Here is a 144179-nt window from a genome sequence, read left to right as displayed (position 1 = left end):
AGCCCACATGCCACAACTACTGAAGCCCGTGCACCTAGAGTCCATGCTCCGCAACAAGAGAAGCCACAACAATGAGAAGCCCGGGCACCGCAAGGAAGAGCAGCCCCCACTTGCCGCAACTAGAGGAAGCCCGCACACAGCAACGAAGACCCAACACAGCCAAAAATAAATAAATAAACAAATATTTTTAAAAACAGAAGGTCAAAAGACAACCCATAAAATGGGGGAAAAATTTTTTTAATAAATAAATAAATAAATATAACTCATCCTTGAATTTGACTTTGAAAATTACATTACTCTTAAATCTATCAACAGCAAAGAGCCTTCTTTGGTGTGAGGGCTTTGGGAGGTCTGAAATTTTACAATATGGGGGCCTCTCTTTAATGAAAAAATTAACAAACATAAAATTTTGTAAAAAAGTAAAAATTTGTTTAAAATTAGAAAAGAAATCACAACAAATTATAGATTTTTAAAAGCTGAAAAATACAACAAAAACTTCACAAAAATGGAGACAAATATATTTTTATTATCTGTCTATCGCCATAATACATTTTTTCGTATTTTTTTGGCTCTATACTATTTAACCACTTCTTAAAATATCAATCATTTGAAATATCATTTCATATGAAGACAGGAAAGCTAATTTGGTCTTTTTTTCCAGAATGTCAGCCTTTAAAAAAGCCCACTCAAGCTAGGGTCCCTAAAGCTTAAGATTCACTATTTTAACCAAAAGTTCACCTCTACTTTGGACATACGCTGTCAAATGGTTTTGAAATATATTTTTCATACTAAATCATTTCCATTTCTATTCCATGGGAAATTTTTAAAATATAATATATTCTGATCATTGACCTCATACCAGGCTAAATTTTCCAATTCTCAACCTGAAAGGAAAAGCAAACATGGAGCTTTTTACTTCACATTTTCTTAAAAGTATTATAAATGTTTGAAACAAAAAGGCCTTCTGAACCACAGCTCTTCATAATTACTGCAGAAAAGGTACATACCATATATGTGTTATATTCCAATAATGGTTACCAATGAAAATAAATAAGGAAATGTGTCTAACTGTAACTTTTCTGTAAGCATCAAGTTCCTGACATGTCTTTTAGTTACATAATGAGCCTAAAGGAAAGTTCATCAACTGTGGTTCCTACACAGAATAAAATATTACATGCAAATTTGTTTTGAGGTCTTGAATATGTTGTTATCATCAATATAATTTTAGATTTATGTTATGTTTATATTACTTAATTTTGCATCATTTTATTTGTACTTAGTAACTATAGCTACCAACCTTCCCTCCAAATAACTCACTTTCCCATTTTTATGTGAAAAATAACAAATTTATTTAAGGCAAAAAATATGAAATTTAATTATCATTGAAAATGTCATCTGAAATTCTAATTTTTTCAGTTTTAATGGAAGACTAAAACAATCTATGTATGCCCTGGTGTCTACCAAAGGCATACTTCTCATTCCTTTTAATACATACCCACCAAATATATGTAAAAAACATTCAAAAAAAGGGAAACAACTCTGATTGAAGCTCAGGTAATACATTATTTCTATGTAAAAGTTAAAATTGTGATTTAGCTGTTTACCTTCACATTTGTAATAATACCTAGAATAGTTTTATATCAAAAGGAAAAAGATCTGAAGTCACTGACAGCCAATTAAAGTTTCTCTCAATATTTAAAAATGTTCTTATCAACAAGGACAATTAAGCACAAGTTTTGACTTACAAATAAAAGGAATAATAAACAAATAGTTCAAGAAAATTAAGGAATGATGAAAATTATATTTGACACCAAAAGGTTTTATCTAATTCTACAAGAAATAAAATTAGGATTATTCAGTTTTAATTTCAAGAAAAATGTAATGGTCAGATACAAAAATGTTGTGTTTTTGTACATAGTATTCCTCATTACTTTTCCATTTCTACATATTTATTGCACACTTAATACTTAACTTTTTAGTTACACTAAGCAAAGTAAATGACTGTGGTATTCATTTATTTACTGTGTGGTTAATGTAATGAATAAGATGTGCTCTGTGTGCACAAAACCAGATTCAAATATTTAATCAGCAGTTGCCAAAACTATCTAAAGTTAGTTTTCTCAAAAAGTGTAGAAGTTGAGTAGGACTTTTTTTTAAAAAATAGAAATTTTGTATTCATTAGTTTTCATTACTAATGTAATTTTAAAGTGCAAAGCCCTAAAGCATCTTGTAACTGGAACCAAGTTTCACAACTCACATTTATCAGTACACAAATATTGACATTATGGTGCCTATCTCATTTGACTTGTGAAATTCTGTTACTCCTGACTCCCAAGGTACCATGATATAGACTTAAAGCTTTCCAGACACTTTTGCCTTTATCATGTAAAAAATCAAATGAGTCACACTTTGCTGCCAGATCAACAGAATAACAGGTTTCTTGGTAAAGATCATGGATATTTTTCCCAGAAAAATTCTAAATAAAAAATAGACCATTCATATTATCCGTAACAGCATCTACCTTTTTTTAATTTACAATACATCAGTACACATAAGGTCTACTCTATAAGTGTGATCCCAATGTTATCTTCTAGTCTAAACATATCCTCATAACATTCTGTGACCCTGCAGTTTTTCTGTAACATTAAGTTCTCAATTTCTTATAATACATGAATTTATTATTTACATTTTTAGTAGAGTAAATACTCTTTGCAACTTTGCAAAGCACTAGAAATGAATGGGCTTTATAAAGCACAAATCATAAAACAGAAAATTAGCAAAGTAAATACCCTCTGTTACAAAATGCAGCACAAGAACAAAGCATTTGCCAGGAAAGCACTCTAACTAATATCACCCCTCCCTTCCTCCTTACTTTTCCTTTCTTCACCAAATGTACACAGGCAACAAAGCAATGACAACCAATATTTCTTTTCCACTAACATTATCCTTACTCTCTCTCAACAGTGTATACAGTATAGGGACTATCATTCTATTTTGTAAGTGGCTGATCACAAGGATCTCAAGAAAGTGGCCAAAGCCTCAAATTTGTCCCCATAATTTCCTCAATAATATCACATGCCAGAACAGCCCTGCAGTGCCCATAGTTCCTTCAAGTAGAAATGTTATCTTAAAATAACCCTGTCCTATACTTTTAGGGGAGAAAATCTATAACTGAATGCTATTAAGATAAAATAGATTAATAAAATAATTAGAACCCAATGACTTCCAGTGACGACTGGTGATATTTAATGTTTGAAATACCATGAATAACATATCTAATACTTTACAATGTCATACTTTTGTTTATCATTTGCTCTCATCTGTTTATAATGAACAGTCTATGAGGCTGGGAGATCAACGTTTACCATAGTTTACAAGTAAGGAAAGTGAAGATCAGAGAATTTAAGCAACTTGCTTAAGGTCACACAGCTAGGAAGTAACAGAAAAGAGGTAGAAGCCAAACTTGTTAATGATGCTTTCAGGACTATTTCTACCACCAGTGAATCTATATCCTTAGATTTAATTTCACAAAGTATTTATCACTAAACAAGTTCTCAATAAAGCACCCATTATGTGGTTACACCATACTGAAGACCATGATCAAATCTTCTTTACTATTTTCTTAAGAGAAAGCAACATCTGATGAATTCCCCTAAAATTTTTGACATTCCATTTGTATTACTTCTATCATATCCATTTTTTAAATTTTGTTTTATTTTGTATTGAGGAAAGCTATAATGGAATGCTTTGGTCTTCTCTGGCTGTCGTCAAGCTCTATTTTACTGCTAACAGTGAAGGCTAACGCTAATATAAAGTTATAACAGTGTGTTATATAGAAAGGAACTGAGGCTACTAATTTGGACCAGAACTAGGAAACTGTGCACACAGTAACCCCAAATCAGTAACAATGAGAAATTTATTTAGGACTTTCCTCTATAGTTTGAAACCTAAAGAATATCCATTCTTCCGTCCCCTAAAAATATACCCAATTAAATAAAGGTTGGTAGTTACCAACCAACCTCCTGAAGTAAAGGTATTTTATCCTCTGGATAATATCTGAACTTTAAAAAGTATATGTTTTTTAAACAGAATATATTCCATCATAATGTTGTTAGTCTATTTTTTAAAAGAATGGAGAAAAATATAAGGAGAAAGAGAATCTGAGAAAGAAGCAGAAGCAGAAGTAGTAAAAGCAGGAGGAGGAGGAGGAAGAGGAGACGAAAAAGAAGCAGCAGCAGCAGCAAGAACTTGCTGCCCCTCTCCATTCCCTCACTTACTTCTCAACTCTTTATAATCTGATTTTTGCTCACGAGACTACAGAATATTCTCTACATCAAATAAACAACCTTACTCAGTAGCTTGTTTTCTGTCCTTATCCCATTTGAACTATCAGCAGCATGTGACATGTTTAATTTCTCTATTTGTTAAAACTATCCTCTTGGTTTTTAAGACAATTCTCTTCCCACAGATTTATTCCCTGATGTGTCTTTTATTTCCATTTACCACCTTAAATGTTCATGTCACCCAGAAAAGATGAAGGTATTTATAATAAACTTAACTGAGTCCCAGAATAAAGCTCAAGACTATTTTAGGTACAGAAATATACAGCACCCAATAAACTAAAATCACAACGTCTGGCAGTTAATGAAAAATTACCAGGCAGGCAAAGAAGCAGAAAAGTACAAGCCATAAAGCAGAGAAATTAATCACTAAAAACCAACTCAAAAATGACACAGATGGTACATTTAAGAGACAAGGACATTACAACAGTTACCATCACTATATTCCATACATAAAGAAACTAGAGGAAACTTGAGCATGTTATGTTTAAATGTAAAAGACACACCAAACCCAAATCAAACTTCTAGATGTGAAAACTACAAATGTCTCAAATGAAAAATTCACTGAATATAACTAACAGCAGATTGGAAACTGCAGAACAAAACAGCGAAGTAAAAACTTGAAGACATGGCAATAGAAACTATCCAAAATGAAACATAAAGAGAAAAAAAGACTGAAAAAAAAATGAACAGGGTATCAGTAAGTTGTGAGGCAACTTCAGATAATCCAATATGTGTGTAATTAGAGTCACCAAAAAGAAGACAGGGGCTTCCCTGGTGGCGCAGTGGTTGAGAGTCCGCCTGCTGATGCAGGGGACACAGGTTCGTGCCCCGGTCCGGGAGGATCCCACATGCCGCAGAGCAGCTGGGCCCGTGAGCCATGGCCGCCGAGCCTGCGCGTCTGGAGCCTGTGCTCCGCAACGGGAGAGGCCACAGCGGTGAGAGGCCCGCGTATGGAAAAAAAAAAAAAAAAAAAAAGAAGAAGACAGAAAAATATTTGAAGAAATAAAGGCTGAAATGTTTCCAAATTTGATGAAAACTATAAACTCATAGACCTAAGACACTCAATAAACCCTGAGCAGAAGAAACATGAAGAAATTACACACAAGCACATCATAATCAAGTTACTTAAAACTGATGACAAAGAGAACATCTTTAAAGCAGCCAGAAGTATAAATTTTTAAAAATAATAATAAAATATCTTTTCTTGTAGTCATGTTTCCTTTAAAACCAATCTACACTCCTCTTTCTGTAGCTTTTCCAATTAGGACCAATATTTTATTTTTAAGCTAGAAATTTATATATACATATAAACATATATAATTATAAATTATATACTTAATATAAATTAAATATAAAATTCAGAAGCAGTGCTGGGAGTACGGTGAGGCAAAAGAAGAGAAGTTCCTCCAGCATAAAATTTTAAGGATGTACTTACCTGACCCTGAGAGGGACTGCCTCCTTAAATTTTCAGCCTAGGAGTCCTTCTTGCCTCTCCCTAGGCCCAGCCTTATTCTGCAACAATCATCAAAGAACCCCTCAGTGAGTTTTACTGACAAACATTAGAGCCTCATTAGGAACTTAAGATTCCTAAAGACCCACTTGTATCCTAGAGTTTATATTTTCCAGGAAACATTTAAAATTCATCTCATTTGTCAACAAACAAGCAAAAATTCAGCACTATTTAAGTGTCTGAATCTCCTGAGGATACAACACAAGATCTTTACTTTAAGAAGTTCATGTCTAACTGCCAAATGTAAAATAGATAGCTAGTGGGAAGCAGCTGCATAGCACAGGGAGATCAGCTCGGTGCTTTGTGACCATTTAGAGGGGAGGGATAGGGAGAGTGGGAGGGAGACGCAAAGAGGGAGGGGATATGGGGATATATGTATACATATAGCTGATTCACTCTGTTATACAGCAGCAACTAACACAACAGTGTAAAGAAATTAAACTCCAATAAAGATGTTAAAAAAAAAAAGTCTAGCAAGGAAAGTTAACAATTGAACACTTACCATGATAAATGGTAAGTATTAAAAGGAGGTATGGACTAGGAGCTTCTCAGGCACTGGGAAGGGAAAGCCTAACACTAAAGATTGGAAAAGGGTTCCAGGGAAAGGCTCTGCAGGATGAACAGTCCTTCTGTGGTAGGGGATGCAAATTCATGACTACAGACTGAATATAAGAAACAGTGACAGTGCATGCACAATGATTACATGTCAGTGTGCAGGGAGAAGAGGGAGTGATGGGAACTATGGCAAACTGGAGCATGGTCCAAAAGGTGCAGTTACTCAACTCAGCTAATGGTTGCTATGTGGGGAACAGGTTCACCATGGTCAGATATTCCATTTTCCCAGAGGTTAGAAACTTGACATTTAGAATTACTTAACCTCTCTGAGTTTCAGTTTCCTCACCGATAAAATGGGAGTAACACTGTCTACCGACCTCACTAAAGAGGGCAAGAGGACTAGCAGAAAGCACATGTGAAATATGCGGCATAGCATTTGGTCAAAAGTGGTAGTTAGGGCTTCCCTCGTGGCTCAGTGGTTGAGAGTCAGCCTGCCAATGCAGGGGACACGGGTTCGTGCCCCAGTCCAGGAAGATCCCACATGCCGCGGAGCGGCTGGTCCCATGAGCCATGGCCGCTGAGCCTGCGCGTCTGGAGCCTGTGCTCCGCAACAGGAGAGGCCACAACAGTGAGAGGCCCGCGTACGGCAAAAAAAAAAAAAAAAAAAAACGGTGGTAGTTATTAGCATTTTGAAGAAACAATAATTAAAAACAAAACTAAACCATAAAATCCATACCAAACTGAGTTTAAGTGTTTTTGTTCATTCAGGTCATAATTCAATCTCTTTCAGAGTTCTTAGTTTGAAGTGATGATAACAACAAAACAAGCACAAATGGCAGTTAGCAGAGACCGGCGTGATATGATTCTAGACAATTAAAGATTCTTCTAATGCACTGAAGCACTATGCACCAGGAACCTGCATGACAAGCATATTAAACAGAGGAAAATTCCTTAAAGAGTTGATGTTCGGTGGGGGTTGGGGAAAGGAGGCGAGGAGACAGATGATTAATAATAAACATTATAAATACGTATTATATATCAGCAAGTGATAAGTGCTATTAAAGGAGAGCACAGGCTATGGGAAGAGTGGGACTACAGGGTTGGTGGAGATGAAATTATAATTTCAAATTGGTTGGTCAGAGCAGGTCCCATTGGGAAGAGAATATTTAGGGGAAGATTTGAAGGAGGGGAAAGACTTGGTTATGTGAATATCATTCCAAAAATAGATGCATAATCAATAATTTTCTTAATTTGTATATTACTGATTCTCTATTCCAATTAATTCTCTATTAATCCTCTTTTTAGTCATATCAATTTTTTCTTACTCTTTCTTACTCAAAAAATATTTCAGGTAATTTGTTAGAAACAATGATCAAAAAGAAAGATCAAAAAGAACACTGTTGGGGTTCCCTGGTGGCGCAGTGGTTAAGAATCTGCCTGCCAATTCAGGGGACACAGGTTCGACCCCCTAGTCCGGGAAGATCCCACATGCCACAGAGCGACTAAACCTGTCTGCCACAACTACTGAGCCTGCACCCTAGAGCCCGTGAGCCACAACTGAGCCTCCATGCTGCTACTACTGAAGCCTGCATGCCTAGAGCCCGTGCTCTGCAACAAGAGAAACCCCCACTCGCCGCAACCAGAGAAAGCGCAGGTGCAGCAATGAGGACCCAATGCAGCCAAAAATAAAATGAATAAAATAATTTTAAAATAATAATAAAAATAAATAAAATAAAATACTATAATTTAAAAAAAGAACACTGTCATTTAGTGAGCACTCAATGAACATATTTTTAATGTTTTAAGAGGCAAATTAGATTAGCATGTTTAAATTTCAGAGATGATCCTTCAGCTAATTTAAATATCTTTAAAATAATGCATTTAATAGCACTGTCTCTATAAAATCTCAAATAGGTGACCAATATTTTTTAGCACAACATGCAAATATACTGCCATTCTAAGTAGACCAGCAGATTTGTTTCTTGAGAAGCAAGATAACCATAAACTATACAATTTTCTATAGGAAAGCATAATAAAAAGAGCTGATAAATAAGATTCTTGGGAATAATTACCCAGATTTTTTAGTAATCAGATCTCTGTGTGTGCTCCAAAAAAGAAGAAATTACACAACCAGACTAACTAAATAACATTACTTCAAGAAAAATAGAGAAATGATAAAAACTATAAAAGATTATAAATGTTTAACAGAGAAAAATGAACCATATAATAGAGCTATGAACTCTCTAACAGTTCTGAAAAATATTCAAGCTGAATTATAAAATAAGTATTCAAATATATATTTTAATATCCTCCCCAGCACATTTCAGTATTTCCCTGAACCAATTTTATGTACATGTAATTTATGTTCCTGTGTCAAACACCTGAATGTTATAAATATATTAGCACAAAAACCTATTTTGAGGATTTTATTAAATCAGAAGTATGTACTAGTACGCTTCCACTCAGTTGAAGAAGTTAATACAAGAGCTGTTGGCTAGTTACAGTACAAAACTGAGCCAGGAAAAACATTCATTTATTTATATACTACAGCACCTGAAAATGTTTCATTTACACGGTGCCCAGAACCACAAAATTTATCAGACTCTCCCATCCAAGCAAAGGCTACATTTCCAAAGACACTGTAAAATTCAGACTAATTTTAAAGTAAAAACTAGCATTACATAATTATATCTAAAAATCAGAAAAAAATAAAAAGAGTATTCTGTAAATGATGAAAAATGTAATGTACAAAAGATTTTGTAAAATAAAGAATCTTATGCAGAGATTGTGGAAATAATGATCCTAAGAACATTTTATGCAAAAAAATCAAGACTGCATATGATTAAGATGAAAAACCAGGGGGACTCATAACATAAAAGATGTTATGTTATTACAGGGAGACATACATGTAGGAGACCTGAAATTTTCTATTTTTAAATTATTATTTATTTATAATACTTACAATCAGCCTTTTAATATAGCATGGAAAAATTATGGCATTTAAATACTCAAATCAAGTCAGCCGGCACTCACAAGGTCGGAGCCTAACTAAAAATTCACATTATTCACATATTTCAGTGGGTCACAACTAGGGTCAATTCTGCCCCCCAGGGGCATCTGGCAATGTCTGGAGACATTTTCTGATTATCACAACTGGGAAGTAGGGGAAGTGGCACTACTGGTATCTAGTGGGTAGTCAGGAATGCTGCTAAACATCTTCAATGTACAGACAGCACCCCACATAAAAATTATCCAGTCCAAAATATCAATAGTGTGCAGACTGAGACACTCTGCTATACAGATACATGCCTTTGTTTAAGACCCCGTCTCTGGGTCAGTCAGCTATGACCAGAATAGCAGAGTCAAATGGAACAATGAATAGTCATCTCCATAAAGAATCCCTCAGAAAAGGGCCATGTTTTAGAAGACAACATGATTGGCCTGTCCAATTTGTCAAGAAAACACAGAGTACCTTCTTTGTGGCCATCACCAAATTGCTCTTCACACCTCTGTCCCATCTGTCCAGGACCTCTATTTGGCTGAAAGTTAATATGTTCGAATGAATCCTCCATGTGTCTTTCTTTTTCACTTTTTATTATGGAAAATCCACACATACACAAAATAGAATAGTATAATGTAGCCATCACCCAGCTTTAGCAAGTATCAACATTCTTTCATTTTTGATCTTGTCATTTTCATTTTTGGTTCTACCCCTCTTGCTTAGTGGTTTTGCTGGGGCATTTAAAAGTAAATCTCTGTCAACATATTATTTCACCAGTTAATACTTCAGTTTCTTCCTACGTAATTTACCCCTGAAGAAAGATACTCAGGATCAACTGGATACGATCAACCTGGAAAATGGGCAATAGAATGAAACTAGTTTAATAAAGTAGTTAATGGGAGGGACCAGAGCAGACATCCCAGATGTGATAGGGCAAACCTTCCATGGCTATAAGAAGTAAGCCAAGGGCTGCATACCAAAAGATAGTAAAAACAAAGGCATTTATGGTAGATGCACTCAGACATAGATTCAACAGTTAGGACCTATATGTAGAGTAAGGCAGCAGTGAGATGATATCACATAGTTGCCAATGATAAACCAAGTGTCTGTATCAGAAATGTTTGTAAGTCCTAACGCTCTTGCTAACTCTAACAATTTGATAGCTACATGGAGTGCTCTTATAAAGATTCTGGCACTCCAAGGAGGGAAAAAAATCCAAGATGAGTGAGGAATAGGGAAATGGTAGCACCTATGCCCCAGAGTTGCCATTTCTTGTCTGGGAGTTAAAGTAATAAACCCTGGAAAGGAAACTTACCTTCCATGTAAAACGCAGGCATTACCTGAGAATCCAGGAAGCCAGAAGAAAGTCAAAAGTACCATGCATCATACTGCAGAGTCACATAAAAGGCTGGCCTGCTCCTTGGCATTCTGCCTATTCTCTACGAAATGTGGGTGGCCCTACACAGACAAACTTGTTCATAAAATACCAACAGCACAGGAGCTGCACGACATGCGAGTGTACTATGACTACATCAAAAGAAAAGAAGCCAAGAATCCTGCTGTAAATTCATGGGAAGGATTTAAAACCACAGGTTTAAATCAGAGACACTCAACTCATTAACATATAGTCCAAAAGAAAGAATATGTACCCGGCTCCTCTAGTTTCCAGTCTCAAACAGTGTCGTGTATGTTCTTTTCAAAATTCAAGTCTGATTATGTCACACCTTACTTAAAATCCTTCAGAGATTCCCACCTTACCCTAGAATAAAGTCCCAAATCGTAACACAGCCTGACCTCACCCTTGCCTACTTTTCCTCCTCCAGTGGCACAGCATTCTGCCTTTCTCCATCCATACTGACCTTCTTTCAGTTTCTCTTCCTTTCTTGGATAAAAAACATTTGCACTTGTTATGCTCCAGGCACTGTATTAAGCACTTTTCATACACATTTCATTTAATCCCCTCAAAACCTTAGATGCGTTATCATCTCCACAAGAGAAGTTAAGTGCCTTGCCATGGAAGAGCCAAGTACAGTGAGTGCTTAATTAAAGGTACTATACCTCAACTAAAGCCTTCTGCAATAAAGACTTGCCAAAAATGTAAGAAATTTGTTTTTAGATCATAAGCAAGCACTAGTCTCAAAGTGTTTGGTCACATTTTTTTAATTAAGTTAAATATAAAAATACAATAATGCCCCCACTTAACTCAGGTCAGACCTCTGACAATCTCTGGTGTTCTCTAGAAGTTGGAATTAAAAAAAAAAAAAAAAAAAGCTGAAAGGCCTGTTGTAAAATCCATGAACTTTTTTATGACAGGACAAGCAGAGTTATGTGTAGACACCAACAATTAAGTAAACCATATCATAATAAATTATATGTGGATACAATAGCCAGCGAGAAGTAAAAGCTAGTAGACAATTTAGAAAGAGTAGACCAGATCTTGTCTTCTTTTTGGTTCTTCTATACAATCTAAAGGCATTCAATTGTTTTTTATTCCTTTTTTTTTGGCTGCACCCCGCAGCCTGTGGGATCTTCCCCGACCAGGGAGTGAACCCTGGCCACCACAGTGAAAGAGCCCAGCATCCTAACCACTAGGCCACCAGAGAAGTCCTAAAGGCATTCGATTTTAATGAATAATAAAACAACATATTCAACAATGTGTCAATGCACCACAGTTTAGTTTAATATTTGAGATTCAAATAGGATTTAAGTCATGGAAGTCAAGCATTGTACAAATATTTTCTTTCTAAATGAGTAAAGCAAAAGCTCTGAAATTTAAGCTTCAGTTATTTTAAAAACTCTAAATTATCCTTATGATACAGGCTAAGTAGGGTGTCATTGTACAATATAATGGCGAGCCAGCCATTAAAAATTTAAAGTATATTGGGACTTCCCTGGTGGCATAGTGGTTAAGAATCCACCTGCCAATGAAGGGGACACGGGTTGGAGCCCTGGTCCGGGAAGATCCCACATGCTGTGGAGCAACTAAAGCCGTGCGCCACAACTACTGAGCCCGCGTGCCACAGCTACTGAAGACCGTGTGCCTAGAGCCCGTGCTCTGCAACAAGAGAAGCCACTGCAGTAAGAAGCCTGCACACCACAACGAAGAGTAGCCCTCACTCACTGCAACTAGAGAAAGCCCATGCGCAGCAACGAAGACCCAATGCAGCGAAAAATAAATAAACAAAAACAAACTAATAAATAAATTTTTAAGTATTTTTTTTTTAAGAATTGAGGATTCACTGCACCAAAAACAGGGTGTGAGTCTATTGTGTGAATGGAGACATATACAAGGTTTTCATCTGTGTTCAAATGTGTATGTATTAATTAAAGCACTAAGCATGAACAATTTGTAGCTGTTTTATAAGCCTCAGGAAATGAACAAATCTTGTAAATTTTAGATTAATTTATTCAGGAGAACAAAATACATTGACTTTCTTTTCTCTATGCTATTTCCTACCTCTATCCTATTGTATGTGTGCATGTACATTTATAACATTGTTTTTCTGATTACAAAAATAATGATATACATTGTACTTCTGAAATGCAGAAAAGGGAAAAGAAAATTTTTAAATACTACAATTCAAAGATAATCATTCCTCTTAAAATTTTAGTATATGTTCTTCTAGATTAGATACGTATTCTCTTTTACAAAGCTATGAAAATATTGTGAAAACTCTGTGTAACTTTTTTAATATAACAATTACCTTTCCAGGTGCTTAAATATTTTTCCAAAACATGACTTTTAAATAACTCTGTGTATGTTTTTACTGTAATCTAACTCGAAAACATTTTGGAAATTGGTAAAATATAAAATATAAATAAATATTAACCCTCATAGCATAATATTAGTTTAATCTGATTTTTGTCATTATTGAAAGGCAAAACAACCTACATCATATTGTAAATTAAAATAAATTGAAATATGACACTTGAATTTAAACATATGTTAAAATTATTCGATGGATCAAGTACTCTATAACATTCAGATTTTTCAACAAAACAATATAATATTCTGGAATCAGAGAAACAAAAGTATATTGTTATAGGTTTTAAAATATAATAATTAGATTGATGAGGATTGTAAAGACTTTCTTTTAAATAAGAATAATAAATAGCCCACAAAATTCAGGGCCAATCACATTTTTTTTTTTTTTTTTTTTTTGCGGTACGCGGGCTTCACTGTTGTGGCCTCTCCCATTGCAGAGCACAGGCTCCGGATGCGCAGGCTCAGCGGCCATGGCTCGGGCCCAGCCGCTCTGCGGCATGTGGGATCTTCCCGGACCGGGGCACGAACCTGCGTCCCCTGCATCGGCAGGCAGACTCTCAACCACTGCACCACCAGGGAAGCCCAATCACATATTATTTTTAAGTGGATCCTTTCTGAGGGAGGAAGATAATAATTTATCCAATGGAAGAAAAGGAGAAATTACAGAGCATGCAAGTTACAGTAATATTTAAAACTTTATTTTGAAATAATTTTAGGTTTACAGAGCATGATAAATAAGGTATAGCTTTCTTTAATTTTCCAACTCTAAGATCTTACATAAGCATGGTACACTTATAGAAACTAAGAAGTTATAATTGGCGTAACACTATAAACTAAAATTCAGATTCCACCAGTTTTTCTAGCAATGCTCTTTTTCCGTTATATGATCCAAGCCAGGATACCATGTTACATTTAGTCTTGATGACTACTTATTCTCCACCGGTATCTGTGAGTCCCTTGGTCTTTGCTTTTTCATGACCTTGACACTTTTGAAGAGCATTCTTGTGGTATTTTGCAGAATGTTCCTCAATTTGGGCTTGCTTAATGTTTTCTCATGATAATACCAGGGTTAGGAATTTTTGAGAATACTAGAGAGGTGAAGTGCCCTTACCATCACATCATACCACAAGGTATATGGTATCCACATGACTAAACTAGTGATGGTAACCTTAATCATTTGACTAAGGTAATGTCAGCCAGGTTTCTTACTATAAAATTACTGTTTCCCTCTCCATACTCTATTCATTAGAAATGAGTCACTGAAATCCAGACCACCCAGAAGAGGGAGAATTAAGCTCAACCTCCTAGAGGAAGGAGTATCAAAGCATTTGTGAACATATGTTAAATCATTATAATAATTAATAAATATTTGGGGGGAGATACTTCCAGGCTATGCAAATACTGTGTTTCTCCTTAAAGTGTTGCCCACTAATTTTAGCACTCATCAGTAGATTTGCCTGCAGCAATTATTACTGTGGTACGTTAATTGTGATTTTCTATTTCCCTTATTCCTTTTACATTTATTATTTGAATTTCTTTTGTAAGGAACATTTGTCCCTTCTCCATTTATTTATTTACTTAATTATTTATTTATGTCAGTATGGACTCACAGATATTTATTTTATTCTTTGGGTTATAATCCATACTATTGTTATTTATTGTGTTGCTCAGATTATTCCAACTTTGGCTATTGGTTCTTTCAGGTTGGCTTCTTCATTAACACAGCAGAGTAATTTTTTAAGAGTAACATTCAGTGTCTTTTAGATATTTCCAAAGTTGTGAAACATCACCAATATCTAATTCCAAAACATTTCATCATCCCAAAAAGAAACCTGTGTAGTTCTTTCTCCCGACACTTCTGACACGAACTCTGTGGACTTTTTCCCATACCAACAATAAATTCTCCAACACTTACTGGGTATATCTAGGTTTTTGATGCATTTTAAATTAATTTTATATATGATGTGAGGTAGGGGTCCAATTTCATTTTTTGGCATGTAGATATTCAGTTGTCCCAGCACATTTCTGAATTTTCAATTCTACATCATTATCTATATATCAGTCTTTATGCCAGTCCCACACTGTTTTCACTACTGTTGCTTTGAGGTAAGTTTTGAAATTCAAAACTGTGCTCCAACTTTTTTCTTTTTCAAGGTTTTCTGGCTATTCTGTGTCCTTTGCCTTTCCACATGAATTTTTAAAATCACCTTGTCAATTCCAGCAAAAAAAAAAAATGCATTTGGGATTTTGAAAGGGATTGTATTGAATCTATAAATCAATTTGGAAAGGATTTTCGTCTTAACAATGTTAAGTCTTCCAATCCAATATTTCCATTTATTTAGGCCTTTTTTTCATTTTTTCAATGATGTTTTGTAGTTTTCAGTGTACAAGTCTTATACTTTTGTTAAATTTATTCCTAAATATTTTTTTCATTTTTGATGTTACTACTATAAACAGAATTGTCTTAACTTCATTTTTGGATTATTTATTGCTAGTGAATAGATGCAGAATCAAGCTTTGCATACTAATCATGTATACTGCAATCTTGTTGGACTCATTTATTCGTTCTGATCATTTGTGTGTGTGTGTATTCCTTAAGATATTCTATACACAAGCTCATGGCATCTGTGAATACAGATACTTTTACTTCTTTCTTTCTAATCTGGATGCCTTATATTTTTTTTGCTTGTCTAATTGCCCTAGCTTGATCCTTCAGTACAATGTTGAATAGAAGTGATTAGAGTGCACATCTTTGAGTTGTTCCTAATCTTAGGGGTAAGGCTATCAGTTTTTCACCATTAAGTGAGACGTTAACGTTGAATTTTTCATAGATGCCCTTTATCAGTTTGAAGAAGTTCCCTGTATTTCTAATACATTAAGTGTTTTTATCATGAAAAGATGTGGATTTTTTTCAAGTGCTTCTTCTGTGTTTTGAGATGATCATGGGTTTTTAGTCTATTGTTATGGTCCATTTTATTGATTGGGTTTTGCATATTGAATCAACTTTGCATTCCTAGGATAAACCCCACTTGATCATAGTGTATAATCCTTTTCCTAAGTTTGCTTGATTCTGTTTGTTAATATTTTGTTGAGAAATTTTGGGCTCTACATTCACAGAGATTCTTATCTGTAGTTGTCTTTTCTTGTAATGTCTTCATCTGGTTTTGGTATCAGAGTAATACTGATTTCACAGAATGATCTGAAGCATTTTCCCTTCTCTTCTAGCTTTTGTAAAAGCAGAGTAATTTAAAAAAAAGATTTATAAGACTTTATGTACTCATTTAACATTCAGATTTTGAGTGAAAAAAAGATAAGATAATTATATAAAGGATTTGCAGGAGCATAGACTTCTGCTTTGGGCCACTGTATGGTAACTAGTATTGGACTTATCAATTATAAAACTGGGCAAAATATATGACTTACTGCTTTTATAAACTGGACAGCCTGTAGTACAAAAGGGAACAAATCAGGTGAGCCACTGGGGCTCTTTCTGCACCTGGTGCAGTGAGGAGGAGCTCAAGTAAAAACTGTCATTCTCACGGAGCTGACAAGGCAAAGACTGGAGATTGGAGTATTGCAGCAACTGGAATTTATGGGGCAGGATTCACAGAGGAGGGAGTTGTGGTGAGGAGGTAACATAGAATTATGCATAGTAGTTTCCTTCAGGACTTTGGCCACAGCCAGAACCATGCATTTCAAGATAAGACTCCATAAGAATTAGCAGACGGTAGCTGCCAAGAGCTGAGTGGAAAAAAAGAGAAGCTGCACAAAGCTAGAAAAAGTTCAGGGCAAAGGGAATGGAAGGATCTTGTAGAATTTCTCAGGTACTCAGTTGCAACTCCCAAAAGGGTCTTCCTTAACAGTAAGAACCAAAATCTAAAAGAAGAGAGAAACCCTAGGACTAAGGACAAATCTAAAATAGACCTACATTAACAAATCATTACTCTAATTCTGACAAATCAAAAGGATTTTCCAACAATTTTTTTTAATGGGAAAAACATTTTTTTCATTTTTTTTTAAATTGAAGTATACTTGATTTACAATGTTATGTTAGTTTCAGGTGTACAGCAAAGTGAATCTGTTATACATATACATATATCCACTCTTTTTTAGATTCTTTTCCCATACAGGCCATTACAGAGTATTGAGTAGAGTTCCCTGTGCTATACAGTAGGTCCTTACTAGTTATCTATTTTATACACAGTGTATATATATGTCAATCCCAATCTTCCAATTTATCCCTCCCCCTGTGGTAATCATAAGTTTATTTTCTACATCTGTAACTCTATTTCTGTTTTGTAGGTAAGTTCATTTGTAGCCTTTTATGATTCCACTTATAAGTAATATCATATGATATCTGTCTTTCTCTGTCTGACTTACTTACTCAGTATGGGCTTAGGCCCATCCATGTTGCTAAAATGGCATTATTTAGTTCTTTTTTATGGCTGAGTAATATTCCATTGTATATATGTACCACGTCTTCTTTATTCATTCATCTGTCGATAGACATTTAGGTTGCTTCCATGCCTTTGCTATTGTAAATAGTGCTGCAATGAACATTGGGGCACATGTATCTTTTCGAATTATGGTTTTCTCTGGATATATACCCAGGAGTAGGGTAAGACGAATCAATGGACAAAGGATTAATCTCCAAAATATATAAACAGCTCATGTAGCTCAATATTAAAAAAACAAACAACCCAATCTAAAAATGGGCAGAAGACCTAAATAGACATTTCTCCTAAGAAGACATACAGATGGCCAAGAAGCACATGAAAAGCTGCTCAACATCACTAATTATTAGAGAAATGCAAATCAAAACTACAATGAGGTATCACTTCATACCAGTTAGAATGGGCATCATCAGAAAATCTACAAACAACAAATGCTGGAGACGGTGTGGAGAAAAGGGAACCCTCTTGCACTGTTGTTGGGAATGTAAATTGATACAGCCACTATGGAGAACAGTATGGAGATTCCTGAAAAAACTAAAAATAGTACTACCGTATGACCCAGAAATCCCACTACTGGACATATACCCAGAGAAAAATATACTTCAAAAAGACACATGTACCCCAATGTTCACTGCAGCACTATTTACAATAGTCAGGTCATGGAAGCAACCTAAATGCCCATCAACAGACGAATGGATTAAGAAGATGTGGTACATATATACCATGGAATATTAGTCAGCCATAAAAAGGAACACAATCGGGTAATTTGTTGAGACGTGGATGGATCTAGAGTCTGTCATACAGAGTGAAGTAAGTCAGAAAGAGAAAAACAAATATCATATATTAACGCATAAATGTGGAACCTAGAAAAACGGTACAGATGAACCAGTTTGCAGGGCAGAAAGTGGATGTAGAGAACAAACGTATGGACACCAAGGGGGGATAGCCGCTGGGGGGTGGGGGGGTGTGTGATGAATTGGGCGATTGGGATTGACATGTATACACTGATGTGTATAAAACTGATGACTAGTAAGAACCTGCTGTATAAAAAAATAAATAAAATTAAATTTTAAAAAAAAGAAAGTACTCAACTGAAAGTTCCAGAAATATAGATACACACACATATTTACAGTATTTAAGTCAGTAAGATAACTGTAATAATAAACACTTTAGCATATTTCTAAATTATTATTAATGTTAAAATTCTTAAAGATTAAATCAAAGTCAAAAATGATGAAAGATTCAGATGAGTAAGCTAATGTCTCAAGTACAAGGTAAATTAGAAATGTTGCTATGTAAAGGACATTTTAAAGGCTAATAAACTACCATCAGCAATACAATATCCAAAAATAAAAAATACCTCATCAAAATTAAAATAGATGCCAGCTATATAAACCCTAGAAATACATAATCCACCATTAGAAAGCAATTCAATGGGCAAGAACTGTTGAAATGTTAACCATATATTTGTGTTACATGTTCTTCATCAGAGATATGAAAAATGGTGGTACAGACCCCAATGTTGTATTACTTGGTATAGTTAAATATCAAGAGGATAGGAAAACACTGATTTATGGCTCCTTGCCTAATTAAATTGTGGTTTATGACACATTTATGTGCCATTGTATATGTCTAGATATAAGGCTACCCTTAATATAAAGTGATTTCCTATTTTTTCAAGGGCAAGTCCAATTAAAAAGGTTTTTTTTCCAAAATGAATATATAAACTTTTATGTAAATGGAATCTCCATACACCTATTAATAATGTTAAATTAATTAATTTAGATATATACTTAAATTACATAAGATTACATAGTAATCTAGAAATATTGCTTTGTTCCACTTAAGAGTTTGATGAAACAATCTTATTCAAACTCTTCACATGCATCTTCAACATCTGCTTCTTCACTATTACCAGGGCCATTCATACCACAATATTTCAAAATAGGTAGCTGAGAAATGGATAGACAAGTCACCTTTATCAAGGCTATAAAGAATTTTGTTGATAAGGATTATGAAAATATTTGCAAAGAGGATTTCCATTAAGAAAGCTGTAATTCTGACCCACTCCAGAGAAGGTGTGGGTGATATCCTCACTTTACCCCAAGCCTAAAGAGAGGGACTTGACCAAAAAAAACCTGGACAACTTCTCATGTATTCCCTGCAGCTGGGGGACAAAGTCATCTATTGAATGACTTGTTCCTGAGAAAACTAAAGTAGATTATGACAGCAGAACAGACAGGGCCTCATCTGGGAAGTAACTGCACACCTCTCCAATGGCTGACCAAAATGTGTCAATCCTAAACAAAATATGGGGCTTCCCTGGTGGCGCAGTGGTTGAGAGTCCGCCTGCCAATGCAGGGGACACAGATTCGTGCCCCAGTCCGGGAAGATCCCACATGCCACGGAGCGGCTAGGTCCATGAGCCATGGCCGCTGAGCCTGCGCGTCCGGAGCCTGTGCTCTGCAATAGGAGAGGCCACAACAGTGAGAGGCCCGTGTACCACAAAAAATAAAAATAAAAAAATTTTAAAAAATATGGAATTCATGGTAGGTATGTTGGTCTGGAATCATTCAAACCAAGATCCTATCCAAAAGGAACACCTAGCTCCCTACTGCGTTCTGTCTATAGGGCCATTCAAAGAAAGCTAGAGGAAAGGAAGAGGAGAAAAGAACTGGCCTCTCCCTGTATGCTTCCTATTTCTGTCAGCTTCTGCCAGCAATGATACTTTACCCTCAGCAGAAACAGTTTATCCTAAAGCAGCAGTGGGTTGCAGCTTCACTCCCAAAACCACCTTCATTGTGTCCCTCAGATATGCCAGTACCAGATGCCAGTGGCCCTCACCAGAGTTCTCAGTCCAGCATCCATATTCCTAAAGTACCAGCAATGACCCCACCTCAGAGGTCTGAGTCCCAGCTCAAGACCCCTCCTCTAAACCTCTAAGACTTCAAAATACCAACCTCTCCCCTTTTGTACCCCCCGACTTAAAGGAGTTATCTGTTCTCTAATACTTGGTTAATGGTTCTTTACATAAAATTGTCCTTTAGGGCTTCCCTGATGGCGCAGTGGTTGAGAGTCTGCTTGCCAATGCAGGGGACACGGGCTCGAGCCCTGGTCTGGGAAGATCCCACATGCCGCGGAGCAACTAGGCCCGTAAGCCACAACTACTGAGCCTGCGCATCTGGAGTTTGTGCTCCACAACAAGAGAGGCCGCGACAGTGAGAGGCCCCCGCTCGCCACAACTAGAGAAAGCCCTCGCACAGAAACAAAGACCCAACACAGCCAAAACCGAATAAATAAATAAATTAATTTAAAAAATTTTTCCTTTAAAATAATTGATATGGTTCCTGTTTCCTGACTAAACTCTGACTGATTCATAAGTTTCACTGTCTCCAATAAAACCTAATGCAGAGCCCATGAATATGACATTATAGAATATGACATTATCCTGAAGCTCACGTTCAGCAAGTGGTGACGACAAAGAGACCCACCTGGCATGATACAGGTGTCCATAAAGGCTTTACACTCAGTCACTTGCTGTAAATGGGCAACATTCTTTAACCCCTTTGAGTGCCACCCAACCAAACTCTGGAAGCACAGGATGACCTCAATATAACCCTCTCCTTTTGGTTTTACGAAGACCTCTCCAGCCAACCTTTTGACTTAAGATTCTTAGGAGTGAGACCGTTGCCAGGCCCTATATCTTCTAAATTTTCAGTGCCAAATGTGAAGTTCTCCAAATGGGTCTCTTCAAGGCCCCATCACTTTACTTGAGGTAGAGGCCAGCACCACTCTCCTCTCTCTGGGAAAGGTGGGAGAGGAAACATCATTAAACACTGACATCTCTGTCACAAGAAATACTCAATACAGGCCTCCATCTTTCAGCCTTTTTATATCTAGGAAGGTGATATGTTAATGACAGCAGAAATGAGTTTTGAAAACCCCCTTTTCCAACTATGCATAGATGGACTAGTGCTTAAATTTAGAATGTAGATACTTAGCATTTATGAGCCTTGGCCCCCAGAGCCTTGGCCCCTAGAGCCTCCTTTGAAACTCCAAGTCATCGGAAAATTTTTCACTTAAAATCCTATCTGTATTAGTTATGGTATAGATTAATCTTCTATAACAAAAGACCCCAAAATACAGCAGCTCAAATAAGGTCAAGGTTTATTGCTCTCTCATGTTAAGAGAGCAATAAACTTCTACCTTATGGAAGAATAAACTTTTACCTCATGAGAAGACAGCTTGCTCCATGGGGTCACCTAGGACCAGGGCCCTTCCATTTTATTTTTCGGACATCCCCTTAGAGTATTGCCCTCACCTACATAGTTGAAGCTGGCTCACTACTGTGATGGTCGAAGCACAGCCTTCAGGAGAATTGAATGCAATAGATGGATCTACATACCCAATATTTTAAAGGCAAGACTCAGAAATTACGTTTATAATTTCTACTCACATGCCATAGGAAAAAAATTACACATGTAATCACACCTAACTCTAACTAGGCTCAGAAATATAATCTCTAGCTCAGGGGCCATGTACCCAGCTGGAAGTCAGCAGCTTCTATTGCTAAAAGGAAAAGACACTGGCGATAATTAGCAGATTCTGCTAATAATTACTTCTAAATAATTTCAAAATTAAAAATTAATATTGAAAAGGAAATTACTGAAAATTTTAACATGAAATGCTACATTCAGAATATTTTAAAAAATAAAAAGTTTTCTTTAAAACTTTAGTCTTAAAATATCTTAAACCTGCATAAATTATAATCTATCTTGACATTTAAGAAACTAATGTTGAGATCATTGAGATCTACTTTCAGTGATGTAGAGAAATAGTGAAAACAACAACAGAAAAGATCCTTACATGAGCTAGGACCCTCAGTTCAATTCCTTCAAATTCTGAAATATTTCATCAGAGCCAATAAAATTAAAACAATAAAAATAGCATAGTTTTCATTTCACCTCATTTTTTTATCTACCTACCCTGACTTAAACACGTAGGAAAATGCCTAGAGCAGGAGCTATGAGGAAAAACTCAAGAAAAGCATTCTGTTCATTCACAAACTAAATAATCAACTCCTTCAGTGACTGTAAAGAGGCCATGTATTAAGTATTAGAAGACACCACCTTTAATATTTTTAGACATAGTGAAAGTTCTAAAAATTACCAGCCAACAGGTTATTTTTGGCTAAACTACACTGTGTGAGCTTTATTCCACACAGGCTTAACATATGTTAAGATGTGTTCAGCAAAACAAATCAATTCAACATGAACTAATATTCAGGCGGCAACCACAGATCAGTTACAGCCAACTTCTGACTTCTTTGGCGAGAAATCCCTAGTAGGTTAATAAGTGTGTTTGGAGTATCAGAGAATTTGTGACTAGGATTACAATAGTCACTTTTTTTTTTCATAGTCACTTTTTAAAAAGCTAATTCCAAAGTTTCCAGATGTCCTCTGACTATAGATGGCAGTTTAACAAAGTTACAAATTCCAAGATAACTAAACAATCTTATACTTGGGAGACGTGTTTGAAAAGGGACACCTGCAGTAATAAAAGTAGAACCATTTGAACATGTCTCAAGACCAGTGGTCTTCCCAAAACTATGATGAAAGAACCCAGTATATGAACTGCCCTGTTCAGGTTGAACTTTGAGAAAGCATGTTGAGGTGTTTATAAATTTACCTATGGGAGAGAATTTGCAGTATTTGGGGGTCTGGCACAGTTACTGCTTTTCATTAGCTTAACTAGAACTCATTTTCACAACTGGGATCTTAGAGAATGTGTATTTTGGGACAATCAAATTTTAAATAGAAGATAAAAGTTTTAGATATATAATAGCTTAAAGACAATATTTTTTAAAGTTTTTTCATAGATTATTATTTAAAATAAAGTTTCAACTGATAAATACAAATGACTAAATACATTTTCATGTATGTCAGTTTACGTCAACAGACATTGTTAGGTACTCTTCAGCTAATTAAACAACCATTCCACTTTTGAACACCTCATTTTTAATCTTCTATATTTATTTGACCATTTCCTACTGAAAGTTGAGTATCACAATTTATATAAAGTCTGCTTTCATGAGAACTCCTTGTGATCAAATAATGTTTTCATGTTAAAGACTAGCATATTAAGCCACGTTAAAAGAGGAATGGTAAGAATGTTTAACCAAGTTTGGAAGTTCGGCAGTAGCTTAGACTAAAAAAAGCTGTTCTAACAGAGGGCCAGTTAAATACCCCAAGTCTGAAGAATACTTTTAAAGCTCAGATTCATTATTCAAAGAAAAAGTAATAAAACTATGTAAAATTTAATGTGTGGAAACATTTAAAATTCCATCATTTGAAAGAGTAACCTGGAATAATATACCAAGTGTTCTCATTTGGAACCAAGACAATTACACTATTTTAGGTAAACCAAAAGCCCTTATTTAATAAAAATCTCTATTAGGATAATGGGATTATTTTTAACTCTTGTAAACAAAAAAACACAACAACAACAAAACAAGAACAGGACTAAAGCAAGGACATTCATTAATTCAAGTAAGGCAATGAAATAGAAGATCAAAAATCTGAAACATTTACTCTCTGTATCAAAGTACATTAAAAAAAAAGCAAACCATAAAGATTCTTAATTGAGTATTAGCCTGTGGAAGTCTAAGAGGCTAACAGAATCTTAAATCTCAAAAGCATCTCAGAGATTGTGTCAGTTATTAAGCTATTGTCTTTTAGAAGTCCAAACCCAGACTTCTACGTTATACTTTCTGACGCCAGGGCTGAGACCTTGTAAACCACGTTTCTGTTTTGCCAGCTGCCTCCATGTTGGATTCTGCTGAAAAGGAATCCTAGAAGGAGAAAGAACCAACTTGTTCCTTCAGTCCGCATCTCACTTGCTTCCTCCAGGCTTCTTCGGTAAGCCATTCTTGTTAGCATTGTCCCAACACTTCTTCAGCCCAGCAGCAAAACCCTTCCATAATAACATGTGAATGTAGTTTGCAGTTTGTGCAACACCTGCCAAACCAATCCTTATCTTATCCTCCTGGTAGTTGTGGTGTCTTACTATTCTCCTTTCCCCTTTTCAGTTTTCTATTTAGCTTTATGCCAAATTCTTAATTCCTAATATTAAATTCTCTTTTTAAATAACTAATACGGGTTCTGTCCTCTGACTAAACCTGGTCTGACTGATCACCTGTCCAGTAGTTCCAAAGGGAAATGGTGCTATCAAAGTCATCAATATGAAAAAAACATTATTTTCATAAAACAAATGTTAACCAAATATTCTTGGTTCCTAGGCATACACAGAAGAGAGTGATTCTCAACCAGAGCAGAATGGAGATTATGGGGCTGAGATGGGGACTTACATTAACCAAAAGTTTAGAAACACCAAGTCAAGTCCAACCCTTTCATAATATAAAGGAACCTATGAACTTACCCTCTATGGAAAAAAAAACCTGCAGATATGGTTAAGAATCTGGGTGGGCCCTAAATGTAATCGCATGTATTTTTATAAGACACAGACAGAGGGAGACACACACAGAAGTGGAGAAGTCTACGTGACTACAGAGGCAGAGACTGGAGTGATGCAACCACAAGGTAAGAAACACCAGCAGTCACCAAATGCTGGCAGAAACCAGAAGAGGCAAGAAACAGATTCTCCCTCAGACACTCTGGTTGCAGCATGGTCCAGAACCCTTTGTAAAAGAATGAATTTTGATTGTTTTAAGCAACCAAGTTTGCAGTAATTTGTTAAGCAGCCCTAGGAAACTAATATAAGGATATTAAACAAAAACTTTATGGAATGCATGGCATTTTAAGAATGGCAGGTAGGATTTACATATACAGTGACTGTAAAGAAAAAAAAGAAAAGGGGAAGGCAAAGTGAGCATTAGAGATGAAGAGAAAATGCAGTGAGACAGAAAATCAAGGGAGTTGTACAAGGTAAAAACAAAGTAGTTCAATTAGGCAAGTGTATATGCCACTTGGAAGTAATGATACGTTACTGAAGATTTTAAATGCCAGCCTAAGAAGTCTGAACTTTAAGAAGTTTGAGCTTTAATTTCTGGACAGTCAAGATCTCTGCAGCTTGTGAGGACAAGCCCCGTATGTGGAGGGGAGAGGGGTAGGAGACAGAGTAGGGAAGGAAGAAATAATGATGTGATAAATCCTTTGCATACCTCTTATACTATTCTCTAACTTATTACTCATATTCTTCCACCACAAGGCTTAAGGGTTGGGATTGAGTTTCCCCAAGATCGAGAAAAAATTCTGACATACAGATTAACAGTAAATGAGTGAATGAAGAATATTGTGCATTTTTTGTTTGTCATTACTAAGCATGGTATGGTAGAGTAGAGCAGAATACTGAACAGTACTTGAATCACTTTTACTCTTCAAAGGATTGAATAAGATGTTTTAAAAATAGATGTATATTAATATTGAAAGTATAAAATATTTGGGCTCAGTGTGATTATCCCCAGGGAATACGCCAGAACCAAGACAGCAATTCTAGCCAAATCCAATCAATTAGTGGTGGTTGCCTGGAGCAGAGTTAAGAAGTAAGCTAAGGTTTGTGTCACAATAGATTAATAATGTCTGCTAAAGTGTTAGATTATAAATAGACCCCAAATGACTCGTGTTTCTCATCCCATTCTTGCTCCATAAGTTAGTCATTTGGTTTCCTTAAAAACTTTTTATTTTTTAAAATAAATTTATTTATTTTATTCATTTATTTGGGGCTGCAATGGATCCTCGTTGCTGCACACAGGTTTTCTCTACTTGCAGTGAGTGGGGGCTACTCTTCGGTGTGGTGCACAGGCTTCTCATTGCAGTGGCTTCTCTGGTTGCAGAGTATGGGCTCTAGGCACGCGGGCTTCAGTAGTTGTGACACACGGGCTCAGTAGTTGTGGCTCACAGGCTCAGTAGTTATGGCACGCAGGCTCTAGAACGCAGGCTCAGTAGTTGTGGCACACGGGCTTAGTTGCTCCACAGCATGCGGGATCTTCCCGGACCAGGGGTTGAACCCGTGTCCCCTGCATTGGCAGGCTGATTCTTAACCACTGCACCACCAGGGAAATCCCAAAACTTTTCATTTTTATGTCTTATGTGAATTACAGAAAAAAAATTCCATTTCAATGAAGATTTCCATTAGTTGAGCTTGGTTAACCAAAAATTTACTGAATTCAAGTAAAAAAGAAGGCAAAGGTTGTGTTGAGGGAATAGAGGGTTGCTCTGCTTTCTTTATTCTCTATTTCAGAATATTAACTATCCTGGCTGAAAAGATAGGGCAGATTCAACTGCCTGCCTTAGAATTCCAGTGCATGTTTTATTAAAGGGCTAGTTCTGTGTCTGGACAGAGCAACATACCCAGTGGGGGCTTTGAGAAGAGGAAAATCAGCACACGCGTCAGTGAAAAACCGGAGGCGGGGGAAGGACAGAAACTCTTTGTAAAGACTGATTTCCAAAGTTTATACTAAAAGTTTTGAGGCTAGACCCAGGGAGAGGCTGAACAGCAGTGGCCCACAAACCTCCGCGAGCAAATGCAGCACCCTCACCTCACGTGACTAGCGAACCAAAATAACTGCCTTTTTTTTTTTTTTCTGCGGTACGCGGGCCTCTCACTGTTGTGGCCTCTCCCGTTGCGGAGCACAGGCTCCGGACGCGCAGGCTCAGCGGCCATGGCTCACGGGCCCAGCCGCTCCGCGGCATGTGGGATCCTCCCGGACCGGGGCACGAACCCGTGTCCCCTGCGTCAGCAGGCGGACTCCCAACCACTGCAACACCAGGTAAGCCCATGCCTTCTAAAGGTTTAAAATATAGTTCATGAAACGAGATATAAATGCAAACATTATCATACAAGTTTTGTTATACTTGTTGTAAGAAAGTAGAGTACGCACCCTCTTTGTCGGGGTGCAAGCTATTTACGGTCCCGCTCCGGCTACATTTTTGTTGACGTAGGTTGGAGTCCCAGGGCGGGTGTCGGCAGTTCTCCTAAAGCCCTTAAATCGGGTCCTCAATTGACAACCCACGTAGGTAAGCTCAGAAACGTCAAAATGCGCACTTTTTCTGGAAAAGCGCGGGAGAGACGCCGGCTACAGCCCCGCCCCCACACGTCACTCCAGGCTCCACCCCCCAGCAGGCGCAGGCGCAGGCGCACTCCGGAGTCTCGGGGACCAACTTAAACCAAGTAGTGAGCAGATGCCAGAGTTCTTTAACCACGTCTGCCCCTGTCCTGAGCATGCGCAGTTAGACAGGGGCCTGCTAGTGTGGTTACTCTATTTCTAATCTCCTGGATTGTCCGGCGTCCGGCTCAGGTTCATTTTCTCCATCTCTTAGTGGAAGTCACTTCGCCTAAAGTAGGAGTTGCTGTTAAACGTGCTCCTCCCATTAAACTACCTCTCTGCTCTTAGAGGCGGGTCGCATCCTTCAGGCAGCCGGTCCTGACAGATATGAAAAATAAATGGCGTATGATAGAGAGCACTTAGAGTCCGCCGACTAAGCCACATAACAAAATCACTTTACAAAAAAATACTCTGCTTTGTTCCGTACTATATGCTTCATAAGACTCAGAAGACGTTTTATTGCCCCCAAGTCAGTGAGAACGGTACCTCTTTTTAGTAACAAGGACCTGTAGTATAAGCTGCGCAGGCGCGAGCCGCCCGACCGCTGTGAGGCGCGGGAGAAGCAAGAGTGCCAGCTTTCCTATCGCTGTCTGGTTGTTGAAACAGGATTCTGGCCTGGGTCCGGGGCCGCTATGGGAAAGGTGAATGTGGCCAAGTTGCGTTACATGAGCCGGGATGACTTCAGGGTCCTGACCGCGGTAAGAAGTTCGCCATTTTTCCCTCTCCCCTGACCTTTTCTACCGCGCGTGCTCTTCCTCTTCCTCCAAGTTTGCTGGGAGCGGAGCGCGCTTTAGGCCCTGGAACGCGGCCGAGGTTGGGAATGGGGAAAAGACCGGACAGTCGGATTTTTCAAAAGCCTTTGTTCAGAAGCTTTTTATCTTCCCCCACGTAAAGCAAAGACCCCTCTTTTCCTTCCTATTTTGCTCCCCTTCTCCAGAGCCACATCGAATCTCTGTAGCCTGGGAAGCTTCTCTGATCCTGGGCTTCTGACCAGCTGAGAAGGGTTTAAGAATCCTGAAGAGTAATTGATAGCATTGAGTTCCCTACTCACAGATTGAGTCACATAGCATTCCTTCAGTTTCATTCAATCCACACATACTTATCGGATATGTAGTAACTGTTTTAGAGAATTCCACGGGTTACAGGACAGACAAGACGAAGGAGGCAAATCATCAAGTAAACGAATAAATAAGGGATAATATGAAGATAATAAGTCCTATGAAGATGATAAAGCGAATAACGGAATAGAGACCCCTCATGGTGGAGGCAGGGAGCCTGAATACTGTTTTTAAATTGTTTAGTCAGAGAAGACTGCCCGAGTGCAAGAATCTTGTCTGTTTTTATAAAGTTCCTGGTATTTGGTAGGTACTGAATAAATATTTGCTAAGTAAAAGAAAGAATGCGGGGCGGGCATAACAGCTGAATGAGAAGGAGCTGGTCCAGTGAAGTCCTTGGAAAGAACTGAAGGGAGAGGAAGCTACAGTGGTGAGTGCAAAGGCCTCAAGGCAGGAACAATTTCTGAAGACTAGAAAGGCCAGTGTGGCTGGAGCATAGTGAGCAAGAGACTGAAGAGTTGGAGATGTAACTGGGAAAGGTGAGAGCCAGATCATGTGCTATAGATAGTCATGCAGGCTTGGTAAAGAATATTGAATATATTCTAAGTATAGGGGAGCCACTGAATGTTGTTAAGCAAGGAAGTGACAAAAACGGATTTTATGGTCTTAGTCTTATAGCACAAAGATCAACACATAGATTAGGCATTTGCAGAATAAAACACATTTATTTAGGAGCTATTATTTTTTGCTTAAATAGGCATTTCTTAAGGAATAAACTATCAAATGCAAATTCAGTGTAAAATTTGGAAGACACTTCTTTCTCCTCCCATAGATTCTGAAATTCAGCCACACTTTCTCTAAATACCTACTGTCAAAAGATACCTTCCTTCTCTACTTCCTCAGCACATTAACTCACTCCTTAATGCCTCTGACAGAAATAGGGGAGTCAAGAGAATGTTAGAGGCTGGGAGAAACAGAACAAAGCATGGAAGATTAGTTAAGTTTAAAGTGTGAGGTTTTGGTTGGGACATCAAAACGATGCCAGATTTATCTTCCAAAACTTTATTTTTGCAATTCTTAAGTTCATTTTGAAGCTCACCAAGGAATGGCCTAATTCATTAAATATTTCAGTCTCAGTTGAGTGTTGCTAGTCTTGGTATCAGTGGCCACCTTTCCTTGACCATCTTCCCTTTACTTCTCTGGCACCTCCTACATCAATAATCATACTTTGACTGGCTGCCCTTACCTTTCAGTGTGAATTCCCCCCCCCCAAGTTCTGTCCCTTATCCCTCCTTTTTCTTCCATTATCTCTCACTTAATGATCACATCCACTTTATGTATGACTTTATCTCTTACCTCCATCAAGTAAATGACGATTTTTTCCCTGTAGTTATGACTTCATTCCCAAGTGCAGATCAGCCTTTCCAATTTTCCTTAAACATCTTCATCTGAAGTACCTTCCATGAAGGACCTTCCAACACCTCAGACTCAGTGTGCTCATATCGAATTAATCAACTTTGTCTACCCCTTCACTCCTTTCCCAAACTCCATTAAAATAATAATAATTATTACTATCTTAAAGCGTCTTCTTTCTTTTCACTTCACCTTTGACTCTTCATTCACTTTACCCTCCCACATCCAGTGCCAATCCCTCTCATACTAATTTCTTTAATTCTTTCCCTCCATTACCACCACCTCTTCCCTGTCCTGGCTTCTGTTTTCTCTGGCCCAGACTGTTGTCTTAGTTCTCCAATACAGCACCTCCAGTTTTTGCCTTCTCTAAACCACTTTGCACATTCCTGCTAGATTAACATCCTTAAAACAACCCTTAAATCTCCCTTGCCTAAGCATCTTCATGAGTTTCCTACTTTCCTTAGTATAAAATCTAAAACTTTTGGTCTACATTTCAGGTCCTTTCATATATTCTCATTAAATACCTTCTTAATAAATACCTGGAATATCTGTAGTTATTAAACACAAATATTTGGATGTCAATACGTATTTTGGTACCTACCATATGTTAGTAACTGTTAAGCACTCACAATTCATACTCTTGAACTGCATATAGTATAGTAGAGAGAGAGAGAGAATATGAATATCAATGATTATATACCAAATTGTGATTTAAAATATGTCTAGAGAAGGTAATAATTAGGTCTCACAATTGGTTGGGAAACTGCATGGTCAGGAAAGTTTGACGGAGAAGTTAAGTTTTTCACAAGGTTTTGGTAGACCACAGCTCTATGTTGATTATGATTGCATTTTGATTTCTTCAATTGCAGGTTGAAATGGGCATGAAGAACCATGAAATTGTTCCCTGCAGTTTGGTTGCTTCTATAGCCAGCCTTAAACATGGTGGTTGTAATAAAGTTTTAAGAGAACTAGTAAAACATAAACTTATAGCTTGGGAGCGAACCAAAAGTAAGTATTTGAGGCACCGTTTGTAATTTTCCCTGTAACTGGCTTCCGCCAGAGCAGGTATTCCAAAAAGCAGGTGGAAGCTGCCAGACTAGGAAAGCACTAGACATAGAACTGACACAGTACACTTCTACCATGTTCTATTGGTCAGAGCAATCACAGGGCCCACCCAGATCCAGGAGGCTAGAGAAATAGCCTCCATTTCCTCATAGGGGATTAGCAAGTTCCAATTGCAGAAGAACAAGTGGGATTAAGATATTGTTGCTGTCTTTGACAAGTACAGTCTGCCAAAGGACTCTAGAGCATTACCTCTCAAACCATAGTGGTGAGGGATGAGTTTCTCTTTTTCCACCTATTATGGATCCGTACCTTTATAAAATAATAAAAATAATTACTAGAAAAATTAAAAACTGACAAAATACAGGCACAAATTCCTTCTTATTAGAATTGAAGACATAAGATAACTTAGTCAAATTGATACAAAAATTTTTGAACCACTTAGTTTCTATAACTTGTCACAGACTAGTAACAAACATTTATAGACTGGTATCAGTCTGTAGGTTACACTTTGAGTAACACTGCTTTAGAGAAGAAATAAAAATTACAGCAAGAAATGCTAAAACTCATAAGCCTGGGTAGCTAGTGTTTTTCCAGCTAAGACTTCCCTTGTTTAAATTTTTCTCTTGACCTGATGTGACTTGATGGTACAGTGTAACTAAAATATGGTCTTTCTCGTTTGATTTTTTCTAGCTGTCCAGGGCTATCGGTTGACAAATGCAGGCTATGATTACCTAGCTTTGAAAACACTTTCTTCTAGACAGGTGGTTGAGTCTGTTGGAAACCAGATGGGTGTTGGCAAAGAATCTGGTAAGTACTGATAGTACTACTGAGTGCATTTTATTTGCTTTAGTTTATGTTTCCCCTTGAGAAAGGATTCATCTTTTCTATTTTTCTAACTAAACAGTAAATTGAAAAGTTGGTTGAAAGCAATACAGATTTTGAAATTACCCTTAGTTTAGTAAACTGTTTTTTCGTAAGTCTATCACTGAAAGTTCAGTTATACCAAGAATCGGTTTTCCTCTAATAACTGAAATCTTTGGCAAATACTTTATTTGTTCTTATTTTAATATCTGATAAATTGAACATTTGTAATAATTTTTAAAAGTATCACAAGGGGGCTTCCCTGGTGGTGCAGTGGTTGGGAATCCGCCTGCAAATGCAGGGGACATGGGTTCGAGCCCTGGTCCAGGAAGTTCCCACATGCCACAGAGCACCTAACCCCGTGTGCCACAACTACTGAGCGTGTGCTCTAGGGACCACAAGCCACAGCTACTGAGCCCACATGCACAACTACTGAAGCCTGCGCACCTAGAGTTTGTGCTCCACAAGAGAAGCCACCCAAGTGAGAAGCACGTGCACTGTAACGAAGAGTAGTCCCCGCTCACCACAACTAGAGAAAGCCCACGTGCAGCAACAAAGACCCAATGCAGCCAAAAATAATAAATAAATATTTTTTTTAAAAAGTATCACAAGGAAGTTATAAAAACCACACTTTCCATCACAGCAGTATGATCAACAGGGCAAAGTTAGATATGTGTAGAACCATATGTGTAGAACCACAGAAAAAAACTCTAAAATAGCATTAAACAAATACCTATGTAGCGGTTTTTTATGTGTGGTAAAAATAAAGAACAGAGAAAGATTTTCTTTATGCCATGCTCTCTTATACACTACTTTTTGTCCTACAAAGTTTATGCTGTATAGTTACATACTTTAAACTGAGAGAGCAAAAAAATTAAAATTAGGGCTTCCCTGGTGGCGCAGTGGTTGAGAGTCCGCCTGCCGGTACAGGGGACACGGGTTCGTGCTCCGGTCTGGGAGGATCCCACATGCCACGGAGCATCTAGGCCTGTGAGCCATGGCTGCTGAGCCTGCGCGTCCGGAGCCTGTGCTCCGCAACGGGAGAGGCCACGACAGTAAGAGGCCCGAGTACCGCAAAAAAAAAAAATTAAAATTAGAAGTAAAAGAACTATTAGGAAACCTATTCCAAAGGAGGTTGTTTTGGTACTTCATATGGTTTGTATGTCTACTATATTAGTATCCAGAGTATGGTATATATTTAATAAGTAATATTAGAGTTACTAAATATGGGAGTGTGTGTGTGTAAAAATGTATAAAATGATGTAATGAAACACCTCTTTTTCCTCTTAATTTTTTTATGTCCAATTTTTTCCAATTAAAAAAATGGCTTTCTTTTAATTTTTAAGAACTTCATTACTTGCAAAACAGTACGAGTACGGTAAAAAGTGAATCTTAACTCCTAACCCAGGTCTCCATCTCCTGTTACTACTTCCCAAAGCTATCACTATTTATTAATATTGTACATATCATAGAAATATTCTATGTAAATACAAGTATATAATGTACTGAGGATGTATGTATATACATTCACATACCTTTTTAATCATAGGTGAAAGCAAACAGTACTTACAATTCTACACCTTGATTTTTTTCCACTTGGTGCATCCCTGACATCATTTAATATTAGCAGAGGTGTCTTTCTTGTAGTTGCCAAGTATTACAGTCTTAGAAATTAAATTATTAGAGCTAAAGTTATGCACATTCAAAATTTTGATATTACCAAATTTCCTTCCAAATTGTGTCAATTTATAATCTCACGAACATGAGAGGCTGTTTCTCTCATGAGTAATTAGGACATGTTCTAAATGTTAGTATTAAAATAGCAACTTGTTTGATAGTTAGAATATTTATGGGAAGATCTCCATTCTGATTATTATAGGATTATATTTGGATACTCAGTATTTATTCATTGAAGCAATTTAAGAATTGAAATTCACATTGTTGAAAAGAAAGAATTTTTTTTTCTTTTTGGCCCTGCTGCGTGGTAATGCAGGATTAGTTCCCCGACCAGGGATCTAACCCATGTCCCCTGCAGTGGAAGCGCAGAGTTTTAACCACTGGACCGCCAGACAAGTCCTATGTTGAAAAGGAAGATATTATTAATCACTGCTCGTACATGTAGGACACTAAGGAACAATTAGATGTATTCCCACTAAATGGAATTGAGCATTGAGCATCTTTGGAAGCAGTAACCTTTGACACCTTTGCATCCCTGTTTTCTTCTGTAGTAGATATTAATACATGTCATCATTTTGTATTGTAATTAAAATTACAATAAAAAGAATTTTGCTGAATGGTAACTATTTCTAGTTATTAGGAAAGATAAAATTTGGTACAAATAAAACCAAAGTTAGAAAATTGGAATTGTTTAAATTTACTGGAATAAAAATATAATAATGATCCTTTTAAAATTTTGACTCTAGATATTTACATTGTTGCAAATGAAGAAGGGCAGCAATTTGCATTAAAGCTTCACAGACTGGGAAGAACCTCCTTTCGAAATCTGAAAAACAAGCGTGATTATCATAAACACAGGCATAACATGTCTTGGCTTTATTTATCTCGTCTCTCTGCCATGAAAGAATTTGCTTATATGAAGGTATTTTTAATTTTATATTTTTAACCAAACAGTATGTGTAGTTAAAAGGTTGTAGTGACATGCATCAGTCTGTTGCCTCCGCATCTCCCTACTCTCAGTCCCAATCCTTAACAGTCACTTTTTAACTCTTTAGACTATTTCTGGTATTTGTTTTTCTCGTGGTTTCCTTCTACGCAAAGGTATTTTTAGCTGTTATAAATGCATAAAGGCAACTTGTATTCTACAATATTAACAAGATAGAGTAGCCTGAAATAACTAGTGATGTAATTGCCTCACAAATGTGTATGTGTGAATGTAAATCTATACCTGTCTATGCATATGTCTGTCTCTAATTGAAAACACCAGATAATTACCTTCCGTAGAAACCTTAGTCTCTCAGGTAAGTTGACTGGTATTTTTTTTTCCACAATGGAAGAAATGTCAATTTATGAATTTGTATGTATATTAGAAATGGTAAAAATCTTTAGTTTTCAACCTTTTACCTTCCAAATTATGTTCAAGATAGATTTACTAAATATCTTTAATAATAACCAAATTAATTGTCTCCACTAATAATTTAAATTAGAAAATAACTGCATTCTTACTATTCTCTCCAGTAGGATTTATTTGTTATAACTTATCTTTTTAAAATTTTGAATTATTAAAAGTCACTCCAGTGTATGACCTGTTGTTTCTTGGGAATTTCAGTTTGATGTTCTTTGAGTAGGTTATTTTAATTCATGTGCTTAAATTTTTAGTAATCCTGAGGGAAGAATCCTCTAGTCAGTATAAGTAAGTGATATCAATACCATACATGTTGTGTTTTTTGTGTTATATCAGTGGTTTGTATCCTGTGATAGTAAGTAGGCAGTTTGGTAGGAATTGTTACACATTTCCCCCAAACTATATTAAGTGTCTTCTTGGTGTGTTTATATGAAGGCACAGGAATAGAGCCTGGTTGTGGATAAATATGCTTCTTAAATTTATTCTCTCTTTTCCTAAGCGAAAATAAGATAAGATTGAGCTATAACTTAAGGGTTAAGCTATGGTACAAGGGCTAGACCACTATGACAATAGTTAGAGTTGTTACATACTGTTGAGCTGCCAAAGCATGTTCAAAACCATTTGGATTTAAAAATAACAAATATATAGCCAAGCAGACAGTCTTTGGAGAGAGGGAAGTAGTTCAGTTCCTGTCCAAAGAAGGGAGGAAGTAGAGTAGACAGCTCTTAAAATTAACCCTGTTAATAAGCATATATTGAGTGTCAGCTGTGTGCCTACCTCTATATTAAGTATTTTGTTGGGGGAGGTGAACAGCAGATACCAAAGAAATAACAAGTGCAGTGTGTCTCTTAAAGTTGGAAAGATAACATGAACACACCTAAAACAGAACAGTTTAAATGTCAAATTGTATGTTGAGTTTAGAGAATCTTCTGTAGAGTAGAATGATCGATGAAGGAGGTTTCATAAGTGAGTGGGAGTTGAGTAGAGTAATGGAGTTGCATATGATTTGTCTGTAAGGAAAAGACAATAAGACAGTGTACTTTGCAAAGGAACCAGAATGGCAAAGACATGAATATTCGTGTGAGCCCTGTGTGTATGGGGACAGTCACTAAGGTGACTGTCTTGATCACACTCCAGAGTGTTTATTGGACAGAGTATTGAGAGAACTAGGACTGGATAAGTGGATTAAAGAGTTTTGAAAACTAGGAAAAGTTATTCAGACTGAAGTCGATATTTACAGCCATTGTAGTTTTTTTTTAAATGGAGCATTGACGCAAGCATCTTAGTTGGTATTGGTACACTTGAAGAAAGGTTTGGTGTGGTAGCAAGAACTAGAACCACTGTTGGCGTGATTCAGATATCAATGACAAAGGCCTGCTTAGAAATGGTAGCATTCCAAATGGCAGAGGGCATAAATCTAAGATATTTTGAAGAAAGTAATACAACAGGCCTTTGTAAGCAATAAGATAGAAAAAGTTAAACATAGGGTAAAAAATGGATTTATGGATGGTGGGTAGTAACATTTGACTCAGACCACTACGGTGTTTATTTGTGACTACAGTGACTGTTTGTCACATAATAGATTTTTGTTTGTTTGTTTGCGGTACGTGGGCCTCTCGCTGTTGTGGCCTCTCCCGTTGCGGAGCACAGGCTCTGGACGCGCAGGCTCAGCGTCCATGGCTCACGGGCCCAGCCGCTCCGCGGCATGTGGGACCTTCCCGGACCGGGGCATGAACCTGTATCCCCTGCATCGGCAGGCGGACTCTCAACCACTGCGCCACCAGGGAAGCCCTGTCACATAATAGATTTATATTGTATATTGTGGTCTGAAGAAAAAGGCCAGTGCTATATAAACTGAAATGCCTAATATATTGGAATATTTCATTTCCTGATATGCCAGAAGGCAGAATATTTCCTAAATCACAATTTATTTCCATTTAAATTTTTTAAGCACACTCCCAGTAAATGACAGAAACTTACAAAATAGAAGATATACATATCGTAAAAGACGAAGCTTCTTGAAGGCAGAGACATTTTCACACTCATTTTTGTAACCCTAGCACAGTGTATAATATTTAGTAAATGTTCAGTAAATGAATGTTTGGTAAAAAAGTGAATTACAGGGCCTGCCGATGCAGGGGACACAGGTTCGTGCCCCGGTCTGGGAAGATCCCACATGCTGCGGAGCGGCTGGACCCGTGAGCCATGGCCGCTGAGCCTGCATGTCCGGAGCCTGTGCTCCCCAACGGGAGAGGCCACAACAGTGAGAGGCCCGCGTACCGCCAAAAAAAAAGTGAATTACAAAAACTGGTTTACAATGTTGTTTTTATGTACAGCTCATTCTGTGCAGTGAATAAACCGTACATAAATAATCATGTGTTAACTGTAATTTTGTAAAGGCTTATATGTTTTTTTTCTGGTTGTGGACAGGTACATTTAATTTTATTGTTCCCTAAAAATGAATGACCTCTTCGTTACTTTTTACCTGTTTTGCTATATTTTAGGCATTGTATGAAAGGAAATTTCCAGTTCCAAAGCCAGTTGATTATAATCGCCATGCAGTGGTCATGGAACTCATAAAAGGCTATCCTCTGTAAGTATAATTCTTGGAACCTTCAGTCCTAATAAATAATTATAAGGTTCAATTTTAAAAAGTAATTTTTTTTTTCTGTAAATGGAATATTGCTTCTGGGAGGTTAGAAATTAACATAAAGTAGTAGACTTAAAGGCAAATTGAAAATTCAGTTTCATTCTGACAATATGGATTTTATACTCTCTGACTCAGTCAGTAAATAAACAGTCTAGTATGTGCCAAGCGCTGTTCTAGGCTCCCCAGTAAACAAAACAAAGTCCCTGCCCTCATAGAGCTTACTTTCTAATGGAAGGAAACTTGCAGGAAATAGCTAAACAAGGAAATATTTGATACATCAGATGGTGGTAAATGCCATGCATAAAAATAAAGTGGGGTAAGGGGGACAGGAAGTGTTGAGGTGGGTGGGTGTAGGAGGCTGCTATTTTACATGGGGTGACCAGGAAAAGTCTCCTTGATAAGGGGATTTTTGAGCAGAATCCTGAAAGAAGTGACAGAGGAAATCATGCAGATATCTAGGAACATTTCAGGCAGAGGCAAGAGCAAATGCGTAAATCCTGGAATGGGAGTATGCCTGCATGTTCAGGAAACAGAAGGCCACTGTGGCTGGAGCTGAGTGAGTAAGGAGAGAAATTGTAAGTGATGAGATCACAGAGGCAGCAGACGATTTGTAAGCCATTGCAAGGATGTTCTATTTATTTATTTTGGTGGGGAGGATATATTTGACATATAACATTCAGTAACTTTAAGGTTGATTTGATACATTTATATTTCCTAATGTGATGGCCATTGTAGCAATAGTATTAAGGACCATTTTGATTGAGACAGGAAGCCACTGGAGGATTTTTTTTTTTTTTTGGTGTCAGTGAAAACTGCAGGTCCTAACCACTGGACTGCCAAGGAACTCCCTGCCATTGGAGGATTTTGAATTGAGAAGAGACATGATCTGACTAATGTTTTAATGGGATCACTCTGACTACTGTATTGGAAATAGACTAAAAGGAGACTAGGACAGGATTAGGAAGAAAAGTTAGGAAATTATTGTAATAATGCAAGCAAGAGATGATAGTAGTTTAGATCAGAGTGGTAGATGGTGAAGGTAATGAAACGTGGTCAGATTTTGGATATGTTTTACAGTCAGGGCCTACATGATTTGTTTGCGATTGGGTATTGATATAAAGGAAGGGGCAGGTAAGGATAACACCAAGATCTGGGGCCTGAATAATTGGAGGGATAAAGTTGCCATTTACAGAAATGGGAAAGACTGCAGAAAGACAGTTTGGAGTTAGAGGGTGGGGCAGAATCAGAGGTTCAGTTTGGGACACGGTAAGTTAGAGATGCCCAGAAGCTCAGAGAAGTCTAGATTGAAGTCTGTGTATGAGCCTGTATGAGATCACCAAGAATGGTTAAGATAATAGGTCTTAAGATTAACCTTTGAGGAGCTCCAAAATTTATACGTCAGGGAAAAGCTGAAGAACTAGCTAAAAAAACTAAGAAGGAATGATCAGGGCAGAAAGAGGACAGCCTGAAGAGTTAGTGTACCAAGGGTCAAGTGAAAGGAGCTGCTTCAAGGAGGGGGAAGAGGTTAACTGACAGACCAGATAATGATGAAGGTGGAGAATTGACCATTGGATATAGCAACATGTAAGTCATTGGTAGTTTTGACGAGAGCTATTTCATTGGAACAAGGTTGAATGAAAGCTTGTTTGAAATGGGCTCATTAGAGTGCTCATTGAATTGGAGAAAGCACAATTAGAGGAGTTTGGCTGTTAAGATGAAAGAAAGAATGTGGTGTACTGGGAAGAAGATACAGAATTGAATGGGTTGTGTCTTTTTTTTTTTTTTTTTTTAAAGCTGTTATATCTGTATGCTGATAGGATTGAAGAGAAAACTGCTAGGGAGGCATGATGAAATGGAAATAATATTTAAATGTAAATACACACATGCTTGCTTTCATTAAAATCATAAATGAGGACAAATAACCATTTTCACACTTACACTTTCAGATGTCAGATACACCATGTTGAAGATCCTGCATCAGTATATGATGAAGCTATGGAACTAATTGTTAAACTTGCAAATCATGGGCTAATTCATGGAGATTTCAATGAATTCAATCTCATTTTGGATAAAGATGACCACATCACCATGATCGATTTTCCACAGATGGTTTCAACTTCTCATACCAATGCTGAATGGTATATTCTGGATGTAACTGTGTTTATGTGTGATGCAGTCATCTTTTATTTATTAATAATTTTTCAGCTTTGTCATACTGTCATTGGGGTTAATAACTGGTTTGAAGTGGCTGATGTTAAGAGTCTAAAAATTGGGATGTCAAAATGCTCTGATTTTCCCCCTAAGAATTTTTCTTACTCCTCAGTATTTTAAAACTGAAAAAAAATGCACTTTGATACAGTTTTTAAAACCTATTCATTAAAATAATGCTGTATATTAGAAATCTGAAGAAACTGCCTACTTTTATAAATCATCAAAAGAATTTGAATTACTCTTGTAACCTGACAGACTTGCGAAAGTGAAACTTTCTCACCCATGGAACTCTTTATTCAAACAAACGTTTCGGTGGAAGCCCAATTTTTACAACAAAAGTCTGCTCAGAAGAAGTAGGGACATGGAAGGAGGAACCCTAGAACCACATCCTCTCTGCCTTTCCCCTTTTCTCTCTGCTTCATGGTTGCCTCCAAGAGGGCTTCACCAGGCATAATTTAATAATTTTTTATGGCCTTGATGAAAGTTACGGTTTTGTCCTGAACTCAGTTACCAGACTGGTAATATCTCTCATGTTGTTTTTAGCTTTTATTTTAATAAGAGAAAGGAATTCACGTAAAACCTCATCCCTGACACAGGGCAGAATCACTTCATATACTGTGATAATCTTATTTCTCATATTACTTGACCATTTAAACAGCCAAATTGTGAAATATGACAGGATATTTTCCTTTATGTGTTTGTATTCTATGATGCAATTGAGTGTAATCAAATTAAGATTGAGTATTTTTTTTCTCCTGTTCTCTCAATTCCATGTCATCCTGTCTCTTAATTCTCCCTTTCTGGAAACCTAGAGAATTCAATCTGTTCTGGCTGCTTTATGGTAGCCTAAAAAGCAACCTGATATTCAGAGGTCCTTCTACTCTCAGTCCAGATTAACATGTCTCCAGATAACCATTTATAAGCCACAGCATTAGTTATCTCCTATAGATGTTTACTGCATATTAGCTAATGGGTAATAAAGATAATATAAACATAACATTAGTCCCCAAACTTTTTCTTATGAGTCACTAGTTTATTTTTGTCTTCACCTTTCCCAGTTGACTCGAGGTTCTAGTGAACATAGCTGAAGCTGATGGGAACTATAATCAGACAGACGAAACTAGAGAGGGAAAGTAGAAATCTGCCCCCAAACTGCAGGCCCTTATCTTTTTTTCTGGGATTCATATATATGTCTCACAGTATGGGAAAACGTCGAGTTTTCTAACCATAAGAACTGTATGCCATTGACAGCTTATAGTCCTTGTTCCTGGGCTTTTAGTTTTTCAAACACCAGCAGCTGATTTGTTTCTTTTTTCTTTTGAGTAACATCCTTTTCTCTTTCATGTAACAACAAGAATGTCATAACAAGGATGTTGTCTTTGGCTAATAAGGAAAAAGATGAACAACAAAGGCTATATAAAAAATGATTCTTGCTTTTGCAGGTATTTTGACAGAGATGTTAAATGCATCAGAGATTTCTTCATGAAACGTTTCAGCTATGAAAGTGAGCTTTTCCCAACCTTTAGTGATATCAGGTTTGTATACTATGTTGCATAAAATGATAGAATTCTGAATACCAGATTTATTTAGTTCTAAAAGTTAACACTTTCATCTAAAAAATTTTCATTATTATTGTTGTTCAGTATCATTGCTATATAATATACAAATGAAACTTAAAAACTATGCCTACCTGTGGTCCATTAACCTTACTGAATTTGGAGGAGGAACCTACTTAGTTTCTTATAAATTTGAGAACGCTTATTCAATATAGGATGCTATGTGAATAACCCATTTTTAAGGAATCAAGCCAAGTGTTTATCAGAAATTGTGTTTTTCCTTTATTCACTATAGGAGCTATATTTAATTGATTCATGGAACATAATTATATGTAAATTCTCACAGCCAAATGTTCTCATTTTGTATACGTAGTTAAGATATTGTTTTCTGATTTGGGATGATTGACATAACTTAAAATCTTTAGCCTCCTCTGAAAGTTAATTTATTAAGTCAGTATCAACTGAAGTTTCTGTAACTTTTCTACTAATATCTGTTGCTCTTCACAGTCATTTTATTCCTTTTTTTTTTTTTAAGATTCATTATTTAATTTATTTTTGGCTGCATCGGGTCTTAGTTGCAGCACACAGGATCTTTGCTGAGGCATAAGGGATCTTTCCTTGTGGCGTGCAGGCTTCTCTCTAGTTGTGTCGTGCGGGTCTTCTCTTCTCTAGTTGTGGTGCTGAGTCTCCAGGGCATGTGGGCTCTGTAGTTGAGGCACACGGGTTCCAGAGCGTGTGGGCTCTATAGGTTGCCACACACAGGCTCTCTGGTTGAGGCATGAGAGCTCAGTAGTTGTGGCGTGCGTGCTTAGTTGCCCTGCGGCATGTGGGATCTTACTTCCCTGACCAGGGACTGAACCCACATCCCCTGCATTGTAAGGCAGATTCTTTTCCACTGGACCACCAGGGAAGTCCCTCACAGTCATTTTATTCTTAGATGACAACCAGCTATGTCCTTTACATTTGTGTAGTTAAGTGATTTAAGTATTACCTTTTAGGCAGAGAAAAACCTTTAAAATATATAAACTGTTAAACTCATTTGAGAGTCGTAATTTATCAGAACACTAAATACTTAATTCATGTCAGGTGGATTTTTTCTCGCTCTCTAAATGCATAACATTCTTTTCTTTTCCTAGGAGGGAGGACTCTCTTGATGTAGAGGTTTCTGCCAGCGGCTACACAAAGGAAATGCAGGCAGATGATGAACTACTTCATCCAGTAGGTCCAGATGATAAAAATATTGAAACACAGGAGGGATCTGAATTCTCATTTTCTGATGAGGAGATATCAGAAAAAGCAAAGGACTGTAGATCAGATATTAAAAGTGGACAGAACTCTATAGGTGAATCAGTTGACTGCTGTTACAGATCATCTGGAGACCTGGAACAAATAAAGGAAGACAGTTTGTCAGAGGACAGTGCTGATGCACATAGTTTTGAAATGACTGAATTCAATCAGCCTTTAGAAGAAATAAAAGGGCAGGTTGTTACAAACAGTTCTGTAACTGAGTTTTCTGAGGAGAATAGCAGAACTGAACATGACACCAGGCAAGATGATAAGACAGGTCAAGGTGGAATCCTCATGGGCTCTGAGGAGTATGAAGATGAGTGCCCTCATATGATTGCCTTGTCATCAGTAAACAAAGAATTAAGGCCTTTCAGGTATAGACTTCTGTTGATTGGTTTTTTACTTTAATCTGGAGACCTAGACTTTGATTCTGGTAAATGAATGTTTTTTTCAAATGACATGACAGCTATATTCTGCATCATCATGTGCAAAATGAAAGCAAATAACTCTTTTATAGTTAAAATTCAAATAACCCTCTACAATTGACTTATGCTAGACAGCCTATTTATTCAATTTTAAGCAGTTCTGCTTTCAAATTCAAACTGATTACTTTCAAATAGTTAATAAGATCTCTTGATAAGTTGATGAGGTTTTAGATGGGTGAATTATTTGTATTTTTTAATAATTATTTAATGTATGTTTGGTTAATGTATAGTCCAATAAACATGTAGTAAGTGTGCTCTCTTAAAATATCTACTTACAGTGAATTTTCCCTTGTGCTTTGAACCTTTTGTACTTATTTGTTAATGCACAGTTAAAATTACTGTTATGTTATTTTTCTTTTAAGTTTTTTTTTTTTTTGGACAAATATTAGTGAATCAGCCTCAGCTTAGATTAGCAAAAGATTTAAAATTTAACTTTTAGATTTAGGGTAGTTTGATGAAATATGGCTTTATGTATTTCAAAGTAGTAATATCATATAAATTAAGCATAATTAACTATTAAAAATTAACTAAATTTCGATTTTAATTTTAGAGATGAAGAGAATATGGAAGATACTAATCAACATAGAACAAGAACTCTGAGTGTTACTTCTGCGGGCAGTGTGTTAAGCTGTTCAACAATTCCTCCGGTAACTATTCATTCAACATTTCCCAGGTGTTTATTAGCACTACTGTGGACAGATTATTAAGCTAAGGCGCTCTGAGGATTAGATGATGTACAGGACCACCTTGGCCATTTGGACTTCACATGTTGATAGTATAAAATTGATAACAAGTGCAAATTTAGTAAATAGAGAGGGTTCACTTCACTTTTAGCTGGAACGATCAGAGCTTTCAGGGAAAACACAGCATGTAAGTTGGCTTGAATTTGAAAGATGAAAATCATAGAAATTTAAATCCAAGGGGGACTTTGTAGATTCTCATGTGATCTTGTCCCTGCATTTTAACAATTAGGAAATTGAGGCCCAGACAAGTTACATGACTTTGCTCAAGCTTACTCAGCTAGTGACAGCACTGCACCTCAAATGTGAAAATGCACGAGCTTCGCTAGCTAGCTTGTTCTTAAATTTTGAAAGAGGAAAATAGGTAATTGTAAAACTTTCAGTGTCTCAAGCTTTTGTTGGACATTTAGCAACAAATGTCCAAAAGAATTTCATAAAGGACATTTTCTGGACAGGATAATGAACGTATAGTCCAGCTCCTACCAATGAGCTTTTATGCCTGCCGGCCATTTCTCCTGGCCACCCGGAAGGAAGAATCAGTTTGTTTCCTTTGTAGATTTTAAGCAGAGATAAAATTACATAATTGGTGTGGTAGGTTTTTTCCTTCTGGTTGAAGGTACTAAGTTGAATACCATTGAAACTAGTTTTTAGTGATAACTTTACTTAAAATGAGCAAAAGAAGAAAGTCAGTTTAGAAGGTAGAAAGGAGGAAATCAAATTATTATTTAGAAAGTGAATTCACAGGGAAAGAACTTTGTTTTTTCCTGAACTTCTCATTTTTTAAGTTCAGATATATTGTTAAGTTAAAATGTACACCCTGTGGAGGGTAATATGGGACATTTACAAAATTAAATCAGTTATCAAAAAATAAGCTAAAAATAACAGTACTCTGTTTTATTAATATAGTGCTCTTTTAGTAGTACTGGTATCTTTACTCAATAATAGAAACATTTGGAACTTGTGAGACCAAAATAAAAGAATAAAATTCTGTAAATGCACTGATTTTATATACTCTTCTGATGGCCTCATAATTTACCTGATTTTCTGAACATAAAATTTAAGTCTGTGAAATCTTTGAAACATCTTTTAATTATGATGGAAGATAATATCTCCCTTTAAGTATTATCACCTGTCTTGGTTAAGAATTTCTCTCACTTTATGATTGCCTGTCCATTCTTGGCTTTGATATTTTTCTGTACTTATTGAGATGTATTCACCCTCCTTTCTTTGATTTTATCAGATTCAAAACATAAGTGCATTTATATCTAATTGTTGGATTGGCCAAAAAGTTCATTAGGGTTTTCCTGTAAGATGTTACAGAAAAACCCGAATGAACTTTTTGGCCAACCCAATACAGTGTTGTAAAATTGGCAATTGCATATAAAGAAAAGTTAGATTACTCCTGCTACTTTCTTAAATTCTAAGTTATGCTCTTTCCTGTATATAAAGATGATGACACTAACATTGTCTTTAGGTCTTGTCTTTATACCATTTAACTTACAGCTAACAGAAGGAACTTATATTTCAAATGGGGTCGAGCCTATAATAAACTGCATTATAAAATACAGATTAGCCTTTAGTCTAAGGGGGAAAAAGATCTCTCTAGCCAGCTTAATCAAAAAGGTTTCCCTCTAATCATTGGAAATAAATTGACCGTGTTAACTTCTAATTCTTTTGGGAATTTGGTCATACTATTTTCCTTGAGGTCGTATTCCATTTTTTTTAAAGGGTCAGGAGAAAACAAACTTTTATTACCTTCGTTAATTTGATGATTGTTGTTTTCGTGTCTGCAAAACTAAAGGATTTGCTCTGTGTTCTTTGAAATTGTAAAATCTGTTTTCCTCTTTAAAATACTTTTATAGTTCCCTATTTATTGGCAAAGTTGCCATTTATGAATGCTGTTCTTTCTCATATGTAACAGAATTAAATTCCAGCTAAACATTAAGGTATATTGATTTTAAAAAAATACATACATGGCCACCATCAATAGCAACAAACAACAAAACAATAACAAAGTACATGATTTTCATTCATTTTTTTCATGTACTCCTTGAAATAATACAGAAGTACAGTTGACCCTTGAACAACACTGGTTTGAATATGTGGGGTTTTTTAATAGTAAATGCTACAGTACTATATGATCTGTGGTTGGTTGAATCCGCAGGTGCAGAGGAACCTCTGATACAGATGGCTGACTCTAAGTTATACTCAGATTTTTGACTGCTCAGTGGGTCAATGCCCCTAACACCCTCATTGTTCAAGGATTAACTGTATTTTATTTCGCATTTCATCATTTTTTTAAAAAAATATACTAGTGTTGATTTTTCTCCCACTTTTTTTAACATGAAAATTAACCTTGTAGGATTTGTAAATTGTTCTGAATTAGGAGGTATATGCATAGTAATTCATTACCTCCTTATTTTCTTTAGCTGCTTGATATGATTATCTTATGGTCTCATTGAAGTAAAGAACGAAGGGGAAGTTCAAGCAGAATATTTAGAAAATAAATTGATTTCTTTTTCTTGGAACTATCCCAGAGGCCTCTGTCTGAACTCCTCTAGTTTAAATGTGGTGCATGTTCTACTGTTGTCTCAGTCTCCTGTTGGGTACCTTCTTTCCTAGTTTTATCTCTTCCTTACTGAGTTTATTACTTCTTTATGTGGCAGAACGGATTTTAGTAGTTTTTTGAGTGAGTTTGGGTGGGGGAGAGGACTTTTTATTACTAAAAATGTCTTTTTATCGTGTCCTCACACCTGATTGAGAATTTAAGTATTAGAGTTGTGGTTTGGAAATAATTGACCTTCAGAATTCTGAAGGTATTGCTTTGTTTTCTTGGTGATAGTTAAGACGATGCTGATCTGATTCAGGTTTCTGGTCTCCTGCTCGGGTGAGGAGGCTGTGATAGTTGCCTGGCTTCCTAGGGTAGAGAAAAGTCCTAGAGGCCAGTCACTCATGTGTTAAACTTTCAGCCAATCTTAATGCTTTCAGTAATGAAATTTCTGGGATAGCAACCAGGTGCTTCTAAGACTCTGGCCTAACTGGAACTGCATCTCCTGGGACATCAGCCTCTGCAGGAACTGGCATTTTTATTCTTCTGTTTCGCTTTATCTTCTTTTACTTTTCCTCCCACTGAGAATCATTAGACTAAAATAAAGAGGGATAACTTGTTAAAGCCTGTCTGCCTAACTATGTAAAATATCTGAAGTCTGCATTTAACTTATCTGATCCAGAGTTTTATATTATACATATACAGTCCAAGAAACAGTGCGTTAGGCAGACTGGTTTTTCTGGCTCCTTTTTACCTCTCAAATCCATTAATCTTTAATTTTTTAACTTGACAGATTTTTAATAAATGCTTCTTTGTACCTAGCATGGGGTGGGGCATATTGAGAAGAGACCCTTGCTTCATCAACGTTCACTCTTTTTTTAGGAGAGGTTGGATGATGCAAGATTTTATACACAATTAAACAGGCTGCTTCAGAGGAAAAAAAAATTATGTGAACGGAATATTCAGATTTTTTTCTTCATCTTGTAAGTCATTTGACATTGGCAGCCTGTGTCTTAAGTGATAAGAAATAATTTGAATTTATGACCATTCACCGTGTGAAAACATACTGTTTCTCCCAGAAACTGTATGAGGACTTTTCCAAGAGTAACTGCTGCCATCAGGTCATCTCTACACCTGAAGTTATGAAGGCACTCTTGCGTATATTTGACCAGTAGTAAATGCTTTCAAACATAATTTTCCACTACAAAACCATGCCTCCTTTTACCTAGAAAGCAAAGGAATAAGCAGGTTGTTTTGGTTTTGTTTGTTTGTTTTTGTTTTCTTTCCATCTTGTTGGGTTTGGGTTTGGGGGTTATGGTTGGTTGGTTTTTCCCAGTTTTCCTCATAGACACTAGGTGGCACTATGATGATTTGTTATTTAAAGAAATGTGACTATTCACTACTATGTGCTACTTTTTGCTGTATTTCTGTTAGGAATTTAATTCCTCCTGTTTTATAACAGTTTGGTGTTTCTCTTATTGCTGTTAAATATAGTACTGTCAGTGTTTGGAATTTTTAAAACTCATGCTTTTAACAGAAATTTGAAAAATATTAGCAGTGTAAATCTTCGTTTTATTGAATGTTTACTCCTTATCAGAATGTTCCATTATCAGTGATACTAATTCATGAAATCTTTCCAGGAATTGGTGAAACAGAAGGTGAAGCGTCAGTTGACAAAACAGCAAAAATCAGCTGTGAGACGACGATTACAGAAAGGAGAAGCAAATATATTTACAAAGCAACGGAGAGAAAACATGCAAAATATTAAATCAAGTTTGGAAGCAGCTAGCTTTTGGGGAGAGTAATATATTTAAGAACTTGAATATTTTTCAGAAAGTTACTATGATCCCTTTTTAAGCCACCTTTAGTATTTTTTGGACCAAGGCAGATATATATATATAAATAGATAAGTAGACCCTCTTTCATCAATAAATTTGACTCATTCGGTACATGTCTTCTAAAGAATAACTATAGTAATTCTGCTAAAGCAACTCAGTTTTCCAAGTAATTTTTTGTTAGGAATATTTGAGTTTTTTGTTTTTTGTTTTTTTTTTTTTTCAGTACGCAGGCCTCTCACTGTTGTGGCCTCTCCCGTTGTGGAGCACAGGCTCCAGACGCGCAGGCCCAGCGGCCATGGCTCACGGGCCCAGCCGCTCTGCGGCATGTGGGATCTTCCCGGACCGGGGAACGAACCCGTGTCCCCTGCATCGGCAGGCGGACTCAACCACTGTGCCACCAGGGAAGCCCTTGAGTATTTTTTAAAATCGAAATATCACTGTTTTTGCCTGGTTTTGTTCTCTACCACAAACAGGTAGATTGCTTGGTTTCATATTCCAGCTTTTCCACTTACTAGTGGAAACAACCTTAGGCAAGTCTTATTTCTCTCTCCCTCTTTCTCCTTCTCTGCCTCAGTTTTCTTAGTGTTAAAATTGGATTTATAACTACTTTGTAGCCTTGTTGTGAGGATTGTATGAGACAGTGCACAGAAAGCACTTAGAACAATGTCTAGCACTTTAAAGTGTAGCTATTGGAATGGTAATTACAATGATGTTTATCTTTCAGAAAATCTGCTAACGACTTGGTTGCATTTTATTTAGCCACAGGAAGGATTCACTGCCATATATTTTTTTAGTCTCTTGTATTAAGGGTAAACCAGCAATGTCTCCTTTTATTTTCTGCTACTTAAATTGGTAATGTGGTCATGGGAACAGAAATTTGAGATAGTCACACCATGATTTTTACAGTTTCCAGTTTTTATGCAGCCTGAACAGAAGTAGAAGACTTAAGGGTGGGGGGAAGTAGAAGGGATGAGAAGTGAACAGTTCTTTCTGATATTCTTAACTGGGTGGGTCAAGAACATATTTCACTTCAAAGATAACAGATATAGTTGACCCTTGAACAACGTGGGTTTGAACTGCGAGGGTCCACTATACACAGATATTTTTTCAATAAATACATACTACAGTACTGCGTGGTCTGAGGTTGGCGGAATCTGTGGATGTGCGACGGCTGATTGTAAAGTTATAGGTGGATTTTCAACTGGATTGGGGGTCATCGTCCCTAATTAGGCCCCACATTCAGCTGTACTCCCTTCACTGGGTGCAGGAAAAAAGAAAATACATAAGGCATGGTTTCTCCCTCAAAGACTTTATAATCCAGTGAGATGTGAAAGTGGGTTCTTAGGTACATGTACCTGATGATAATCTGGTCTCTTCAGCAACAGCATGGCCTGTAAGAAGGATGTCCCTTGCAGTGGAAAATGGCCACAAGATGGCAGTGTCACCCCACAGTCACCAGCCAGGATGTCTTTGAATTACTTGTATCTGTAGTTAGCATTGGCCAGGAGATACAACAGCAGATTCTTTTCCAAGATTGACAAAGACAGCAGATTCCCTTTAACCTTTGCAGAATTAATTCTACTGTTCCTTCACAAGACCTACCTAATAAAATCACTGTAATAATACAGATGCAAGAAAATGTCACATCTAATTCCCTTGAAAATTATACTAATTTTGAAAGTATTTACATAGCTTTGAATTTTAGGTATATCTTTAAATTCAGGTATTCTTTTTTTTTTTTTTCTGCTCTACGTGGGCCTCTCACTGTTGTGGCCTCTCCTGTTGCGGAGCACAGGCTCCGGATGCACAGGCTCAGCGACCATGGCTCATGGGACGAGCCGCTCTGCGGCATGTGGGATCCTCCTGGACCCGGGCATGAACCCGTGTCCCCTGCATCGGCAGGCGGACTCTCAACCCACTGTGCCACCAGGGAAGCCCTATTCATTTTTTATAATCTATCTACTTTAAAGCATTTTGATAACATAATGTTGAAGACAGCATAATAGAACCACAGAATATTTATTTTGGAATACATTTTCTTATATTAAAAGTTTCAAAAGCAATTTGGGAAACTATATGACTTCACCCTACTCAGCTTTATTCAGTTGACTCAGTCCACCTTTTGGGTACCTATTACATAAAAAGCTTAACTTCTATTTGAGGAACTTAGAAGGCAAATAAACATAGTGCTTACCCTTAATAGCCTAAGATTTCCTGTGAGTTACAGAACAAATTAGTCAAATGTACAAACCTAAACAAATTATTCTGGGTCCAATCACAATGATTTTTAAAAAATGTTTTTGAGTAGCCATCATGTAGAAATTAGAGACTTTGCCTTAATCAGACAAGATTTAACACTCAGATTTTAAAACATCCATAGTGAACAATAAGAAAAATTTTTAAGTCTACTACTAATATAGTAAAACTGTATTATGATGCAAAACACTTGTTGAATCTGGGAGTTTCAAATTTAAATCCTGCTTTTACCACTTCCCAGGTACCTTCTGTAGCCTCTGTAACCTCGCTTTTTTGATTTGTAAATGAAGACATTTAATGGTCCCTGTCTCGAGGTTGTTCTGAAGATTAAATGAAATAACACCTTACAGCAGCTTAGCGCAGTGCTTGATGCTGGTCCCTCAGTATCCCTGGGGATTGGTTCCAGGACCACCTGTGGGTATCAAAATCCTCTCATGCTCAAGTCCCTTAAATAAAAGCACAGACGGTGGGTCCTCCATCTCAGTGGGTTCTGAATCTAAGGATACAGAGGGCTGACTGTATGTTTAGTGTATGTATTGTTCAAATGACTTAAGGTTACCAAAAGGGAGATTCCAGAGGAATCTTTCCATTTTTCAAGGTATTTCAACTATGATTTTATCAAGACGTACAGATACTTTGCTTGCAGCTTTCCATTGTCTACTTGATGTTCCCTTGAAATAAGTTTTATTCTGTAACTGCGTACATACAAGGTATGCAGTTTGTGCCAAGTTTGCAGTGTTGGTAACCATCAGTCCGTTCTTTGGTGTACAGATGGCTTCTGAGCTTTCTCCAGAATCATAAAGATCTTTAAAGGGTACTAACTGGAAGGTTAGTGCAGTTCAAGATAATCCTTCTTTTAGTTAAGTGCACTGTAAATTTTCTGACAAAACACATAGTTGCCTAATTAAAAAACTTAGGTAAACCTGCTGCCTCATAGTTTTATCAGCCATTTCCACAGGATAGGGGGTTGAGTTCAGAGCACTTCCCTGAGGTGTAGGTTTGTTTCGTTTCACATTCAGTGCTCTGAGTAGGCCAAGGCTCACCATCTTCATTGTTCTTCATCCTTCCTCAGAACAATTTCCTAGAGAGCATCAGGCCATATCTTAGTTTGCCCTTGATGTGCTTTATGAAGTACTCTGCAGCTGTAATGGCTGGGGATGAGGTGAAGTTCAGAATAATCATGAGCTGCACGGTTGCATGATAACTGGGAGTGTGGGAATAACCCCAAAGCCCACAACGCTCAAAAAGACTAATATTGATATATTTTAAAGATCTTAGGTTTTTCTTTTACCTTAGTATTATAAATAATGATGACATTAAAATTAACTTTATGTAACATTTAGAATCAAATTATTGTAGGTTTAATCCCATAAATAGGAGCATGCTCATAGATGTGTTATTTAGGACATTTGTCACAGTATTATGTGCTTCCATTTAGAAAAAAAAATAACCACTTGAAATAAATGAATCAAAAAAAACCCTGCTTACTATAACTCTGCTGTTGGTAGAAGAGGTTTGGCCTGCATTAGGAACCAAGAAACATGTCCATATCAGTTTTCCAAGTGGTTTGGTGTTGTGTAAAGTGGTATCTGGGGAAGGAGTACACAGGTTTTTAAATTTTTATTAACTGAAGGTCTTTTGGAGAGACAGGAACAAACACACAACAGTTACATGACAATACAAAGACTATACTAAAGAGCCTGATACCACTGATCTAGTGCTGAGGAAATTCCAAGGATAGTAGATAAGTGAAAGGCCAGAGTGCTTTGGTGAGTTGTTTTGGGCAAGGGGGAGGGATTTGGTTGAATAGGTAGACTGAAAGAGCTTGCTAAGAGGAAATCATGCAGAAAATTCACAAGTCAGAAATCAATGTAATATGTTTATTATACTGTACATGGGGGAAAGTGTTGTGTGGCAAAGGTCCAAATTAAAGATGACTTTGAAAAAATATTGAAGTATAGTTGATTTACAGTGTTGTGTTAATTTCTGCTGTACAGCAAAGTGACTCAGTTATATATTCTTTTCATATTCTTTTCCATTCTTATTTATCACAGGATATTGAATATAGTACCCTGTGCTATACAGTAGGACTTGTTTATCCATCCTATGTATGAAAAATTTTAAGTTTAACTTGATGTATTAGGAAAAAGAGTGATTGTAGATTTTAAGCAGTGCAATTATTTGATTTTAAAGGGAGGAGGGAATAGAACTGAGGGAACTTTGTCAATGTTAGACAATGAATTGGAGGAAAACTAGAATCTAAAGTGTTATCATGTTGTCTTGTCAGCCTAAGTATTCCAATTAAGACAACCTGGAATAGAATCCTATTCTATCATACTAGAGTTATAGTCTTTATTGCCTTGTTCTTATTTTAGAGATGGGAAAATGTCTTTAGATGTAAAATTACTTTTCCAAAGTCACATCGACAGAATAGGGTTGGGAGTGAGAGAAAAGATGGAATTCATGCTACCGGCAAGGTGAATGGTAGGAAAACCACTGTATTCGAGTGGTTTAGACCTTTGTTTCCGGCTCTGGGGTCTAAATTCTACAAGTCACTAAGATACACAGACTGTGACTTGTCTTCCTGGTGCCGTGGAGATACGAGAAAAAGTCCTCACAACCAGGTCCAGGCTTTGAGTCCTATCTTTCACAAAGTTCCTCCATTTTTAGAAAGTGGGTGGGTTTTTTCACTTGTTTTTCCATAACAGGCCTTTTCATCTTCTCACGGGCCCAAGAAACCCATCTCAGTAGACTGAAGCCCTGAGTGGAATATTTCTGGTTTAGAGGAGGTGGAAAAATGTTTATAGCCAAAAACGTTTTCCCTAGGAAGCAGGGTGGTGCTGGGGGAGTAGTTCTTTTTCCTTGAGCTCAAGGCTAATGAGGTACCTTGAGAGGATCATAAGAATATATTTTTGTCTCACTTGGTCTTTCTCCAGTTTTCAATTTGTGGAAAAATAAGCCCCCTTTCTATACAGTTTCCTATCCCTCCTTCTTTAAACAAATTTGAAAAGAAATAATGTTTCTTCTGTGTCAGCAGGATGCATGCTAAGTGCATTGCTCTGGTGGTGACTGCATAGGAAGTGAAATGGAAATTATAGTTTATAGTGTGAAATGGATGGGCACAAGGCTTTTATCTTAATGTAAGCATATCCATAAGTGTGGCCTGAATTGAATTAAGAGTATACTAATGATGCAGTCTTTACAGGAAGCTTCATCTAAAATATATAGAGCAGTGAAGTTACTGGCTTGCTTGAACCTAACATTGCCATCAACTAATCTCAGTTTTGTCATTTGTTTATAGCCAAAAACGTTTTCCCTAGGTTTGTTTTAATCAAATATAATTTTTTTCATAGTCTAGATTTTCATTTTAACTTGCTTGCTGTTGCAAAGATTTAAACATTTCGTACAACTCATACCCCAGAAACATGACATCATCTAAAGAAAGAAGAGGGTAGCTCTAGTTAGTCCATGTAAACTGGGTGTGTGTCTCACCCCCCCAGCATGCCCCTTATAGAAGACCACATCTTTATTTTTATTTTTAGATAAAAGCATAAAACTGGAGTTCTTATTTTAGGGATGGGAAAACATCTTTAGACGTAAAATTACTTTTCCAAAGTCACATAGACTGAATAAGGTTGGGAGTGAGAGAAAAGATGGAATTCATGCTACCGGCAAGGCGAATGATAGGAAAACCATTGTACTCGGGTGGTTTTGACTTTTGTTTAACTGGAGTTCAGATAACTCTTTTAAGATGAATCTGATCATTTTATAGCCACAGCTTATATGTTTTTCCCCCAACAACCAATAAATTCCTATCCTGGAAAGCGGGAAGCAGGGGGAGTAGGGGTGGTGGTCCTGTGAGAAAATGCAAGGAGAGGGAGAGGAACCAATAATCAGATAAACATTAATTAAAGATAAAACATTGTTGTAAAGGCCACTGGCATAGTCCACTCTAAAAGCAAGCTAAAAAATTTTTTTAACTCTTCTTTTCAAAATACATTATTATGCTGGAAGTCAGCCAGCCACAGTTAAGTAATCAATTCAGTTTTCATAGAACACATATCTTATGACCCAAGGGCTTGGCATCATTTTCTCCAATCTCGTAAATTTGAACATCCAAATTCCTGCACCTTTAAATACCTCTGTTTATCTTGGAAGTGTTAACCCGTGAACTAGCAAAGCCTCCTCCAATGATATCTTTGGCCTCTAAAGTATTTCTTGAATAATCAATTTTACTTCTCTTTGGAGACAAAATACCAAGATTGGACTGGGTAATTGGTTACACAAAACAATCAAGATGACGTGGGCTCATTCAGGATCCCCAAATTATATGAAACAGAAGGTGCAGATAAATGAAGGGTTTACTTTCATTGTGCTTTTTGGTTCTCTGACTGCCCTGGCAAAGACAAAGGGCAGTTCCCTAGTGTTTTTATCTGGTGGGGAGGGAAGTTATTTCAGGAAAGCATTTTTCATAATTTTCTATAAAAATGAGAGAATGTACATTCCTTTAATCTGTAGATGGGAGATTTATCAATTTTCTAATTATTCATGTAGTTCAGATTAGTACTTAATAATGATTTCCTGAATATAGCAAAATATCAATGAACGAATATCTGAGATAAAGTTCTTTTACGTTGCCTGTGTTTTTAAACTTTTGTCTGATAATCTGAAGTTGCCTTTCCAACTGACCCTCTCATTAATACCTTCCTTGATTCAAACATTTCATTGGTCTCTTCCCAGTTGAGAGTAAACAAATTAACACTGAGAAGCCATTTCATTCCTTTTTCTTGTTCCTTCCCAGTTGAGAGTAAACAAAGTTGATGCTAACCAGCCTTTCATTCCTCCTACTGGCCTCTTCCCAGTTGAGGCTAAACAAAGCTGACACTGAACAGTCATTAGTCATTACCCCTGCAAAGTCAGTTTCTTCCTAGCCTTGCCCTTCTTCCCCCTCCCCCAAGCCCCCAGCAACATTGCACAGGGCTCTGACCCTCTTCCGGCCAATCTGGTATATTTAGGACCTACCAGTTCCCCCACCCATCTCCACTGGAATTTGGAAGGAGCTGCTGTCAATTGCTCCCCATTGTTTCTGTTTTGAATAGTTCTAAATAAGCGCAGACTCAGTTACTTAACGCCTACTCTTTGGAGTTTGCATACCTTGTGCTAAAACCTTTCAGGACCTGTACTCTCAAGGTCACTGTAGCCTTATCAACAGGCCAACTCTCCTATTTCACCTACCCCAGATTCCTCCTCCAGGGCCAAGCATTGTATGAAGTGACACAGCAAGGAGGATAGTGGAGGTACTTCCTGTTTTCAACCGAAGATGATTCTTCGCTGCATTATGTTTTCTAACATTCTGGATGTTATTTCAGTTGGTGGCCCCTGCCTCCTTATCAGTTTTTACCTGTAATGAACTAATGAACAACAAGAATATTACTCATCTGTATTATTATCGGTACTCTCTGAGAGCTTTGTGTGTGCCGTTGCACTCAGCCTTCCACTTTTATCATTGGGTGATCAATTTTGAACACTGGATGTGTCAGTTCGATTCCATTTCTCATATTTCTGAGTGGTACCCTTAACAGGATTTCTAAAAATATCGTTTTGGTTTTCACTGTAGTCATCTACCCTGTTTCAATACTTTGATTTTGCTTTTGCCATATGACTAGAGATGGTTGCCGTTGACAGTGAAATCTAATGTGTGAACTGTAGAATATGTACTAAAACAGGTACACTGCACAGGGGTTTCTCAGGCTCTTCCATCTTCATCAGGTGTTTTCTATATCAGACAGGATGGTGAGAAACCACTGAGTTGTTTTTCTAGATAGTCTCACAATAGCACTTTAAGGTAAGAAGTCTTTAAGGGCAGACAAGGAAGAAATGAATATGCAAAGGCTTCGGAAAACATCTGCTGAAGAACTGGGCCTAATGAGAAAGAAGAAAATATACTATCCAATTGGAATGTTGTATATCCACCTTTCTAGAATTCTTTTTTTATTATTCTTTCTTAAAATATGACCCAATAAAGATCATGTTATCTTTATGAAATTATATTTGCAAAGCTGTTTTGGGGTTCTCTATGCAGATGTTCACAGTTTGCCTTTAAAAAAAATCTTACAGAGGTTGAAGATAAGTTTTATTAATAAATGTTTACCCTTCGTTTTAGTTAGCTTTAGTGGTGAGTATCTTTTAATTCACTCTATGAATATGTGTCCCTTACTATTGATGAATGGGTATGAAGTTGACTATGAGAATAGCAGTGATCTGTTTGAAGACAGTCTAGCTTTTAGGAAATAAATATATGACTTTCCAGAAGGCTAGAAAATGTATGATAATATTTGTGTTCATTTGTAATATACCCATAGTATCAAAGATGTTTGATCTGAAAGAGAGCATCTGGCTCAAACCCCTAATTTTCTAGATGAGGACTCTGAGTCCAGAGAAGATAAGTGACTTCTTCAAAGTTATGCAGATAACTAAAATCAAGTCCTAGATCTTACTAATCCCAAATTCAGTGTTCCTTCCACCACACTACACAACCAATATACTTTATGTACTACTGGAATTAAATTTAAGCCCATAAAAAGTCCATTATTGATTGAAATCCCAGAATTATTTCTAATTTTTCTACTTTTATATTATTAGTCTCACTCCCCTGAGAAGTCCATATTATTTTTTCTGTTCCTCTAACGGGAACCTAAAATATCTTGGTTTCTATCCCAGTATCACACTGAAAATATTTGCATTCATTTATGCTTCATATCCAATCAATATATAATAATTTTTTGTCTACAAACCATCTATTTTCTCTTTTAGATTATGAACTGGATGGCAAGGACATTGATGATTTCCTATTTGTTACAGCCCATGTAAAGTACACTTCGGGACCCTATGAAAGAAGTGCGACTTCTTTCAATTTCTTTTTTTATAATATCTTTGCGTTCTGGGGCAACCCTATATGTCTGTTGTGTGTGGCATATGCATACTCTCTGTGGGCATTTTACTAGGTGATGGTCATTATAATAGGAATTACTATTACAGCCTCATTCCTTCTGTTTCCTTTTATTAATTAAGCCCACCGCTTCTACCAACTAGCCGAAGAAGCTGATCACATGGAAAACATTTTATATAGTCTTTAAAGAACCGGTTTCAGTTAATCATATAGTACAACATAATTATGGAATCTGAGTATTAGAAAGAACATTGGAAAGCGATCTCCTGTGCCTACCCTGGAAAAATAGTTTAAATAAAAGTGAGGAAGTCCTCAACGAGCCATCAACAACTAACATAGGTTACAGCCACTAAAATCAGTTCTTTTATATCTGGTTTAAATCCTTATTACTGCAGTAGAATTCTATGACATGTCTCCTGTGGAAGGACTATTTAACATTGTTGTGAGGGGTGTAGGACATCGGTAGAAAAAGCAGCTTTGTTTTCTTCAGATATTTTCATAACCACCTATATTCTTTGAAAAATATATTTTTACTTCTCCTGAAATGTTTAATATAAAAAGTTATCCTGAAAGGAAATGAATGATATCAGAATTCATTAAAGTCAATCTTGGGAACGATTTGCCTCGAAGCATAAAGAAGGAAACAAATGTTCCCAAGCAAGTCAAAACACAGACTATGAGATTTTATTTGCCACTGCCCATCAAAAGTGACTATAATTTGGGTGGGTGAAAAAATTAAACACTTGGCTCCCAAAGAGATGTTCCTGAATTCAGGTACAAAACATGATCTGGTGCCTGGCTACATCCACAATCTTTACAGCACTTCTTTACCGAGAAGAATTTAGATTATACTGATTCTGAGCTGGAAGTCCTGAGCTGGAAACTCCTTTGCTACTAAGGAAACTTTCTTGAGAAATAACCTTCTTGCTTCTATATACCTGAAGACAGCACATTAGAAGATGAGTGACCAAAAGAAATATGGAAGTCAGAAAGCTGCACACCATTCAGGCAAAATCTGGTTGGAGAGGAAAGCTGTTCCCATGATTAGTGAGCTTCCCCAGCTAGCCTGTAGGTGGGTGTGTTTAACAGAAGGAAGCAATGGGAACCCGCCTGTCAGCCAGCCTTTTGAGCTAATTAGCTCAGCATACAACAAAGATAAGTGAGCCTGGGAGGAGGGCCTCCTGAGGGGTCTTTAGATTCTGGGAAATGTCTGATTGGCAGATGTTAAAAGAGATTCTTTGGTAATCCTGTGCATCAATGAGCTGCACAAATTCAGACCAGGACTGCAAGAATTCAGGCATGAGGACACTGTGCAGCAGGCTCGCACAGGCAGACCCAAGATGGACAGAACCTTGGAATCCTTGAGACACATCATTGCCCAAGTCTTGCCTCACAGAGACCCGGCTCTAGTCTTCAAAGACTGTAAGTACTGAAGGGAAAAACGTTTTTTGACTTTTTAAAAAAATAGTCCTAAATATCTAGTCACATCCTATTTAAGTATGTTTTCTCCTAAATCTCTGTAGTCGTGTGCTGTGGTCTAAGTGGTATTTAACTTGTTCCTGACTTCAGACAGAATAATTTCATTTCACCTACGGGTATCAGTCGCTGGAATATTTTGTCAGTGATACATCTTGTTAACCGTTTAGAAGTCTGTCTTAAAATCTAAAATTCGCCTAAGACTTAATGAACTTTTCCAGATGATTTTTAAATAAATAAGACTGATTGGTACTAGGATTAAAACTAAAAATAACTTGAACATGATAATAAAGTATATCTCTTTTTTAACCTGTTTAATCCTCCGTACCATATATGAGTTATGTTTAAAAAGTATTGTGTTTGAAATTTTTTGTTGCAAACAAATTAATAAATCACCACTGAGCTCTTAAATTTTGATAACAAATTATAACACTTTAGTTTAAAAGGCCAGTAAAATGAGATGTCTTCCCACTTCTGCAACAACACCCTCCCCCTGCCCCCCCAAAAATCTAAACAGCTATGGCAAAGTTATTTCAAAATCTTTTTTTAATGGTTATGAAAAATAATTCAGTCAAGATTTCCAATTCTAGCAATACTATTAGACCATTTATCATGTAACTTTGTTTCTGGAACCAATTTGATTTCCTGCTGCTGCAAAACAGACTATCTTCACCTTGTATCTTATCTACAGTGGGTTTCATATTACAAAGGGCTTCTGAAACAGAACTTTGCTATGGAACTGCCCAAAAGGTAAAATGCATATGGATTTTTTTTTTTTTTACTTCAATAAGTTACAGCTTTCTTCTTTGTGAATCTCGTATGTTTGTCTCATCAAAACATCAATGGTTTGTATTTTTGCTTTCTGATTGCTGAATAATGTTCGTTTCCAGATGTCCTTTTATTTTATATTTCTCATATGTGTGATGAAGAGAAAGAAATGTTAGGCAATTTTATTCTATAAAATGTTCTTCTTAGAAATTAAATTGTAACCCATTTGCCCACTAAGGCATAAAGTGAAAGCCTGCTCTTTCTTTCTTTTTTCTTTCTTCCTTTTTTCTCTTCCTTTCTTTATTTTGCTTTCTTACTCCTCTTACTCTTTCTCTTGCTTTCTTAGTTTCTTGCTTTCTTTTAAATATTGTCTTCAAGCATGTGTCAATAGCTATGTTAGAACTAATAAAAATCACTCCCTCCCCCAGTCTAGCCTGGAGTCTATTCAGGTTTGGCATGTTTTTTTAAGTGAAAAGGGGAGGAAAGAATGCCTCTCTCCTACAATAGCACTGCATTCACTAGTGAAGGGTAAAAAGGATCTTGACCTGCCTAAGACTTTGGATGAACTGTAGAGGACCAGGGATCATGTGGTGAGGGTTTGGGTAGTAGAAACAGTAAAAGGAAATAGAGGTGAAATTTTTCACTGAGTTCATTGTGAATTTAAGAAATTTAATCTGAAATTATATGGCCCACTTTTTGAGCTGAAATAAATCCCAGCAATTGTTTACAGTTTACCAGAGAGAATAAAACAGAAAAGGATTAAAGTAAAACATACGTTAGGTTCCATCATCCAGGCCTTTGTGGGAACTCTTTTATATGGAAAAGCAAAGAAGTGTCCTGTTTTATATACTTCATTCCTTAACATAGAACTTAAATTTCATCAGATAGCATTGCCTGCTTACCCTAGAATGGGCTGCCACTCTGCAACTGCTTGCATGGCTTAATAGGTGTGAATTTTAACTTCTGAGCCTCTCCCTTCAGGTGTTTCTAATCTGAAAAATGACTAAATGAAAGTAAGCCAAAATGGCAGATTTCTGTGCCAGGGGTTTTTATGATATCCAGACATCCAACCACTCTCCATCCTCATGGAATAAATGGGAACAGTTTCACTTACTTTCTGGGGCAGACATCACAAGTCTGCCTAGGGCCTATGCCATGCCTCAGCAACCTACCATGCATGTGCCAGGGTTTAGCACATGGACTCATTTTCTTTGGCACACCCATAAGTTGCTGCCACCACAATCCTGCTTTACACAGCCTGTAAAAAGCTGCTATCAACCTTGAATAGCAGGTTCTAAGCAGCCTTCCCTCCTCCTAGTCACTCTTGGCTCCTTTTCCCCCACCCCAGGCCAGTCTCTTTTTGCCAGAAGGAAAGAGCTAAGCACTTGAACACATCACTGCCAATTCCTTAAGAAAAATTGCTACCTTGCTTTCCTACAAGATGAAAAGCCAATTCAACAATGCTTAAAACCGTGCACAGTTGAACAAAGGAGCATAAAAAAATAATAACATTCTAAAAGTGTTTTTCTAAATTTCTCTTCAGTGATGCAAAGGCAGTTTTTTTCTCTTTATTCTTCAGAAACATATAATACAAGGAATGTAAACGATCATTTGATTAATTTGTTGCCCTCCCTTGGCTTTTGATTTGTTTAAAAGCAAGCAATAGTAAATTGAATTTTCTCTTCAAGTTGGTCAGGAAAAGTACCCAGAGAGTTTTCTGGTCTGAGACCGATGCACATGGGGATAGTTACATTCATTTAAGGAAATAAAATATGAATGTTTTTCTCAGCCAAGGAGGCCCTCCAAGTGGCATTTTGTAATGTATTAAACCTCTCATTTGTTTTAGACAGGTGTTCATCTGGCAAAAGTTGTAATTTTTTTTATTTTCTTTCCTGAAAGGAAATAAATTTCATGACATTTTTTCCCTTTTTCTCTATTTTGCATTTCAAATGAAAAATAACGGAAAGAAATTTTAAATGAGGTGGGCTCTCAGTTTGTAATTTGCTCATCTAAGCTGACACTGGACTGTTCTTCACTACCTAAATGTCTCCATTTTGTAACAGGTATCTCTGGGAGTCTCTACCACCAGACAGAATCTCTTTGCAGAGAAATTAAGGCATATATCCATGTTGCCCTTCATTCTTGGCTTTGTGCAACATCCAATTTCTTTTCATGTGTCACAATCAAAGATGAGCTATCCTGAAAGCAGCCCTTGTCAGCTCTTTTGAGAGTTTGTGTGTGAGCTTACTATCTGTTTGCCGCTGTTTAACAATTTCTCACATGCTTTCCCAAAGGAAATCACCGCCCCATGATTTCAAGATGTCTGCACTTTCAGATCCTACTCTGAGCGTTAACCCTTCAAATTACAAGAGCATAATATGCTTTTCTGCCATCTTGGGATCCTTCTTCATGCATTAATAGTAATGCTAAGATGTCAGTCCTCATCATGTGATTAAGGCACTATGCTAAGAAGGTTTACTCTTCACAGCAAGCCAATAACATAGGTACTATTGATTTATAGGTGAGAGAACTGAGGCTTGTGGAGGTTAAGGTGACTTGCCCAAGGCCACACCTAATAAAATGACAGAGCCAGGATTCAAATTCTATCTTCCAACCTCTCACCTTTAGCCACTGCAAGACATTGCCTCTCAGAGGTGTTACATTACCATGTCATTTGTGCTGTCATGGCAGTATCTGTTAGGAAAACAGAGGTGGAACTGAAATGGACTCTTCTGGGTGTATGGAGAGAGCCCATTAAATAGGCATATCTGAACAGGAGTGTAACAGAAGAGTAATAAGGGAAGGGCATTTTTGAGGAGAGAGAACAATTTGTCCAAAGGCAGATCAGGCAATACAGGAACAATGCATCAGGGGAGGTGGAGACAAGGCTGAGAAGGCAGGTGGAGTCACACTCAAGTGTAAGCAACAGGGGTCCATTAGAGTTAGCAGTGATCGTAGATTAGTTCTGGAAGTGTATGGCCTCATGTTGTATTGGGGAAAAGATTATATTGACATCTGCTGCAGGTATACTTCCTGATACTAAGCTGGAGAGAATTGCAGATTTTTCACAGCAAGAATCCTTTTGCCCATTCAGGCAAGATGCAATACATGCCTATAGGGAGAAACCACTTTCACTAAATAAAGGCCAAAATCAAGGCAAACTTTTCAGGTAGTTAAAAACTATCTTAGCTGTCATTAAAGCCATGAGAACATGTTGGTTTCTAGCACTGATTTATAAAGTGAAGTGTTAGATTTCACTGTTTCCCAAAATTTTATAATGAAAAAATACGGTGGAACATTTAACTAAACATTGCACAATTAGAAGAAAAATTTCTCACATATTTGAAGTGCATTAACTCTTCCATTTGAGGAGACATTTTCTGCATGAAAGGTTGTATTTATACCAGTTAGGTGAATACTTCAAAAAGTACATTTTTACCCTTTGGAAAAATTGGACCATACTATAGAGCTATTAAAAACATCTCAGTAATCATGAATCTGGCTGTATGGAATGCAAGAGAGGAAAAATTCTCAGGAGTCAAGTATTTTCCCCATCCCATGCTTTTTAGAGTAGTTATCTAAAATCTATAAATTTGATGATACATTTATGGTTTTTACATTTCACATAAAAGAATGGAGTAGGATGTGAGGGATGAAGGCACTTGTGCAATAAAATTCCTACACGTATTGCATTGCATTCCACCACAGAAAGTGTGCTGGAAAGAGCATGGTTAAAAAGCAAAAAACAGGGACTTCCCTGATGGCGCAGTGATTAAGAATCCACCTGCCAATGATGGGGACATGGATTCGATCCCTGGTCTGGGAAGATCCCACATGCCACGGAGCAACTAAGCCCATGTGCCACAACTACTGAGCCCATGTGCCACAACTACTGAAGCCCGCGTGCCTAGAGTCCATGCTCCACAACAAGAGAAGCCACAGCAATGATGAAGCCCACGCACCACAAGGAAGAGTAGCCCCCGCTCTCCGCAACTAGAGAAAGCCCGTGTGCAGCAATGAAAGACCCAACGCAGCCATAAATAAATAAATAAATTTATTTTTTAAAGTGAAGTATTGTTATAAAAATACCCAAAAAACAAAAAGCTCCACTGCTTGGTAGCTCATTTTGGATTAATGATGGCATCTTAATTACAATAATTTGAACTCTGATAATTTTAGCATCTAAACTGTGGATGTCCATTCTACTGAAAAAGCCTACTCAAAAGCTAGTTTTACTTTATCTATTACAGGACACAACTATTTTTATTTGAATTTATACTAAAAGAAAAATGCAGATTTCATTTCAGCTATCTGTGGCATAAGCACTGTTCTCCTTTTTTCAGTAAAGATACATTTGGCAGAGTTTAAATACTGAAAGTCTTAGTGTCAGAGGAAAATTTTTCAAAATGGAAAAAAAGAAGTGGCTTCTTGATCACTTAATGGACGTATCTGTCTTAATACATTTATTTCTTAATATATAAATAAGATTTAACAAATCAAAATAAAATATGAGTGACACCCATCCTGTGATCAAATCTGGTGCCTCTTCATGGTCTGCTGTCTCATCTCACTATAGGCTTTTTTTTTTAACAGTTAAGATTTGTTAGCCTGAACTCAACTTTAACAACTTCTGAAACTCATGTGTTAAGTTACAGCCCATAATAGGATACAGCTGCACAAGGGTGAGTTTCTAAGTTATGATTTTTCTGTTTAAATGATACGGTTTTACTGATTATGTGCTACAGATTGATTTAAGAAATGTAAGACAACTTTAGAAGCCTTTCATAAAAGAATCTTCTTTATTTAATACATTTCATATTGGTGTTTTAACCCCAAAGGCTCTTATTTCTTTTCTTCCATGTTCAAATGCTCATATAAGTTTAGTCTGTCAAGGCAGTTTTAAAAATCCTATTTTAAAAGAAAAAGGAAAAAAGAATCCTACTGAAAGTTTAATAATGACAAAATAGGCAATTATTACACTCCCTGTAGTTTTCTACATTCTCTCTCTGCTGTCCTTAGAATACTGTTTGAATTATGGTGTTGCTTTTTTTTTCTTTTCTACTGGGATGATAATCAGTTGATCCCTATTTTGATCTCATCCCATTAATGCAGCTGTGGGAACCCATCATCTAGTCACCACCCCTTTCACACTTATGGGCTGTATAGTGTAGTTTACATTTTTCTCATGTGCCTCTGTACTATGAGTTATAGTTTTGCTGGCATGTTTTTGTCCACACCTAAGTTGGAAGTCCCAGGAGGGCAAAGCCATACCTTGCACTTCTATGTAACCCCCAAGGTGTCTCCCACAAGGCCAGGCACCTAGCAGGTGCACAACAGACTTTTCTGGTGGCTGATTTGTTTATTTTCTCCCTCACAAAAAGGGGGAAGATTTTTCCCATTGTCAAGTGAAATATGATGAAATAAATGGTACTGGGACTTTCTAAACCATCATCCATTGACACCTTAATCACAGCCTAATTGCATGCAGGGTTAAGCTGACAGCCCCATGAAACAGGAGGCAGCATGGAAGAAGGATGGGCTGTGAAAATAAACACAGCCACCTCAGGCAACTTCCCCAGAACACTGCCTCAGGTTGGCCTTGGTAGAGCAGCCCAAATTATCCCATATACCACACTGGCAGTGACTCAGATTGCCAGTCCTTATATTCATCCTCAGGGTCTACCCTCAACTCTGGGTCACACAACTCTGTGTGCACCAAGCTCTTTAGGGCCAAACTCTGTCCGTGCCTTGTACATAAACCCTAGTTGGATAGCTGTGGCAGGGTCATGGAGAGCTTTCTTATAATGACTCTACCCGGGGAAGGTATGTTACATGCCTAAAGCCACATTTGCACAGATTTGACCATTCTAACTAAACAGAACTGGTCAGCAAAGTAACAGTGTTTGATTTTTTTGTTTGTTTTTTGTTATCTTGGATCCTTGGTTATCTAAAGTCAACAGTCCTACGAAGTCTCTGAAATATAGTGCAGTGTCAGTGCCCAATGGCACATGGGAAAGATATCAATATATACTTCCTAATTGGTTAAGTGGATTACATGAGGTTTTTAGTCTAGCTTTTGTGATTGGATGACATCATTTGAACCATGGTGCACAGATAAAGCACATTTGGGAGCTCAGGCCTGCTATTGCTGCTGCCGTTCAATTGTGATATATTTAATGACCTTTTATTTTAATGTCTTTGTGATTCCCCCTTGTTCCTTGATATTCTCTCCCCTCTGCCTTCTTAAAAAATTACCTTGTACATCCAAAGATTTTTTTTAAAGTGTTATTTAAATTTCTCCCCAAATGACTTATAGTTCAGCAATTTAAAATTCTAAAGGTGAAAATTAAACCAAAACGAACGATGTACTTTTTTGCATATTATAGAGAATCTCCCAAGAGGTTAATTTTGTAAAAAAAAAAAAACAACCCGAAGAATCTTAATTCCCTCAGAGAAAGTGTTCAGGGTAGAGAATGGGGACCAGACCAGAAGAAAAGAAAAAGCAAACAAAAGAAACACAACCAGCTTCCCAGCTGCTGAAGGAGCTAGGCACTGACTCTGGAGCGTTACTAAAAGAAAATAATGCTGGGAACAAAGCAAGACTCTTAGCTGTCTCAGCTCTGTTGTGTGGCTGTGGCTACCTTTGAAAGAGTATCTACAGAAAAGAAGAAGGGGCCCAAGATTCCTACATATTGTACATGACACACAAGCTGTGTCAGCAAGATTCCATTAGCCTGGTCAAAACTTGTCAAAGCCTGAGGATGGTTATAAATGTTTAGACAGCTGGCTCTGTTGGTCAGTGTCCTGGAGTTAGCCAAGCCAAGCACAAGACCCACAGGTACCCCATTTTGCGTGAATGGCAAATTGGCATCATGCCTTGAGCTGGCTCCTTAAATTATCTGGGGGTCCTTTTCCTATTTCTCCTCAACAAATCTAGGGAATCACATTGACAAAAACAAGTTGTACATGATTGAATTGCTAGAATAGAAAATACTAATTAACTTTATTTTAAAGTATCACCTGCTAAGGGTAATTAAAAGATTATATTAAAATACTGCATAACAAAAAAATCCATCTGTTTGGAGGCAGAGAATCGATTTGAAAATATGTTTAGCATCTTGAAAGCCTCTTAATGGTTTATCCTTAAATGGTAGCCTTCCAATTTGTCTTTAATTGTTTTTGGCAAGGGAAATTTTGCCCAGCTAGAATTTTTTTCTCATGTAAGGCATAAGGAAATTGCTTCTTTTTTTCTGATAGATTCATAACATAACATTCATAACATACTTTTAAGACCCCTTATTACTGACAAATGACTGTCTTCCCGGCAGGACTTACCTGGTATTAGGTAATTGAACTGGGCAATGAACTATAATGTTTCTACTTTCCTGAAGCACAATCAGTCATTAACATTGATTTCAAATAAGAGTTAGCCCCTCTCTGTAGTTTTTGCTAAGAGCAGTTCTATTGCCATTAGCATTTATTAGAAAGTGAAAAATTGGGACAGACATCCATGTCTCCAGATTTTGAGACATGTAGCATTTCATCTATTTATTTTCTGTCCATTATGAAGCTTTGACTTTAAGAGTGAATGATATTAAAAGAGCTTTCTTTTTTCCATCTCTGAACTCTTCACATATTTTGGAAATAAATTAAAAAGCACAATGTGTCCAATTAGGAATTTTCAGATTTGAGAATATTTTTAGAATGTTTAATGACATGGTTTCCAATACAAGAACAGTCAGTCTCAAAGATGCAGCATGCAAGCATATAATCATGCCTTTTCCTTTCTTCCTTCACCTTCTCTAACCACAAATAATAGCTAACACTCTAGTGCTTACTATGTGTGAAGCTCTATTCTGAGCATTTTCCATTTTAAGCTTTACAGCAACCCTGTAATGTAAGTACTATATTTTACAGATAGAACAGGAGCACTAGGTAGGTTTCTTACAGCGGTAAAGACAGGATTCAAACCCAGGCATTCTGGCTTCAGAGTCCATGCTTTTAACTACGTAAGGAAACTGCCTGCCTGTTGATAAAATGTGGAGATAGAAGATGCAGTACACGTTTTATTGTGTTCAAACCAAAGCCCCTATAATCCATGGGGCATTTACATCCTCTCCATCTCAGAGTTCCCATATGAAAACATATATCATGTGTCCCTATTAGCATCTTCATCGTGTCCAATCTATGAAAATGACAAGCTCTGAGTTTTTAGGATAAAGGCCCTCTGAGTGGCTTCATGCTCCTTCCAGACTACAAAAGGAGCATTCTCTTGCTTGCTGCATCTCCTACTCACTCCTCAAAGAGATTTTCTGCCCAAGCTCCTCCCAGAGAGACATTCTTCCTGGGCTCACCCAGATGCATAAGAGCAACCGCACATTCTCTCCAAGTATTTGTGCCCTTGTTCTTCATGAATGGAGCCACTACAGGCAGCACATCACCTCAGGCAAAGACAAAGGACAAGGAACTCTGTGTTCCTGCCTTTCTCTCCCACTTGGGTAAAGCTGAGGCACCAGAACAATAGGATCAATTTCCAATTATTAAAAGAAACAAACTCCCCTTACCCTGTCTCTTATCAAATTGTACCCCCTTCCTAATGGCATCCTTCCCTATTGCTCCCACACATAATTCCACAGCTGAGGCATTACTGTTTTTCTTACTTTTTGTCAAATGCCACTCTCACTCCTTTGAGAGCACAGTTTCTATCCCTTCCCCCATCCCGGTGTAAATCTCATTTTTCTGAGGTGGCTCAGATTAGGCCCTCCTCCTATGCATATTTTTATTCTTTAATTAATTTATTTATGTGTTTTTGGCTGCGTTGGGTCTTCGTTGCTGCGCGCAGGCTTTCTCTAGTTGCGGTGAGTGGGGGCTACTTTTCCTTGTGGTGCATGAGCTCCTCATTGCGGTGGCTTCTCTTGTTGCAGAGCACGAATTCTAGGCACGCGGGCTTCAGTAGTTGCGGCTCATGGGCTCAGTAGTTGCAGTGTGCCGGCTCTAGGGTGCACAGGCTTCAGTAGTTGTGGCACAGGTTCAGTAGTTGTGGCTTGCAGGCTCTGGAGTGCAGGCTCAGTAGTTGTGGCGCACGGGCTTAGTTCCTCTGCGGCATGTGGGATCTCCTTGGACCAGGGATCGAACCCATGTCCCCTGCATTGGCAGGCGGATTATTAACCACTGCACCACCAGGGAAGTCCCCCTACGCTTGCTTTTTTTCTGACCTTTTCAGTTCACATTTATCTACTTTTCCCCTTGAGTCTGTTTAATTATTGTGCCATAAATTTTAAAGTTTTAAATATTACCTTAAAATCATTTCTGTTCTACAATATAGCAGTCTAGTATTTTGTTAACAAATTATATTATGAATTCATTATTTCTGCAATCATATTGTAAGCCTTTATGAACAGAGGCCTATTTTGACTGCTTTGTTGTTGTTTTTTTTTTTACTCTATACCATCAAAGACAGGGTTACCAGATACACCAGTGCCTCATTGCTGGTTAATTGTGGTGTTCTGTTACACAATTCCTGATCTCAGAGACTACTTTCAAATCCTTTTCAACACAGTGCTCCAGGCAGTCAACATAAGTGGATTAGAATTGACACTCTGACACAAAAGTACTTACCATTCCTGTTCAGGATTTCCCTAAGTCCTAGTTATCATGAAGGTAAAGCCCCAGCTGGCAAGCAACTAGCAATCACATGTTTACTCTGCCCAGGCTTCATCTTTCTGCACGTCCTCAGCCATCTGCATCTGAGCCATGGCTGCCACCACCACATCCATGCTGTGTGGGTACCATGGTGGTTCATATAAGAAACCTCCTATCTAGAAGGAAGTCTTGATCTCTCCATGAATCGTAGTACCTTCACCTATCTTCTGTATGTTCATTCAGTTGCACAGTACAGATATGTACTTTTCTTAGATTTCAAATGAATTCAACAACTGCTTCTAGATGAATAGCCCTGTGCTAGATACCAAGGAGGCTACAGAGGAGAATGAACCAGAGTCCCTGCCCTCTAGAATCAGTCAGCTGTGAGGCAAATAACATAATATTGTACTCTATAAGATGAATTCTTATCACAAGGCATTTCATTCCTCTGGCCAGAAGTAAGTCCAGCCAAGTCTGACTTGATAAATTTAGCCTGGAGCACCACATCTATTTTATTACATGGCTTATAGGAGATTAAGTGCTAAGACATAGGGCCACTAATGGAATAAGAGCACAGAAAAGTACATTCATATGGGCTAGAACCAGTGGGCAAGGCGTGATGGAGGACGTGGCATTTCCTCTGAACTATGAGAATAAATTGGATGGATAGAAGGGAAGGGCAGAAACAATACTCAGGATAGGAAGGAGAACTTGAACCAAAACACAGGGAAAAAATATGCAGTATATGTTCAAGGACAAGTAAAGACACTGCATTTGCTGAAGCTGATTGAGGATTTCCGCTAGAAAGGGTCAAAGGTTGGATGGTCAAAGTGTTCCACATTGTCGGATGTCTTCGTTGGTCAACTGCCTTCTGTGAAGTTTGATGCTGAACTTTATAATGAAAGAGAAAGCTTGAGGAAGGAGAAAATGAAAACCTCATTTATGAAAGACTTGCTTGGGGATCTAGTTACCACTCTGAAAACTGTCCTATTCAGATTTTAAAACACAGTGAAGAAAAAAGTATCCACACTAATGTATATAAACTGCATAGCAAATTGTCATCTTGTTGATGTGAAAATTTTCAAAATTGCTGAAGAGGTTTGTCTTAGTCAGCTTGGGCTGCTGTAACAAAATACCATAGGCTGGGTAGCCTAAACAACAGAAATTTATTTCTCACATGTCTGGTGGCTGGAAACTCCAAGATCAAATTGCTGGCACACTCAGTACTTTGGAGAGAGCCCTCTTCCTGGTTTGCAAATGGCTGCCTTCTTGCTGCGTCCTCACAAGGCAGAGAGAGGAAGCTGTGGTATCTCTGTTTTTATAAGGACACCAATCCCATCATGGGGCTCTACCTCATAATCTCATCTAAACCTGACTATCTCCCTAAGTCCCCACTTTCTAATACCATCATATTAGGGGTTAGGGCTTCAACATATGAATTTGTGGGAGACACAGATGTTTAGTCCACAACAGGGTCTATTACATGTGTCTGAGAAAACAATTTGGAGCAATGGAATTCATTAAGAAGTTTGATGTGCAAAGTCAATTCAGAGGTTAAATTGCTTTCTTTACTCTCAGATGTTATGAACTGATAGAAATCACAAAAAGGAACTGGATTTCATGCTGTTGTTCCTAGGATCTCCCCAACAATTCTCTCTCCTTCCACTTCCTCCCATACCCCCAGCCTCAGCCATTTGACATTCTATTTCTTTTTTTTTTTTTAAACATCTTTATTGGAGTGTAACTGCTTTACAGTGGTGTGTTAGTTTCTGCTTTATAACAAAGTGAATCAGCTATACATATACCCCCATATCTCCTCCCTCTTGTGTCTCCCTCCCACCCTCCGTATCCCACCCCTCTAGGTGGTCACAAAGCACTGAGCTGATCTCCCTGTGCTATGCAGCTGCTTCCCACTAGCTAATTATTTTACATTTGGTAGTATATATAAGTCCATGCCACTCTCTCACTTCGTCCCAGCCTACCCTTCCCCCACCCATGTCCTCAAGTCCATTCTCTACGTCTGCATCTTTATTCCTGTCCAGCCCCTAGGTTCTTCAGAACCATTTTTTTTTTTTTAGATTCCATATATATGTGTTAGCATACGGTATTTGTTTTTCTCTTTCTGACTTACTTCACTCTGTATGACAGACTCTAAGTCCGTCCACCTCACTACAAATAACTCAATTTCGTTTCTTTTTATGGCCGAGTAATATTCCATTGTATATATGTACCACATCTTCTTTATCCATTCATCTGTCGATGGACACTTAGGTTGCTTCCATGTCCTGGCGATTGTAAATAGAGCTGCAATGAACATTGGGGTGCACGTGTCTTTTTGAATTATGGTTTTCTCAGGGTATATGCCCAGTAGTGGAATTGCTGGGTAGTATGGTAGTTCTATTTTTAGTTTATTAAGGAACCTCCATACTGTTCTCCATAGTGGCTGTACCAATTTACATTCCCACCAACAGTGCAAGAGGGTTCCCTTTCCTCCACACCCTCTCCAGCATTTATTGTTTGTAGATTTTTTGATGATGGCCATTCTGACTGGTGTGAGGTGATACCTCATTGTAGTTTTGAGTTGCATTTCTCTAATGATTAGTGATGTTGAGCATTCTTTCATGTGTTTGTTGGACATTCTATTTCTTTATAGTAATTTTACCAGTTAAACATCAGTTACCTTGACAAAGGCAAGACCAATAGATGACCTGTAGTATTGAACCCTGAAGTCGGAGAGTTGCTCAGCTTGGCTCCAGCATCAGCCAAGTTGTTATTCATCTGCATTCTCTGGGTCTCCAGCTGAGGATTCACTACCTCTCTCCTGTCTGGTGTCCAGATTCACTATGGATGACCAATTTATCTTGTCATGGCTGTGGATAAAGCCCTTTTCCTTTAGTGTCCATTCAGACAAAGCAGAAACTCTTTAGAAAGAATTTCACTAAACTTTGGGAGAAATAATGCATAGCCACAAACGATGTATTCCAGACGATAGCTTCCTGATCCTGAGGTGGAAGGCACAATCAGACAGAGAAACTTGACCTTGACTTTCGTTCATGCCCCTCTTCAAAGGAAGCCTGTTCCAAAGCCCTCCTCGGTCTTTTGTCATTTCCTCTTGTTCCTCTTGTGGTCTCTCCTTTAGCCATTATTCCTTGAAAGAAGGGACTGGAATGGGAGGCCTAATCACAACCCCCCTCTGCAGCCCACAGCTGGTGGGTATTTACAACATTGTTTTAAACCAGAGCGAAGTGTTAGCTGAAGATTAATCAGGATACCTGTTCACATGACACAGACTGCTCATCACTGTGACAGTTCCAAGCTAGAAAGTGTCATATCACTTGTATGCAAAAAATACAGATATTAACCCTTTGCTTCGTTTGACTGCCAAGAACAAGTATCAGAAAAATGGCCCATAGAAAATGGTAGGTGAAGTAATTCTTGTGCAGAGCCTCCTACACCTTTCCTACCAACAGCCTCACAAAGGCAACACATCTTCCATACCTTTGATGACATTCAAATATTCAATTAACCTTTATTCTTCTTCTAAAATGCTTCTAATAGATGTAGACATGCATGAAAACAACTTAAATTCCATTATAATTAGGAGTGGCTCAGGATGAGCAAAGAGCTAGACTATAGACCCAGACCAAACTAGGTTAAAAATCCCAAGGCTAAGACTTAGTAGCTGTGTGATCGTATCCTGAGCATCTTTTATTTCTTATCTCTATGTTGTGGATGATAATACCTGTTGTAAGAATTAAATGAGAAAATGCCTAGTGCCTGGCATATAATAGGCACATGATAAGAGAGATGAGAATAGCAACTTTGTCCTATCCTACTCAGGACTTCTCAAGCTTTAGTGTGCATCAGATTGCCTGAGAATCTTGTTTAAAATGTAGATTCTGGTTCAGTAGGCCTGGGAGCATGAGAGCCTGAGGGACCTGGAAGGTGACTTGAGGAAGTTTGGAATGAGAAAGAGTATCAAGACACAGGGTCTTCTATGACTTGCCAAGAAGTTATTTGTTCTGTAGGTAATGAAGGACCCACAGAAAGATTTTAAGATGTGAGTGATTTAATTAACCATAAGATTCAGAAAGATTACCTGGAAACAGTTGAGGATGGGTTGGATGGGAGGGTGATTGGAGTCAAGTGGGTACTGTGGTATATCTGGTTAGATATGAACCAATGCAGCAGTGGCAATATTAACTGAGAGGAAGTGATGACTATCGGAGACATCAGGATATGGAACTAACAAAATCTGGGCATTTATTAGATCTGGAGAGAGGAAATTAAGTTTAAAGTGTCTGTCAGGTTTCTGATTTACGTGACTGGGTATATGATTATATCACTTTCTAAGTAATTTGGGAAAAGGGTTTATGGAAAAGAAAATGGGTTGAGTCTGGGAATATGTTGAATTTCTGTGACATCCAAATGGAAGTATCTGTTAACAAAGTTGGAGTTACAAGAGAATGTTTTGGGAACTATTGGCATATATTATGGTAGATGGATTCATGGAAATAGGTTCTGTCATTCAAAAACAGTAGAGAGAGAAGCAAGAAAAGACAAGGATAAGGCTCTCGTGCAAATCAACATGAGGGGTGAGCAGAGGAAGAGAAACCCACAAAAGAGACTGAGAAGAAATGATAGAAATACAGAAGAAGAATCAGGGATAATACTGTCAGAAAAGCTTAGGGAGATGAGAGTTTTTAGAAGAAATTGATCAGCTGTGTCAAATGCAGTTAGAGGTCAAGTAAATAAGGACTGAAAGTTAGAATTAGTGATATTTGCCAAGTAGTTTCAGTAGCGTAATGTAGAGGAAAGCCAGACTGTTGGTGGGTTAAAAATGAATGGCAGGGGGACTTCCCTGGGCGTCCTGTGGTTAAGACTCTGCGCTTCCAACTCAGGGGGCATGGGTTCCATCCCTGGTCAGGGAACTAAGATCCTGCATGCCACATGGCATGGCCAAAAAAAAAGAATATTCCCGAGGTTGAGTGTTTCTTTTAATTGATTCATTCACTCATTCATTTATTCATTTATTTGTTGTCTTGAGCATACTTATGGCCGCTGAGGAGTGAGTAAAGAGAAAACATTTAAAAATAGGAAGCCAAGAGAATTACTAATAGAACAATGCCCAGAAGAAGAAACACAACTTCATTTGAGACTGAAGGAAATAAGGTAGAGCTGGGCACTTGTGCAGATGGGTCACTAGATGTAGGGAGGGATATCACACGCTTGGTGGCTTAAGTTTGTAACGTGAAAGGCAGGATCATTGGCTGGGCTCTGAAGGTGCAACTGCAGCTGGCGACTAAACTGTGTTCTGAGGCCTTTCCTCAAATTTGGGTGGTTTTCTTCAGCAGTACTTGACCCTTTGCTTGCCTTTTCTTTGACATTGTCCATGAACCTTGCTGTTGCTACTTCAAAAAAATAAAGGAGCACGTGTTTCATAAATAGAGCATCTTCAGATATACTGATCTTTGAAATTCCAAACAGCATGCTGGCCTTCTTCCCTCTGCACTCCATTCATCTGGTTTTCCAGTCGACACGAGGAGATAGAGATAGAAAGATGGATTGTGTGTGTGCATGTACATATGTTGCACTCTTTAGAGGTGATGACATACGTAAGACCATCAAAGAAATCTTCCAAGGTTGCAGAATAAAAAATTTGAAAACTGCTACATTTATTCATGCAGAAATTTTACTTAGTAGCCACCTCTGAACTCTTTAATCCACACAGTTTTACGTGCCAAAATTCTTGTGTTCATTTTACCTAGAAAAGCATGAGTCTTCAGCTTCTTACTCCAGTTTTCAGCTGAACATCATTCAACAATGAACCAACTTAAAATAGCCAGTTAATGGCCCTTGTTGACTATCAGGGCAACAGACCACTGACTTCGGTTTTAGGCTTCAATCTTCAAGACATCTCTGCTGAATTCTGTAGGTCACAGGCAAATTGAAACACAAATCAGCCCGCTCACAAAATACTTGTTTTCCTGGACATGGGAGAGAGAGGAAGTTGGGGAGCAGAAATACAGTTTAGGAAATAAAAGTTCTAATTCTATTTTGGGCTACATCAACTGGTGGAAAATATTACTTCAAATATTTTTGAATGAATGAAAAATATCTGTAATTACCAAGCTCACCTTGACCACTTAGCACGTATTTTATTGGTTAATTCAATTATTCCCTCTGATAGTCTTATATTTCCCAGTTTCTTTCCCAAAACACATCTTAAATACTAAAAACTACAGTTCTTAAATATACACAGGCATCCAATTCCCTGGGCGTCTTGCAAATTTTCCTGAACTACACCTTATAAAGCTGGAAGCTGATGGGTGACCTAGGAATGAAGTGAAAGAGCCAGGTGCTCTGGTCAACAGCTTAGAAAGTGGTTGTGCAATGTTTTTGCCTCCAGGTCAAACTCTGTGACTCTCCTGATTCCCTGCAAAATAACAAAACCCAGCATTTTGAAGCACATGTATTCAGAAATATATCAGGAGAATGTCAAAGGGCATAGACACCATATTACACAAAGAAAGTTTGAAAGAAGAAAAGCTATTCAATCTAGAACCTGAGGAAACCTGAGAGCTGTCTATTTTAGTACACTTTTATACTCAAGTGTGAGATGCCAATTCAAAACGGTTTAAGGTAAAAGCAGATGTGTTGGTTCAGGAGCTTAAGCTATGACATCAGAACTTAGTCTTTCTTTTCTCTATCTCTTGGTTCTACCCTTCTCTATGTTGGCTTTCTTTTCAGCCATGAGTCTCCCTTGCCTGGGCAGCACCATACTTCTCTCCTATAACCCCAGTAACTCTAGTGAAAAAGGAGAATCCAGTCTACTGACATTTCCAACAAAAGTCCTGGACTCATTGACTCTAAATGACTTGACTTTGGTCTAATCCCCACTCCTCAACCCTGGAGAAGACTTGGTTGAAGGAAAGATGGTTCTTTAAGGAAAACTTTCGTGCTATTCCTACAAAGAGGGACAACAAATGCCAGGGAGGCAAAAACAACAGATGTCCTATACCACCTTCAATTATGTCATGGGTTCTCTTATGAATACAGAGATTAACCTCTATAAGGTCCCAGAAATGAGAAATAGCCCACTTGCATGAAACTTATAGGAAAGCAGATTTCCACTCACTCCCCAAAATGACCTTCTTATAGTTAAAACCATTAGCATTTGAAATGGGCTACATTAAGATGTGCCAATTACCCGGTCCTTCCGTGTGTCCAGAATCAGGCCAAATGGGCAGCTGTCAGTGGTATTGTGCAAGGAATTCCTGCATCAAGCAGAGCTTTGCCTGCATGACCTGAAAGGTCTCTTTTGCCTCTACAATTCTGTTATCCTTGTTAATTTCCACAATTCAATTTGCAGTACAGGATAAACAAACCAACCTAATTTGATCTGGAACTTCTACAGGCTATCATAGGTCATTTAATCTAAAACACATGGCTGTAGCCATTACTACGTTTTCTGAAGTCATCTAACAGACGTGGTCCTTAACAAGGTTTCCATGTTATTAGTTTCACTTATGTTTTTTTTTTCCCAGCCTCCTGCTTATTACACAATTGCTTTCATTCTCCTTTGGATTAGGGTGGAAAGGAGCATGAAAGAGTTTTCTTCTTTCTGCCTTTCTCCTCTTAAATCTTGTAATAGGTGAGTTCCAATTAAAATTACATGCTTGGGGCTTCCCTGGTGGCGTAGTAGTTAAGAATCCGTCTGCTAATGCAGGGGACACGGGTTCCAGCCCTGGTGCGGGAAGATTCCACATGCCGCGGAACAACTAAGCCCGTGCGCCACAACTGCTGAGCCTGTGCTCTAGAGCCCGCGAGCCACAACTACTGAGCCCACGTGCCACAACTACTGAAGCCTGCGCACATAGAGCCCGTGCTCTGCAGCAAGAGTAGTCACCGCAATGAGAAGCCCCTGCACCGCAACAAAGAGTAGCCCCTGCTCGCTGCAACTAGAGAAAGCCCATGTGCAGCAACGAAGACCCAGTGCAGCCAAAAATAAAACAAATAAAATAAATAAATTAAAAAAAAATTACACTGCTCATATTTTTACCTTTGAATTTAGCTTTCACTTTGCAGGTCCAAGAATCTATGAGAAACAGGAGTGGGAGTCATGGATAACCATAGATCTGGACAAAGTTTATTAAGGAAAATTTTCAAAGAAGGAAGAGTGAGATTTTAAAATTTGTTATCAAAAACTAATTTGTAAATTTACTATACTGCAATGCTGTTAGAATTAGGGTGCCAAACCACTTAAGCCATACTCATGAAAAAATAAACACATTTGTGTTAAATAGTATTTGTTTCTTTCACAACTGAAAGCACCCCACACCCCCACCCCACCCAAACATACACGTACTCCCTTCTGCTTAAACTGGAAGTGCCTTGTTACACAATCCAACCCGCAAATAAAATGTTGTTTTTGCTAGGGTATGTCCATCCTTAATAACTGATTATATTTCTTGTCTTTTTCAGTGAATGTTGTGTCAATGTTACAGGAATTTTGGGAAAGCAAGCAGCAACAGAGGGCTGCGTTCCCAAGTGAAGGTGTGGTGGTCTACGAGTCGCTGCCGTCTCCTGGACCACCCTTTGTGAGTTATGTGACCCTCCCAGGGGGAAGCTGTTTTGGCAACTTTCAGGTAAGAAGCAACCATAAATTGATCAGTGAAAGCTGATTGAGTTAAAACAGAGTAAGCCCTTTCATAAAATGGTACATTGTAAGTTTTCTTGGGTCTAATGAAAAAAGTTGTGCCACATTCCATTATGTAACAGAAAAATTGGTCAGATGTTCCCATTTTTTTAAATGGGAAGTATTTTTTTATTAGGGTGTTTGTCCCCTGATATTTCTTTATGGAAAATGAATTTTATAGTATTTTATTTGCCTGACTGCTGCTGCCTTTTCCGTCAAATATTTTAGAATAAATCTTAAAGAACAAAGGAACTTGGGCAAAGTCCTTGCATCAGGGCCCTTCCATCAGTAGAAAGTCTTCACATTTTTGAAATTTGTAATCAAATACTAATCAATCTACTACACACGAAAGCATGAACCTATAGCAAAGGTTGAGGGTCACAGGGCTGGGTTCAGGCACCTATGCCAATCCCAAGTTCTGCCTCTGAATAATTGTAGACCCTTGGGAAATTTATTTAACTTACTGATTTCCCTGATTTTGAGATGGGGAATAATACCCACAGGGTAGGTTGAGAGTCATATGAAATATACATGCAATGTGTTTATCTGATATATAGCAGTTATTCCAAGTATTATTTTGATAATTAGTATAAAGACTCTTCCAGTTGGTTAATTCTTTGTTATGTTTATGATGGGTATAAAAGATGATACATTTCTAGTTGTACACCTGTTCACACAAAAACATTTGTCTGCATTAACAATCAGTATCTGATTGTGTGCGTAACAAATACTTATTGAGTGACTAGGAAATATCAAGCACTGGATCAAGTAATGAGGATATGGTCCATACCTTAAGGAAAGAAATGTACAAAAATTATAGTAATTACATAGTAATATTAGAGGGTCAATGAAAGCACAAAAGTTGGAGCTTCTCAATTTACCAGTCACCTTTATAAGTACCCCTTTAGTGCAGTAAACTCTCTCTTAATTTTCAATAACTGGCAAAAATCCTTCGTTTATAGTTTACGGACAATGTGAAACTCAGAAGCGCTCAACTTTCCCTCTTAGCTTTGACAACTAGGAAGCCCAGAGGCAAAATTTCAGTGTATCTCTTTGTAGTATGTCTATAAAACTTACTGTCGTGTAATTTTTAGGACTAACCTCATACTTGATATTATTTATATTTCTAACTTTACTCTCCCTTTGAACTTAGTGTGCCTCACTCATTTATTTCGTCCTGTTACCATGTATCTGTTTTATATTATTTCAAATCCTTTGTGTGCCTCACTCATTTATTTCATCCTGTTACCATGTATCTGTTTTATATTATTTCAAATCCTTTGTGGAGTAAGGGGAAGATATAGTTTAATAAATAGACCCACAAACCTATGTCTGCCTAGGGAAGTCAGAAAATAATTCATGGGAAGCAATCACACACTGAGATGTACAATTGAGGGTGTCTTTGCCAATCAGTAAAGAAGAGATAACATTCTCAGCATAGGGAACAGTGTGTACAGAGGCATGGAACAAGAGAAAACCACAAGAACTTTCAGAATTTGGGGATCCTAAGTGTGTCTGTGACAGGGAAACAGTAGGAGATGATGGTAGGCACTCATATCAAACTATAAGGGGTGTTCATGCTTTGCAAAGAAGAACAGGTTTTATTCTATATAAAATCAAAATCCCTGAAAGATTCTGAGCAGGAGCATGATATATTCAAATGTGTTTCAGAAAGCTTACTCTGACAGTAGCCTGGGGTAATTTTAAAGAACTGCTTTCAAAACTTCTGACACCGCCAGCCAGTGAGGTCTTGCCTTCTACCCTGAGCAGTGGTCAACAGTGGATTTTTACCTCTGACTAATGAAAGTGAACTGCCTGATGAGGATGATTTGAAAATGGCTCTAGAAGCCTTAGAACAGAACTTGATGGAACCCTAGACACTTAGACATGGATGGGGAGCAAGGGAGGGGGAGGAAAGGCAGCAAATGAGGAAAGGATTCCCTAATCCACATGAGTCTGCAGGTCCATCATCAAGCGTTCAAGGTGAAGTCTGCCTACTCATAGAGAGCTCCCATCAGACTTCCCATTCAGGGGAGGCCTCCTAGGAAAACAGAGCTGCTCAGCCACAGAGCAAGGTTTTGCCAGCCACCTAAATGAATCTGTTTTGTTCTTTTTTTTCTGTCCATGAATGTCAATGGACTAAAGATCACCAAACATGTGAAGAAATCCAAAAGAAAAAACTTTTAAAAAGACCAAGGCAAGCAACCAAAAAACAGAAATAATTTAAGCAGCAGAGTATGTAAAAGAGTATTACAATAATTATCTTCAGAAAATTGTGGAAAGGTAAGTATCCCTAAAACAGCTAAGAAAAAAGAAGCAAGCAGGGAACAGGAAATTTAAAGTGTGATTGCCAAATTAGAACAATAATTAGAACAAATAAAAAATGAGTAAACAGATGAATAGACATAGATCACAGCCAAATTAGTAAAGGATAACAAAGTAAAAAATGAATAGTAAATTTTCTAGAACTTAGAGCAAAAAGACAAAGAGATGGAAAAAGAGGACAGGAGACATGGGGATAAATCCTGGAGGTAAACATTAATCTAATAAGAGTTCTAGAAAGAGACAAAGGAAATAAGGGGAAGAAATAAGTAACAGAAGCAATTTTCTTTGAGTTAAAGGAAAGCACAAATTTTCATATTGAAATGGCCCACCGTATTCCAAGCAGGATCATGACAAAAAGTCACACAGCTCTGTGGCTGTATGAGACTTAGGGACAGCATTCTGTTTAAAAGATGGATCAAGGGACTTCTGTGCATTGATCTCACTGTTTTTTGGGGTTTTGTTTTGTTTTGTTTTAAGGTAGATTTGATTTATATGTAGGATAGCTATGGGGGAGCTGATATGAAATTGGGCAAAAACTGGCAAACCTGGTCAAAAAAATGAAAAACTATATATTTGAAAAGATAAACAAGAAAGACATTTGTGAGTAAGAAAAAAGAATAAAAAACCTACACTACTCTCAGCATGAGAAAGGGGATGTAATCATAGGAGTGTGATATAAAAATACTACATGAACTATTAAAAAAGCATAAAAACGTACATAATATTGACTTTTTTCTGGGAACTCTGTTATCTTTGCAATTCTTCTATAAGTCTAAAGTTATTTCAAAATAAAAATTAAAAAAAAAAAAAAAATGGCTCCAATGGCTCCCTAGTATTTTACCTTCTTATTAAAGTTTGAATTCCTTATTCTGGCAATAAGGACTTTACAACTAGCCCCAACTTTCCCAGCTTTATCTCCTGAATTCTTTTCTGACACTCAGTGCTTCAGCCTGACTGTCCCTCATCCAGGCCTTGACCTCTTCCAGCCACTCCACACTCATACTATGACCTACTCATGAAGTGCTGTTGCCACCTTCTCTTCATGTCTAAACCCTGACTATCTTCCAGGACTTCACTTAGATATCACATTTTCCATGAATTTTCCCTGAAGCTCCCCACTAAAAATCTTTACCTCTTCTGATTTTCCAGTGCAGTTAGTTATCTCTGCTTCTCTTCTAGTATTTAATGTTTTTTACCTTATGCTACAGCTACTTATGTGCATGTTCTGTCCCTATAATAAAATGTAAGGGCCTCAGGGACAGAGTCTGTATCCTTATATCCCTAAGATGCCAAGTACTGGGCTTTGCATATAGTAAGTGCCTAATAAATGTTGTTGAATGAATAGCTAAATGATGAATAACAAATCCGAAGAATCAATGAAGTTTATATATGTCCTTTTTAAAAAAATATAATCACTATTGACAGATATACAAAACAATATATACTATTACATACAACATAATATATCAACTAAGGTATTTCACCTCACTCTGCAAGATGGTGGGCTAGGAAGGAAAAATCAGTAACATTAAAATCAGCTGATATTATTGTGTTCATATCTGTGATTAAAGTTTTGAAAGTGGATTAATTTGAAACTATTGATTTAAAAAAACCTTCTAATTCTCTCTGAATTTCATTTATGCAAAATAACTTTCCCTCCACCCTATACCCATGATCTCGAATAACCAACATTTGGCCATACACACCCATGCAGTATGTTTGTTCATATGTAATAACTACATTCATTATAATGTACTTAGAATATAATGCTTTTGACAGATCAGTAAATAGATCTAGAGGATATGAGTCTAAGAAATTCTAATGTTTTTGTTTTTGCTTCCTTGAGAACTATGAATTTCCCTATTGTCTCATAAATTTCTACTCCAAATGATAAGACTTCCCGTATGTAGTAAATTTACCATCCTCCTTATAGTCTCTAAAAAATAGAAAACAAAATTTAAAAAGCTGAACTCTTCAGCAGGTAAGCCTCTTGGTGATTTCTCTGATCATTTCAGGGTTTCCTTTTCCTTATGTTTAAATCATCATATTTTAAGGTTCTCAGGAGGATTGTTAACATCCTTGCTTTAAAAGATCCAGAATTTCCTGAATCAAATATGTTTTGAAAATGTGTTTGGGTGATTGGCTGCCAAATCTTAACCTATTTGGCTCCCCAAAATGTGATTTGAGAAAGGAAAACCAGGAAGGAAAAAAAAAAGAAAGAAAATTTCTCCTAAAGCAATGTCCTTACACTTTTCATGGTCAGTTCAGAAACTGTCTTCAGTGGTTTCAACTAAACCGTCTAAATGTTATTTTTACCATATAACATTTTATCATATTTTTGCCAGCAGTTGGCCTTAAGAACCTACATGCTCATTCCTGCAATGCCTTTCACGTAATCAAATGTCACCCTTGTGCATTGCAAATCATTTCATGATGGATTATTAATGCCAAGACCATGTGCTGGGACATGGAGAAACCATTATGCCAGCAGTAGCCTTCTTACTGAGCCGTGGACGTCACCTCCAACGGTGCCAAGTAATTGAAAATACTTGAAGTGGAGTATGGGACTGGACTGCCAGATTAATCCTTCTGGTTCATGAAAGCTGTAAGAGATTATGCTCATTCATTCTTTAGAAAAGTGGTACTCAGACTGAGCTTTAGTTTTCTGATTAATCAAAGGAAAGCAGTCAAAAGGCTCTGGTGGACACAAACCACCGGTTTTATGCAAAGAAACCTCCCACTGAAGTAAATGGGAGGCTTGTGTCCAAGAAGACTAATTAAAGAATTTTCAGTTAGTTTTGACGCCACAACCCAAAAAAAACAGAGAGCCAGAGGGAAAGAAAGCAGCCATAACCCTGCCTTTTAACTGTGCCTTCGCAAACTACTTCAGTATAGAAAAAGAGAAGTGAAAATATGATTCATTTTTGAATTTCTAAACAATAAATAAAATGATCTACTGTTATAAAATTATTTGTCTTTTAGAAAGTTATACTGAAACACATTAGTGCTTATTGTGTCTTTTGTAAAAGAAACTATCTTCTAAGGCATTAAGTGGAAATTCATGCAGCTTGGGTGTATTTTCTCTATGCCATTTTTGTCTCGGCAGTTAATCCTTCCCTAGCCCCATATCATGACCATGAAAACTTGCAGTAATTTCCATTTTTTACAATAAGGGCAACACAAGGGCCATCAGATCAACGTTTGGCTCCCCTCTTGATGAACTCAGAAGGAAAGCCACTCATTGTTTCAGCAGCTGTTTTTGTTTCCAAATCCAAAAGGGGGAACTTAATTGAGTATTTTCTCTTATTTTATATTTTGATTAAAAGCTCTGTGATTCAAGTTTGTTTTCAAGCCAGTGATGTGGTCTTCTATATAGTCTGCTAGAATGATTTGGATTAATGTATTTTACTCTTATTTGGAATAAAAAGTAAAACTTCTTTGAGTGTGGTACTACACCATGTGATTATTTATGTGCAAAAGTTATGATTGAATAAAAAATGTATCACCTAGCTAAAACATTGATGTGATAGCTCGATTTATTTGAAGTGTAGAACACTCATTCAATGAGATGTCATACTTTTTTTCACGTATTTTGTTATTGTTAAAATTGCTTTACAGAAAAACAGGTGGTAAACACTGGGGTCAGGTACTTAGGCTGTTTGTATCATGCCAGGTGCTGTGTGAAATTGAGATGTTTAATATTTCCAGAGGCAAGCTGTTGATTGATTTCTTTTTTTTTTTCATTTCCAACCAGTATTTAGCATTGTGTATCAGGGTCACACAGTTGGGAGGTATGAGAGGGAACACTCAGAGCAGATGAGTTTCTTCCAAAGCTCTGTCTCTGAAAGACCTTCCATTTTTATGCCACTTGGTTTTCAAACCAAAGCCTTTGCCTGTGAAGACACCTGGAAAAACTACTTTTCCAAGGTACATACTACCTAAAAGGATAGGGTTTTGTTTTAGTCACTTTTAAGGCAGTAAGCACACTTCACCTTTATTATCAGATATAAAACACATGTTTTATACTTTCATGCGTTGCATGATTCTTCTTCTCAAAGTCCAGGGAATTAAAAGTATATTTAAATCACAATAGAGTAAGTTTATAAAATTAAGTTTTTCCCGAGAGAGAAGGACTAAGAGAAAATTTGATTAATTCATAGACTTGGCTAAATGGAATTGTAATGCTCTCTTTTTTACCGATTATTAAATAAGGTCTAGTCTTAACATTCCATGCTCCAAAGAGAGATTTAGTTCCTGCCATAAAATTGAGACTACTGCCTTGCACTAATGCTGTTTTAATGCCAACTATTACTGTTTGAAATCAACCATGACCTCTTCTCTGTCTCTAGAGTTGTATACCTTGATGCAGATGCACAACATGCTATGCAATGTAACTTAACTTCTAAAGGAGGTATTTCCTGGTAGAAATCTCCACAGGAAAGCATCCTGTTTTGCAACTAATGAGACTCAAAGATAGGAAGGTTAGTTATAACCCCTTCCCATTTGAAAGTCATATGTCAGCTAATGATCAGGCTTTCAAGGCTTGCCCGTGAAACTGGAAGTGCATATTGTTTTAATGAGACCTAGTTATTCTCCAGAACCCTTTGCTAACTTTACTTTTTTTAATCAAGCAAAGTGAATAGAGATATTCACATATTGTTGTTTCAAATAGAACAGCAGCATATAGTGAAAGGAATGCTTAGGAAAAGTCTCCCTGGTAAATAGACTTGGGACAATCTCCAGGGGAGTCCCCCAGCCTCAGTTGATTTAGGAGGATGCTCACTGTCTCACAAGCTGCTGAATGAGGAAGAAAGTTTCCCCACCCTACCCCCCCATCCCTCTCCGCGCCAGAGCCAAGTCCTTTTACATCAAAGCAACTATAAAAATAAACCAAAACTTTGAGCCCTGATCAATTCATCTTGTCTTCACCTTAAGTTGAAAAAAGAATAAGAAGAAAAGAAAAAAGGGAAAAGAAAAAAACCTCAAGGAGCAAAACAACATGGTTTTGTAATAGTTACCAGGGACCTTGGTCTAGGTATGTGTGTAGAATAGCATTTGTGGCAGAGGTAAACGAGGAGGAGGCCAGGTGGTTTGTATTATAAAAATAACATTCTGACCCACCATGTGCATGAAACGTTTCTTTCAGTTGACAGGAACTGGTGAGTTTTCTCCCAGACCAGTCCCCTCCCCCATACCTAGCAAAGACCCCCATTCCCAGCACACACAGAGCTCCAAATTGTTCCCAATGTATTTGCAGCCAGCCTGACCTACAGAGAAAGAGACGCGATATTAACTTGGGTGACTGAGTCTCAACGGTTGCCCTTTTTCACATCACCGTCTGGAAGGGAAAAAAATGCTAATATATCTACGAATAGATAAATTGGAACACACGCAAATGTTCATGCTTAGACCAGGGCAGTCAAGGTCTTAAAGAATTGAAAAGGGGACAATTAGTATCAGGGCCTGGTTTGTGGCATTCTTTGTGCTGATGGCTTGCTGTCAGGATGAAACTGAGGTGTTGGTGACACTGACCAGAGCTGGCAGGTCTTACACACAAACTCTGCAAGTCAATTGCTGAGACTTGCACTCTGAGTCACAAAAGCAAAACACTCCCAACCGCCTGAATGACAGACTTGACAGCCTAAAGGATCTGGGCAAGAATTCTCACCTCGCACAGAGTCAGTTTATTTGGTTTTGCCACCTGCAAAGTCCCAGCTTGGGAGAGCCCCTTGGGTCCCATGGGCGATTGATCAAATGCCACCTAAATAACACTGACCTGCCCTTGGCCCCAGGGAGGATGGCATCTTCAGCTTTGAGTTTGCATGTGGATAAAATCTGTCAAATGTATAATACATGACGGGTCTTATTCCAAAAACCTTGCTCCTTACAGAGCACTTTTCAACTCCTCCGCTACCATTGGTAGACACAGAATAAAGTGTACCTAACTCAGTTTTATACATTTAGGATCTGCAGACCTTTATTTTTCTTGATGTCTTTAAAATGCAAGTATAAAAAATTCTAAGAAGTCTCTTGTTTGTTTTAGATGGAGAAAGGTCACTTATATTGATTTCTTTCCACATGCTTTCGTAAAGAAAACACTGTAGTTGGGATGTATGGACAGAAAAATCTTAGTGTTCAGAAACAGTCACTCAACACATGTTCTAATACAAAGCAAGGGACAAACTATCAATAAAATGAGGACTACCAGGACAGTTACTGTTCAGAGTATAAATTGTGTCATCCTGGCTAGAAAATGTTTCTGTGAACAGTAACACACTTATAATAATTTCAATTTTTATTGTTATCAATAATTAACAATAAAACTAGTATCTTACTAGGCATTTCTATGTTTACAACATGTACGTGGCTACCAAAATTTTATTTCAATTAATTTAAGAATTTCCGTACATCCTAAAAAATGGATTAGCCACTATTTTATTTCAGGACAGCCTACTGACCCACAAATCATTCTTGGTTTAATCTTTCTGTTGCAGACTAGCATCGTGGTTAAAAATCTGGGCTTTCAAGTCAGACAGACATGGGGTTTAATCTTGTTTTGGTAACTTTTTAAGTTGTATGACCTTAGGATATGTAACTTCTGTTTTTCTTGTGGGTGGAATAAGGATAACAACAAAAGCAACTTCATAGGATTGTGGTAATAACTAAATGTGACAATTGACATAAGCTGCTTAGCTCAGCACCCAGCATATAGAGTCAGCGATGAGGATGACTGTTAGTGAGCTCTCCGTCAAGGGTGGGCTGAGGGAGTTCCCAATTGCCTGATGTGAGCAAAGCCTTTGTATTAGCTATCTATGTCTGGGTAACAAATTACTGCAAAACTTATCATTGTCTCACACAGTTTCTGAGGATCAGGAATCTAGAAGCAGCTTAGTTGGGTAGTTCTGGCTCAGGGTGTCCCAGAGGTTTCAGTCAAGCCATCAGCTGGCGCTAGAGTCATCTGAAGGCTTGATCAGATCTGGAGGATCAGCTTCCAATCACACTCAGAAGGCTGTTGGCAGAAGGTGTTAGTTAGTTCCTTACCACGTGTGCCTTTCAGTAGGACTGCTCAGAACATGCCAGCTGGCTCTTCCCAGAGAGAAAGCAACTGTGACCAAGATGGAAGCCACAAGGTCTTTTATAACCTAATTTAAAAAGTGACATACCTTAGCTTCTGCCATATTCTATTGGTTGCACACACCAAACCTGTACAGTATGGGAGGGGACTGCACAAGTGTGTGAATACCAGGAGGCAGAGATCACTGGGGGTTATCTCAGAGGCTGGATACCACCACCTTTAAATGGTTTTCCTAAGCAATGCCACAGATGCTCTTTTTTTTTTTTTTGGCTTTAATTTTAGAGTTGAGAGGCTTTGAAATGATTATAGTGTTTTATAATCTACCAGCAAATGAAAGGCATCCAAGCCTCAAGATAAATGTCTGAGTGGGGTCTGCTAGCCACTTGAAAAGCATGTGGCTCCACATACCAAAGAAATCCACAGCTGACTTTAGTAAAATCTTGACTGTTAAATATTCCAGCTCTGTACTTTCACAAAGTGCAAAGGACAGAAGTTGTCTCTCTATATTAACAAGTAAGAATGGTTAGCGGATAAGGCATGGTTTACAAATCTGTATTTATGATTGGGGTCTGGCTGAAAAACAGCAAGAATAAACCATACAACCTGGGAAGTCTAATTCCAGCAGGAAGTTGCTTTGAAATAACATAATACTTCATTCACTCCCCAACTGATGTCTTTGACGACCAGTTTGGACACATCAATAAAACGTCCTGTCACTTACCATATTTTATTTTCTTGCAGCATTTTCCACTGTTGGATGGTAACTCTAATAATGCCTGTTCTTACAGCAGAATCCACGCTCCGATTTAGATTTGCCAAGTAGATTGCTTTTAGCTAAATTTCTTGTCCAAGTACAGGTCCTTATGGTTTGAGAGTTCCCATTAAAAGATCCCTAAAGAAAAATATACAGCTTTACTGGCTTGGATTTGTAGCTCCAAAATTTAAAAGAAAGCGGCTGGTTAACATTATAGACATTTTGAAGTACTTGTCTTTCAGAAATGCAAAAAACAATAGCAAGAAAAGCCTTTGATGGCTCAGAATTTATTTTATTTTATGTACTTATTAATTGGTACACTTTCTCCCCCATTTTAACCAAAGATCCTGTACATTGAAACAATAAAATAAGTAAAGACATGTGTCTGCTTTAAAATCTCGAAATTGGTTATGTCTCATAGTCCTCTTCCATGCTTTCTGGGTAGAGGCTCTTTCTGTTCTCTCAGCCCTGCAGCACTTTGATCTCAGAAGCAGTGCCATTTGGTTGTAAATGTATGTGGCGCCTTTGATCTAGTACTTAGCTGGTCTTATTTAAAATAGATAGCTTCTTTTATGTAAGTAGTGTTTACTGGGTCTCTCTCTATGAAAGATGGTTTAAATTGCTATTATTTAGATAGAAAGTTATATAAAGTTTCTTAAGAGTGCCCAGATCTGAATCTAATTCTCTAAATTCTAAAACCCCAATGGCATTATTATAGATTACATACAGCAAATTCCTGTTAAAATGAGCTGCTTTTACAGATGTCAGGTAATATTTGCAAAAACTTCGTTTGCTTTTTAACAGGGAACTGATTTTCCAAAGAATAATAAACATATCCTACACACACGCAAAAATAGTACTCTCAGAGTGTCTGAACTTAATGGCCAATTTGCCCTCTGAAATTCACATATTAGTATATTTTTATGTTACTGGGTTATGAATACTATAAAGTATATATTGAAATGGGACTTTTTAAAGTAATAAGTATATGTCTTGAATTCTCTTCTTTAAGAGGATTTCTTGAATATTTTATCAGGCGCATTAGTGACCTGTGTTTGAATTTCCTAGGCTGCATTCAATTATTCATTCAACAAACTATGTTGCAGGTGCAAAGATGCAGAGATGATTAAGTCACAGACTCTGCCCTTAAGTTGCTCACAGTCTGGGGTCAATGGGCAGAGCACTAGTAGACAATTACACAATAGTGTGGTGTGTGCCTCTTATGGATGCTGGTCCTTCCAGCCTGCAGTTGGGACTGGTCAGGGAAGGCTTCCTGGAAGAGGTGGCACCCAAGCTTCAGTTAGACTGCTGACTCAGAACTCAATGTCCTGTAAATTCCCAGCCAGGTCCATAATGCAAAGACAATCTATCTGCCTAACGCCTCTGATCCCCCCAACCCTGGTTTAATGCAGGTGGCCTAAACCTTGAGAAAGGTCTTGAAGGGCGCTGCTGCCTGAAGCTACCCCAAAACCTTCTAGCTTGTCATTCAACACTAAGGAGAAAAAGCCCAAACCACCTTTCACATACATATTTATAAATTTAGCTCCATTCTTCATTTAAAGGAAATATTGGAAATCTCTTTGTGTTGTTTAAGTTAAAATAGCTGCCTTTAATTGTTCTGTTAGGCTCCTGACACATGTTTTTTCCTTCCTCCTTGGTGTCGTGTTCCTACCATTTCAGAAGTCTTGTCATTACTTTGCCCACGTACTAACCATACAGGAGCATTCCAAGAACTGACCCTGGGAGTAAGCACTCTGGAGGATGCTCAAGAAGTATATAATGGGCACTTCCCAGGCCTGGAGGTTGGGGGAAGGGCAAGAAGAGGTAATCCATAGTCACGTACAGGATCATTGCACTAATAGTCACAACTGTTCTAGGGAGGTCACAGGGGGCATATCAGAGGGGGCCAGGGCCTGACCTCAGGGGACTCATACTGGGTCTGTGGAGATGGAGAAGAGAGGCGGCCTCTGGAGGACATGAGCGCATGAGTTTGGAGTGTTCTTGGATCAGTGCAGGGATGGTCAGCATGGGGCAGGTGAGGTAGAGGCAGGAATGTGCTAAAAGCAAACTGGAAGGGTTTGGCTTTTTCCCAGTGGTGCTATGAAGCCCTTGAGGCACAAAACTGCAAAATGAAGTGGGATCTTTGGTACTTTCCCACTTCTTTGATGTAACCAAGCACTACTGATTCTGAGAATCTTGCATTCTAGGCAGTGGCCACCTTGGAGACCAGAGAGCCTAGCCTTCCCATTTGCCCAGTGAGGAAATAAGCTCCAAAGAACAAGCAGCCCAGGTCTCACAGTCACTGAATGGCAGAGGCAAGGGTGTCTGGCCATCCTGTTGACCAGGACCCAGGCCTGGGCTTCTCTTCCTGGGGCTTGTTTCCCACTAGGAGTCCTGGAGTAAGATCTAGGACATTAGACAGTTCCTAGGAGCCTGTAGGAGAGAGCCATCACACCCTGGGGTCCTCCAACATGTGTGATCTCCAGGGGCAGTGCAGTTCTCATAGGGCTTCATCCTCTATCTGGACCCAGGGTCCACACCAAACCAGAACTTGAATAAGAGGAGTTGGTAAGAAAAGAGACAGAGAGGACAGAAAAGAATCAGGTTAAATTGAGCAGACCCATGTGAGCCACAGGAAGGCCAGGCTGAGAGGATGGAGAGCAGTATTAAATTGGGGAAAAAATGAATTTTTTTGTGTGAGTTACTAATCACAGGCTGCCTATGGCCCCTAACTTCAGGAAAGCCAAACTTCCTGTCCCACCCAAACTGTGTGGATTGAGAGCAAGGTAGAAAAGGTGGTCCTCAAGAAAATCAGGGGACTATTATTAGAAGGAGGGTGAGGAATAAATGCTGGAAAAGCAAAAACAGTAGATTTTGACAGCAGCTCCTGACCTCTCCTAACCTGAAGGTTAAAAAGTATAAGCCTGAGATGTTCTCATAGAGTGTGGCCGTGTGCTGGGTATTCTCACTTCTTTCTCTATATTAACTAATTGAGCCTATCTTCAACCCTGTAACACAGGGACTACTATTATTCCCATTTACAGAGGAGGCAATTGAGGCACAGAAAGACTAATTTGTCCACAGTCTTTCAGCTAGTAAGTCCCAGAGTTGGGATCTGAACCCAAGGAGTCTGACTCCAGAACCTGTGTTTTTAATTATTATGTTAAAAGTGTCTCCCATTTTCCTTCCTTCCTTCCTTTTTTTCTCTCTGAAATAAGGATTTGAGGAAGGCCCTGATAATGAATGTAATCACCTAGCACAGAATAGTAGCCATTATTTTTTTTGTTATTATTTATTAACAGAGTATGAAAGCATCTGGTGCATAGTAGACATTCAACGACTGTGAAATAAGACAAAAACATTTGAAGGCTAACCAAGACATTTGCCTGGGCTCTAGGGCTGAAAGAAAATCTGCATGATCTTCAGGGGATTAGCCATGGGTATGGAGGAATAGCTGCAGACAGTAAACAGATAAATAGAAATGTCCAGAGACCCATTGAGATGGGGCGAAATGGTGAGATGCTGAATTCTTTAATGACTCCTTTTCTCCTTCCCTTCTTAAGTGCTGCTTAAGTAGAGCTGAGGCCAGACGCGATGCAGCTAAAGTGGCCCTAATCAACTCCCTCTTCAATGAGCTGCCCTCTCGCAGGATCACCAAGGAATTCATTATGGAGAGTGTGCAGGAAGCAGTTGCCTCCACTAGTGTGAGTACCCACCAGGGAAGGGAAAAGCTGGCTATACTTAGAGTACGGAGCTATTTGAATCTTGGGAGATGCTAATGTGAACGAGTTCTTTAAGAATTGTGCAGGTACTGCTGGTGGGAATGTGAATTGGTACAGCCACTATGGAGAACGGTATGGAGTTTCCTTAAAAAACTACAAATAGAACTACCATATGACCCAGCAATCCCACTACTGGGCATATACCCTGAGAAAACCATAATTCAAAAAGAGTCATGTACCAAAATGTTCATTGCAGCTCTATTTACAATAGCCCGGAGATGGAAACAACCTAAGTGCCCATCATCGGATGAATGGATAAAGAAGATGCGGCACATATATACAATGCAATATTACTCAGCCATAAAAAGAAACGAGATTGAGCTATTTGTAATGAGGTGGATGGACCTAGAGTCTGTCATACAGAGTGAAGTAAGTCAGAAAGAGAAAGACAAATACCGTATGCTAACACATATATATGGAATTTAAGAAAAAAAAATGTCATGAAGAACCTAGGGGTAAGACAGGAGTAAAGACACAGACCTACTAGAGAATGGACCTGAGGATATGGGGAGGGGGAAGGGTAAGCTGTGACAAAGCGAGAGAGTAGCATGGACATATATACACTACCAAACGTAAAATAGATAGCTAGTGGGAAGCAGCCGCATAGCACAGGGAGATCAGCTCGGTGCTTTGTGACCCCCTAGAAGGGTGGGATAGGGAGGGTGGGAGGGAGGGAGACGCAAGAGGGAAGAGATATGGGAACATATGTATATGTATAACTGATTCACTTTGTTATAAAGCAGAAACTAACACACCATTGTAAAGCAATACTCCAATAAAGATGTAAAAAAAAAAAAAAGAATTGTGCAGGTTTTGGGCTTCCCTGGTGGCACAGTGGTTAAGAATCCACCTGCCAATGCTGGGGACACGGGCTCAATCCCTGGCCCGGGAAAATCCCACATGCCACAGAGCAACTAAGCCCGTGCGCCACAACTACTGAGCCCGCGCACCACAACTACTGAGCCCACGTGCCACAACTACTGAAGCCCCCGTGCCTAGAGCCCGTGCTCTGCAACAAGAGAAGCCACCACAATGAGAAGCCTGCGCACTGCAATGAAGAGTAGCCCTCCGCTCCCCGCAACTAGAGAAAGCCCACGTGCAGCAACGAAGACCCAACGCAGCCAAAAATAAATTAATTTAAAAAAAAAAGAATTGTGCAGGTTTTATTTTTAACCCATTAAATCATTAATTTTCAGCAGAAAGAACACTTGGACTGGAAATCATGATATTGGAACTGGTTCCCTATCCATGTCTCAGTAATATTCTTTAGCCTCCCTGGATTAATCACAATTAATCAAGATTTAAATCAAGGTGGATAATTTGATCCACCTTGATTTGTTTATTTGAATGTTTGCTGTTTGAGGACCATAGATTCTTTTAGGGCCTGAGAACGCATGCCATTGAATACTGCTTTAACCTAGAGATAAAGAAGCTCAATTTTCCCCAAACTTGACGAATCATAAAAATTATCTGAAGTGCTTATTAAAAGTGCCAATTCCCCAGCCAGTGTGAGGTCCTTCAATCTATGTTTTTAAGGAAACAGACTGCTTCGATATGGGAAAAGCCGTATGCCCAATATTTGTTAGCTGTTAGAATTATCATGCTTAATATCAACTACTTTTTTCAGAGAGCTTTGGAAATCTCTGTAATGGCTGTAATTAAATACAAAGAGCTTTGAGAGCCAAAAGCTCTGTCTTAGAAATTTAGATAGGACATTTTTTCGGCAGTCTAGGAGTACAGTAGATGATTTGCCCCATGAATTTTTGGTGCTTTTGATCCTCGTACCTCCAAATTATAAACCATTTTAACCATGGAGGAAACCTTGGGTCTCAACTGGGGCAGGTGTCGCCCTGTGTGTCCTTCAAGTGCAGAAACTTGGCATTACCAAAGGGATTAGCCACATCCTAGCTTCGCCTTTAGCATGGATCAACGCCATCTGAGATTTTCATTCTCTGATTCCCTTAATCTGACTATAAACGTTCTGTCATTCTGGAGAAGCTACTGATAATGAAGGTGACATTATCACACTAGCTGTGACCTTTTTGCTGCTTTTCCCCCTCATAAATGCTCTTATCATGCAGAAGAGAGATAAGGGGAGAGGTGGGGACTGAGAGTGGTTGTCCTGGCAGAGAGACCTCAGGGAGCTCTGGTCTATATCTGCTCTGAGGATGAAAGGAAGCCTTTATTTTCCTGCCCTGTAAATTTCAAGTGCCTTTGAGGAAGAGAAGTTAGGAAAATGATGCCTGATTTATATGTGTGGAATTTACTCAGGAGCAGGGAGGTGCCCTCAGTGTAAATGTAATTTATCATTTTTTCATGGAAATTTCTAAGGAAGGAGAATATATATGGTTTGCAGGCTTCTGGATGGATTTCCTCTGGGATATTTAAAAAGCCAACATAAATATTTCAGCAGTAGTGTGTTAATGTTATTGCATTCAAAAGCTATAAATTTGCTGCTATCTGATGCGGGCAGTTGTTTGTTCAGTCTCACAAAGCCGTTGCCCACCTTCCCAGGAATCCAAGGCCATGGGATATCGAAGCGCAGGTGCCAATGCCATTCCTGAGTTCATGTCAGCTTTTTTAATGCCACTCCCCCTAACCAAATTGAAAGGGAATTTCATTTCTTCCCATCACCCACCCACCTTGTTTCCTAAAGATTAAGTGGTCCAAAAGTGAAAACTATAAACCAAAATCCATGTCTCCAGGCCGAACACCAGCATATTATGAAAAGCTCCCATTAAAAATCATGGGGGTGGGCTTCCCTGGTGGCGCAGTGGTTGGGAGTCTGCCTGCTGATGCAGGGGACGCGGGTTTGTGCCCCGGTCCAGGAGGATCCCACATGCCGCGGAACGGCTGGGCCCGTGGGCCATGGCCGCTGGGCCTGCGCGTCCGAGGCCTGTGCTCCGCAAGGGGAGGGGCCGTGGCAGTGAGAGGCCCACGTACCACAAAAAAAAAAAAAAAAAAGAATCATGGTGGTAAAATATGAATGGTCCATACAACTGGAGATTTTTTTCCCTGTTAGTTACATAATTTGCTTGGTGATCACTGGAATCTTACAGAGCAAGTCAGCATTTCAAGATTTCGATAATGGATGAAAGCAGCCTTGGAGAGCAACTGCTCAAACATTAATGCCACCACAAACAAAAACTCTGTGGAGAGATACAGGAATTTCTGCTTTGGGATAATTCTTCTTTTTGAGTATATAATCAGTTAACATTCTAATCAAAAGCTAGATTCAAGTTGATTACAAAATCCTCTTAACTACAAGTGATGGTGAGAGTAAGGATTTTATGCCAAATCAACTGGAGACGGTTGTAGTGCTGTAGGATGCACCCCTGAAGGGTTAGGACAATAGAAGGCTCACTGTGAGGCCACAGAATTAATTCATGACCACCCAAAGAAGAGGAGAAAAAACCCATGATATTTTCCTTTTCTGCTTACTTCCCAAGGGCACTTTGGATGACGCGGACGACCCCAGCACCAGCATTGGAGCCTACCACTACATGCTGGAGTCAAACATGGGGAAGACCATGCTGGAATTTCAGGTACCTGCTTCCTTCCACATATTTGTTTTGCTACACAACCCCCAGAAGCCTGGGGGAATGCCACTCATCACTAACAGCCCCCGTCCCAATAATCTACTCTTTTTCTGTTTTGGTCATTTTAATTTAACCCTGCTAGAATCCAGCACTGTGCTCCCTTTTAGCCGCACCTCAGGAGGCTAAAACAAAAAAGCAAAGAGGCACAATCTTTGCTTTCTTAAAAGTAAAAGACAAGCTAAGAAACAGGCGGGGAACATTACAGTCTTATGACCCTATTAACCTTTTACCAGCTTTTCAGTATAAAGCTCCCCCTTAAACCAAATCAAACAGTTTGAAGTGTTGGTTGTGACCATTTGGTTCTTAATTTTCAGAAGGCATGGATGAAGGTGCCTGCAATGTATATTAAACAATTTTCCCCTCAGTTATGGTATTTCTGTTAAACAAGACTGCCATCTCCTATTGTTAACTAAATCAAAACATTTAGCAACCTGTAACCCTTTTCATTCCACTGCTGACAAGCAATAATAGAGCTGAGGAACTATATTACCTGTTATTTGCAAATTAAATAATTATATTAATAGCAATAAGAATAATAATAGCTAATGCTCATTGGATGCTTACTTTGGCACTGTGCTAAGCATTTAACAGATCTTACCATAATTTAACCCTCACAATAAACATGTATTTCTTATCTCCATGTCTTCATTGAAGGAAGTGTGTCATACAGCTTAGCAAATGGCACAGCCAGGGTTCAGACCCAGGCAGTCTGATTTCTCAATCCACACTCCTATTATCCTATATTGGACTGGGCAGACAAAACTTCAGAAGTTATTGAGAATGAAAAGTGCACTCTCTAAAAAATTAAACACGAATACAGTTGACCATCCATATATACATCAATGCCAGTAGGAATCAATATGCAATGTTATAATGAGGAGACTTTACCCGCCAAGATTTCTATTTTTTTTAGGTTAGATTCCAAGAAGCAGTCAGAATATAAAGTTTTATGGACACAAATGTTCATCATGGTATAATTTACAGTGGTGTTACAGCTGAAGCCACCACCTTCCAAATACCATCTTTGGTACCTTTTAAACTCTTTTCCTGACTGCAATGGCATAGCCACTTCTCAGGTGGATATGTCCCACCTGCCCATTTTTAAAAACCAGTAATTTTCCTCATCACTCTCTCATTTGATTGACACAAAATACTCTTTCTTCACCCTGCCCTAGGAAGATCTCAGTCATCCAGGTTTCTCCTTAAGCGGTTGTGGTCTCCCTGACCTTTGATGTTGTTTGTCTTTGTTTGGAAGAGACCCTGAAGCTCACCTTCTGGTGTAGACAGGGGGATGCAGCAGCTCAGTGGTTCTGAGCCCAGGCTTGGGAGTGGGCTCACCTGCTCATCTCTAAATCTGTTTCCTCGTTTGTACGTAAATCAGGAAGAATAACAGTAGCAATAATAGTAGTGGTGCTACCTCCCTGTGCTATTGTGAAGACTAAATGGAACCACATAGAAAGTCCAGAACAGTTCCTGGCATATGGTTAATGCTCAGTGAAAGCTGACAACTGTTATTATATATATTTCTGAAGAAGGACTGCTTCATTTGAAATGCCAGAGGCTACCAGATGGATTCCCTTGACAACTTTATTTAACCTAAAGGCTTTACATGAGGACAAGGTAGCTCCCCTGCATTAAATGTTTCAGGGCCCTTGCTATAGAATAAAACAGTGGAACTGTCAAGGGTTTTTTTTTTTTTAATCTTCCATAACAATCTAAAGTCAAACAGAGAAAAAAAATAAAAGGAAAGAGCGTGACACAAGAGAAGGGACACAAACTTTAAAAAACCATACAGACCTACATGTAAAGCCTGTGCTACCACTTGCCACCTGTGAGCTTAACCGTTCTGAGACTCAGTTTTCCTATCTACAAAATAAGCATCATGATACCCATTGTGTAGGCTTTTTGTGGGGCGTATATAATATGACATTTATAAAACATTTAGCATGGTGATTCCCCAAGGAAGAATCTCATTTATGTTCATTCCTCCCCCCTTGACCCTGACAGAAGAATATTGTACTTCTTTTATTATACAATGAATGTTGCCTGGCCCAGTACATAATAGCTTGTATAGGATTTAGTAGCTATTTTCAGAAAAATCAAGAATGATTTTTTAACACAGTGGGTTAGTCTGCCAAATATAGGGAAGGCAAGATTTTTTTTTAAAAAATTCTTAAAATTCTGTCCAAGTACTATGAAAGGCTGTACTCAACCATCTTTTAGTAATACTTTAATTGCCTTGCTACGGGCTGCATGTTTCCTGTGTGGTCTGTGTAGTAAGGTATTTAAATACATGAAATAATAATTTGAATCATACTGTGGAAATGCTTCATAAATTCTCAAAATGGAGGCTGGGTGCTGGATGAGGGACAAAGGAAGCGGAAGATGTGAGGGCAGGAAAAATCCAAACTCCCTCCTCCCAGTAGGGATTCTGGCAACCCAGGAGGAGGGCCATGAAGCACATCCCTCTTCCTTCCGCCAGCTCCAGGTTGCCTGCTGGGTTCCTACACATTCCTTGGTGGCCTGGGTTAAATGCATCAGCTTGTTTCTGCACATAATGGGAATTGACCACAGACCTGGGCTGTTTGCAGTCAACACAGCAATTCAGTACCCCTGGTGGGTAATAGATGTGTGTTTGTATCTAGCTATGGATGACTGTACCGTATAAAAACAAGACTGGTGTCTCCTGCCTGCCTGCAGGCTTTAAGGGGGGCCATCAAGGAGGCAGCGCTCAGAGGAAACATGATATATGCTTCTGCTTACCTTCACTTCGTGGGAGGGAGGCTGGGATGCCTGTTTAAGGTAGCCTTGCCCCTCACCATAGAGAAAACTGCCTGATGTTTGGGGGCTGGGATGGCCACTGGGTCTTGTCAAGGTCAGATTCAAGGCAGACTTTGACTGAAGCTGGTTGATATATTTATTCTGAAGCCTAATGCAGTCCAAAGATGAGTTGTTTATTTACATCTTTGCTAAATTCTCCAGGTCGCCTTTTAAAACCTCATCCCATAAACAAATTTCCTCTTAAATCTATTCACTTGGGTGGGGAGATTGTGCCCACCTGTTTTTCAAGTTCTCCATTTACACTGTTTGTTTTTCTTATTTCTGATGAATCACAGAACCAAGCCAGTCTCCCAGACAGAGTTCCAGAGAGAAGCAGTGTACATTTTCTCCCCGGGGAGTAGCTGGGAGGCCAAACATTGTTTCTCATAGGAGGCAACACTAGGAAGCACTGTGAGGACACAGCCCAGTTGTTGTTGGTTTAAATTTAATGAATGACAAAATGAACCAGAAAAGCTATAGAATGAAAGCTACAACTGCAATTTCCTTGGAGAGAAAGAAAACGCAGGGCTTGATTCACCACTCGATTTTAAATTTACTTTGCTGAAGGGGACTGGCTACATAATTTTTGGGGCCAGTGCAGAATGAAAGTTCAGGGCCTTTTATTCAAAAATTACTAAGAATTTCAAGACTACGGAGCACTAAACCAAGCTCAGAGCCTCTGTGCCTGCACAGATCACAAGCTCATGAAGCCAGCCTTGTCCCTGAGACAAATCCCCAGAAGGGCCCAGACTAGGGTAAGAAGAGTTAGGCATTGAACTCGGGTACAAAATTTAAAGGAGCGTCAAAAAATTCAGTAATCAAGGCAACTAATATTATAATGCAGTATTTTAAAAACTCAAATGTGCAAAACTTCATAACAAACAAAACATCCAAATTTTAAATAAAGACAGAATTTTAAATAAAAGACCCTGAACTTGTACAACGTACCTTAAATCTTGCTTGACTCACCTCACCCTAGTCCCAGCCCTACCTCTAGGCCAGCTTCTTGTTTATCTGTCAGCCCACCCAGTTGACCCAGGCTTCTAGGTCAGCCCAAGTAACAAACACAGTACAGACTTCAGTGAGGAAGGAGCAGGACATGTAGATCACCAAACAGACTTCCTTCAAAGTGATAGGGCTTCGACAGGTAGAAAATGAGGCTGTGAAGACCAGACAGTGAAGAGTCATGGTGAAACGATGAAACGAATCCTCACAGAAGTCCCTGGCTACCCTCTCCTTGCCACTCTGCCATAATGCAAGGATTTCCAATGGAATCAATGTGAGGCACACAAGGATTTCCTGGGGTTGAGCCCAGGACTCATACAGCTTCAGGAAGATCTGAAGATAGTGAACTTGGTCATTTGAGGGGAAATAAAGAGGTGGGACAGGAAGAATGTGGAAATATTTCAATATACTTTATATGACGATGGTGAGAGTCATATCTCCAGAGAGGAGAGCAAGAACTAGATCAGGACATAAGGTAAGAAGGCAGACAGAAGGTTATCTTTCCTGGGGGATTTTAGGAACAAGGGCAACAATGAAGAAGAGGCAGTTGTATTACTGCAGAGGGAAAAACTGCTTGGTGATAGAATAGAAATTTGGGGAATAAGGAGGAGGATGATTCTCTTCTTGCAGGCAGAAACAGTTCAGGTCTCTGTGGGGAAGTTTTTGAGAGATGTAGGTTGCCAAGGCACATGGGAAAGATTTCTGGTTCTGTTCACAGAATTGTGGGTTCTGAAGTCTTAGGAGAACTGCTGAGTGGCATGAAAGAAATTTATCTGGATGGGGGGCTTAGTGCACAGATAAGAATAAGAGCTGAGAGGACATCGGAAGAAAAATATATTACTAAGGCAACAATCGTCAGAGGATGGAATTAAGAGCTCTGTTGGCAATAGGTTGTTTCTCAAACTGGGCCACAAGGATGCAAGGACAATGCCAAGAGGGCTATTGGAAGCCACAGAATAAACTTAGTATATCTTTCTGGGTTGTCAGCTTTACATGAAGATTGCAGGGTGGGGAAAGGAGTGGAGTCGTGTTTATTTTCTTCTTTTAAAAAAATGTGCAAACAATAGAATACAAAATTTAAGTGGAGTCTTAAGATAAAACATAAGACAAAATGTCTTATTTGTAAATACTGTCCCTCCTGTAACACGGTAGAGACTATTCCATATCAGAACAAAAGCGCATTCCTATTCATTTTTATGGCTGCAAAGCATTCACTGAGTAGGCTTGAGGGTACGATAAGAAGGGCAGCACAAATTTATCTTCCTCAGTTACTGGGGTTACTTTTTTTTTTTTTTTTTTTTTTGCGGTACACGGGCCTCTCACTGCTGCGGCCTCTCCCGTTGCAGAGCACAGGCTCCGGACGCGCAGGCTCAGCGGCCATGGCTCACTGGTCCAGCCGGTCCGCGGCATGCGGGATCTTCCCGGACCGGGGCACGATCCCGTGTACCCTGCATCGGTAGGCAGACTCTCAACCACTGCGCCACCAGGGAAGCCCCAATGGGGTTACTTTGATAAGAAGCATAGTGGTGAGATCCAGATTAGGCAAGATTTGGTTATGGAACAAACCACTCTCACTTTTCCAAATTAGCATAAGAGGGGTGGGTTACCCAGACACTGGACCTAGGACCCTGGGCAGATGGTGGGGTCAGTGTTTGGGGCAGGAGGCATAGCTCAGCTGGTGTCCATGTCATATTTTAATTAATGGAAACATATGGTTTTGCTTTTACTAAGGTCTCTGTGGGTTCTTGGGGTGCTTACTGTGCAGTAGTACATACACAAAATCCCAAACTCTATCCCAAACTGAAAAGAAGAAAAGCATTACATTCTAATGGCAGTTTTAGACGTGAGAATAGTGCTATTTTTTCTGATGATCTTATCACTTTAAATTTTACCTGATAATTTTAAGATAACTGGAATCTCAGAGTGACTTTGTGTCTCCTGATTTTCACAGTGAAAGCGTTTTCCAGAGCAAGCAGACGTAAAGACAATAGAAGTCCACTTTTTTTGAATGGGCAGAAGACATCTGTCTAAATGTTAAGTTTCCATAACTAGCTTCATGACCAGGAAGTTCCTTAATTGTATTGTTATTTTCTAACAATTATGTAGTTGTGGTTTGTACTACTAATCCACAGTAGTTGTTTCTCTGGTCAAAAAAGAAAAAAAAAAAAAGCAGGTAACTTCAATGGAAGACTGCGAATCCTAATACGATTAGGAAAATAAAATCTTCAGTATGTTGGATACACATTAGCTTGCCCTGGGTATCATGCAGGGAAAGGATGATGCTGATAGAAGGGCTTAATGCTGTGCTCAGCCCTAGCCATTGAATGTGAAAACTATGGGTGAGTTTTAATGTCAGTTCAACCTTATTGTCCATATTTTAAGGCATTTTCTTGACTGAATTTATAAACTTAGGGGCTTTTCACAATTTCTGTAGTTTGTCCATTATATGTTTGTCCAATATATTTAAATTGTTTTCCTTAATACGTAATATTGTCGCATGATTCAAAAGGTGCAAAGAATGTCAGAGAAAGGTCTCCCTCCTTTTTTCTCCCCAGAGGCAACTCATGTTACCAGATTCTTTTGTATCTTGCCAGAACTCTTCTAGGCGTTTATAAGCAAATATTTATAGGCATCTCCTATTCTTTTTAATCAAATAGTAGCACACAGTGTACATGTTGGACACTTTGCTTTTAACTTAACAACACCTCATAGAGACTCTTTATATTAGAACTAGAGAGCCTTCTCATGCTTTGTGATTGCAGCATATCTGGTAGGATGAATGTGTTGTAAGGAGGAAGAATCATTTTCCTTCTGCCCTTCTGAGTTCTTAGCTGAGGCCCCTGTAATAAAAGACAGATGAAGAAGAGAAAAACAGAAGTACACTTCATGTATATGTGAGAGGTACCCAGGGAAAAATGAGTACCTCCACAAGGTGGCTTAGAATTCAGGATTGAATACCATCTTAATTGGGAAAGGAGAGAGGGGATATAGGCCTCTCAGGCCTTAAATAATCTTTAAGAAAGATGAATGGGCCCTCAGAAGAATAGATGGGAGCTATGATAGTTTGTGACAAAGTTTGTCTGGGTGTGGAATGGACTTTAGTTTCTACTTCTGTGACAAGAGTCAATCTTCCCTGGTTGATGCAACTCCTGGGGAGGGGATTTATGACAATTGTGTTCCTATTGGAGGATCTATCTTTAGGCAGATAAGGGGAGTTCAGAGAAAGCCTCTTTGCAGTTTTTAAAGTATTTACAGCTCAAAATAATCAATATACCCAAGTGGTGTATTTGGGGGTGCCATATGCTGCTACACTTTAGGATGCTATTTTATTTAACCATTCCTTTAAAAATGAACATTTAAAATATTCCCAGTCTTGGGCAATTTTAAAAAGTGATGCAATGAATAGCCTTGCCTGTACATTATTATAAGATGTGCTGGTATATTTACATAATTTCTTTGGTGTATAATTGTTAGAGCATATGTATTTTTAATGTTGAAAGGTATTTGTCAATTATTTAATAATTTGTGCCAAATAGCAAGGGAGGGAAGGAAAAATGCTCCGAAAGCCTAGGACTGTGGTATTTGAAAAGTCTCAAAGTGTTCTGACAGTACTGTATATTCTATTTCCCAAATATAGTTGGGGATCAGAGTTATGCCCTGCTCAGCAATCACTGAGGCACTTTCCTTCACATTTCTGCTTTGAGACTAATGACAGGTATTTGGGTTTTATAGGAGCTTATGACCATTTTCCAACTATTGCACTGGAATGGAAGCCTAAAAGCCCTTCGTGAAACAAAGTGTTCCCGACAGGTGAGATTTTCCAGTAAAAACAGGTTTGCGTTGTATGGACTGAGCAGATGGCTTGTCATCTTCCAGGATATGTATCAGTCCAGTTGCATCAGGGACTGACCAAAAATGCACACTAAGAAGAATGTTGGCTGGGCATAGGCCTGATTTAGATACCTGTACTGAATGCCAGAATGAAGGGATCATTAAGACAGACTTAGTTTATAAGTCAAATACTGAATCTACTCTATGCACCTGTCCTGCCTGCTGAATGTGTGCCCTCTCCCACTCTTCAAGGCAGAAAGAAATGTGAGTCTGCACTGCTTCTGAACCTCCTCACTGAGAACAGGTAGAGTCGGTTGTGTAGCAGGAGGATTTTTCTCATCCCCACCAAATGTCCTTAAGGGACAACAGAAATGATTGCAAAGGTGGACAACCTGGTATTTCAGTCGCTCCCATTTTTTGGTTTGGAAGTTTCTTCTTTATTTTTCAGAGACAGGGTCTCACTATTTCTTTGCTACCTATAAAAAGCACCCTTCTCCCTTCTTTTAGTAGCAAAGACAACCCCCTCTCCCATGTACTTAATGGTTCTCACCTACTGTCCCTCAAGATTTATTCTTCCTTTACCCCATTAGACTTCGAAGATGGTAGTTTGTTTTGAGAGTTTGCTAACAGGAATTTGTATGAGAAACAGAGCCTTTACTAGTCAGCAATATGAGGGTGGATGTAAGAGTTTTCCATGCACTGCAGCCCCAGGAGTTTTTAGTTGTTCTTTGCTTAGAAAGCCTGGCTTTCAAAATGTCAAATATGGAAAAGAAATGAGTAGCTGACAATGGCTTTGGCTGTTTTTTTCTTTTCCTTTGATTTAATAAAAAGCCTTTGAAATATGCCGGGTTGGTTATAAACACTTTTCCATGATTGTTTTTAATTTGTTAAGGTCATAAATAAATACCATATGTTCTTGAAAATAAAAGTAAACAATGCATCCACTCCACAAGATCTTGTTAAAGTGCATCCATCAAACTTATACATGATGTTACAATGTATTCGCAAATTTTCAACATGAGAATTGACAGTGACAAATTTTTAATTATTTGGAGAAAGTGAGAGACAACGTACATGAAGGTACCATTATGATATCAATGATGATAATACCTATATTCCATAATACATTTTTAAAGTTCTTCCCATAGTTTCTGTGAGCCATTCAGTCTGTCATCTTCCTTATGCTAACAACATAGCAGTTAGGAAGTTGATTCTCTTGGTGTCTAAGTCTTGTCTGATTCAAAGCTCCCTGCTTTCTGCAATGGGTGTGACCAAACCCAGTTCTGTCCGAATCCTTCCATATAATTGTTTCCCTTTTTATCTTGCCAAAGGAGATAATGCTGAGCAGAAGAGTTCAGTGAATGAGATAATGTTCATACCAATTGTTATAGGAATGCATTTTCAAAGGAAGACATATTTTCTAGCAAGGTCAGAGCTCTGTTCTGTGAACATTATTGGGTCATTCCTGGTGGTAGTGTTTTGATTCAACCTGGAGTGACCCTACTATGTGTACCAGCTTAGCCCTGTATTTCCTTTAAGAGGTATGTCCTGAGATTTGGCTTCGGTTTGTGAACATCAGAGAGGTTTGGTTATTGGTAGAACCCCTGGGGGTGTGTTGGGAGTAGTGGAGGCACAGGAAAGAAGGCATCAGAAGGCCATGAGCCCAGGTACCTTTGTTGCTCTTTACTGACACTCTGGACTTTGTTTCTTGGCTCCCAGGAAGTCATCTCCTACTATTCCCAGTATTCCCTAGATGAAAAGATGCGCAGCCACATGGCCCTGGACTGGATCATGAAGGAGCGGGAGTCACCAGGAATTCTCTCCCAAGAGCTACGAATGGCCCTGAGGGAGTTGGAGGAAGCCAGGAAAGCAGGACAAGAACTACGTTTTTACAAAGAAAAGAAAGAAATCCTGAGTTTAGCCCTGACTCAGATCTACAGTGATCCTGACACTTCCTCACCCAGTGATGATCAGTTGAGCCTCACAGCCCTTTGCAGCTATCACTAACAAGGCCAGGTCCCAGCTGCCCCCAAGGCGGGCAGAGGCCGGACTGTAACATTAGGAAGCTAATAGAAGGAGGTCATCAGAGGCTTTAGCAGCTATAGATGCTGCCTGAAGGCTGTACTAATTCTCCCCACCCATTCCATTCATAGAATCTCAGAGTAGGAGGACCCTTATAGGACCCACCATGTCACTCAATGCAATTTTCCCATCACACTCTCGATAGTTCCACCTCAGACTGAAAGGATGGAGACAGGATTGCTTGAAAAATATTTTCCAGGCCTGGCTTTAACCTGAAGCCTTGTTGACATGTGCCTTGCTAGATTATATATGTTGTTTAAAAGAATGGGTCAATGAAGCATCCCCGAAAAGAACACCAGCCAGGACTGGGGAAAGTAGCATGATAGCAATTTAAAAATACTTGGGATTAAATAAACAATATGGATTCTTTTAAAAAATATACAGGGGTCAGAGTTTCTTCCTAAGCTTTGTAAGCTACAAGTTCACTTACACTCTACTAGGTGTAATCCAAAACTTCAGTGAGGATTTTATCTGGACATCCCACTATCAAAGATTTTGAACTGGTAATAGTATGAAAATACTATATAAGTGTAATGTGGCTTAAAATGTCATAGTAATAAAATTTTTTTTCAATCCACTCTTCCATATGGGGATAAATATCACCCAGGATATTACCCTCACTTGTATTCCTCAAGAAGAATTAATATCCAATTTTTATGAGTCCTGCAATCAGTCATATTCATTTTTAATCTGCAAATAAGATTAATTGATTCATTTTTATTTCTGCCACTTCTGTCATATATCTATAATGGAGAAAGTTACTGTCATTTCAAAGGTTAAAACATTTTGAAAAATCATTAGCATTTAACAATGCTTATGTTCACATTTGATTTGTTTCTCATGCATTAGAGCAAAGGAATTATTAGCTGTCTTTGTTATTGTTCAAGAACTTAAGCCACCAGTAGCTCAAACATAGTGTCATTTTTCAGTTTAAATTACTGGAATCTTCTTTAAAGAAGGGATAAAACATTGCCATCTCTTTTTCAAAATGGCTCGGATCAATCAACAGATTAGAAAACCAAAAGCAAATACAAACCAATTTTTAGATGGTTCCTGGTCACTCAGATTTAAGAATGGCAGCAGTGTCAATTTTAAACACTTACAAGTATTTCCCTATTTTTAACATGGAAAGGATTATCTTGCATTTACTCCAATAATTCAAATTTAAGAAAACAGTTTTCTCAATTTTAAATAAGGTTTCTTTTTCTTCTTGTTTACGCAAATGCACATCAAGTTTCATGAAAGCTAAAACCATTATAATTACATTAAAGTTTACAAAAATGTGAGTTTAGCTTCATATCTAAATATCTACAGTGCTAATTGTCACTCCTTGAATCCCCATAAAACTGTATACTGAGTACTATATACTGAGCATATATTTTGGAATTAACCTTGTTAATAAAAAATTAACTTCATACATCATATTTTTCACATCAGGGGAAAATTTAGCTATATATCTGCCCTACTCAAATGTCTTAAAAAAGTAATGCTATATAATATTAGATAAATTTTATTTAAAATATTGTTTTAACAAAAAAAATCACATTTCTCCCCATAATGAGGCTAAGCGTCACCTAGAAGAAATTTCCAAATAGGAATTAGAATTAATATTTATAATTTGAATAAATTTTAAAATTAAATTACTTCCTACTTAAAGTAATTTTTTCATAAAGTCATTACTCGTTATCATTTCAGAAAAGCCACAACTTCCCCTGTTGGGTGTGATTAAAGGTAGGTACATCTGTACTGCATTTGCAGCCTTTAACAATGACCAACTCAAGCTGACACCATCTAATTACATGCAGGAACAGGAATCAGCTGGGAAAATATTAAATGTATTCTCTGCCCTGCAATTAGAAAACTGTACCCATTCTGTTCACTGAAAGCAGAGGTTCTGTCTTGGCCACTATCAGCTTTTCCTGGCTGGTCAAAACTGCCTACTCTTCCTGCAATGGTAGGGAAGTTTCAGCAAAAGAAGCAAAAGTCAGAATCTTTGCCACTGCTGCTCCCTTTGATGCTCATTTATCGCAAATCAGTTTCAGCTAAGACCTAATGGCTGTCAGTACATCACATAAATGTCTATAATCCTGGTCCTGAGAAGAGCAGGGCTGAAGAGCAAAGTAGGATATTATTATTTTTCAATTTCTATATCTTGTTCTCAATAGCACACTGTGTTGGAGGGGCCTAGAGTGGAGGATTCTCTATTTAAATATATGGAACTATGTGTCTTAACCTTTTGTGGTTATAAGCCCTTTGAGAATCTGATAGAAGCTATGGACCTTCTCCTAGGAAAACAGAACGAAGCATATACACACAAAATTACACAAACTGTTTCAGAGCATATGTGGACCTCCCCAAAATCCATAGATTGCTCTGTCCAAAGACCCCCAGTTTAGAACTCTTAATTTTGAGCACATACTTACAGTTTCTTAAGCTTTTCAGCAGGGATCCAACTAACTCAGGCATCGTCCCATTAACCTATCTCTAAGATAAATGTCATCATCCTTAAATACAGAATTGCACTGTATTTTGACAAGAGATAGTTTAATTCTCACAAAACCCCAATACACCAGACTGTTATGAAAAAAACAGCTTGAAGCAAACTAGTCACTAAATTTGTGTGAACATGTTAGAATATTACAAATTTAATAAAGTCATTGTTCCTCTCATGATCAGAATTTGGCTGTCTATTTGTTCAAAAGATATAGTCCATTGATATGTTTGCTGTTAAATTCATTCACCTATTTCTAGAAAATGAAAAGAATCAAGCCATAGATATTCCTGAAATGCTGTGCCTACACCAATGATGAATCTGGTCAGCTAGGTCTCAGGGCAAAGAGAAAACATAAAGGTTTAACACCTTTCGGTTTCTTTAGGGAAAGCTTTTGAAGTCAGGAGTATTGTTGTAGTTGACTTTATCTCTGAAATGCTTCAGAGAGTTCTCAGTTATATCATGCCATGCCTTTCTTTCTTGCCAAAGGACAAAAGAAGCCAGACTAAGAATATTTTTATTATCCTTGACTATGTTTACAGGTAAACACTATTCAAGACATTATCTATTATATATTGTTGGTGTTTTGTTTTGTTTTGTTTTACCTTGCAGAAATGCAAATATCAATCTTTCTTCTATGGTGTCCACCATGTTAAAGAGCGAATATTGAGATTGTTTTTAGCCAGGGTTCCAGGAAAATGAAAATTATTTTCCCTACTACAGCGGTTTTCTTTGGCTGCCCATTAGAAATATCCAAAGAGCTTTAAAAGATCCTAACTGTCCAGACTGCATCCAGACCAATGAAATCAGACTTTCTGGAAGTGGGACCCAGGCATCAGTATTTTTTAAAGCTCCCCAGGTAGTTGGAATGTACAACAAGGTTGAGAACCACTGCTCTACCCAGGAAGTTCTGGCTCAGAGGTCTATGGCCTAACTAGTGGGAGCTGTTACTTAACTTGGCATTGGTTCCAAATTCAAAATGTTGAGCTCTTCTCATTTAGGTAGGAGCAAAACCTTTTGCTTGAGCAAGAGGCTTTCCTGGAGCCCAGAACTAAAGCAGAGCAAGCATGCATGTGTGCGCACAAACACACACACCTTAGCAGGAAAGCCAGATTCTGCTCCAGGGTCCAGGCTTTCTTTCACAAATATGATACACAAACTAACTGCCCCAGAATCATCCTTTAAAAGTACAAGTTCCTGGGCCACACCCAGACCTGCTGGCCAAATTCCAGGAGAGAGTCTGGATGATTTACCACTCCACCAGGTGTTTCTGATCACACTTAAATTTGAGTTCTTTTGGCCTAGAGCTACCTAGCACATTCTTTAGTAGGCAGCACAGCCCTAGCCTTCTGATATAACTAGCCTCTTGGTAGAGAGAGCACAGAAAGGAATAAAGGGGAGAGGGAAAGTTTGCCTCTTTACCCCTCCTGGAAGCTAGAGAAAAGCAGAAAGGGCAGATATATAGCTGCCTTTTCTCTCCCAAAAGAGCTCCCACTCTTTTTATCACTTTGGCTCCAACATTTGGAATTACTTTTAATCCCTTTACTAGAAACCGTGAAAATCTCTATTAGCTCATGGTTAAAGTCACTTCTTTAAACCTGACTAAACCCTGGTAGCACTTTCTTCCTTGGAGCAAAGTAGGTTGTGGGAAAGGGAAGCAGAAGCTTCTTCCTGCCAGCTGTTGATTCTCTAGTGATTGTTGGTTTTCAGGTGAAAGTCCCAAATTGCTATCTATTTTTAGGCAGTTCCCAATTTTAGCAGCAATTACTGTGTCACAAGTCCATTTGTAAGTCAGTTAGTTGTTCAGTCCTGAGGATGCATTCTTCTATAGGAGCAAGGTCATAAATGGTGGCCAGTTTCCTAGACTAGCTTGTATAAACAATAGGGTACCTTAAATATTGATTTATATGGGACCTAATATGCTCTAGGTTGTGGGCAGGGGAGAATAGAATAAGGGGCAGCTGTGGGTCTAGGGCATATTATTGTGGACCTACCTCCTGGGGGCATATTCCTTAGTCTCAAACTGGTTCTCCAAATAGTCCCCTTATTTTCTCTTTGCCCCCCACCCCAAGATTTAGGTTGATAATACCCCACCCCCTGCCGTCACTTGTTGCTTCTTCTGATCATGGTTTCTTCTACTTGCTGACTTACTGAAGAAGTGCTTTTCTCCTGCCTTTCCTACGAACACTTTGAAAATTTCTAAGAATTGGTATCACTAGAAAGAGGAACACTGGATGACCTAAAAGTGGCAGCTACTAAGCCACTTCGCAGGTCCTGTGGGGAACACAAGCACATGAAACAGGACTGCATTATTGTACTCATCCAGGCCCCTAAAGTTTCCTGCTTCTTTGGTGTTCTCATTTGGCTCCACAGGCATTGCCCCATCCTGATCATGGATGTCCCATAGCTAGCCAGTGATTCTGGGTAATCTGGCTCAAAACTACAAACTGGACTGATCAGTCTGTCCCCCTCAGGAATGTGAGCTAAGAAACATGGAAGGAATTTGGCAGTTCAAGTTGGGAGCTGAAGTTGGAAGGGTCATGTTCATGAGCGCTGTGCAGGCTGAAGTGATGAGGAAGAAGGAGTGATGAGTCAGCAGGAGTGATGAGTCAGCAGAAGAAGCTGGTCAGTAGAAAGAGGAGAGGTGGTTGGTGTGGAGAGCAGATGCAAGGAGAGGCGGAAACACAAGTCAAAGGTGAGAGCATGAGGTCCACGAGGAAACCATGAGAGCTGCTGGCCCAAGCACCCTTCAGTAAATTCACTTACTCTTTACCTGAGTGGATCACACGCTTTGCAACCAAAGAAATCTCACTTTACTAATTTCAGAGCAAAATTGCTCTGGATTATCCTGGACTTTTCATACTAAGAATAGACCAAGAAAGCTGACATGAGGAAAAACCTATTCAAGCAATAGAAACGCTGCTAAGAAAACTAGACTTAGGACTGGTGACAGAGTTAAACTTTTCCCCACTCACTGCTCCTTCCACTCCAATGTAAGCTCTCAAACCAGTCAGGAGTCCTTCCCAAATCTGAAATAAACTTATGTATTATGTGCTAACCATCATGTTGTTCCTCCCCCTACATACATAGAAATTCCTGTGTTCTCATGTTCCACAGGAGATATATAGACACAGAGGGACATAGAATTCTATTTTTATGAAGATAGAATTCATAACCTCAAATAATTGTTGTCTTCTTTAAAAATTAGTCACCTTGGGAACCTAATAACATGCTCTGACAATGCTCAAGAATGCTGTCTTTCCCAAAGACATTTCTGTCACGAACTTCTTGGGAATGGAGTCTTTTGTCAGAGAAAAAAGAGTCAGTCTCTTTTGTCAGCAGAAAGCACCTTGCCATCCTGAACTGACTAGTTTATTTCAGTATCTTGACTATTAGGCCTAATACTTAGCAGGTACTCAATGAATGTTTCTTGAGTAGAAATTTGTCATCAGTGTCTTGGTGCCTTCCTTACTCCTTGCTTGAGGAGTTAATTCATTTATCAGACCAGGCTCTGTTCTAGCAGATTAGTCAGGAATCACTAATTAGTCAGGATTAGTAAGGCAGAAACTCAAATCAAACCTACTAGGCAAAAGGGAAGTTTATTGGCTCAAAAAGGGGAGTTTATTGACATAAACAAACCCCAGGACACTTTTCGCTCCAAGTACATCTGGATCCAGGAGCACAAACCAGGACTTGATCTCTCTCATTATATAGATGTGTACATATGTGCACATTCATGTGTATCATTGCTCATTTCTCACATCTCCTTTCTTTTGTGTTGGCTCCATTTTTAAGCAGGCTCTCTCCCCACAGAGCAGCAAGATGGTGGCCAGCAGTTTCAGTCTTATATCGTAGCAGAATGAGAAATTCTCTTCCCAGCAGTGTAAATCCAAATTCCAGAGCCGAGTGCCACAGTGGTGTTTCAGTTGACTCAATCACCCAAGTCACATGTCTGCCCCCTGGAACTACTGGTGAAGCCATCCCACCTAAATGACTTGGACCTAGTAGGGGAGCAGTAGTCATCTCAGGTAAATATGGGTTCAGTTACCAGTATAGGGAAAATGTGGCCATTTCCCAAGGCATTTTTTTAAAGATGTTTTTATTATTATTATTTTATTTTTTAACATCTTTATTGGAGTATAATTGCTTTACAATGGTGTGTTAGTTTCTGCTTTATAACAAAGTGAATCAGTTATACATATACACATGTCCCCATATCTTTTCCCTCTTGCGTCTGCCTCCCTTCCCACCCTCCCTATCCCACTCCTCTAGGTGGACACAAAGCACCGAGCTGATCTCCCTGTGCTATGCAGCTGTTTCCCACTAGCTATCTATTCTACGTTTGGTAGTGTTTATATGTCCATGCCACTCTCTCACTTTGTCACAGCCTACCCCAAGGCATTTTTGAAACTATTTCTCCTCAAGAGCCTTCAGAGAGGGAGTGAACAATAGAAGAAATGCAGTCTCTCCAACCATTCATTGGGGAAAAGGATTCCGGGTAGACCAAAAACAACAGATGTTCACTATGAATACATTGTACCATTTCCAAAAATAAAATTCACCCTCAAAGGACAAATTTTGTCATCATTAAGGATGTTCAAAAGAACATTTTCCCCTGGAGGGGAAATCCAAAAGTGTTTCCAGACCAATCACATCACTGGAATAAGCATACAGGTTCTCTGAGGACTGCCCTGAAGGGGACGGCACTCATTTATATGTAAGAGTTCTGTTGTGTGGAGAGGCCTAATCACTGGCATTACTCTGCAGCCACATTTCATATACCTTCAGTGCTGATGAATTGCTGCTATGCAAGGGAATCAGGAAATTTCCTCTGGTCTATTTCTGGTGGGCCCTGGCTTTCATTACCAGTGGCTGCTATTGCTTTTAATAGAAAAGAAAACAGTGGGTCCCAACAATTAAAAACAATTGTGGCAAAACTGGATAGTGCAATGACCTGGGTAGTTTGTTTATCCCTGCTCATGACTGAGCAACTTGCAAACCTGAAGTATGGCTCCACTCTGACCCATGGGTTATGATGCAGATAGCTATAAAATGATTTGGAAACAAGTTATTCTGAGGCAATCCGTTGTGTATCTCCCGGATATTTCCCTATGTCCATGTACTAATCTGTTAGATGATGTCTGGAAGTAAATAGGCGGTACTTAATACAAGCAGGTTTTCATAGGGAAATTGTGAAAACGCAGGTGACCCAGGGAAATACCAGATTGCCGGGAGAGTTGAAAAGTCAACCTGAAACTTTAATGAACTAAAAAATGGGAGCTATTTTACCCTTTCAGTTAATCTTCTCTCAATGGATCTGAGGATTTTGTTTTATTTATTTGTTTATTGTGGCCACTTGGATTTTTAAAAAAATGTTTTTTGGTCACAAGGCCACCAAAGCAAATTCTCTTAAAGGCTGAGACAGATCCTTTTAAGTGATGTTTGTTAAAGATTGGGTTCACTAAAGTAGTGAATTAAATTAAGACAAGTTTCTTTCATCCAGAGTGTTCTTGGCAACATGTTTTGCATCCTTTTTTATTTTCTTCATAGAAATGCAAGGACAGTAGCTCCTTGCCCAGTTTACCAGTCATTTGTGAAAAGCCAGGGGGGCTCAGCTCTCACTCCCCTGAAAAGAGGCTTCAGTAAGCTGAGTCTCACCACATGGGCAACTTCATCCCAGGCATTGCAGGTGTCACACACGTTTACAGTAGGATTTACAGGGTCTAAAATAAATGGCCTAAAACAAAGCAAAACAAGCCTCATGCTCTCCATTTCTAAACCCAGTTTCAATTTGCTGTATAGTTAGAAGAGAGGAATGTCTGAGTTAAATATGGAACTCTGTTAAGAAAAGGACTCTCTGGGAACTGTGGTAGTGAGTCCATGGAGGCCTAACCACACCTATTAGAAAACAGCCACTTGTTCCTGCCCCACCAACTCTGACTTGATCTCATTTTCCCTTTTCACCTGAGGAAGCGTGTCCTCCCTGGATCCAGTCTTCAGTTTCCTCCTCATTTGTTGTCTATATCCACCTTCTATTCATTTTACTCAAATTACTCTTAATTCACACTTTAGAATTAAAGTTCTGTGAGAAGTTATTGAAGGGAATTGACTTTGTAGTAATCAGGGCCTTCTCATTTACATGGAATCCCGATAAAGCCACTCTTTGCTCCAGACTTTCTTCCTTGATGGCAAACCTGCTTCTTATATCTTAAGGGTGTAGAAAAGATAAATAGTTACCTTGTGTGCTTCTGGTTAACCTTGACAAAAATGGGGAACTTGGGATGATAGTGTCTGTGCCAAACAACGTCGATTTCTGCATATCGAACAAGAAGTTTGAGGACTGCCCTCATTCCCTGTACCAGGCTGAAGAACAGGGGCTTCTCCGCCCGTTCCCAGATGTATATGGTGAGGAGCTCCACTGTGTAAGAGGAGGGAAGTCTCCGGAATCTAGACATACAGAATGAAGGGTTGTACGTACTTGCATTAACCCAGAAAGTGAAGACAGGTTTATTCAGTTATGAGACAAATCCAAGCTCAAAAGGCAATTTACAGAAGAAGAAATTCTATTTTCAATCTCACTACTTACCAAACAAAAACAATATTTCCACCAATCAGACTGGCAAAAAAAGGAATTATAATGTCCAACATTGGTAAGTCTGTGAGGAAAGGGACACTCACACGCCATTGGTGAGACTCTAAATAGCCTTTTTTGGAGTCAACTCAATTAAAATTTGAGATGTTCCATCCTTTTGAACCAGCATTTTTCACTTCTATGAATTCATTCTGTAAAAAACATCTACAAGTGTTCAAAGATATATACAAAAGTATATTTTTTATTTTATTGTTTGAAATAGTAAATATTGGAAGTTCATCAATAGGGGACTAGTTAGATAGCTTCATGGTACATCTCTTACTGTGCTATTCAATATGGCAGCCACGAGCTGCATGTGGCTATTGAGCACTTGACGTGTGGCTAGTCTGACTTGAGTATGTACTGTATTTTGAAGAGTTATATAAAGTAAAATATCTCAATAATTTTTCTTTTGACTGCATGTTGAAATGATAACATTTTGGATCTATTGGGTAAATATATTATTAAAATTAATTTCCCCTATTACTTTTTACCTTTTTAATGTGGCTACTAGAATATATAATACTGCATATGTGGCTCGTATTTGAACCTCACATTCTACTTTTTTAGACAGCGTTGTCCTGTACTATGCAGTCATTAAAAGAAGTAAGGTAGATCACAATGTACAGATATAAAGATACAATATAGATTAACTGAAAAAATTTTAAAGCAATAAACAGCAAATACATTTTTAAAAATTAAGCATACATAAGAAACAAATTTGGAGAATATGCTCTAAACATATTTTTGGGAGGTGGGGATTTAGGGTGAAGAAAGAAACTTGGTTTTTTTTTACATTAAGTCTTAAACTGCAGTTTATATACCAGGAAAACAATTTAAAGCTGATAAACAAACTTGGGAGAAAAAACCCAACACGATAGTTTTGGGATTTCATGGCGGTTGATATTCAAATATGTATTTTTACTGCCTTGGCATTCATTAGCCATAGACATCTCTTTTGATGATATATTGCAAAATCATGCAATTTATTTCCTCTAATAGAATTTAGGGGAAACAGAGTAGCATTTTCTTACTATTAATCATTTGTTTTTACCTCAACAAAGGAAATAGAAAAAAACTAAAAATAGATGAAACCTCTTGTCCTGGTAATGAACAGCAAACCAGATTTCAGCTAATCAGTAACTCAGTTCCTGTGATTTTCCCTCAGGGGTTGACGACAATAGACACAAGACTTAAAGTCCACCTCTACTTTAACAATCTGATGCTTCCAAGTGCCCAAAGTAAGCCATGGTTGAAAACTGCTCAAGCAGGATATGCTCTTCACATTTTATGAAAGAAAATTTGGGGGTGGGGGGAGACCTAATAAGCAATGAACTTCACATTTTAAGAGCATGATTACATATATATTTATATAGCTCTGATATATGTTCATATTATTTTGTGTCATATTTTAGTCATTTAAAATTGGTTCATGTAAATCTTTCTATATATTTCCATGTTTCCCAAACTTGTCTTGAACAGTATTTCATCATGACAATTTACTTCATTCCCAAATTTCATTATCTTTAATAGCACTATTCTGAATATACAAATTACTTTTTTAATGTGATTTATTTTCTCTAAGGGTAGTTCGTCTAAATATTTCTGACATCTCTTTTAAAATCTTTGAGTACTCTTTTTTAATGAAATACTTAATATAAATGGCCTCAACTCTTTTTTTAAAACCAAATAATAAGAAATTTTTTACTTCTTACTTTCACCCGTTTTTGTTTTGTTTTAACTTAGTTAACTTGACAGATGGTTTGAATATTTTAAAATCCTTAACACATAATAAATACTTAATACACATTACAAGATTACTTTCCTGAAATAGAAAACCAACTATTGTATTGGAACATATGTGGTCCAATTTCCCCACAATACCACCTTTTTAAGTCTTAGAATTATTTTTCTGCTACATTATTAGATAAGTTCCTTCTTGCAGATCTATAAATGCTCTCCACTACCAAAAAAAAAAGTGATTTCAAAACCAGGCTTGTCATCTGACCAAGGATCTACTCAAAGCAAGAAGCTTTATTTCTTTTTTCTATATTCACTAATTTTCCTATTTTTACTAGTAAATTTTTACTCAACCAAAAGAGAAAAAATATATAGAATGGTTAGAGATGCTTAGAAATAGGACGTAAATATATAGGAGTAATGTATGTCTTTACAAAGTGACAAATGTTATCATCAATATTAAACACAAAAATATACAAAGAGTAAACAGAATGTGTGATTCAGATGAACAAATCAAGATTTGTAACAACTTTATACAAAGCTGAAGAAGACTTATTCCATGTAGAAAGTGGCCATATATAAATACGTTATAATAAACCCCCTGCCTCTGCTATTTCTGCCAAATGGAGAATTCATACAAATATATTCTAGTTCTCTGTTTTTCAAAAGTTTATCTTAAGATACTCAAACCAGTATCTGAGTCTCCCTCACATCCCTTTACAACAGCATTAGAGCCTGTTGCTACGAAAGTGAAGAAAAGATATTAAAACATGCACATATCAACTTTTGAGGCTCCCCCTCCTGTAGAGGACAACTCTGCTCTGTTAGAACTGGCTACAGTAGAAGGAATACTTAAAGCCTGAACACTGAACGACTGAACAGCTCATTCAAATCGTGCTAGTAGTCTCCCTTTTCCTTTTCTGTGCCTTACTTCCTTGCACCAACCCATTTGGTTATGCCACTGAATATTTTAGTTTCTATTCTTTGGTTCCTACCAAAACATTATATTTGAAATAATGCAATACAGGTGTTCCATATTTTATAACAGCCCTCATTCTCTATATCGCTCTCTCTCCTTCCTCTCTCTCTCTTTCCCTCTCTACATATATTCCCTCTCCCTACCAAGGAAAGAGGTGGAGCCTGAAAGAATAAAGAAAGGGGACATGAAAAGAGAAAGGCTCACGTCGTGCCCATGTGCTGGTTACATACTTACTTTCCTTGGTGGTGTTGGCAAATGACGTCTTGAACCAATGTATCATTAAACGACTGAGACCCTTCACCCTCACGACAGATGCCTTGACAAAATCCACTTGGTAAGGTAAGAGGGCCAAGGCACACAGCTGGGCCTCGTCCCTGTCATTACAGAGGTACAGTCTGCGGTAAAGATGAAGTTTTAAATCTGTTAGCACCAAGGAACAAAGACAATTGTGAGACTTTCCTCCCTCCTCTCTTCTCCTGGTTTCCCGTGGTACAAATGAGCTGTGTTAACTCTGATTAATTAGACCTTAAGCATTTAAAACAAAAGTTCCTGTGTTTAGGAGAGTTATTCCAGTTTACCCGAGTGGTTAAAAGAGAAAGCTACAACATTATGATGCCAGAGTAGCTCAAATTGAGCTAACTCTGGTTCAGGAAAATCTTTCTCATCAGATGATAGAAAGATTTTCTATCAGCAGAGGAAGTTTATTTCTCAGAAGCAAATTTCATTACCATTTGCAAATGTCATCTGGCATATAAACTAAACGTCATTATTCTCTGTGCACCATAACCTATATAATCCCCTCTGTTTAATTATCTAAATTGTTATTATCTGTATATATTTTTGCAGAAGAGATTCTACTACCCGGACACTTGAAGGAACTGATTATACTTATAAAGATGGAGATGACTTTAAAAGATGTATTTAAGTCAAATTGCAAACAAACAAGCTATGACAGCGATACATTAATGAGGAAGGAAAACTAGATTAAATAGCAAACATATATATATATATTATATACTATAATCTCATAAAACAACATTAACTCAGATTGTACTCATTCTAATTGTATGATATATAAATGTTTAGTATCTTTTTATCATAATATACTTAAATTTTCCCAATTTGACACAATTAGAAGTTCTATTATGAATCTATTTTGTATACCCCTATCTGTACCTGTCCATTTGCCTAACTAAACGGTCATGCAATAATGACACACTTGTTAATCATGGCAAATTTAGATTTTACTATACACATTTTAAAGTTAATTGTCAAGTATCTATTTTACTTGTACAATACATTAAAAAAAAATTATGCCTTCATCCGGATTCCTAATTTTAAGAGTGCCTGTACAGTCCTTTTATACTGGTCCAGCTATTTAGGGCCAAATCAGAGATATAATAGTAGGTTGATTTATCAACAGGTTAGAGAGTAAAATCAAATTCCTATGATAAACATAGATGAGCAGATAGAATTGTTTATGGCAAATGTTCTCATAACTGCTGTTATAACAAACATATTCTAGTCTTTTATTGACAGTCTCTCTGACTTTCTTAGCAAACAGACAAATAAAAATTCAGGTTTATAATGACAACAGATAGAAGAAACAATAATTTAACTTAAATTTTGGTATGCAATAGGTATGTCAGATATTTGATGACCTATTTCTATTATCTGATAAGCTGTCTTGGCTGACCCAGAGATTATCTACTCAAAGCCACCTCTGTATCAACATTTCCTCCTCTTTAAGGTTCTTCATTGACAGGAACCCAAGTTGGTGGCTTCTAACTTAAATTATTTTTTAGGCTTATAATTGTCTGCTTCTACTCTAACTGTGTGACTTAGAGGAGTTTATTTTATCACCATCATCATTTGTAAAAGCAGGAATACTTGGCTCCCTTGCTATTAATCAAGTATTATTCTAAGTGCTTTATATTTATTAACACATTTGCTCTTTAACAACCCTTGATATGGAAACTATTATTATCTCCAGTTTATAAATGAGGAAATAGAGTCAGAGAAATTAAGTAGGTTGCCCAAAGTCACACAGCTAGGAAGTTAAACCATCTCTTTTTTTTTTTTTTTAAACCATCTCTTGCCATCCTACTGTCCTACGTTGCAGGTTAGATCTGAGCCCAAATGCTTCCTAATCCGCGGCTAATTACTTCTCAGACTGTAATGAGCACAAGAGTCACCTGGGGATCTTTTGAAATGCAGTTTCCGATTTAGTAGGTCGGGGTGGAGCCCAAGATTCTGTATCTCTAACAAGTTCCTAAGTGATGCTGATACTGCTAATCTGAGAATCATATTTAGAGCAGGAATACTGTCAACCATGTCCTTGTCAAACCTCATGGCTCTGGGGTGCATTGTGGCACACAGGGCCAAACTATTAGTTGTCTAGCACATATGTAAGATGTGCAGGGAATAACATTAAGATGCCTGTGAAGATTTAATGTGATTATCTGAGTCTTGCTCTGACAATTATTAGCAACATTTAGTTGCCTAAATGGAATCCTAGGACTTGTCTGAACTGTTCATCTCCTCTCAAACCCATTCTTCGTCATCAGTGGAGAGAAGCAGGGTTACATAATAACTACAGTCTTTTAAAAATTCATTTCACACAGCTGTGCTCAAGAACTTAGGGGACTTAGAAGCCAGAGTAAAAATATACTTCTGCTCCTCTGGGAGACACTTTAGCTCAAGAGCTACTGATATAACCTCAGATCCTCAAGACGATAACCCAAAGGTTGGCTAACAATTGTGCTTTTGAAGTCCGCACACAAGAGAAAGAAAGCATTTTACACAAACACAAGAGCTTCATGGGCCTGTGGTGAGACCTAAGGAGACGGAAGTATTTTCTCTTAATAAATATTCATTGAGCTAAGCACAATTACATGCTACACGATTTCAAACTAAATCTCATATTTTACTTCTTGCAACTATCCTTGAGGTAACTTTCTCATCTCAGTTTTATAGATGAAAAACGTGAGGCTTCAGAGTTTTACATGATTTACACAAGTTCACATAGACAATATGAAATAGATCTGGGATTTGGCCTCAAGCCCAGTGTGTTCTCTCCATTATATAACTTTGATGTCATGTCAGTCTACACAGACCTACACAGTGAGACAGACCTGGATTTGCATCCCAGCTCTTACACTTACTAACTATATAACTGTGGGCAAGTTGCTTACATTTTCTAAGACTCAGTTTTTAAATATTCAAACTGGGGAAATAGCTTCCTTTCAGGGTTGTTGTGCAAATCAATTAGGATTCATTTACCGATTAATTTTAGGGCAATGAGAATTATATATGGCACATAATAAGTGCTTGATAAATCACAGCATTAAAAAGAAAATCATAGGCTCAGCAAGATTTTCAAGGCAGGGTGTAGGATGGGACAGGTTAAGAAAAGTTTATCAGTGGAAACATTGTGCAAAGACAGAGATAGGAGGGAAATATTTAAGAGTCACTGGCTTGGGCTTCCCTGGTGGCGCAGTGATTGAGAGTCCACCTGCCAATGCAGGGGACACAGGTTCGTGCCCCGGTCTGGGAAGATCCCACATGCCGCGGAGTGGCTGGGCCCATGAGCCATGGCCGCTGAGCCTGCGCGTCTGGAGCCTGTGCTCCGCAACGGGAGAGGCCACAACAGTGAGAGGCCCGCGTACCGCAAAAAAAAAGTCACTGGCTCAAGAATCTCTCCTCTACCAAATGTGAGCCCCAAAAGAGCAAAAATATTGAGCTCCTACCTAATTCACTATAAGTATTTAATGGTACATGGTAGGTATTCCAGAAATGATGGTTGAATAGAATATTTAAATGAATATATCAATGAAAATATTTGATACCTGCTACTAAGCCAGAGCAGGGTCACTGGTCATGTATTGGGTCACAAATTGCTATGGCATTTTCAGTTCTGCCATTTTGCCACACAGAGAATATACAAATGTTTTAAGTCAAGCAGAAGCCTAGACTCAACCCCCAGGTTTTCTGGAGATTACATTTACCTCTATATAAATCACTTAGTCATCTGGGCCTCTGCTTGGGCTACTAAAACAAAATACCACAGACTGGGTGGCTTAAACAACAGAAATAATTTACTTCTCACAGTTCTGGAGACTGGGAAGTCCAAGATCAAGGTGCTGGTAAATTTGGTTCCTGATGAGAACCCTCCTCCTGGCTTGCAGATGGCTACCTTCTCACTACATGCTCCCGTGGCTGAGAGAGGAAGTTCTGGTATCTCTTTTTATTCTTACAAGAGAATTAATCCCATCATTGGGGCCTCACCCTCAGGATGTCATCTAAACCTAATTACCTCTCAAAGGCCTCACCTCCTAATACCATCACATTTGGGGGTAGGGCTTCAAAATACGAATTTTGGGGGGACACAAACATTCAATCCATAACAGAGCCATCATGTTTTTGCCTAAAGTGGAGATACTCTACCCCCCTTTTTAGGAGTATGATTAGACTCTATTTCATATCTTACCCTAGATAACACAACATCTTAGGGATAAAAATAACATCACAATGACCATAACAATGCCGTTCTATGACTCTGTCCTTATCACTTTTCACTTCTTTTAGGAGTTCCAACTCCCTCAAATCCCTATCCTACTTCAGTCCCCAGGGACTATCTCCCATGTGCTTGCAGGCTCTTTCTTTTTGTACCACACGGTATCTGCCATTAACATTTTCTGATCTTTTGTGCTGTGTTTGGTGCCTTCTGTGGCTGCGTCTACCAGAAGCATGGTTGGTCCAGCCAAAAACAGTCATGCCTCCAACGGTGGCCATGCCATGCCAAAAGCACAAAGGCTCTTGCCAGTACCAGAGCATCAAAGAGAGATGGCCACTCCTGCATCTTCTCAATTCAGAGTGAGGGTGGTCCTCTTAGCTGCTCAGGCACTCTGGGCCCCTTCTCTGCTTACACAGGAACTCTGGAGCTGCTTTCTACCACTCAGGCTGCAAAACTGTGCCAACCTGAGCTTTGGCTGCCTTAGTAGACATCCAGGAAACAGCTCTTCTGGTTTTTACTTAATTTTTTGAACTCTTTCTCCCAAAGACAGAGGCATGAGTCCACTGGTGCTGAGTATTAAACACCCTCAACAATCTGTTGAATTTAGACCAAAGTTCTGTTCCTAACCAGTCCTTTCCATTATAGGAGACTGATTTACCTTCCTGAATTAGCCAGATTGTGGTTGAATCCCAGTGCAAACTCAATTTAGGCTCAAATTGGAGTTCCTGCTACAAGAGGCAGCTCCTTGCAGGCCAAGTCCATACTTCTTTTGTGTTCTTTCTCTACTCCATTGTACAGAACACATAGTTAATACTTGATTGTACTTCTTAAATTAAAAACTGGTAGCATAAGGATACACAGTATTAATGCACTGCAGGAAAAAAAATAAAAGTGACTCCTAAAACCAGTAAGTGATTCAGTGCCACTGCGAACAGCCTGGTTCTGTATACCTAGCCCAGGACTGTGTCTTGATGTGGTCAGTCCTGTATAAATACACATGGAATGAATAGCCATTTTAAAGATTTCCTATGAAACAAAACAAGTAAATCTTACCTGTGGAGGGTGTAGGCCCCAGGACAACATAGTAGGCCATGATCTCAAAAGAATGGCTGTGAAGACTTTCAGTACATAAAAAATTGAATCTTAAAGACAATGGTGTTCTCTTCCCCATTAGGATCCTTAGAAAAGGAACATGCCATATGAACGATAAGAGAAAGAGAAAAAAGAAAACATGAGATGATTTTCAACCATCCTTCCCCTTATTCTAGCCCTCCTGCTCTCTTGGTTATTTTTTGAACATGCCAGGGGTGTTTCCTACTCCGGACTTTTGCAGTTGCTATTCCTATACCTAGACTACACTTATCTCAGATAATTCACATGGCTGGACCCTGGCTTCATTCAGGTCTCTGCTGCACCATTTGGCCTTTCCTGGCCACCATTTAAAACAAGAGCTCCTTCCCTATTCCCTGTTCCATTACCCAGCTTTATGTTTCTTCATAACATTTAATTACCACTTGGTATTATATTATTTATTTATTTCTCTCACACAGGGGTACTAGGTGCACAAAGTCAGGAACTGTGCTTGTTTTGTTCACTGTTCTGTCCCTAGTAGCTGACACATAGTAGATGATCAATAATTTTTAACCGAATTATTATCTATGGATTGGGGCATAAGATACTGTTAATCATGAGTATGGTACAGTAAAATATTTTAAAAGAACTGAGACTTCTATTTCTGGATATAATGAAGTAGTTAACAGCTGACCAATGCTCACTGAGAACAGCTAGATAATTGGATTTAAAAAATCACGTGTATGTGTGTCTTAGAGGCATTGGAGAGTTGCTGAAGCTAGAAAGGTCAGGATTTAGTGAGGAGTGGGGTAGCAGATAACGGAGAGATGGACTGATATTCTGATGCCATTTTCCCTGGGGACATATACCGATTTGGGAAATAGAGAAGAAGCAGAAAATATGGACTTTGGGAAAAGGGAAGCTTTTGGGGTTCAAGAAACCACTAGAACTTTGTCAAGCTTATAGGGCTAAAGCAATGCAGAGACTTGGAGGCCACAATCCTGATGAAATCCTGGGTTTCATCCTGAAATCCTGGTGGAGAACTGAACCCAAGATATGACCTGCTTTTCCCTCCAAACATTTGCTGAATTCTGAAGATGCTTGAGACAGGTATGGTTATGAAATGAAGCAGAATATCTTAGAGAGTTGAGTGGAGATGTAGCTAGTCTTGCCAGGCTAAGGCAACATGGATTAGGATTCACTCTCAGGGGCTGAGGAGACAAGGATTAGGGGCAAGTCCTTGGTGAAACTACTAGGCTGTAACAGTGGTTCCTTAGCTGCATACTGGAATCACTGGGGATCCTTAAAAAGTGTTGATGCCTTGCTCTCACCCCCAGATGTTTTTTTTTTTAACGGATATGGGGTGTGACCTGGGTGATCAGCTCTTATTCTATCCATTTGGTGAGGAAAGTGTACACCTCTCTGGAAAAAGAGAACATTAGCTGAAGCATCTAAGACTTTTAATGCACAGTGTCCTAGTTTTAATCTTTAAATCACTAGAAATTAAATTTAAAATCACTAGAAACTCTAAGAGACAGGGCTATAAGATTTTAAACTGAGAGAAAAAACAAACTGTAGAAACAGACCCCATAGGTGATAACAAATATTGGTATAAGTAGATAAGGATTTTAACTGATTAATATGTTCAATGAACAGAGGAATAGACAGTAAAAGTAGACATAAAGATGAAAAATTAAACTGGAGTTGGATTTTATATACATTAAAAAAAGAATGGAAATTATAGAACTAAAAAAAATAATTGAACTTAAAAGCTTTATAGATAAATTTAACAAAAATTAGATATAGCAGGAGAGAATTAGTGACCTGAAAGATAGGCCAATAGGCGTCACCCAAAATGAAAAAAAAATTTTTTTTGTATATATAATGTCCTTTCATTTAAATTGAACAGAGATTTCTGAAATTTTATAACTCCTCAGTACTTTTTAAAAAATGTCGAGACTGTGAAATTCTAATTGGCTTCATGTACCACAAAAGGAATACATTAAATCATTATCAAATTCCCTCACCTTATTTTTGTCATGAGTATATCCTTCTCTCTCAGTCAGGGAGAGTGAAAAGGAATTAAAGAAACCAGTAGCCTAACACTCCTGTCATAATTTGGAGGCAGATCTTGCTATGCTCAAGATGGTAACTATGTTTGGGAGACATGGTCCTAGGTGGCTGAAGTTTACTCTTATAGATGCCAGAGGGCTTAAATGAGGTATTGAATCAATTGGGGAGTTCAGGTCACTTCTAGAATGGGTCAAGATTAATGAGAATGTCAGTACTATCCTGGGCTAACTTACATGAACCTTACTGTCCAATGAGTATCTCAAAAGGTTTTCTATTATTGTATGTGGAAATGGGACATGGGTCCTAGCAGTGCTTGGTCATGAGTCCTCAGATGATATATTTGCCACTTCCTATTTCATGTCAGCCCAGTCCATGGACATGTTTTATCTTGGCCATGTCTTGTCAGGACAACTCCATGTCCTGCAATGTGGTTCTAAAGGGATGATATATCAAAGAAGAGCCTTAAGTTATCTGACCTGATAATAAAAAGAGAGCTTCTTGTCTTTAAGGCCTCTAAATCAAAGCAATTAGAAATAAGAGCTAATGGGCAGAAATCCCAATTACAAACATAACTATTATAGGCATGACATATATTTTTAGCACTGTCTCCTTAAAAGCTCAGAATATGTTTCCCCAATGTGGTTTTCAATAATAAACACACTGGTATGTGCAGAGAGGAGCACAGTGCCCCTGGTGTGTAAATGATTTCTAGTACCTTGGGCTTATTGGGCAAGTCTCCTGAGGTTTCATTCACAAGCAGGGCCCAGAAAGTAACTGACATAGAACAGTTGCTGTTACTGGTAGGTTAAGACATGGACTAGTTCCAAAGGACAAGAAAGGATTTCCCACACCCATCTTGCAAAATAAAGTAACTGAATAGCTTTAAAAATAACAGCAACAAACAATATATCACCAAAAACCAGGTATCAACTGAAACAATAAACTTCTTTACTCTCTCAGTGGGTGGGAGTCGAAATCAACTGTCAGACTCACATATCTGCTTCTTTTCCATTTTTAATTCAATTTTCCCCTCAAATGAATTGTGGTATGGTCTTGGTTGTGCCGAGAAGCAGAGAATAAAGCCAGAAAAAATGACTGCCGCGTGCAGATATCAGTACAAGGAAACACCCGTGGACAATCTGCCTCCTTTCCTGACTTCACGATCCTTCCCTGTCAGTCTGCCTTGAAGTCTCATTCTCCTACAAATATGTTCCTTTTTTTTTGCCAAGGAATTGTTCAGCAAAACAAAATGTGGGATAAAATATGTTCTGAGCTGAATGAAAACCATTATTGCTCCTTGAAAAATCACTGCGAGGAAGAGAAAAAGAACAGGCATTGAACAGATGCAAAGGAAAGGATGGTGGTTACCTGGGAATTTGTTTCAGCTTTAAAGAGTTTTCAATGAAATTTTTTAATGAGTTGAAAGAATAGAAGGAACAGAGCTTAGAAAATGAGTTTGCTTGTTTTGAGGAACAATTAGAGCAAGGAAATGAAGGTTTTTGGAGCTGTTCTTTTCCATGGGTTCTACTTCAAAATTTGTTCTGGAAATCTAACAAAATAAAAGCTTCAGGCATGTTTTGTCCAGGAGAAGGGTGCCTGCCTGAGATACAGAGGAGAGGAAAAGGAATTAGGGAGAGCTCATCTATTAGGGTCTTTGACGTTGGGTGGGCAGGGAGTATAGAATTAGGACATAACAATGAAGGACAAAGATTTTGATTCCAAATAAGGTCACCAGGGAAAGCGTATACCCTAACTCTTATTGTTAATGTGCCTTGAGAGTACTTTAACTGTCCTGTTTTGATAAATAATAATAACAATGATATAATGTACCCTATAGTTTACAAATTCAATGAGGAAAACTTGGAAGAAGCAATGGGTAAAAATGAAAAACACATTCTCCCATTTCTTCTTTTTTTTTTTTCCTTTTCTTAAAGGTGGTCTTTCCCTGTTCAAAGTGTAATTGTATGTGAAACTCCATCATTTCCCCTTCTGCCTTTCCAGCCCCAATGTGCTTCATTACAGTTACCATCATGCCATTCATCTGACGTCTGTGCTAACTACCACAATTTAGTAGGTGTTTGGTATTCCTGAAGGTAGTGTTTTTCATTAAAAGACACATTCAGGCTAGCTCTCTATACTCATTTGAAGCAAGGGCTTGGTAATGAATCTATTATTTAAATTAATAAACAGTTCTGGGACATTGTTTTAAAACATTGATCTTATTTTAGAATTGAAGTGGCACACAGTCTGGTCTGTTTTACTCAAGAAAAATGTTTTATTCCCTTTACAACATAGTTATTTGCATTTTTCTTCATCCACAATTCATTAGACTGAAAAAAATAGCAGATGTACAACTGGAATAGAAAAATAAATAATAACAGGTCAAGGCCTTTTATTCTTTTCTTTTTGGAACTCACCAAAAAAAAAAAAAAAAAGACCTAACTAGTTCACCACTGGGGGCAAAGAGCCATTGTGTGTCATGTCAGCAAAGCCACTTCAGCAAAAGACCCCAGGACATTGCTGAGGGGAATGTTTATCAGACAAATGTATCTCAAAGATTCTTCATTCTTGGAGGCACCTTTCTCAGCCCTTCCTGTTTGCATTCCTCAGAGTCAGATTTCAGCTGAGGGATGGAAATTAAATAAAGGTGCATTGGAGAAGACATAATTAGTCCTTAAATCATAGGATCCCAAATTCGTGAAATTTCATTGAAAGTTTAGCTAGAAGTCTCTTTTTAAAAAAAAGCCTCTGGGGCAGTCTCTCCTAGTTTTCTCCCATGAATTTAACGTTAGCAAATACAAGTAATTATTACTCAATAATGGTCTTCTGTGACAAGCCAAGAGTTTCCTTCAGCAGTCTTTTCTACCTTTGAAATAAAAGAATTCACAGAAACACATTCACCCAGACCTGTTCCCATGTGAAGTTCTCTTCAAGTTTTCTCTCAGAGTCTCCAACCCTTCTCTCAGTTGTTTCTTGCAATGATTCACACTGGCAAACACATCACTGAGCAACACAATGTCAATCTCAGAGCATCCTTGGGTGTCAGTCCCCTTTACATAAGAACCACCCTGTGAAGACAAGGGGTACAATGTGGGGAAAACCTCAACCTTGAGGGAAGTGCAGATTTCTAGTTGTAGCATTTTTAGGGTCAATTAACTTTGTGAATAGCTTAAATATGTGCTAGTTTATCCTCCTTCACCTCAGAGGAAAAAAAAAGGGGAAGAAAGTAATCTATCATGGTGTACTGAGAATTTAGGTTCAGTTGTGGAAAAGAAAGCATAATTTGCAGAAAAAGCCTGAAAATCCTTATGAAAAGTTTGAGCTAGAAGTTCTCAGACTTTCTGCTTGACAGCCAGATTGTGAAGAATCCAAGGGCAGGAATTAAATTCACTGCTGTACACTCAGAACCCAGACCAAGACACACATGGCAGTCCTCAGTGAACACCTGGTTGGGCAACCTGGGGCAGAGGTGCCCTGAAACAAACTGTACCTGTGAGTTAGAACCTTAAGTGACTGGTGTTTCTGGAGGGTGTTCGTTTGCTATGTTTCTAAATAGATTATAAATGATTTTAAGAAAGTATTCTGTAATTATAATTAATGAGAATTTATTTCAAATCTCTTGCTAAATATAATTTTATAAAAGTTAAAACTTTAAGCAGTTAACAGCATATCTTTGCCTTCTTTAGCACTGAAGGAAAATTTTTGTTGCAATTTCCCAAAGGAGGCTCTTTAGCAGTAAAAGAAACTGTTACCTATGATTTGGGAAACATTCTGTCCACAGGGTAAAAGCAATCTGTCAAAGGTAGTTGTGACACAAAATGAGACATGACAATTTCTTATGAAGTTAGATAACATTCCGAAGCTCTGAGCCCTTTGCCATCTGTTGAATGTTAATCTCAAGGATTTCCAGTCAGGCACTGTGTGGCTCACTGAAGTCAGGCACTGTGTGGCTCACTGAAGTAAGCAATAATGTGCCATTTTTATTCTTGGCACTGACCTAGCCTGCCCTGGGAGGAGGCTGAGCTCTTCACAGAGACGTGGCAGCTTGGCCAGAGGGGAGAGCTCATGGATTATGGAAAGTATTTACTACTAAAGAAAATAAGGGAAGAAATACCACCTACCAACAAGAACAGCTAGGTAGGTCAAGGGGAAAGGACATGAATATGTCTCCTACCTCATGGCCTTACACTTCAGAGCAACATTTCCAAAAGGGAGAGCCACAGGGTACCAAAAGGGTTTAGTTGCAGGTAAGAAAAACCATTTCAGTTACTTCAAGCAGAAAGGGATTTAATTTAGGGAATCATTGGAATAGCTAGAAGAACAGGCTCTAGACTGAACTTTTAGGAATGACTTTCAGAATAACATTGCTGAGTTTTAATAACTGCCAAGTGTGGACTCAGCTACAATCACGGAGCCTGTTCTGAAAGCTGTTATGGCAACTGCTGGCTCCAGGACCATACTGCCTTAGCTGACATCTAGGAAGGAAGAAGCTGCCTCTGCAATTGTGCATCCCAGAGACCCCCTGCCCTACTGTAAATCCAGGGACTGGAAGTCATCGCCAGAACTCTCGGCTTCAAAGTCAACCTGTACTTGCTACATCTGGACTAGCTAAAATAGGTGCCTCGTACCCTACTGCCTCTCCCCCAACTGAGTCAGTTCTGGACTCAGTCTTGCAGTAGTGCAACTAATTGACAAAACCTATTTTGTCATAGTGGCAAGGGAATGTGGGAAATGTAGCTTTTAGTGCTTCCTGAACCTGAGAGTTTGTAATATGCTAACATGTGCAGTTGATCTCCAAGAATGGAATATAGGGCATAGCAATTCCACAGCTTAATTGATCATTGGCCCTTGTTTTCAGCCATCACCTAGCAGGACTGGAATAGAACTCTGGCTCCCAATTTCTAGCTCTGTGCTCATGCCTTATTTCTGTAGAATAAAATATGTTTCATATTCAGGCTTTTTCCATAGCTACATTAGCTAGAATTTAATCATACTCGTAAAACATATTTGCTATTAAGCTACATTAAAAGTTAATATTTTTATTTTAATAAACATGGCTTACAGATACTTTTATAACAATAATGTGTGCATTTTAAGAAGAAGGAATGGAAAAATTATAAGAAAAAATGCCCTCAGAGCTATGTCCTGTATTTTGTTTTCTAAACACTGATTAAATAGTATGTAGTGGTGATATTAACTTATAAATAATAGTGATAGAAGGGAAATCACACCATCATTGTTGTTTGGATCACTTCCTTGTGTTCAGGCCATTTTCCCTCAAGGAAATTTTCACAGAATGACCCTGTGCTCTGTGGACAACTATTCCCAGACACAGTGTATTGTCTTTAAGGTGGCAGGTAGCCCATCAGCAAGGCACCTAATTACTTCCACAGGCATGTTGCCCAGCCATGAAACAGTGCTCTGGGGGATAGGCTCACCTCCTTTGCCTGAAATTCCCTTAAGCATTTACAAATATCGGTCAAGTGTGAGCCAAGTCCTTGGCCTTGCCAATCTAAAGGCACTTTTGCCCCTTGGGCAAAAACTGCCAACTTTAATGGGTTCCAGCTGTCACATGGTTGAGTGCCTGCTCAGCTAGCCTGAAGCCTGCCCTGGCATTTCAAAGGGCTCCTAGAAGGCATATCACCCCACAAAGAAGGTGAAGCTGGCCTTTGAACATGTGGCCCTGCCCGGTTGATGTGCATCACCTCCAAGAGAAAGGAATGGCTTCCTTAGGGCTGCATGGCCCAGCCAGAGGGCTGGGGGCTCGGATTACCTGGATGACTCGGGAGGCTGGTACTGGAAAGCAACCCTGGATCAGCTGGAGCAGGGCGCTGATTTCAGCCACACAAGCAGCACTCTGAGAACCCGAGGCAGGGCGGATTTTTTTGTCTGCAAATCTCTGTAGCTCTTGGGAACATTTACACTCCAACATATTATGAGGTGAAAATCCTGTGGATATTTGGGCTTCATAGAGAAATGATCAACATTTGATATTCACTGCACAGAAATGGATGTATGTGTATCTAACACAGAATTTAATTTTGTATGCAAATTATGTCTAGTTAATTATCAGGACTCAAAAAAAAAATTATCAGGACTGCCTTTTTTGATAACAGGGAGATCTACCTTCTCTGCTGGTAGAGCATTAGGTGAACCAACAGACTTTACTCCCTCTGGACTTAGCTGGCAGGTTAACACTAAGTCTCAACAGAGAAATGGCTGAATTTCTCTGAGATAAACTGAGATATTCATTCTTAAGTCAGAAAAAAGTCTTTGCCCCAATTTATAAATCATTTTAAGTTTCTAAATGAAAAACATGTTATCAAATTTCAATAAAATGATCCCAGAGTAAAGAACTCCAAGTTAAGCCATCTATTCTAAAGGTCTCAAACTGTCAGCCCATAGGCCATATTCTACCTGCTGAATGTTTCATTTGGACCTGAAAAGTGTTTTAAAAAGAAGAAACTGAGCCAACATCTAAAAATCAGGAGATAGTACATTTTTTAAAAAATTTTATATTATTTATTTTTTTATACAGCAGGCTCTTATTAGTCATCAATTTTATACACATCAGTGTATACATGTCAATCCCAATCGCCCAATTCAGCACACCACCACCACCATCCCCCTGCCACTTTCCCCCCTTGGTGTCCATACATTTGTTCTCTACATCTGTGTCTCTATTTCTGCACTGCAAACCGGTTCATCTGTACCATTTTCTAGGTTCCACATATATGCGTTAATATACGATATTTGTTTTTCTCTTTCTGACTTACTTCACTCTGTATGACAGTCTCTAGATCCATCCACATCTCAACAAATGACCCAATTTCATTCCTTTTTATGGCTGAGTAATATTCCATTGTATATATGTACCACATCTTCTTTATCCATCTGTCTGTCGATGGGCATTTAGGCTGCTTCCATGACCTGGCTATTGTAAATAGTGCTGCAATGAACATTGGGGTGCATGTGTCTTTTTGAATTATGGTTTTCTCTGGGTATATGCCCAGTAGTGGGATTGCTGGATCATATGGTAATTTTATATTTCGTTTTTTAAGGAACCTCAATACTGTTTTTCATAGTGGCTGTATCAATTTACATTCCCAACAACAGTGCAAGAGGGTTCCCTTTTCTCCACACCCTCTCCAGCATTTGTTGTTTGTAGATTTTCTGATGATGCCCATTCTAACTGGTGTGAGGTGATACCTCATTGTAGTTTTGATTTGCATTTCTCTAATAATTAGCGATGTTGAGCAGCTTTTCATGTGCTTCTTGGCCATCTGTATGTCTTCTTAGGAGAAATGACTATTTAGGTCTTCTGCCCATTTTTAGATTGGGTTGTTTGTTTTTTTAATATTGAGCTACATGAGCTGTTTATATATTTTGGAGATTAATCCTTTGTCCATTGATTCGTTTGCAAATATTTTCTCGCATTCTGAGAGTTGTCTTTTCATCTTGTTTATGGTTTCCTTTGCTGTGCAAAAGCTTTGAACTTTCATTAGGTCCCATTTTTTAATTTTTGTTTTCATTTCCATTACTCTAGGAGGTGGATCAAAAAAGGTCTTGCTGTGATTTATGTCAAAGAGTGTTCTTCCTATGTTTCCCTCTAAGGGTTTTATAGTGTTGGGTCTTACATTTAGGTCTCTAATCCAGTTTGAGTTTATTCTTGTGTATGGTGTTCTAATTTCATTCTTTTTTTTTTTTTTTTTGCGGTACGCGGGCCTCTCACTGTTGTGGCCTCTCCCGTTGTGGAGCACAGGCTCCGGACGCGCAGGCTCAGCGGCCATGGCTCACGGGCCCAGCCGCTTTGCGGCACGTGGGATCTTCCCGGACCGGGGCACGAACCCGTGTCCCCTGCATCGGCAGGTGGACTCTCAACCACTGCGCCACCAGGGAAGCCCTTAATTTCATTCTTTTACATGTAGTTGTCCAGTTTTCCCATCACCACTTATTGAAGAGACTGTCTTTTCTCCATTGTATATCCTTGCCTCCTTTGTCATAGATTAGTTGACCATAGGTGCATGGGTTTATCTCTGGGCTTTCTATCTTATTCCATTGATCTATATTTCTGTTTTTGTGCTAGTACCATATTGTCTTGATTACTGTAGCTTTGTAGTATAGACTGAAGTCAGGGAGTCTAATTCCTCCAACTCTGCTTTTTCCCCTCAAGACTGCTTTTGCTATTCAGGGTCTATTGTGTTGCTATACAAATTTCAAGATTTTTTGTTCTAGTTCTGTAAAAAATGTCATTGGTAATTTGATAGGGATTGCATTGAATCTGTAGATTGCTTTGGATAGTATAGTCATTTTCACAATATTGATTCTTCCAATCAAAGAACATGGTATATCTCTCCATCTGTTGGTATCATCTTTATTTCTTTTGTCAGTGTCTTATAGTTTTCTGCATACAGGTCTTTTGTCTCCCTAGGTGGGTTTATTCCTAGGTATTTTATTCTTTTTGTTGCAGTGGTAAATGGGAGTGTTTCCTTAATTTCTCTTTTAGATTTTTCATCATTAGTATATAGGAATGCAAGAGATTTCTGTGCATTAATGTTGTATCCTGCAACTTTACCAAATTCATTGAATAGCTCTAGCAGTTTTCTGGTGGCATCTTTAGGATTCTCTATGTATAGTATCATGTCATCTGCAAACAGATGACTTCTTCTTTTCCAATTTGTATTCCTTTTATTTCTTTTTCTTCTCTGATTGCCATGGCTAGGACTTCCAAAACTATGTTGAATAATAGTGGTGAGAGTGAACATCCTTGTCTTGTCCCTGATCTTGGAGGAAATGCTTTCAGTTTTTCACCATTGAAAATGATGTTTGTTGTGAGTTTGTCATATATGACCTTTATTATGTTGAGGTAGGTTCCCTCTATGCCCACTTTCTGGAGAGTTTTATCATAAATGGGTGTTGAATTTTGTCAAAACATTTTTCTGCATCTATTGAGATGATCATATGGTTTTTCTTCTTCAATTTGTTAATGTGGTGTACCACATTGTTTGATTTGCATATATTGAAGAATCCTTGCATCCCTGGGATAAATCCCACTTGATCATGGTGTATGATCCTTTTAATGTGTTGTTGGATTCTATTTGCTAGTAATTTGTTGAGGATTTTTGCATCTATATTCATCAGTGATATTGGTTTGTAATTTTCTTTTTTTGTAGTATCTTTGTCTGGTTTTGGTATCAGGGTGATGGTGGCCTCATAGAATGAATTTGGGAGTGATCCTTCCTCTGCAATTTTTTGGAAGAGTTTGAGAAGGATGGGTGTTAGCTCTTCTCTAAATGTTTGATAGAATTCACCTGTGAAGCCATCTGGTCCTGGACTTTTGTTTGTTGGAAGATTTTTAATCACATTTTCAATTTCATTACTTGTGATTGGTCTGTTCATATTTTCTATTTCTTCCTGGTTCAGTCTTGGAAGGTTATACCTTTCTAAGAATTTGTCCGTTTCTTCCAGGTTATCCATTTTATTGTCATAGAGTTGCTTGTAGTAGTCTCTTAGGATGCTTTGTATTTCTGCGGTGTCTTTTGTAACTTCTCCTTTTTTCATTTTTAATTTTATTGATTTGAGTCCTCTCCCTCTTTCTCTTGATGAGTCTGGCTAATGGTTTATTAATCTCGTTTATCTTCTCAAAGAACCAGCTTTTAGTTTTATTGATCTTTGCTATTGTTTTCTTTGTTTCTATTTCATTTATTTCTGCTCTGATTTTTATGATTTCTTTCCTTCTGCTAACTTTGGTTTTTCTTTGTTCTTCTTTCTCTAGTTCCATTAGGTGTAAGGTTAGATTGTTTATTTGAGATGTTTCTTGTTTCTTGAGGTAGGCATGTATAGGTATAAACTTCCCTCTTAGAACTGCTTTTGCTGCATCCCAAAGGTTTTTGATCATCGTGTTTTCATTGTTATTTGTCTCTAGGTATTTTTTGATTTCTTCTTTGATTTCTTCAGCGATCTCTTGGTTATTTAATAAAGTATTGTTTAGCCTCCATGTGTTTGTGTTTTGTACGTTTTTTTCCCCATTATTCATTCCTAATCTCATAGCTTTGTGGTCAAAAAAGATGGTTGATATGATTTCAACTTTCTTAAATTTACTGAGGCTTGATTTGTGATCCAAGATGTGATCTCTCCTGGAGAATGTTCCGTGCACACTTGACAAGAAAGTGTAATCTGCTGTTATTGGATGGAATGTCCTATAAATATCAATTAAATCTATCTGGTCTATTGTGTCATTTAAAGCTTCTGTTTCCTTATTTATTTTCATTTTGGATGATCTGTCCATTGGTGTACGTGAGGTGTTAAAGTCCCCCACTATTATTGTGTTACTGTCGATTTCCTCTTTTAGAGCTGTTAGCGGTTGCCTTATGTATTGAGGTGCTCCTATGTTGAGTGCATATATATTTATAATTGTTATATCTTCTTCTTGGATTGATCCCTTGATCATTATGTAGTGTCCTTCCTTGTCTGTTGTAACATTCTTTGTTTTAAAGTCTATTTTATTTGATATGAGTATTGCTACTCCAGGTTTCTTTTGATTTCCATTTGCATGGAATATCTTTTTCCATCCCCTCACTTTCAGTCTGTATGTGTCCCTAGGTCTGAAGTGGGTCTCTTGTAAACAGCGTATATATGGGTCTTGTTTTTGTATCCATTCAGCAAGCCTGTGTCTTTTGGTTGGAGCATTTAATGCATTCATGTTTAAGGTAATTATCAATATGTATACTCCTATCATTTTCTTAATTGTTTTGGGTTTGTTTTTGTAGGTCCTTTTCTTCTCTTGTGTTTCCTGCTTAGAGAAGTTCCTTTAGCATTTGTTGTAGAGCTGGTTTGGTGGTGCTGAATTCTCTTGGCTTTTGCTTGTCTGTAAAGCTTTTGATTTCTCCATTGAATCTGAATGAGATTCTTCCCGGATAGAGTAATCTTGGTTGTTCCCTTTCATCACTTTAAGTATATCATTCCACTCCTTTCTGGCTTGTAGAGTTTCTGCTGAGAAATCAGCTGTTAACCTTATGGGAGTTCCCTTGTATGTTATTTGTCATTTTTCCCTTGCTGCTTTCAATAATTTTTCTTTGTCTTTAATTTTTGCCAATTTGATTATTATGTGTCTCAGCATGTTTCTCCTTGGGTTTATCCTGTATGGGACTCTCTGCACTTCCTGGACTTGGGTGCCTGTTTCGTTTCCCATGTTAGGGAAGTTTTCCACTGTAATCTCTTCAAATATTTTCTTGGGTCCTTTCTCTCTCTCTTCTCCTTCTGGGACCGCTATAATGTGAACGTTATTGTGTTTAATGTTGTCCCAGAGGTCTCTTAGGCTGTCTTCATTTGTTTTCATTCTTTTTTCTTTATTCTGTTCAGCAGCAGTGAATTCCACCATTCTGTCTTCGAGGTCACTTATCCATTCTTCTGCCTCAGTTATTCTGCTACTGATTGCTTCTAGTGCAGTTTTCACTTCAGTTATTGTATTGTTCATCTCTGTTTGTTTGTTCTTTAATTCTTCTAGGTCTTTGTTAAATATTTCTTGCATCTTCTCGATCTTTGCCTCCATTCTTTTTCCAAGGTCCTGGATCATCTTCACTATCATTATTCTGAATTCTTTTTCTGGAGGGTTGCCTATCTGCACTTCATTTAGTTGTTTTTCTGGGATTTTATCTTGTTCCTTCATCTGGTACATAGCCCTCTGCCTTTTCATCTTGTCTATCTTTCTGTGAATGTGTTTTTTGTTCCACAGGCTGCAGGATTGTAGTTCTTCTTGCTTCTGTTGTCTGCCCTCTGGTGGATGAGGCTATCTAAGAGGCTTGTGCAAGTTTCCTGATGGGAGAGACTGGTGGTGGGTAGAGCTGGCTGTTGCTCTCGTGGGCAGAGCTCAGTAAAACCTTAATCCACTTGACTACTGATGGGTGGGGCTGGGTTCCCTCCCTGTTGGTTGTTTGGCCTGAGGCAACCCAACACTGGAGCCTACCCTGGGCTCTTTGGTGGGGCTAATGGCGGACTCTGGGAGGGCTCACGCCAAGGAGTACTTCCCAGAACTTCTGCTGCCAGTGTCCTTGTCCTCACAGTGAGACACAGCCCCCCCCCCCCACAGCCCGCCTCTGCAGGAGACCCTCCAACAGTAGCAGGTAGGTCTGGTTCAGTCTCCCCTGGGGTCACTGCTCCTTCCCCTGGGTCCCAGTGCACACACTACTTTGTGTGTGCCCTCCAAGAATGGAGTCTCTGTTTGCCCCAGTCCTGTCAGAGTCCTGCAATCAAATCCCACTAACCTTCAAAGTCTGATTCTCGAGGAATTCCTCCACCTGTTGCCAGACCCCCAGGTTGCGAAGCCTGACGTGAGGCTCTCAGAACCTTCACTTCAGTGGGTGGACTTCTGTAGTATAAGTGTTCTCCAGTTTGTGAGTCACCCACCCAGCAGTTATGGGATTTGATTTTATTGTGATTGCGCCCCTCCTACCATCTCACTGTGGCTTCTCCTTTGTCTTTGGATGTGGGGTATCTTTTTTGGTGAGTTCTAGTGTCTTCCTGTCGATGATTGTTCAGCAGTTAGTTGTGATTCTGGTGTTCTCACAAGAGGGAAGGAGAGCATGTCCTTCTACTCTGCCATCTTGGTTCTAGATAGTACATTTTTTAAAATGAGGACATTAGAGGTGTGTGTGCATGTGTATTTGGGGTGTGTGTGTGTGTGTGTGTGTGTGTGTGTGTGTGTGTGTGTTTTAAACCAGAAGAGCTGACAAGACTAACCACATGCTTTACAGGAAGGAACAAAATAATGAACTGTTAGGTTCTGTAAATGGGGCATGTGAACTAAACTGACAATAGACAGATTAACAGGGGAAAAGGCATACAAATTTTATTGATTTTTTTTTTTAAAAAACATGCACAGAGTCACTTACAAAAAAGAAATGAAAACTACAAAGATTCAGACTCAGGTACTTATATACCATTGTAACAAAGGACTATACATTGTGGAGGAGAGACTAGACAAAGGAAAGGGAATTTGGGGCTTCTAGGCCAATAAATTGTGGGAAAGTGACTAGGAAACACATAGGGGGAACTAACAGAGTGTGAAAGGTTTTTTAGTAAGGTTTGTCTATACACAGTCCTGTGCTTGCTCTATGTCACCAGTGATAAGGGCCGCTCTCATCCTGGTACAGGGGGTGGGTGGAATTTATGCTGTGCTTTTAGGCAGAAAGGGGGAGAGCAGAGAGCTCTTCTTGCATCTCTTGTTTCTAAATTGCCTTCAGCTCAAAATAATCAATATGCCAAATTGGCACATTTTGGGGTGGTATATCCTGATCCCTTTCAACAGCCCAGAAACTTCCAAAATGTTTGCACTGGATAGATCACACACATACACACAAAATCCCTGAGAATTTGCAGTAATAAAGTGGCCCTCATTCAGGTTTGCATAACAAACTCATATTATCACTGAGAATTAATTTTAGAGTGGTCTCTGGCAAATGCCTTGAAGAAGAATTCACTAATTCTTTCTGGGAATGAACTTTCAGCTGATCCTTCCTTCCCAAGCACATATGGAACATTCACAGAAATTGAATACATACTCAGCTCAAGATAAAACTCAACACGTCAGAGAACTGATATCACACAGATTACATTCTCTGACCATCATGCAATTAAATGAGAAATTAGTAACAAAATAACTAAAAATATCTGATACTTTTAGAAATTTTAAAAAACACATACTTCAAATAAGTCATGGATCACAGAAGAAATCATAATATAAATCAGAACATATTACTAAACAGTAACAAGAAACTTTATATCAACACTCAGGGGATACACAGCCCCTTGTTTAAATTTCATCAATTATGTCAAATCAACAGATTAAGGGTTAGTGTTTTTTTCTGACAGTTTGATTCTTTTGTTTGAAACATAGTTACCATTCTTTTCAGGGACATTTCATCAAAAATTGATCACTTTTCAGTGACTATTTTGTATTCAGAGTCAATTATTGTTTCCTGGAAAAAAACTTAAATGTATTAAAAGACTTTCATAGAGCAGCAACCACCAGTTCGTTTAGAGGACAGAACCATGAACATGAGAGCAAAAGGTTTAATATCTTAGTTTTGTGGTTATTTTCGATGGTCAGACCATAATCTGACTCCCGCTTGGATCCTGACACTCTGTCCCATTTCTCACTGGAAACCCCTAGAATTGTGCTTCTGTGTTGTCTCTTTGCACAATGCCTCGGTTTCCCAGCTTCCTCCTCGAATGTGCCTCTGCAGAATCATCCTCCGCCCCTGCCACCCCAAGAGTATGTAGTGTCAAGCCACAACCTAGTTCCATCCTCTCCCTTCTCTATTTGCTATTCTTGGAAACAATCTGCAATGCCCTGATGGAGGGAATCCGCAATATGGTTTCCATGTTGCATGAACATCCACAGGGGGAAAGCACTGGGCATCGCCATTACCTCTTTTACTGGCTGTGAAGTGATGCTCTTGTATTTCATGGTTCTCCCGACTAAGGACTGTTCCAAAGTGCCTAGAACACATCCTACATGTCTTTGATATTTTTGTAGCCATATGCTTTATATTCCTTTCTTCTAGATTTTCCCAGTGTAGCTTGTGTGTCTCCATGGTTGACCTGTCATGTATAGACTGAGAAAAAGTAAATACTTAACACAGGAATTATAAGACCTATTTGAGAGATCTGCTGGTTTTCATTTGGCTTCTCACTAAATGCTCCCATTCATGAGCACAGAGAATTCTCATTCTATGGTTCTCAAAACATGGCAAAGTCCATTGATTTTTCTGACACAGATGGAAAACTGCTGTAGATTAATAAAGCAATGAACCATGAGAACCACAGTGCTGAAAAAAGTATTTTTTAAAAAGAACTAGGTTTTGTTTTATAAAATCAGAAGAATCCCAGTTCTTTTTCTGACATTTACTTTTGCAGGCCTTGGGCAAATCATTAAACCTAATTGAGTCTTTGATCCCTCATTTGTAAAATGGGGGAGGAGGAAGGAGGGAAGTATATTAGTCTACCTCTAAGGTCACATTGAAAGTAAAAAATTCTAGGGTTGTGAGAATTCTATCCTTACATAAGCACTTTGGAATAATAATTACAACAATAGTGGCTGCCCTGGGTAGAACGCTTGTGTCCAGGGAATTCTGCTAAGTGTCCTTCACAGCAGCCCAGCAAGATGGGCCCTTTGGAGCCAAGAAGACTGAGACACACATCTTTAACCACTGCATCCCACCTGTGGCCTATGGCCATGAATTTTAACTTTTAGTGTTCTGTTAATATATCTCCATAAGACAATTAAAAAACAAAACCAACAAACAAAAAGCATGTGTATTTTAGGAAAAGGGGGAGGTGCCCCGCTTTCCCCCCACTTTCACTCGCTGTACCTTATTGTGATCTTGGAGCTTCTCCCTCAGGACTTCTTGGCCGCATTTTTCACAGTGAACTTTTCCAAGATGCTTCTGTTGAAAGTGATACTTCAGAGCCATGCAGTTGACAAAATCACTTCCGCAGTACTCACAGCTGTAGAATTTAAGAGCCCACATCCTTTCCCAACGAAATATTGGGTTTAGATTCTGTTGATGACAAAAAAAAGAGAAAAAGATAAGCCCTTTGAAGAAAATCCAGTCCCTCACAGTTAACTAGAATAAAGATAATATTATTTCTAGTGTGCTAATTTTTGCTCTATCACATGTTTTCCAAGAAATTTTTTCCTCATTGAAATCAAATATGATATCATGAAAATATCCACTTAAATCAGCTGCTCGTAACTTGAGTTTATAAACATGAAGGAGGCTGTAAAACCAATACAAACAAATGCAAAATTGTGGGTGTGTAGGTATGTATGTACATTTTTCTAAAAAGAGTTTCAAATGAATCAGTGACCTAAGAGATGTTAACTGCTGATTTAGGTATTATCTTTACTCAGGGACTCTCTGAGAGGAATTGTTTCTTCAATTTTTACCACCCAATGAATTCCCATATTGGGAAAATTATCATGAGTGATGATTTCTACATATCTTTCAAATTAACTCTCTGTTTTTGTTTTTTTTAAGTAAAGTAGTTTAAAAAAAAGGCAGAAGTTTGTACCAAGAGACGCAGTCTGGAAGATGTTGGCGATTCTACTCTCTAGCTGGCTGCTTCTGAAACTGTTTATTTCCTTGTTGCTAAGAGCTCTACTTGCATTTGTACTCACTTGTCTGAAGCTTAGAGCTCCTTCCTCAGAGGTAAGCATTATGGGATTTGTAGTTACCAGGTTCTTAGCAAGTGGTTAGATTAACTTTTTCTAAGTGTACTCACAGATTATTTTGCATCTGCTACTGTAGCAAATTACCACAAACTTGAATGGCTTAAACATATAAAATTATTGTCTTATAGTTCCATAGGTCAGAAGCCTGACATGGGTCACACCAGGCTAAAATCAAAGTGTTGGCCAGGTTGCATTCCTTTCTGGAGGCTCGGGTTAAGATCCACTTCCTGCTTTTTCCAGCTTCTAGAGGTTACCCACATTCCTTGGCTGGTGGCCCCCTTCCTCCATCTTCAAAGCCAGCAAAAGCCAGTGGGATCCTGTTCACAACCAAGCATTCTGATCTCCTCTTCTCTCTCCCTCCTCCACCCTTAAGGACCCTTGTGACTCCATTGGGCTCAACTAGATACTCCAGGATAATCTCCCCATTTTAAGGTCAGCTATTAACAACCTTAATGCTATCTGAAAACTTAATTCCCCTTTGCCATGTAACGTAACAAATTCAAATCCTCCAGAGATTAACATGTGGACATCTTTGGGGGACCATTTTTTACCCACCACATTGTAGTTCTAAACTTTAGTCAGAAGTAGAAATGAATCCGAAATGTATCTGTATAAGATGGAAGAAAAGCAACCTGTTTTCACTCCTTACAAAAACTTAGGTGCTTAATTGGTTTTGGAGTCTTTGTCAAACAAATTTAGAGCTGCTGGATGATCTGCTACTGAGCACGTGCACTTTTCACTGAGGGGTGGTACAGTGCTCCAACTATAGGTCCTGTCACATTAGGAAGATGTGAAAGCAATTTAGTGGGTCGTGACTAGCACTTTAAAATATCAAATGGAATAAAACTAGAGAATATTGAACATAGTGAAGGTAAATAATGATTTGCGAAATATTTTTGCAGCTAAACATATACATACATGTACTGGGTTGCAAGGTAAAATGCATTTAAAAAAATCTCAATTACACTAACTAGTTTATTCCATATTTTCTCTAAAACAAAAGATTTTATTTTCCTTTTTTCTGCATCCTCCATTTCCATTCCCCTCCTTCTCCTCCATAGGCAAACATTATAACGTGTTTAATGTATTATCTTTTTTATTATATGTATGTTCTTCCAAAATCTACCTTACTTTGGGTGCTTGTTTTTTATAATTTATATAAAATTAAACAAATTAAAAAGACACTATACTCTGGTTCATTCCTTTCAACTGCTACAGAATAATCTGTGGTGGTATCTACTACATTTATTCTATGTCTTTCTCTGGGTACAAGTCAAAAACATTTGAAAGCCAGTGGTCTGGTGTGTACATCCAGGATTCATTGGAGAACTCTTGAAACAGCACTGGAAGTTTTCTTCATCCAAAGCACATGTCTAAACTCTCTGCTGAATTTTCCTTTTCCTAGCCATTAAGATCTTGGCTATCACTGTTCTTGACCTTGCATTCATCTACAAGTTTTTGTATAAACATGTTTTGAATTCTTGGATAGCTGAGGGTGAAATTGCTGAGTCCTATGATAGCTCTATGTTTAACTCTTTGAGGAACAGCTAAACTGTTCATATTTTACATTCCCATCAGCCAATGTATGAAGGTTCCAATTTCTCCACATCCTCATTATTTAACACTCATTATTTTCCATTTTTTAAATTACAACTCTGAAGTGGTATCTAATTGAGTTTTGATTTGCATTTCCTAATGACTAATGTTGAATATATTTTCATGTACTTATTGACTATTTGTATATGTCTCTTTGGATGCTTTGCTCGTTTTTAAACTGGATTATTTGTCTTTTTATTGTTGAATTGTATGCATTCTTTATATATTCTGGATATCAAACTCTTATCAGATGTATAACTTGAAAATTTTTTGTGCCATTCTGCAGTGTGTCCCTTCATTTCTTGATAGTGCCCTTTGATGCAAAAAAAGTTTTTAATTCTGATGAACTCAAATTTATCTGTTTTTCTTATGTTGCTTGTACTTGTGTCAAATGGTAAAAAACCATTGCCTAATCCAAGTGAAACCATGGGTAACCAGTCAAATCCATTTCACCTGCCTTCAGTAATCAAGGTTCGCTACAAAAGGCTTGCATGTCCTCCGAGCAGCATGTAGCCTAAACAATAAGATGTTTGCCCCAGTTATTTTCCAGGGACTTGGAATCAGACGTGTCTAGTTGGAGGTGAGCTGGTTAAGAATGAACAGGACCGGGCTTCCCTGGTGGCACAGTGGTTGAGAGTCCGCCTGCCGATGCAGGGGACACGGATTTGTGCCCCGGTCTGAGAAGATCCCACAAGCCACAGAGCGGCTGGGCCCGTGAGCCATGGCCGCTGAGCCTGCGCGTCCGGAGCCTGTGCTCCGCAGAGGCCACAACAGTGAGAGGCCCGCGTACCGCAAAAAAAAAAAAAAAAAGAATGAACAGGACCATCTGTGCTCAGTGACCTTTAGATGAGCCTCAGATCCTGTTAAATACCTCCACGTTTGAACCGTGCAGAGGCCTGTAGCCTAATTACGCCTGCGCAGAACTACGGTTACCGCATCTTTTTCCAATCACCCTTCTACACGCTGTGCATGCCCCCGTGCCTCAGACCACGCCTCAGACTGCCTTTATCCCATAAATACCCCAGCTTCGTGCTTTTAGGGAGGGTGATTTTGAGGTTTGTTCTTCAGTTTTCTTACTCGGCGCCTTGCGAATAAATCCTCCCTTTGCTGCAAACTTTGTCGTCTCAGAGTTTTGCCTTGCTGTGTGTTGGATAGAACAAGGTAGAATCTGGTTCAGTAACAGATTTGGTGAGCCGGTCAGAAGGTAAGTCCAGACAGACATTTCGCCTGTGGTTTTTTGGCC

General features: G+C 38.3%; 3 protein-coding genes across 3 annotated transcripts; 2 read left to right on the top strand and 1 right to left on the bottom strand.

Annotated features, from left to right (window-relative positions):
• The first annotated feature begins 28295 nt into the window (after positions 1-28295).
• On the top strand, positions 28296-48638 carry RIOK2 (RIO kinase 2). The gene is made up of 10 exons (XM_029219217.1): positions 28296-28450; positions 31090-31228; positions 31976-32092; positions 34570-34745; positions 37733-37821; positions 39825-40016; positions 41532-41624; positions 42782-43306; positions 43968-44064; positions 48346-48638. Exons 1-10 carry the CDS (start codon positions 28385-28387, stop codon positions 48508-48510), a joined length of 1659 nt encoding a protein of 552 aa, XP_029075050.1. The 5' UTR covers positions 28296-28384; the 3' UTR covers positions 48511-48638.
• A 10229-nt stretch (positions 48639-58867) lies between these two features.
• LIX1 (limb and CNS expressed 1) lies at positions 58868-106151 on the top strand. The gene is made up of 6 exons (XM_029218393.1): positions 58868-59170; positions 78119-78282; positions 92050-92190; positions 95718-95813; positions 103425-103502; positions 105243-106151. The coding sequence occupies exons 1-6, from the start codon at positions 59089-59091 to the stop codon at positions 105528-105530; spliced, it is 849 nt and encodes a 282-aa protein (XP_029074226.1). The 5' UTR covers positions 58868-59088; the 3' UTR covers positions 105531-106151.
• Positions 106152-110295: 4144 nt separating this feature from the next.
• LOC114892101 (2'-5'-oligoadenylate synthase 3-like) lies at positions 110296-131038 on the bottom strand. Its single transcript, XM_029216804.1, has 6 exons — positions 130880-131038; positions 128014-128174; positions 117681-117841; positions 114334-114514; positions 113755-113833; positions 110296-110370 (listed from the first exon to the last, which is right to left on the bottom strand). Exons 1-6 carry the CDS (start codon positions 131036-131038, stop codon positions 110296-110298), a joined length of 816 nt encoding a protein of 271 aa, XP_029072637.1.
• Positions 131039-144179: the final 13141 nt, after the last annotated feature.

The sequence above is a fragment of the Monodon monoceros genome, unplaced genomic scaffold (assembly GCF_005190385.1).
Source record: "Monodon monoceros isolate NGI ecotype Baffin Bay Population unplaced genomic scaffold, NGI_Narwhal_1 Super_Scaffold_12, whole genome shotgun sequence".
Taxonomy (NCBI): Eukaryota; Metazoa; Chordata; class Mammalia; order Artiodactyla; family Monodontidae; genus Monodon; species Monodon monoceros.
This window is presented reverse-complemented; position numbering and strand designations above follow the sequence as displayed.

Coding starts and splice junctions, on each gene's coding strand:
- RIOK2 (XM_029219217.1), top strand. CDS start 28,385: ATGGGAAAGGTGAATGTGGCCAAGTTGCGTTACATGAGCCGGGATGAC. Junction 32,093..34,569: donor GGGTGTTGGCAAAGAATCTG/GTAAGTACTGAT, acceptor TTTTGACTCTAG/ATATTTACATTGTTGCAAAT. Junction 40,017..41,531: donor TCTCATACCAATGCTGAATG/GTATATTCTGGA, acceptor TTGCTTTTGCAG/GTATTTTGACAGAGATGTTA.
- LIX1 (XM_029218393.1), top strand. CDS start 59,089: ATGGACAGAACCTTGGAATCCTTGAGACACATCATTGCCCAAGTCTTG. Junction 92,191..95,717: donor AAGCAGTTGCCTCCACTAGT/GTGAGTACCCAC, acceptor TTACTTCCCAAG/GGCACTTTGGATGACGCGGA. Junction 95,814..103,424: donor AGACCATGCTGGAATTTCAG/GTACCTGCTTCC, acceptor TGGGTTTTATAG/GAGCTTATGACCATTTTCCA.
- LOC114892101 (XM_029216804.1), bottom strand. CDS start 131,038: ATGTTGGAGTGTAAATGTTCCCAAGAGCTACAGAGATTTGCAGACAAA. Junction 128,175..130,879: donor CAGCCTCCCGAGTCATCCAG/GTAATCCGAGCC, acceptor TTGTCTTCACAG/GGTGGTTCTTATGTAAAGGG. Junction 110,371..113,754: donor GGGATGAAGTTGCCCATGTG/GTGAGACTCAGC, acceptor TGTTCCCCACAG/GACCTGCGAAGTGGCTTAGT.